Source organism: Mobula birostris, chromosome 4 (genome assembly GCF_030028105.1).
Source record: "Mobula birostris isolate sMobBir1 chromosome 4, sMobBir1.hap1, whole genome shotgun sequence".
NCBI classification, from domain to species: domain Eukaryota; kingdom Metazoa; phylum Chordata; class Chondrichthyes; order Myliobatiformes; family Myliobatidae; genus Mobula; species Mobula birostris.
Window position 1 is genome coordinate 127538871 of NC_092373.1, and position 142999 is coordinate 127681869.

General features: G+C 42.1%; 1 long non-coding RNA gene and 1 pseudogene across 1 annotated transcript; both read right to left on the reverse strand.

Moving 5' to 3' along the window:
- Positions 1-11505: 11505 nt before the first annotated feature.
- Positions 11506-120785, reverse strand: LOC140196019 (uncharacterized). Its single transcript, XR_011885595.1, has 3 exons — positions 120701-120785; positions 80528-80685; positions 11506-12050 (listed from the first exon to the last, which is right to left on the reverse strand). It is a non-coding gene; the product is annotated as an uncharacterized lncRNA (long non-coding RNA).
- LOC140196946 (piggyBac transposable element-derived protein 4-like) lies at positions 41700-74636 on the reverse strand (annotated as a pseudogene).
- Positions 120786-142999: the final 22214 nt, after the last annotated feature.

The window sequence follows — 142999 nt, forward strand, 5'->3', positions numbered from 1 at the left end:
CAGACGTGCATTTTAGATTTAATCTTCAATGCATATTCAGATCTGAAGGTTGGTTACTGGAGTCAATTTTCACTTTATGTCCTAACCCCAAAACTGCACTTACAGTCCCTCCTCTTTGCCCTCCTAGACAAAATAAATTTGTACTAGGAAAGGCAAAACTTGAGGATCTACTCAAATAGAGCAGCAGAAATTCCCTGCTTTGGAATCTCCCAATTACTCTATGTGCATCTACATCTACCCTATCATCTCTAATGGCTTCCTACAAAATGCAGGAGAGATTGTTCCGGAAATTTGAACAGCAGTCTTTAGAAATGCAGCTTCATCCGAATGCTTGTTGGCTCTTCCCCTGCTGGCCCACTGCATTTTAATCGCATTCCTCATCTTCACCCCTTCATTCTCTGGTTGCTAAGCTCTCCCTTTCCAGGGGCACCAGCAAGATAAATGTTCAGGCTTACAGTTCTCCTCATCGATGTACAGGAAGGGTTGGGATGGTCTCTATTTGAATAACTGCAAGGACCTCTCCCCAGTGACACCCCTTTCCAAACTGTCTGGTCGATCACTGGTCCGACTGCTGAAAGGGCCCGGCTCATTTTATTTATTCCCCATTCAGGCTGGGGGGGTGTCCGCCTTCAAATGCCGTGTGCAATCTTTCTCAGTCTGCCATGCCATCGAAGTTGTGGAACTTGCTGCCTCTGCTTTAACGTGAATCCCTCCCATCTATTTTCCCCAGTATCTTTTCTATTCTATGCTATTCAATTAATCAGCAACCTGCCTCCATTACGGAGTACTGTTACCATCACACTTCGGCATGCTAGTCACAGGTTTCTGTTATTTTCTGTGTCTTCTGCCTTTGCATTTCCTGTGGGTGTTTTTTATCAACTGTGGTCAGGTCTAGTGTGGCCGGCTGGTGTTCATCTCTTCGGTTCTCTGTAATTACACGGTTACTGGGTACACTTGATCCCCCACTCTGTCTGTGGTTGCAACAAGAAGGTGAGCTGTATGGTTTAACCAGAGTCCATTGTTTCCACTGGCTGTCTCACTCAGTCTGCACATAGACACCAGTGTCACCATCTGTGGCCCTATCCATCTGGGAGCAAATCCTGCCCTTTCATTCAGCACCCTCACTATGACTTGGTTACCCGGGTATGGGAGGACTATCGCCTTTCCCTCTGGCTCTCTCTGATCAGCAATGTGCTGCTGTTGTTCTGCTCGGTCATTCAACTGTCCAAGTTGTTTACAAAGGTCTTTCACATACTGTGTCAATCTATCCCTGTAAGCCCCAGGTTCCCTGCAGCCTGTAATTACCCCATAAGGGAGTCACATTGCTTGCCCCATCAATAATCCGTAGGGGCTGAGACCCAACATGCAGTTCGGGTTTGCACGCAATCTCATCAGGATTCCCGATAATACATCATCCCGTGTCTTTCCCTTCCCAGCTACAGCTTTGGCTAAGGCATTCTTGATTGTTTGCTTCATCCTTTCTATCATTCCTGAACTCTGATGGCGGTCGGGTATGTTGAACCGTTGTCGAATCCCTGACAGTCGACACATTCCCTTCATCACTTACCCTGTGAAATGTGCTCCCTGATCTGAGTCCACCCGAACTGGGGATCCCACATTGGGAGGATTCCCTGAACTAGAGTCCATGCAGCAGTGTTGATGGTGTAGCCTCTACTCACTGGGTGAAGGGATCCATAATTACTAGACAGTAGCTTACCCCCCTGCTGTTTGGTAGGGACCCCATAAAATCTATCTGAATGGATTCCTAGGGTCCTCTCAGCCGCGGCTGATTTGCCAGCTGTAGCTTTATGCCCCTACCAGGGTTATGCTGGACTCAAATGATGCAATAGCGACAGAATTTCTCAACATCCCCACCCATCCCTGGTCACCAACAGTCCTGCTGGAGGGTAGTGATCTTGCTCTGCCTTCCCTGATGCATCACCCCATGATATAACTTCAGCAGTATCTGCCTAATACATGGTGGGGCTACCACGACTCCTTCTTCCCCGTGTGTGCAACTCCTATCTGGTCTCTCCTTTGCTCCCTTTCTCTTTCATTTCTCCTTCTGGCTCCATCTCTTCATATAATTTTACTAAACTGAAGTCGTTCCTTCTTGCACACCTACAGTTTCAATTGCCTCTTGTTCCTCTGCTGCCTTTTTCACACTGATGTCTGCCCACTCATTTCCTTTCTGCTCCTTGCTCTCCGCTTTCTGGTGAGCTTTTACTTTAATCACTGCTGCCTCTGCTGGCAGACTCACTGCTTCCAGCAGTGGTTGTCTTAGGTGCCTGCCCGCCCCTGGTGAGGTTACAAATCCTCGTTGTGCCCATGACCATAAGACAATCATGCACTACCCTGAGGGCATACTGGTTGTCTGCGTATATAATTGCTCACCTGCCTTTACTGTAGCGCAGTGCTTCTATCAGGGTCACCAGTTCCACCACCCAAGCTGAGCAACCTCATGGAGGTGAAGCTAACTTTTCACCTGTTTCCTTAACCACAGCCCACCCAGTCCATGTACCTCTGAGACCCATCTATAAAAATTTCCTCTGTTTCCACTTCGAGAGGTGTTTCCTTCACACCGATATCTTCTTGCTGCTCTATGTCCATTTGGCACTCGCCTTCCTGCCCCTCAGTTAGGATGGAGCTCGCGGAATTCATTCCAGCGTACCTAACTATTGTTACTGTCTTGCGAACAGCTGTCAGTGTGCCAATTTTTATAGGATACCGCTTATGGGGTTTATGCAGGCCCCCCTCTATTTTAACTGGGTTTATCTTTACTCAACCACAACCTTGTTTGTGTCTAGTCCACACTGCTGACAAAGTAACCCATGCACACCATCCTGGCACCAGTCTCTGATGACTGGAGCGGCTGTGGCTATGCTGGCTATGTAGTGTACTCTGTTGGTCGTACGTATTCGCTGGCCCTGGCTTGTCCATATTATTTCTCCCTTTCCTGAATCTAAATCAGCCGCTGTTTCCCTTAGGATGTCTAGTCCAAGGATAGTGCCCTCATTATTTGGACAGACCCAGAAATACACTGGAAGCTGCACCCCGACAATTTTGAGTATTTGCGATTTGCTTCTTTCTGCTTTCACCATTTTTCTGCCTACACCCATAATACAAATAGCCTGTCTGGTTACTGGCAAGGGTAGGTCCACTAACATATCGCATTGCCGATCCCCTAACAATGCTCTTGTGTACATCTGCGAGTCACTAGCACTGGCAAAGGAGGCCACCGCCACCTCTTTTTCCGACCTAGAAGCTCCCAACTCTGACAGAATGCTTGGTTTCTCCCCGGAGGTGAAGGGCTGATGAATGCTCATAATCAGGGCCAAGGGCTGGCTTGAAGCGTTAGGGGCCTTGACCTGACATTGCCTGACTTCAATTAGTGCCATCCTGACAGATACATCTGGGTAAAACCTCTCCCTGACATATCTCCACACCAATTCCCACACAATATAAAACATAAATAAAAGATACAAGTTAAACAGTACACACTTAAACCCACAGAGTAGCTACTCCACAATCTGCCACTCATGTGCGTCTAAACTCATGACGCCTGCTGTATCTCTTTGCATCCCACTCACAAAACATGTACACTAAAGTGCAACTCCCCGAGTCAGGATATCCCACTCCTGACATCAAATTTTGTTGTGTGAATGAAGTCCCCAGAGAGAAGAACTGGTAGACATGAAGCAGTCTCTTTATTCAATAAAACAAGATACAGCAGGCCTCATATTGAGATCCTTTCAGTGGAATGGTCTGCCTGGTCCAGCCCTACGCTTTATTTTATGTGCTAAAGGTCAAAGAAAAATTCAAAACAATCTAAACAATTCCATATTTACAATGCTTTCTTTGAAATACTCTCCCCTTTCACACCTCCTTCCTTCACATCCATACTACAGACACCCAAGTACACACAAATAACGAATTCAAATCAGCATTGCCCACCCATTGTTCAGAGTTGCATTTCAGATTTAATCTTCAATGCATATTCTGATCTGAAGGATAGTCACTGAAGTCAATGTTTGTTTTATGTCCCAACCCAAAAGTCCCCTAACACCCAATATAATTCTGTGTTGGGTATTTGGAAGCTTTAGTTCAGTATGCTTGAAATGCCATTCAAACTCAATTTGTGGACTGACTGAAACAGGCAAGCCAGTGTCCAATTCCATTTTAGTAATTTTGCTGTTCACTTCTGGTGCAAGCCATATTGCTTGTCTATTGCTACTTTTTATATTATAAATCTCAAGGCTACACACTCCTGTGTCACTCTCATCATTATCAGATTTTTCATCTACAGCATGCAGGTTGGTATTCTTTTTGAAACTGCAACTTGACTTTTTTTTAGCTTTTTGTCTTCCCTGTGAAGACCACTTAGTTTTGTCTGCCCAACATACCCTTTGTTTGTGTCCTACTTTGTTGCACTTGCTGCAAGTTTTGCCTTTCAACCTGCATTGGTCTGGAGGGTGCGAGCTCCTGGCACAACAGAGGCACAATTTGTTTAGCCAGGCTGATTTTTGTTTAGACCTTCCAATTTCTATCACACTCAGTTTCATTCTCAACTGCAACTCAATTGTGTCTCTGTTTGCGGTTTCCATTGAAAGTGATTTCAACTGCTCTTTTAAATGTGAGTTGTGCTTCAGTTACCATTCTTGAATGCTCTCTTGTAAGATTTCACAAACTAGGTGATCTTTCAGTGCATTATTAAGACCATCATTGAATTGATAGTGCTCAGACAACATCTTCAATTCAGCCATATATGCTGAAATGGACTCCCTTCTTTTTGATTCTGCTTATAAAATCTAAATTGTTCAGCAATCAACAACGGCTTTGATTCTAAATGTTCCTTCATTACTTTGACAATATCAGCAAAGCTCACTTGTGCTGGTTTGGTTGGAACATTCAAACTTCAAAGCAGACTGTATGCCTTTAAACGCAAAGCACTGAGCAAAACTGGCTATTTCATTTGCTTCAAAATATTGTTGAATTAGCTCAATATACATGAGCTAGTTACCCATTGTGTAATCAAACTCATCAATTCTGATGTAGCCAGCTACTTCTGTGTTTATTTATGATTATTACCACCCGGTACTCACTCTTTATGAACCTGTGAATTCTTCCGTTTTTGGCTTACGTTTTAAAAACTCAATCGTGTCTTCCCTTCCAAAGAACACATGCTGTGTTGATTTTTGTAAGTCAATCATCTCTCACTGCTTTGTTTTAATTTGAACGTTTTGCTACATTTCAACAAATCAGTAGCGATTTCGGGTTTGAATTGAAAATATCTCATCGCCAATGCTATCGTTTATAACTTCAAAACATTAAACTAATTCAAAGAAAGGCACAGAAGTCTGGGAATGCAGGTCAAACTTCAAGTTTACTTTAAGTGAGGCATGCATATATCACACGGTAGCGTGATGATGTATTGAACTGACATATACATATAACTCATAATGAAGTATTTAAATGAACAAGAATGATTAATCAACCAATATCCATACAAGATTACTCAAATATTACTTAAATATTAAATATACAACACAAAAGGACATAATTTTAAGCTGATTGGAAGAAAGTATTGGGGGGCTGTCAGAGGCAGGTCTTTTAGATAGTGTGGTGAGTGTTGGAATGTGCTACCAGGGTTAGTGGTAGAGGCAGGTAATTTAGGGACATTTAAGAGAGTTTAGAAAAATTGAGGGCGTTGAGGAAGGGAAGTGTTAGATTAAATATTGGAGTAGGTTGCAAAGTCAGCACAACTCCATGAGCGAAAGGGCCTGTACCGTGCTGTACTTTTCAACGTTTATTATGTTTCTCTTTCTCTCTTCTTGATTTTGTTTGTCTTCTTCTACCTCCCCACTGCCCTCCCAAAGGACAACAACCTTATCGTGGTTTGGAGGCTGGTGTGCCTCAATGATCCGGAGAGCTATATTGCCTGGACTCAGGGCCCTGTGCTTTGGCTCTTGGTAGAGTCAACCATACCAAACAGGTCAGAGGGTAGATGCCAAACTAAGAGTGGTCTACCAGTCCTCCAAGTTCTTGGGTTCAGCTCAGGGCTAACAACCCTGATCGGTCAAACAAAAAATGGTTACTGAAACAGCAATAAAAAATTCTTCTAAATCTGTGTGCGATGGTATGCACAGAGATGCAGGGCCTTCATTGCTGCCTTAAACACCAGCAGCGTAATGGGCAGCAAGGTCCTCCCAGTCTGGGTTTCTCTTCCTCTCCTCATTAGTGCTTCCTCCTCTTACTCCAGTTACTTCTCTGAAATCACAACAACTTCCAGCTGATTCTTCTTGATTCTGATGCTGCATTTGAACACCACACCAAAAAGACCATCAGTGCACCGCCAGGATAAGATATCCCCAAGCCCTGATCCCCTGGTGACTCTGCCCAAAATGGGGGGATTGGGAATCCTTGTTGGAGAGAACCACCTGGGATATAATTAACATTGGTGATTTTATCAACCTCAAAAGTAAGTTTAATATTTAAAACCAAACGAAATAAGAGTAATGCTTTTCAAAATTGCTGAGTGCACAGGCAGTAAGTACGGTGGAAGATTCGGCCATAAAGAAAAAAATACCAGAGATAAGAGACTGAAGTGTTGGTATTTACTCCTGTAGATCTGATGATGTTCAAAAATCCAGTGCTAATGCAGCAATCGTAGAATTTATGACCAAGCTTCAAAGGGAAATTTTGATTGAAGCTAGTGCAAGAAAAGCAAGAACATTCACTCGAATGGAGAATAACGACTGAAGGGAAAAGGGTAGAATATAATCCTTTATATTATTTCAAATTTATTTCATTAAATGGCTTCAGTGTTGTAAAATATTTTATCATCTTTGAAAATTTTTATCAATTTTCTTTCTTTTAATGAGGCACAACAGAGGCAATAGAAACATTTAATGTCCTTGGCAAGTTTAATCTGTGGCTAAGTCTAGGTACAGGGTTTAGACAGCTGCTCGACTTCTTTCCAGCTCTTTGGTGGACAGGTTTGTTCTGGATAAGTTCCCCACTCCCTCCACTCTCTGCCAATGATTGCACAAGTCTTTGCTATTGTGCAAGGGTTCATCCTTTTTTCTACTAGGACAGCTTCTGTAAGAAAGGTTGTGATGCCAATTGGCAAACTATAAATCTACTTACAGTATATGTAGTGTCACCAGCTTGGCACAGGCTCTGGGCTATGCCAAATGAAATGGATTGTTAATTTCAGTTGGGAGAGCAAAAGAATGAGGAATAAAGGAAGAATGATTGTCAAAGGGCAGAGAGGAATCCAAAACCAAGGGGCTGATGCTTGTAATGGCAGGCACAAATGAGCAACAAAACCAATATATTATGTCCAATGTTCACGAATTTCAAATTCCAATTTTTAAAGCTGCGTACTGAATTTGTTAGCTGATAAAAATGAGTTAAAGGGCTCTAGCCATGAAGTCCTGAGTTATAAATATTCACCTTAGGAACCACACAAAATTTACTTCAAGGGTTGTTGAGCACAGACACCCTATAACAATATTGTAAGATTGGATTCCTCTCAGGACAAGATTTTGTGGCAAGAGAAGATACCAGCAATACAGTATGCCACAAGGCTGAGAATGCCAGGGGGCAGAAGTGAGTGTTGTTGCCTTTACTAAGGAGAAGGTGCTTGGGAAACTTAAAGATCTGAAACTAGATAAGTCATGAGGGCCAGATGGATTAGACCATTAGGGTTCTGAAAGAGGTAGCTGAAGAGATTGTGGAGGCATTAGCAGTGATCTTTCAAAAATCACTAGATACTGGAATAGTTCTGGAGGACTGGAAGATTGCAAATGTAGCTCCACTCTTTAAGAAGGGAGGGAGGCAAAGGACAGGAAATTGTGGGCCATTTAACCTGACTTCAGTATTTGATAAGATGTCAGCCGCCATTGTTAATGTTGTTAATGATGAGACTTCTAGGGTACTTGGGAGGCACATGATAAAATAGACCGAAGTCAGCATGATTTCCTCAAGGGAAAATGTTGCTTGACAAATCTGTTGGAATTTTTTGAGGAAATAACAGGCAGGTGAGTCACTGGATGCTGTTTACATGGATTCTCAGACGGCCTTTGACAAGGTGCTGCACATGAGGATGCTAAACAAGAGCCCATGGTGTAACGAGGAAAGGTTAGTGTTGGAACCACTTCTTTTTACGTTATGTGCTAATTATTTAAATGATGGAAATGATGGATTTATAGCCAAGTTTGCAGATTATACAAAGATATGTGGAGTCTTCAGAAGGACTTAGATTGATTAGGAGTCTGGACAATAAATTGTCAGATGAAATATAGTATAGGGAATGGTATGGTCATACACTTTGGTAGTAGGAATAAAGGCATGGACTATTTTCTAAATGGGGTGAAAATTCAAAAATCAGAGGTATAAAGGGACTTGGGAGATCTGAAGGTTAACTTGCAGGTTGAGTGTAGTAAGGAAGGCAAATGCAATGTTAGCATTCATTTCAAGAGGACCAAAATATAAAGCCAAAGATGTAATGTTGAGGCTTTATAAGACACTGGCCATTGAAGTATTGTGAGCTGTTTTGGCCCTTTAACTAAGAAAGGATGCATAGGCATTGGAGAGGGTCCAGAGGAGGTTCACGAGAATGATCCCAAGAGTGAAAAAATTAACATACGAGGAGCATTTGATGGCTCTGGGCTTATAGTTGATGGAGGATCTGATTGAAACTGATTGAATTTTGAAAGGCCTATATAGCGTGGACATGGAGAATACATTTCTGATAGTGGAGGTGTCTAGGATCTAAGGGCACAGGTTCAGAATGAAAGGATGTCCCTTTAGAATAGAGATGAAAAGTTCTTGATTATTCAGGACATCAAAGGTTACAGGGAGAAGGCAGGAGAGTGGGATTGAGAGGGATAGTGAATCAGTCATGATGAAATGACGGAGCAGACACAATGGGACAAATGGCATAATACTACTCCTATGTTTTGTGGTCTAATATTACTGCAAGCAATTGTTGTTACAATACTTTGAGGTTTCCATGCATAAGCGATGAACACAGTAACCCTGAAGATGCTGTCTGCAGTTCACCATTGGATTCCATGTTGTGCTTCGGTGCTCTGATCCTCATGAGGTTTGATATGGAGGCAGTCACTCAGGCTAAAATCTCATAGCTTAGTTCTGAACCTGCTGAGACATTCTGTACTAGATAACAAAACATAATTGTTTTCTCCACCTTGATTCTCCCTCTTAAATATAGCCAATGAACTGGCCTCAACTGTTTCCTGTGGCAGAGAATTCCACAGATTCACCACTCTCTGTGTGAAGAAGTTTTTCCTAATCTCGGTCCTAAAAGGCTTCCCCTCTATCCTCAAACTGTGACCCCTCGTTCTGGACTTCCCCAACATCGGGAACAATCTTCCTGCATCTAGCCTGTCCAATCCCTTTAGGATCTTATACGTTTCAATCAGATCCCCCCTCAATCTTCTAAATTCCAACGAGTACAAGCCCAGTTCATCCAATCTTTCTTCATATGAAAGTCCTGCCATCCCAGGAATCAATCTGGTGAACCTTCTCTGTACTCCCTCTATGGCAAGGATGTCTTTCCTCAGATTAGGGGACCAAAACTGCACACAATACTCCAGGTGTGGTCTCACCAAGGCCTTGTACAACTGCAGTAGTACCTCCCTGTTCCTGTACTCAAATCCTCTCGCTATAAATGCCAGCATACCATTCGCCTTTTTCACCGCCTGCTGTACCCGCATGCCCACTTTCAATGACTGGTGTATAATGACACCCAGGTCTTGTTGCACCTCCCCTTTTCCTAATCGGCCACCATTCAGACAATAACCTGTTTTCCTATTTTTGCCACCAAAGTGGATAACTTCACATTTATCCACATTAAATTGCATCTGCCATGAATTTGCCCACTCACCCAACCTATCCAAGTCACCCTGCATCCTCTTAGCATCCTCCTCACAGCTAACACTGAGACTGTAAAATATCAAAATGCCTGTTAGGTAGGTTCTGAATATAAAAATGTTCTTTTTTGGCGTTCTAAACTTAGTTTTAAAGTCTCTAACGTATTGTCAAACGATGAGTGTTTAAGAGTGTCTAATAGTCATTTAACTTTTCTAAAGCTTTTTCCACTGAAAATTAAAAAAACATTGTTTTGAAATGTTTAACATCTCATGATTTCTCCCAATCCAACACACTTGTGTGCTGCAGCCTCCTCCAGAGTACTCCCGACCAGGCAAAGGACCAAGCCCGCCAATCAGCTCGACATTAGAACAGGGAATCTGCCTGAAGAACTAATTACAATCTATGAAGCCGGAACTCCTCATACCGTTCACAAAATACAGCCTGGTAAATATCAATGTCTAAACCAGAAACTATAAACAAAGAATTGCATGCACAGAAAGTGGAAGAAAGTTCAGAAAGAAAACGAAGATTGAGTGAAGCAGGAAAAGCAGGAAAGAAATATAAAGGAAACGGAATTTTTAAAAATTCATTTATTTTAAATTGTTGTTTTTCCTCTCCGTACCTTATGGTATGTCGTGTGGCAACCTTGCTGTTTCTTTAGCACTTGTCTGTTTTTACAAGGCTCAGTTGCTTGCTCAATGCTCAAACCAGCATGGGTGGAAAGCATGCAAGGAACTGGCTGGATTCAAACCCTAGACCACTTGCCTCGAAGTCTGATGCGGATGCCACTCCACCACTGGCTGGCTTACTATAATTTTAAAAATAAACAAAAGAAAATAAAAGCAAAATAATTTTTTTAACAAGCCGTTATCTTGGCAGAATTAAAGCTGCAGTGCCAGAGGAATAAAGTAGCAATAATCATTACTGTTTTCTTACACCTGAAATAATGGTCCTTAAAAATTTCTGATATATTTGGTGGTAACAGGAAGCTGTGCAGGAGCAGAGATAGTTGCATTGTAGTTCCCAGATTTTCAGGGTTAAGTGCAATTTTGTGGATTCTGCAGATCTGAACCTGATTTAATCCATAATAAGACTGGCTCTGTTAACATTCTCATTACTGTCAATGAAAAATATAAGACCACACTTTAATTGTATTCGTGGAACATTCTTCAACTTCAACTCAGCAGATTTATTTCTTACTGGGCAATGAAAACAGAAGCAACATTCATATTTCCAAAGCTTTTGCAATCTCTGCATTTCATTTATGAAAAGGAAAGTAGATTACAGATGGTCAACAGTTTCCTTCTGCATTTCAAATCTATTGCCAAATTCCACTGACTTAATCCAAAGGTAAGTACTTTTGTTAGAGAGTAATTACCAATTTGTTGTCTTTAATCAAATTGCACAATGCAATGAAAACATATCATTTTTGAGAAGATAGTGATCAGAAAGTATACATCAATCTAGTTAATCAATAGTAAAGTTTATATTTAAAAAAATATTCTGGAAGTACTCAGCAGGATTTAGGTAAATGACTTTTCATCAGAACAGTTCTGATGAAAAGTTATTAACATGAAATGTTAATTTTTCAATCACTTTCCTTAGATGCTGCCAGGCCTACTGAGTATTTCTTGTAATTCTTTCTGTATATCAAAATTTCATCATCTGCAGTATTTTGCTTTCAAACAACTTCTAAAGATTACCATGCTGTAAATCATTGACACATTAAAACGAAACATTTGGAACATCTTGTGATCTGCTTACTTGGTACTCACTTTATCACCCACCAAGGCATGTAGGTGCCACATATACAGTAGATGCCACTAAGCACAAGTGATTCCAAATGCTTTAAGAAACAACTAATTTCACTCACGATGCATAAAAAACAAATGGCTTTGTAGCAAGTGATGTTTCACAACTTAAAGGGAAGCAGTTGACTTTATTTTTTTTTAATTGTATTTATTGGATATGAGAGCCATATTTCAACTGTTTCAATTCCCACTTAATCTTGTCTACAGGTTGCTACAGTAAAATATGTCATTCAAAAAATCACAGTTGGGGGAGTGAAGTTATCCACAATAGTTCAGGACCTGATAGATGAAGGTTAATAACTATTCTTGAACATGGTGGTGCAGAACCTAAAGCTCCTGTACCTGTAGAAAAAAAAAGACATTTTAATCTTAATTAACATATTAGTTTTAATTTAGTAAATTCTACAATATCATAAGTTCAGGGTTGACATGGAAACTTCCACAAAACATTTCAGAAAATTTCAATAGCTTTCATTTTTTTTGGATTGTAAAACAAGTAGCATTACATTAAAATATAATCATCAGTTGAGTAAGTCCTGAAGGTCATAGTACAAGGAAGCAATATATAATTCTGGCTTGATTCACATTGGATGCTGTTCAGGTTAGGTGACTTTATGTAATGATTTAATACCATAATTAAAATAACTAACTAAATCATTAGCAGAGCACTTAAAATATATTTCACATACTGCCATTTTTGTTCATTTGTCCTGATGAGGCAGGATTCCTGTCGCTAGACCGATCAATGTTTCTCTTTAGAAATATCAAATATCAGTTTTGTTTAATGATACTTTAAACATACTCTGCACAAAAATGTCAGTGCATTCACTCTGTTTTATTTGATTTAGTAATTATAAGAAAGATAAAAAGTAAACATTTTTTAAACTTTCAAATAATTTTATATACAGTACTTTGAATTATAAGCAATGGTTGGAATATATTGAGTTTTGACTTAACTTGATTTCAAATACTGTACAATTTTTATTAAGTGCATAGAAAGAATAATAGCATCAAATATATTAATATTGTCTTGAGAATTTTCCATAAAGATACATTTGGAGAAGCAAGATAATCAAAAAAATATTGTTTATAGTAGGTGGCATGGTGGAGATACGTCTCTACCAAAGGAGGTGTAACGGACTCTTTCCGTCTGCTAGCCTGTAGGTCACCCTTGGGCAAGGTGCTTAGCCCCTGATCGGGGTGATGTAAAGCCATGAGAGCAGGTGGTGGATGATCATATGAGTAGCTGGTGCATATCACAAGTCCAGGGTATGCAACCAGGAAGACAATCTTTGAAGAGTATTAATAATGGCTGGGGTCACCTATCTTGTAAAGACACTGCCCAGAAGTAGGCAATGGCAAACCTCTTCTGCAGAAAAATTTGCTAGGAATGATCATGGTCAGGAGGCCATGATCACCTATGTCACACAACCTGGCACATAGTAATGCTGATTGTTTATAGATGCCATCAAATGATGAAAAATATGTTCTTACTGTGACGAGAGTACACAAATCGTACTTTTATACTTTGTTGGGGCATGAATAAGATTGAAAAATTAATTTGTGATACGGTGGAATGTTTTCATTCTTTCTAAATCTAAATGGAAAACTGGAAACATCAGTGGCCCTAACACAGGTGACACAAAGAAGAAGTGATAGGAGAGCACTCAGAGGAGCCCCTTGGACTTACGTCTAGTACCCAATAATTGTAACAAATCATTGTAATATTTGAGAAAGAACTCCATAGTATTTGACTCCTTTCACTTGATGATGACAATGTGTAGTTGTTCTTTTGCCTAAATTTAAAAACTCAAGGATTTTACACAGGCTTTTGAAAGTTGTGGGAACAGAGAATACATTCAAAGTACTGATGCACTTGAACAATATCCCTTCATTTATCTGTCCTGCCATAGAAAGCATTTTAACGTCTTGGCTGATAAAATGGTGCAAAGCAAGCTGATCAGACAAACATACTCCATTTTCTCAAACCAGTCTCCTGTTCTACTTTGGACAGGATATCTGCTTTGAAATCAAACTCAGGTTTATTATCACTGCCTTATATGGCATGAAATCTGTTCTTTTGCAGCAGCAGGACAGTACAAAGACACAAAACTACCATAAGTTACAAAATAAATAAATAATGCAAAAATAATGAGGTAGTGTTCATGAATCAGTCAAGAATCTGATGGCAGAGGGGAAGAAGCTGCTCCGGAAATGCTGAGCATGGTCCTATAGACTCCTGTATCTCCTCCTCGATTGTAGTAATGAAAAGAAGGCAAGTCAGGATCCTTAATGATGGATATCATAAACACGTGAATATCTGCAACTGCTGGAAATCCAAAGCAACACATACAAAATGCTGGAGGAACTCAGCAGCATCTATGGAAATGAATTAACAGTTGACATTTTGGGCCGAGACCCTTCTTCAGCACTGAAAAGGAAGGGAGAAAACATTAGAATAAAAAGGTAGGGTGAGCAGAAAGAGGATAGCTCAAAGGTGATAGGTGAAGCCAGGTGGGTGGGAAGATAAAGGGCCGGAGATGAAGGAATCTAATAGGAGATGAGAGCAGACCATAGGAGAAAGGAAAGGGGAGAGGCCCCAATGGAAAGTGATAGGCAGGTGAGAAAAGGTAAAAAAGCCAGAGTGGGGTATAGAAGAAGAAAAGTGGGGGAGGGAAATGTTTTTAATTACTGAAAGGAGAAATCAATATTCATGCCATCAGGTTGGAGGCTACCCAGATGGAATACAAGGCATTGCTCCTCCACCCTGAGGGTGGCCTCATCTTGGCACAGTGGTGGATTCCGCTTCTTTAGCCACTGCCTCTTGGAGCTGTCCTTGATTGAGTCCCTGGTAGAAATGCCTGAGTCTACGACCCAGTGAAGACTCTTACAATCCTGTACATTGGGGTCTCGGTATCAGGCTGTGATGCAAACTACACAGAAGGCTGTCCACTGTACATCTGTACACATCTGTAGAAAAGACGATGCTGGTGGAGTGTTGGGATGAATTCGCTTTTCTCTTAAGCAGGCTGTTTAATTAATAAGGGTCCATGTTGCTTGTATCTTTCTTTCAGCAACTGTAAGGTACAGCAACTGTAATGAAACATTCTGGCAAACTATCTGTTTACTGATGTTTTACAGTCATGTGGGTGAACAAGAAGGCAGCTCTGAAGTCTTGGATGTGTGATGCTTCCAACCATTTCCTGCATTTGAAGAGTGCCACAAAGCTATTTGATTCTACAGATGGCCTTCAAGAGGAACTGAATTTATGCATGAGAATTTGTCAGTATAAAATTCCTGCTGCAGTAATACTTATACCTCCCACTATGCCTAGAAACTGCAGCGTTTCCTAATTTGGTCACCTATTGACATCAACTAAAGTACTGATTAGATTCCATCAGTCACTTGTTTGCAGTTCCACAAGTTTCTAGAGGAAAGTATAGCAATTGTGAATCTGTAAAGAACACTGCTTTGGTTGCATTCACACTTGGATGTTACTAACCAGTGGAAATACAGAAAATAAGCTCTTGAATTGTTCCAGGGTTGGAAGATTGTGCTCCAGGATTAGTGGAGAAGCTGAGGGTTTTCTCTTTGGAACAAAGAACATTGAGACAAAACTTGATGTAAAATTATGATCTGTTTAATTAGAATAACTAAAGGTAGGTGTTCCTATTAGCATAAGTTCAAATACCCAGGCCACAGACTCTGGCAAAACAGTATTACTTTACCCAGAGTAATTTTAGGCTGGAAATTCATTGTAGGGGTTGTTGAAGTATAGTTTATTAGAATCCTCACAAAGATTAATTATTTGTGTAGTTATAGCAATGGAATGGGACTGATGGGGATGCGTTGCTATGGACTAGCATAGACTCAGTGGGTCAAGTAGACTCCTTTTGTATTACAAGTACCTTACAAAGTCATAATACAGAAGCTTTTTGTATGATGAGCAAACTTAGTCCCCTCAACAAATATACCGCTCTAGTAAGCAATCATCTTAGACTTACCTTCTATCAATCTCTTCCTTCAGTATTTCTCATTATGGGTGGGTTCTCTGGCAAAACATGACTTGATAATACTGTCAAAACCGTTGTGACTCTGCAAGAACTCGTTATAGTTCAAAAATGCTTATAGATGGAAGAAAGTACTTTTATCGAATAGCACTTCACTTGCTTTGCTGCACACATCAGAAAACTTTGCTTTACTGAAAGGTGATGTTTGACCTGACAGGGCAAACTAAGCACATACGGCTGGAAAGCTAAAGAAAATATAGACATTTACTTTGAATTAGGCCAAGATTCTAAATGTAAATACCTAAAAGCCTCCTGTCCTATAAACTTTAACATAATTGACTTTGAAGTAGCAGGAGTAGATTGTATTAATATGGAAACATGAAGAAATTGGAAAGACTCTGTACTGTGTAGCTAATTCTCTGATTACTGGTACCAATTCTGTTTCTGTTACTGAGAAATGTGAAATAATTCAGAGCATTAAATGCTGACCTTGACAATGACAACATCTGGGGTACAAGTAAATAAAACCATGAGGTAAGAATTCACATTGATAAGCACTCCAATTACTTCTGTTACTTACATTTTGCACCAGATAATTAAATATGAAATAGCTGAAAACTTGAAACTAAAGTCAATTACATTCTCCAATGAAGAGACTACAAAAATTGATTCTTCATTACAGGCATCAAGTATCAGGTAGTAACAATGTGGAGATGCAAGACTCGAATACTATCACCTCTTATAAACTAAAATCAGGTGGCATAGGTGACATATGGGCTTCACTTCCAGATGAGCTTAATGACTTCTATGCTTGCTTTGACTGTCAAAACATGGAGGGGCCATAGCACCCGATGATCTATGATTTCAGTCTCTGAGGCCGGCGTGCAAGCAGCCCTCAGGAGGGCGGGCCCATGAAAAACATCCAGCCAAGGCAGAGTACCTGTCCAAGTAGTAAAGACCTGTGCTGATCAACTGGAGAGGGTGTTCACTGAGATCTTTAACCTCTTGCTTTGGCATTCTGAGATACCCACCCACTTCAAGCAGGCTTCAATTATACCAGTGCCTAAGAAGAACATGGTAACCTGCCTCAATGACTATTGTCCTGTAGCACTGACATCCACAGTGGTGAAGTGTTTTAGAGTTTGATAATGAAACATATCACTTCCTGCCTGAGGAGTGACTTGGATCCACTCCAATTTGCCTACTGGAGCTGTAGGTCCACAGCAGATGCCACCTCACTGGCTCTTCACTCAATCCTGAAACAGGAAAGATGCAGACATCAGGATGCTCTTTATTGACTACAGCTCAGCACTCAATACCATCATCCTCTCAACACAAATCAAAAATTTCCAATGCTTGGCCTCAATACCTCCTAGAGCAATTGGATCCTCGATTTCCTCACCTGAAGACCCCAAGCAGTTTGGATTGGCAACAACATCTCCTCCACAATCTACATCAGCAAAGGGCGCACCACAAGGCTGTGTGCTTAGCCCCCTGCTCTACTCGCTTTACACTTGTGACTGTGTGGCTAAGCACAGCTCCAATGCCATACTCAAGCTAGCTGACAACACCATTGTCATAGGTCGAATCAAAGGTAGTGATGGATCAGCATACCGGAGGGAAATTTAAAATCTGGATGAGTGATGCCATAACAACAACCTCTTATTCGATGTCAGCAAAACCAAGGAGGTGATTATTGACTTCACAAAAAGAAAACCAGAAGACAATGAGCCAGTCCTCACAGGAGGATCAAAGGTGCAAAGGTCAGTAACTTTAAATTCCTCGGTATTATTACTTTGGAGGACCTGAAGTTTAATTATGAAGAAAACATGGCAGTGCTTCTACTTCCTTAGAAGTTTGCGAAGATTTGGTATGACATCTAAAACTTTGACAAACTTCTATAGACATGTAGTAAAAAGTGTATTGACTAATTGCATCACAGCCTGGTATGGAAACACCAAAATCTTGCACAGATAATCCTACTAAAAGTAGCGGATACGGTCCAGTTCATCACGACAAGAGCAGAAGGCGAGTGGGTGTTCAGTGTTGTCTGCCTGCGTGTGACTGGTTTCTCTCGTGTGCTCGCTTGCTGCTCACAAAGGAAGGCACCTGCGTTCGATCAGTCTCTCCAAGATTTATTGATGTGGTTTGTCGACTGGATTCTGTAGTTCACAGTATGATGTGTTTCTGGTTTCTGATTGCCCCTTTTTTATTGCAATTCAAGCAATTTTGATTGGCGCAAACTGGCTCTACAGTCTGCAGTCAATGAATGACACAGGACGAAATTGAAATGAACTGAGCTGAACTGAATATTCCTGGACTGTTTCAATGACCCTAAGGTTTGATGTTATATTGTGTTTTTCGCTGGGTTTTTTTTGCTATTTACGTAATTTGATCATTTTTTTTTATGCAATGGGAATTTGATTTTCTTTGAATGTGTCCCACGGTCTTCTTTGTTCTGTGGCTGCCTGTGGGAAGACGAACCTCAGGGTTGCATACTGTAGACTTACTTTGATAAGGAGTGTACCCTGAATCTTTGAACCATTGAAATGCTTGGTACAGCGCAAACTCTGCCTGAATACTTAAGATCACCCCCGAGGTAAAGGAGGAAACTGGTGTCTACTTGGCACAAAGCAGTTCTGACAGCTAAAGATTGTCTGGGTTCACCACTGATCTGCCTTATCAGATTGCATAGAAAGCAGCCTGTGCTTACTTTGCATGGGCTGTGCACTGGAATCATGCGACGTGTAACTGGTAGGTGCCCAGTTGGCTGGTTTATCATACTATCACAAGTATAAATAGTGCAGAATAAAGACATTGCCAATAATCTTGGGCCACTATCTATTGACAGCTTGGTTTGCTGTAAGCAGCCATGCACCAGCTGAAGTCTGAAGGACTGGATTTGCTTTTGGTTCTGGTGTAGGACAGAGCTGATGTACAAAGCCAGACAAGTCATGTGTGTACTGTCAATAGCATCTGATCATGGGGCATCTTTGTTTGCTCTCCATCTGCTGATCAGGAGAGGGGGAGAAGGTTGCCCTACTCAAAAATAGCAATTCTTCCAGTACTATGGGAAATTTCTGTGGAGTTATCCTAATTGAAGCGCAAGTATCTCATGTATGCAGAAGCTCCAGCAGAAGGAGACACAAGGAACTACAGATACTGGAATCTGGAGCAAAAAATTCATGATGCAGAGTTTCAACCCAAAATATCAACAATCCCGTTCCCCTGTGTAGATATGAGCTTCTTATCAACCCCCTTGCTTGCATTCTCTTCTTCCTTTTTAAGTATTTTGTTCTCCTCCCTTTACCCTTAATTTAATTGCCAGTCATATGTTTACAGGAGGGATGACTACCAATGCGTGGAAGCACTGACTTGTGAAAAACCCTTGAGGTTGACCTGAAGTCACATCAGTTTCCTTCAACTGTGAAATGTCACGAGTGATTATTAGTTGGAATGGTGAGCTCCAAAACAGGAGCTTGGCCACCAAATTGAAACCCCAAGATGATTATCCAGCATCCATCTTCTCTGCGTAGTTCGAACGTAGTTCGTAATTCTGTTCTATAAATATGGCATCCATCACAGAGCAGCTCACAGCCAGTGCGTACACAATGAATTTTCCCCATATTGCACCATTGGCATTCTGCAAACTTCCTGTGCAGAAATTGGCTCTCTTGTCTTCTGCTTTATAAAAGTAGCTACATTTCACCTAAGTGTATTTAATTGATTGAAAAACCTTTAAGGTGTCCTTTTTCACTAATCATTTTTCAGAATGGCAGGCGGTGACTAGTGGGGTACCGCAAGGCTCAGTGCTGGGACCCCAGTTGTTTACAATATATATTAATGACTTGGATGAGGGAATTAAATGCAGCATCTCCAAGTTAGCGGATGACACGAAGCTGGGTGGCAGTGTTAGCTGTGAGGAGGATGCTAAGAGGATGCAGGGTGACTTGGATAGGTTGGGTGAGTGGGCAAATTCATGGCAGATGCAATTTAATGTGGATAAATGTGAAGTTATCCACTTTGGTGGCAAAAATAGGAAAACAGATTATTATCTGAATGGTGGCTGATTAGGAAAAGGGGAGGTGCAACGTGACCTGGGTGCCATTATACACCAGTCATTGAAAGTGGGCATGCAGGTACAGCGGGCGGTGAAAAAGGCGAATGGTATGCTGGCATTTATAGCGAGAGGATTTGGGTACAGGAGCAGGGAGGTACTACTGCAGTTGTACAAGGCCTTGGTGAGACCACACCTGGAGTATTGTGTGCAGTTTTGGTCCCCTAATCTGAGGAAAGACATCCTTGCCATAGAGGGAGTACAGAGAAGGTTCACCAGATTGATTCCTGGGATGGCAGGACTTTCATATGAAGAAAGACTGGATGAACTGGGCTTGTACTCGTTGGAATTTAGAAGATTGAGGGGGGATCTGATTGAAACGTATAAGATCCTAAAGGGATTGGACAGGCTAGATGCAGGAAGATTGTTCCCGATGTTGGGGAAGTCCAGAACGAGGGGTCACAGTTTGAGGATAGAGGGGAAGCCTTTTAGGACCGAGATTAGGAAAAACTTCTTCACACAGGGAGTGGTGAATCTGTGGAATTCTCTGCCACAGGAAACAGTTGAGGCCAGTTCATTGGCTATATTTAAGAGGGAGTTAGATATGTCCCTTGTGGCTACGGGGGTCAGGGGGTATGGAGGGAAGGCTGGGGCGGTGTTCTGAGTTGGATGATCAGCCATGATCATAATAAATGGCGGTGCAGGCTCGAAGGGCCGAATGGCCTACTCCTGCACCTATTTTCTATGTTTTTATGTTTCTATGCTATACAGAAAAGTTCATGCCTTCTCTTTACGTGAAAATTATATCTTTAAATTTGCCCATAACTTTTTTCATTTGAAGTAATCTAGTCTGCACATATGTTTCTAACCAATAAACCATTTTTTAATATCTGGTTATATATTTACTCAACAATTTGCTTCCTTATGGTCCGTGTTTGAAATGTTAAACAGGCTATATAGTACCAGAGAATATGCTAAGACACCCACATTATTAAATCAATATTTTTTTAATGGGAAGTCTTAGCGATATGGCCATTACAACTTATTTTAAGCTAGACCAGTGCTAGCCAATGCATTAGCCAGTAGACATAAGGATAATTGGCGATGCAGATCTGACTAATTACATTTCAAATAAATAAACAAAAAAGTGACTTGAAAGCACCCTTCTGAGACATGTTAATTCAATGTTTATAATCACACAATGTAAGCATGTGCACATTAATCTTTTTTATACATTGGTAAGACGAAAAGCAAAGTAGGCAAGTACTTTTTAACCGCAGAGTCCTATGCCTCCAAGGTTATTAAATGATGGTCGATATTTTTCAAGTAAATATGCCTGCGAAAAATATTTACCCAAACTGCTTGAGTACATAAGATGGTTTCTACTAAAATTAGTCTACATGGCTAAACTGGTGTTTCCATAGCCATACCTGTGGCTAGTCAAAATTTTCAATTGGTCACTAGTGGGCTGGATGCTTAATAAATGTTGCCTCTCCAAAAAAATATTTCATGCACAGGTAAACAGATGGCACCCAGCTTCATCACACTTACACCCATCTTGACACATCCACTGCCTCCATTAGTAGAAGCATCAAAGGTTATGCGGAGAAGTCAGGAGAATGGGGTTGAGAGTGAAAATAAATCAGCCATGATTGAAAGGCAGAACAGACTCATTCTGGTTCGCTATCTTATGGTCTGATGGTCACAATGTTTGTCTGGCAGTTACTGTGAGAGGAGCACAATTTCCTCAAAAAGAAACCGTTGGACATGGAAGCCGTTGTCTTTATTCCCAATGAAAATTAATTCCCTGTCCCTGAATCTTTCTCTCCTTATCCACTATCTGAGGCAGAACAGGACACTTTGTTGACTTTATGAAAGCGAAGCAGTGTTAATGTTTCAAAGTATACACTTAAAATGAGTACCCTTTTTTGTCTTTCCACTGATGCTGCCTGACTTGCTGACTGTTTCCAGCACTTTCTGCTCTTATTGTTCATTTCTAGCATTGGTAGTTGTTTTTCTTTCTTTTTCCATGGTTTGCAGATTGACATCCTCTTTGGCTCTAAGTCGAATTTCAGCCTGATGTTCCTCTGCATAACCTCCTACTTGGGCAAAACTTTGCCATCTCTGTCTGTCATTTCTTCAACAGATTCTGGTGATACCATACAACATTGAGCTTATTCTGCAATCAGAATGCTCTCTCAGATGGCCTCCCCACACTGAACTCATCCAGTTTTGTCCTAACTGGCACCATCCTATTTTCCCATCTTTCTAATCTCAATAATGTGGCTGACAAGAGCTCAATTTTAAAATTCCAAGCTATTGGATTTGGGTTCAAAACAAGATGTGCTGCTCCTTCATGTGCCACCAACAACCCCACCTCCCACCCCTCCCCGCACACACACATCCACACGTGTTCTCCATATTTCCATTAATCTTTTATAACCCTAGAAGTCTACTTTTTTATTTTATTTTGTTGTATTTAGACATACAACGCAAAATAGGCCCTCACAGTCTTACGATCCACACCACCCAGCAATCCATGACAAACCCAATTTAACCCTAGTCTAACAACAGGAATTCTGCAGATGCTGGAAATTCAAGCAACACACATCAAAGTTGCTGGTGAACGCAGCAGGCCAGGCAGCATCTGTAGGAAGAGGTGCAGTCGACGTTTCAGGCCTTCCTTCAGTTAGTCCTGACGAAGGGTCTCGGCTTGAAATGTCGACTGCACCTCTTCCTACAGATGCTGCTTGGCCTGCTGCGTTCACCAGCAACTTTGATGTGTGTTGCTTAACCCTAGTCTAATTACGGGACAATTTACAACGACCAGTTAACCTGCCCGTTATGTCTTTGGACTGTGGGAGGAACCCAGAGCACTCGGGGAAAACCCACGCATTCCACAGAGAGAACATACAGAGGCTACTTACAGATGGCATCAGAAATGAACCTCAGACTCCAACACTCTGAGCTGTAATAGAGTCGTACTAACCGCTATGTAACCATGGTGCCCAATTGGGACAAATTCCTCAGTCCTATGGCTGAACTGCTAGGCAAAGCCATCTGTGGTTGGCAACTAAGCCTTGAGCAGTCAGTGCTCAGACTCTACCCCCTCAACTGGCCTAACAGCTCTTCATGTTTAGAAGCTGTTTTCATCATCATGTGTATAACTGATATCCAGAGACATTTAAAACAGTAGAAATAATTGTTTTAAAATTCAAAAATAAAAGATTCATTTAACAGATGTAACTTAACTTTAAAAGTCACTATTAACTAAGATAAAGAAAATCCCCAAATGACTTACTTACCCGAGGTGGCATTGCACAGAGGTTCGTTCAAAGCAACCCTTTTTTTTTCATATGTGCTATCCAAAAAAATTTGGCTTTCCATTCTGATGGTTGCATCCCGAGATAGCTGGTGCCAAGATTCTCAAGCAACTACAATGCATCAGTTCCAAAGTGCTCGGAAACACTCGCCCACCTTTGCAGACAACCTCGCAAATGCAGACTGCAAATAGAATTCTAAGAGTTATCTGCACGATGAGGCGGCACAGGAGGAAATAAACAAGGGACATGATCCAATACAGTGAACCATCTCACACAGCGCACGTGGCAGTGTGCGCATTCGTCTCTCACATTGTGTGAGTTGAGCCTCTCAAAACAAAGTGATTTCTCATGGCAGGCTATGAACATTTTACAAAGTATGAAGTAATTTGGACTACCTATTATTGTAAGGTAGGTGGAGCCAGCATTGTTTTTGAATCGAGCTATTGTTGCCCAAGTAAACACGAGGGAGCATAGTTTTAAGGTGCCTGGAAGTAAGTACCGAGGGGATGTCGGGGTAAGTTTTTCACACAGAGAGTGGCGGGTATGTGGAATACACAAAGGTGGTAGAAGGCGGATACAATAGGGTCTTTGAAGAGACTCTTAGATAGGTACATGGAGCTTACAAAAATAGAGGATTATGCAGTAGGGAAATTCTAGGCAGCTTCCAGAGTAGGTTACATGGTCAGCAGAACATTGTGGGCTGAAGGGCCTGCAATGTGCTGTAGATTTTCAATGTTCTATGTTCCAAGCATTCCCTAAATCTGAGATTAAGTTGAATAATAAGGAACTGAATGGACTAATGTTTGTCATTTGCTTTCTCCGAGAGGTATCAGCAAATTTGCTGATTTGAGTCTGTAGTGCAAGTGTACATCCCCCTGGCACTAGATATTCAGGATAAATCTGCCTCATGGCACCCACAAGGACTGCAATATTTCCATTTCTATCTGCATGGTGAATAGGGAATAGAAAGGTGCTTTACTTATAATGAATGATAGAACAGTGTCAATGCTTTCAGAAACATTAGGCCAACAGTTCGATCCATTCAGACTGCAGATTAAAACCCAACCTGTACCCAACCCAACCAAACCACAAACAATCCTAATCATGAGCATTCATCGCTTTTTTCATATCTAATCCAAAAGTATAAACAGAGGTGTGGAATAAAGACGTGCTGTGCAGCACATACTTACGATTGTGAAAAAAGAACAAACATAATATTAAGCAAGTCATCCTGACCTAGATAAAATACTGAGCCAAGCGGGCACAGCACAGTCCAAGCAGAACATACACAGTCTGAGCTGGACAAATATATTGGGCCTAGTTGAGTTGGGGTTTCATGAGAGAGAGGAATCTGTTTGCACCAACCATTGGTGCCTTTTAAATTATTGAAATAAAAGTTCTTATTTGACAAATGTCACCCAATTACAACAGCCTATGCTTAGCTGTTTGATTACATTCCATCCTGGACCATGTTTGCTGACACAGCGATCCTTGCTCCTTTGTTCTTTGTTTCTGGCAACCATTCCATCTCACTTTAGAGACAGCAGAACATCAGAATCAGATCTAATATCGCTGCCATATGCCGTAAACTGTGTTGTTTCACAGCTAGATTTCAGTAGGAGTTTGAGAAGAATTGGTATGTCACCAATGATACTCGCAAGTTTCTACAACCGTACCGTGGAGTGCATTCTAACTGGCTGTGTCGCAATCTGGTACGGAGGGGCCACCGTACAGGATCAGAAAAAGCTGCAGGAAGTTGCAAACAGCCAGCTCCATCACGGACACGAGCCCCACCAGCATTCAGAAGACCTCAAAAAGGCGGCATCTATCATTAAGGACCCCCATCACCTGGGCAATGCCCTCTTCTCATTGCTACCATCAAGGAGGTGATACAGGAGCTTGAAGACACACACTCAAAGTTTCAGGGACAGTTTTTTTCCCCTCCACCATCATTAGCAAGTTTATAGATGGCATTTGAGCTGTGCCTAGCCACACAGTCGTGAGGGTGGAGCAGTGGTGTGCCAGCATTGATTATCAGCGAGGAGGAGGTATTATTTCTGATCTGTACAGACTGTGGTCTCCTGGTGAGGAAGTCAAGAATCCAGTTGCAGGGGGAGGTGCAGAGGCCCAGATTTTGGAGCTTGTTGACTAGAACTGTGGTTATGATTGTGTTGAACACTGAGATGTAATCGATAAACAGTAGCTTGATGTAGTTTTTACATTCTAGTGATCCAAGACTGAACAGAGAGCAGTGATATTACATGCATTGCAGACCTATTGTGGTGAAAGGCAAACTGCAGTGACTCCAAGTCCCTGCTGAGGCAGGAGTTGATTCTAGCCATGACCAACCTCTCAAAGCACTTCATCACAGTAGATGTGAGTGCCACAGGGTGATAGTTGCTGAGGCCACTCAGCCTGTTCTTCTTGAGCACTGGTATGATTGTCGCCCTCTTGAAGCAGGTAGGAAACTCCATCTGCGGCAGTGAGAGACTGAAGATGTCCTTGAACACTACCACCGGTTGGTTAGCACAGGTTTTCAGTGCCCTACCAGATACACCACCAGCGCCTGACACTTTGCAAGGGGTCACGCTCTTAAAAGATGTTCTGACGTCAGCCCCCAAGACACAGATCACAGGGTGACCAGATGTCGCAGGGATTCACACAGGTGTAGCATTTTTCTCATTTTTCTCCCTTTCAAGCTCATCTGGGAGTGAAGCATCACAGCCGTTGGTGATGTTAGGTTTCACTTTGTAGGAAGTAATTGCCTGCAAACTCTGCCAGAGCTGATGCTTCCGATTCTGCCTCTAACCTGAATTCAAACTGATTTTTCACTCTCAAAGTAGCCTTCCATAGGTTGTACCTGGACTTCTTTTATAATTTGTGTCCACGATGAGATTTTGTCCCAGAAAGGCCAACTGGTGAGTGCAGTGCCTCATCCTGAAAGACTGCAATCTTGTTAACTGTCTATGAGGCTGAAACAAGAGTGTTATCTAAGAACCAATGGTTGAAGAAGAAACATTGACGTTCTTAGAGAGGACAGTACCTTCATATTCCACAAAGTCAGTGGAACTCTCCTGGGATCAGGCAGACCAACGAGCAGTTCATCTGGTTTGACCTAACTTGTCCAACTGCTATCAAACCTTTTAGACATCCACTAACTCCAGATAATCAAATCTCGTGTTGTAACACTCAGCTCCCTGTGATCTCCTGGATATCAGCTCTTTATTTACACTGAATAGCATTATGCTTCTACAGGAGATTAATCAATTCTCGGGAGCCCTCCCTGTTCTGAAAAGAAATTTCTCCTGGTTAACTGTGATCTGCTCTTGAGTAGCGATCCTTTATTCTTTCATAGAAGCTCTAACTCCAAGGTTTTAGTGAGTAGGGCTTTCTTTGGCCCAACCCAAGACTGCACAGAAGCCTTTGTGCAGTTTTACTCTGACCCGCTATAGAAACAGAAGTCTGTTTCATTAATTGTTGTAAACTAGAAATGCTAATACCCTGATGATAAAATTAGATGTGTCCTGTCAAATTCTTGTACTGACACAAACTGAGCTGGAAGTTGTTATTATTCTCTGGAAAGGAAAGTCAATTTCCAGTTGCATAATGTTGGGATTAAATTCAGACAATTTCTAGGGAATAGATTTTACTCAGCTTCAAACCCTAGCACACAAATAAGATTAATAAAAGAGCATACAACCCTTCCTTAGTTAATAATTTAGATTTTTTTTAATTCGAAGAGTTAAATCAGACCAAAGTTTTATGCAGAATTGGCATATCTGTATATAACACTATAAAATATTATAACATAAAGAAAGCCATTTGGCCCGTCATAGTATACCAATCCTATATAAGAAAGTCATCAAATCAGACTCCCTTTTTTCCCACAGCCTTCTAGATATTTACTTTTCAAAGGCATGCCTAATTTCCATTTGAGGGATACTATTGAATCTGTTTCCACCATCGTTTCAGGCAATACTTTCCAGATCATAACAACTCACTGTGTAAAAAACTCTCCTCATCTGGTTCTTTTGCCAATTGTAGACCATTGGTTATAGTCCAATTTACAATAAACTGCATATGTCTTTTCTGACTTCTACTCAGCAGACCACCCAGACTGATCCTGAACATGGGTTTAATCTTTATTTTGGAACTTCTGACCGTAGGAAAAGGGAACACTGTCCCTTCAACTTCTTCCACGTAATTCACTGCAGGCCTCTCGGGAAAACTTACCTGACTCTCTAAGAACAGATTATCAATAGTTTCTTCAAAAGAACGATTTATTCCAATGAAAGGAAGCAATGGCATTTATAGAGATAAACAAAATAATAAATAACTATTATTCCTAGTTATCAACAGGCCCACTCATTTACAAAATCACTGTTTTTGTCTAAATGATCCCAGCATTTAGTTAAAAGTGACATCTTACACTAACAGAAACTCATCCTAATTTAAAACACACCACTTTAATGTAACTTCCTTAAATGGACAAAATTACAAAAAAAGGGCTATTTATTGGAGAAAGAATGTGAAACAATACTGACCCAAGGGGATCATGGGCAAGTTTACTCTTTCAGTTTTGCAAACAGGGTGGTAATTCCTAAGTATCCTGAAGAGATACCAAGAATTGCTTGTTAAACAGACCCTGAGGCAGGTACCTTGGCAATTAATGAATCATGCCTTTAAAATGAGAGCTGGCAGTTTAATGGAAATGTTTCAGTTGTTCCAGTTAGAAATGGAACGATATCCGCAAAACAAATTCACTCTCAGCTCACCAGTCATACAGTTGAGAAAGTGAGTTTGCATAAGGGCTCAAGCAAAGATTTTTAAACCTGTTTATCAAAAGCCCATTTGGCATGTTGAACCTAGCAGACTCAGGCTGGAAGCCGGCTCCTTTAGAATTACACTTCATTTTCTTCCCTTGGAGAAATGATCAGCTTGTCGGGATCAGGGTGGTGAAAGACGCTGTACTCATTGAATTCCTGGGCTTCCCATAAACAAAATTAGATCTGGTATACGCACTACTGTAACCTTTTTTAAAAGATCAAAGCAAGCAAAAATAATTGAACCACAGGATTACTTGGGCCAGAAACACCAAACCCATTTGAGAGATGAACTGGAAGATCATTGGCACTTCGCCTAACCTGAAGAACGATAACAAGCAACTCCAACATTTATTCTCCTCCTGTGACCTTGTATCTGTGAATTAAGGGCTCGGTCTGTTTCATATCATCTGGTTGGCCAGGAATTCTTCTCCACCTGCACAGCAGAACTCTCAGAATTTTCATCTTGACTTCATAACTTATGGAGAATGTACATATTGTTTGTGCTGGCTTTGACACACCAGATTGTGCTCACATGCAATCCCATACAATCCTTACAGTATCATGGCTCCCTAGAATCCATGTTCCTGAACGCTCCCATCCTGCAGCTCTACAAGTTGAGCATCCCCCAGCAGTGCTGAAATTCGAAATTAGACAACGTCAGCATTTATTGCTCGTACCTAATCATCCTTGAGCAGCTGATAGTGTTCCTCCTGTTTGACAATGATACTATATATTTCTAAGTAAGAGTAGTGTGTGACCTGGAAGGAAACCTTCAAGACATGGGGTTTGTCATACTGCTGTTGCCCTTGTCCTTGCTGGCGGTAAAGTTACGGGATGGAGGTACCATCAAAGTAGCCAAGGTGAGTAACTACAGTATACTTTGTCAGTGATACATCCTGCAGCCATTGTGCTCCAGTGGTGGAGGGAGTGGATATAGCTTATTGCTGTCCAATCCTTTGTTTCACTAGTTTTAAATGTACCTGAAAATCACCGATATGTAAAAAGGTGATTTTTAAATGACCACTCTGGCTCCCCTCTTTCCTCTTCTCCTCACCTGCCTACCACCACCCCCTGGTGTCCATCCTCTTTCTCTTTCTCCCATGGTCCACTCTCCTCCCTTATCAGGCTCCCTCTTATTCAGTCCTTTACTTTTTCCACCTCTCACCTCCCAGCTTCTCACCTCATCCCACCTACATTCCCCCTCACTGGCTTCACCTATCATCTTCAAGCTTGTGCTCCTTCCCCTCTTCCCCCCCCCCCCACGTTGTTATTCTGGCTTCTTCCCCCTTCCTTTCCAGCCTCGGCCCAGAACATGGACTGTTTCTTCCCCTTCATAGATGCAGCCTGACCTGCTGAGTTCCTCCAGCACCTTGTATGTGTTACACTGGATTTCTGCAGAATCTCTTGTGTTTCTGATATTTAAAAAGGGTTTGAATGATTACAACTAATTACAAAAATAAGAATTATTCAAAAATTATTTGAATTAAATATACATTAAATCAGAAAAGTGATAAATAAAACTACAGTATACAAAGTAAACCTGAATTTATCCAGTGAAGATGAAGGATGCCAGATATATTCCTAAGTCATATCTTGAAGAAGAGTCTATTGTTGAACTGAATCGCTTCTTGGGCACCAATCTTAACAGGCGGAAAGCTGAGGGGCCAGATGCAGTGCGATACAGAATCACTGAACATGGTGCTGAGTCAGACAGTGAAGTGGGGGGAGAAAAATGAACTGCAAATTCCACACTGTTATGTACAATTACAGAAGTCAAGAGGGTGGAAGGTCAACAATGCAACCCATTATGGTGCTTGAGCTGGCTGTTACACTGAGATGCTGATGACAGGATATAGGAGACAGAAGGTTAAAACAGAAAATGTCTGCAAGCATATTTGGAAGATAAGTAGGATTAATGTTTTATGTTAATTATAATTTGATTTATTAGAAATGTTATTGTTCCTGAATTGCTGGTTGAATCCACTGCTGAGTAGATCACCCACCGATGTAGCTTGTGCATGAAATTAGATCACGATCCCCGTGTGAAAGTATAATTTCACCAGACAATGTGTCACATATGTACAGCGGTAAATGAACATTAATGTACTTTTAAGTGCTGCAAGTATGGAAAGTCCCAGCAAAGTTGGGAGACAAGGATTATTTAGTTTGGTCTAGTGGTGCATTTCCAGGATTTACCAAATAATCCATCTCACATTTCAACCACAGGTCTACCCAGACAGAACACAGGGGGAAACCCAGCCTTTGGTGTTTCGTTTTAACAGCCATAATGTAGCAAGAACTATAATTTACAAAATCATACTGACAAATTCTTGAAGTGGTACTGCCACTTTAGTATGAATTAAAAACTTTTCATCTTTCACTTCAAACTTAGTGGAGACTGGGAAAGATATGTGGAACTTAAGAGTGACTAAAAGAAAGGTTGGGACAGTGAAGTCTGAGCAACTAATGCATTGTAGGTATTCCAAACATGAGAAAACCTGCAGATGTTGGAAATCCAAAAATAACACACACACAAAATGCTGGAGGAACTCAACAGGTCAGGCAGCAACTATGGAAAAGAATAAACAGTCGATGTTTCAGGCTGAAACACTTCTTCGGGACTGGAAAGAAAGAGAAGGTGGGGAGAGGGAAGGAAGTACAAAGTAGTAGGTGATAGGGGAAACTGAGAGAAGTGGTGGGGATGAAGTAAAGGGCTGGGAAGTGGATGGGTGAAAGGGATAACGGGCTGGAGAAGGGGGAATGTGATAGGAGAGGACAGAAGACCATGGAATAAAGAGAAGAAGGAGAAGCACCAGAAGGAGGTGATGGGCGGGTAAGAAGTAAGATGAGAGAGGGAACAGAAATGGGGAATGGTGAAGGAGACAAGGAGACAAGGAGAATCGCTTGCACGACATTCTGAAGTGGGAGGGTGACCAGCCAGATGTCGTGGTGCACATCGGTACCAATGACATAGCAAGGAAGAGTGAGGAGGTCCTGGAGGGTGAGTATAGAGAGCTTGGTAGGAAGTTGAAAAGCAGGACCTCAAGGATGGTAATCTCAGGATTGCTACCTGTGCTATGTGCCAGTGAGGGTAAGAATAGGATGCTCTGGAGGATGAACAAGTGGCTGAGGAACTGGTGTTGGGGGCAGGGTTTCAGATTTCAGGATCATTGGGACCTCTTCTGGGGCAGGTGGGACCTGTACAAGAGAAACGGGTTACACTTGAACTACAGGGGGACCAATATCCTCTCAGGGAGGTTTGTTAGTGCTATTGGGGAAGCTTTAAACTAGTTTTGCAGGGGGATGGGAACCAGAGTGCCAGAGCTGACAGTGTGGCTGGGGTGAAAATAAATGATGTTAAAAGTTCAAGCAAATCCGCTAATAGAAAGGTTGTGAGTGGTGGTAAAAATCTTCTGAGGTGTATATATTTCAATGCTAGGAGTATTGCGGGGAAGGTGGATGAGTTGAGGGTGTGGATTGACACGTGGAATTATGATGTTATAGCAATTAGTGAAACTTGGCTACAGGAGGGGCAGGACTGGCAGCTTAATATTCCAGGGTTCCGATGTTTCAGATGTGATCGAGGCAGAGGAACGAAAGGTGGGGGAGTAGCATTGCTTGTTGGGAAAAATATTACAGCAGTGCTCAGGCAGGACAGATTAGAGGGCTTGTCTACTGAGTCCTTATGGGTGGAGCTGAGAAACAGGAAAGTTATGGCCACATTAGTGGGATTGTATTACAGACCACCCAATAGTCAACAAGACTTGGAAGAGCAAATCTGCAGAGAGATAGCAGGCAACTGCAGGAAACATAAAGTTGTGGTGGTAGGGGATTTTAATTTTCCATATATTGATTGGGACTCCCATACTGTTACGGGTCTAGATGGTTTAGAGTTTGTAAAATGTGTTCAGGAAAGTTTTCTAAATCAATATATAGAGGGACCAACTAGAGGGGATGCTATATTGGATCTCCTGTTAGGAAACGAGTTAGGACAAGTGACGGAAGTCTGTGTAGGGGAGCACTTTGGTTCCAGTGATCATAACACCATTAGTTTCAACTTGATCATAGACAAGGATAGATCTGGTCCTAGGGTTGAGGTTCTGAACTGGAAGAAGGCCAAATTTGAAGAAATGAGAAAAGATCTAAAAAGCATGGATTGGGACAGGTTGTTCTCTGGCAAAGGTGTCATTGGTAGGTGGGAAGCCCTCAAAGGAGAAATTTTGAGAGTGCAGAGTTTGTATGTTCCTGCCAGGATTAAAGGCAAAGTGAATAGGAATAAGGAACCTTGGTTCTCAAGGGATATTGCAACTCTGATAAAGAAGAAGAGGGAGTTGTATGACATGTATAGGAAACAGGGAGTAAATAAGGTGCTTGAGGAGTATAAGAAGTGCAAGAAAATACTTAAGAAAGAAATCAGGAGGGCTAAAAGAAGACATGAGGTTGCCTTGGCAGTCAAAGTGAAGGATAATCCAAAGAGCTTTTACAGGTATATTAAGAGCAAAAGGATTGTAAGGGATAAAATTGGTCTGCTTGAAGATCAGAGTGGTCAGCTATGTGCGGAGCCAAAGGAAATGGGGGAGATCTTAAATAGATTTTTTGCGTCTGTATTTACTAAGGAAACTGGCATGAAGTCTATGGAATTAAGGGAAACAAGTAGTGAGATCATGGAAACTGTACAGATTGAAAAGGAGGAGGAGCTTGCTGTCTTGAGGAAAATTAAAGTGGATAAATCCCCAGGACCTGACAGGGTGTTCCCTCGGACCTTGAAGGAGACTAGTATTGAAATTGCAGGGGCCCTGGAAGAAATATTTAAAATGTCGCTGTCTACAGGTGAGGTGCCGGAGGATTGGAGAGTGGCTCATGTTGTTCCGTTGTTTAAAAAAGGATCGAAAAGTAATCCGGGAAGTTATAGGCCGGTAAGTTTAATGTCGGTAGTAGGTAAGTTATTGGAGGGAGTACTAAGAGACAGAATCGACAAGCATTTGGATAGACAGGGACTTATCAGGGAGAGTCAACATGGTAGTGGTAGGTCATGTTTGACCAATCTATTGGAGTTTTTTGAGGAGGTTACCAGGAAAGTGGATGAAGGGAAGGCAGTGGATATTGTCTACATGGACTTCAGTAAGGCCTTTGACAAGGTCCCGCGTGAGAGGTTAGTTAGGAAAATTCAGTCGCTAGGTATACATGGAGAGGTGGTAAATTGGATTAGACATTGGCTCAATGAAGCCAAAGAGTGGTAGTAGAGAATTGCTTCTCCGAGTGGAGGCCTGTGACTAGTGGTGTGCCACAGGGATCAGTGCTGGGTCCATTGTTATTTGTCATCTATATCAATGATCTGGATGATAATATGGTAAATTGGATCAGCAAATTTGCTGATGATACAAAGATTGGAGGTGTAGTAGACAGTGAGGAAGGTTTTCAGAGCCTGCAGAGGGACTTGGACCAGCTGGAAAAATGGGCTGAAAAATGGCAGATGGCGTTTAATACAGGCACGTGTGAGGTATTGCACGTTGGAAGGACAAACCAAGGTAGACCATACAGGGTTAATGGTAAGGCACTGAGGAGTGCAATAGAACAGAGGGATCTGGGAATACAGATACAAAATTCCCTAAAAGTGGCGTCACAGGTAGATAGGGTCGTAAAGAGAGCTTTTGGTACATTGGCCTTTATTAATCAAAGTATTGAGTATAAGAGCTGGAATGTTATGATGAGGTTGTATAAAGCATTGGTGAGGCCGAATCTGGAGTATTGTGTTCAGTTTTGGACACCAAATTACAGGAAGGATATAAATAAGGTTGAAAGAGTGCAGAGAAAGTTTACAAGGATGTTGCCGGGACTTGAGAAACTCAGTTACAAAGAAAGGTTGTATAGGTTAGGACCTTATTCACTGGAGCGTAGAAGAATGAGGGGAGATTTGATAGAGGTATATAAAATTATGATGGGTATAGATAGAGTGAATGCAAGCAGGCTTTTTCCACTGAGGCAAGGGGAGAAAAAAACCAGAGGACATGGGTTAAGGGTGAGGGGGGGGGAGTTTAAAGGGAACATTGGGGGGGGGGCTTCTTCACACAGAGTGGTGAGAGTATGGAATGAGCTGCCAGACGAGGTGGTAAATGTGGGTTCTTTTTTAACATTTAAGAATAAATTGGACAGATACATGGATGGCAAGTGTATGGAGGGATATGATCCGTGTGCAGGTCAGTGGGACTAGGCAGAAAATGGTTCAGCACAGCCAAGAAGGGCCAAAAGGCCTGTTTCTGCGCTGTAGTTTTTTCTATGGTTCTATGAGAGGGGAGGGGCAATGCTGCCACGTCAGTCCACGGCCTCCTCTACTGCCGCGATGAGGCCACACTCAGGTTGGTGGATCAACACCTTGTAGCCTCCAACCTGATGGTATAAACAACGATTTCTCAAACTTCCAGTAATTACCAGCCCTCCTTCACCATTCCCCATTCCTGTTTCCCTCCCTCACCTTATGTCCCTACCTGCCCATCACCTCCCTCTGGTGCTCCTCCTCTTTCCCTTTCTTCCATGGTCTTCTATTCTCTCCTATCAGATTCCCCTTCTCCAGCCCTTTATTTCTTTCACCAATCATCTTCTCAGCTCTTTACTACACTGTCGTCTCCTCTCCTGGTTTCCCCTATCACCTACCACCTTGTACTTCTTCCTCCCCTCCCCCCACCTTCCTACTCTGACTTCTCTTTCATTCTAATCCTGATAAAGGGTCCCGACCCAAAACATTGACTGTTTACTTTTTTCCACAGATACTGCCTGGCCTGCTGCCTCCCTTCAGCATTTTGTGTGTGCTGCATTGTAGGTATTTTTAGTTTAGGAACATACTATTAGAGAAACATTCATGGGAGACATAAGGGCAGAAAAGGTAAATTTCATTGCCATTTAGAATGTTCAATAAATTGGGTGCCAATTATTCCAAGCGGGCACAGCAAAGGTAAGATTATAATAATTACATGAATAAATGCATTTATCTCTATTATAGGGAGTATACATTCTTGTACAATTTTTCAGAATCAGGTTTAATATCACTGGTATATGTCATGAAATTTGTTGTCTTAGCTGCAGCAGTACAATGCAATACATAATAATAGAGAGAAAATATGAAGTACAGTAGATATATATATATAATAGCAGTGCAAAAATAGAAATAAAAGGTAGTGAGATAGTGCTCATGGGCTCAAGGTCCATTCAGAAATCAGATGGCAGAAGGGAAGAAGCTGTTCCTGAATCATTGAGTGTGTACTCTTGATGGTAGCAATGAGAACAGGGCATGTCCTGGGTGATTAGGGTCCTCAAAGATGGATGCTGCCTTTTTTGGAGGCATCGCTCCTTGAAGACATCCTGGATACTACAGAGTCTCATGTCCATAATGGAGCTGGCAACTAACATTTTGTCTCTTTTGTTCTCAGGGTCTGGACACCGACCAATATAAGCTACTGGATCTCTTTTATATTCTCAGCACGTAAACTTGTTCAAAAAGCTACGACTAGAAACTCTGTAAATGCCGACACAAAATGGTATGAATGCATTTATGCTATTTCTTCAGATCTCCTCTGGATCTTCTCATACATTTATATTGGAAGATTCCCCCATTCTCTTACTTTGCTGTGGTCCCTGTCTTATATATATTTACTGAGGTAGCCTCCACTGATTCACTGGGGAGAGAATTCCACAGATTCACCACTCTCTGGGAAAAGCAGTTCCTCCTCATCTCAATCCTAAATCTATTCTCCCAAATGTTGAGGCTATGTCCCCTAGTTCTAGACTCACCTATCACTGGAAAAAACTAAAATTTTGAAGCCACATGCAAGATGATGTTGCTTTGATCATTTGTATATTTATGGGGAGTTTATTCCATTTTGGTCCTGTATTCTGAAATTATTAACAACTAATAGTGATGATTCCACATCATGGAATGATTTGGAGATTTACCTTTTGATAATGTACATTCAACCAGTAATGAACAGTATTTGTATGACAAAAAAACAGTCTGGCAATCCATGAAGGGGTTAAACAGTCGATGTTTTAACTCAACCCCTCATCAAGAATGGAAAGCAAAAGGCAGAAGCCATAATTAGGTGGAAAGAGGAGGAGCAGTACAAGCTGGCAGCTGATAGGTGATACCAGGAGAGGGGAATGGTGAGGGGGAGATGCAGAAGCTAGGAAAAGGCTGAAGAAGAAGGAATCTAACAGGAGTGAACAATAAACCATGGACAGAAGTGTAGGAGGAGGGGAACTAAATGGGGGTGATGGACAGGTGAAGAGAACAGAAGGGGTGAGAGTGTAACCATGATGGACAATGGATACAGAGAGAGAAAGGGGAGGGGGAGTAATTACCAGAAGATAGAGAAATCGATGTTCATGCCATCAGGATGAAGGCTACACAGACAGAATATGAGGTGTTGTTCCTCCATCCTGATCTTGGCCTCATTGTGGCAGTGGACTGACATGTTAGATGTGAATGGCATGCCAAATTGAAATAGGTAGCCACTGGGAGTTCCTACCTTTTGCGGCAGACAAAGTGAAGGTGCCTGATGTAGTGGTTCCCTGTCTATTGAAGCAGAGAGAGATAAGGTGCTTGATGAAGCGGTCCCATTCCAATTCGACACGCCATTCACATTCTAATATATCTGTCCATGGCCTCCTCTACTGCCATGATGAGGCCAAATTCAGGTTGGAGAAGCAGCACCTCTTATTCCATTTGAGTAGCTTCCAACATGATGGCATGAACATTGGCTTCTCCAACTTCTGATTTACTCCCCCTTGCCCCTTCTCTCTTTTTTTTTAAATTTTCTATTCTGGTTATCCTCTCGCCCCATCTCTTCTCCTCATATGCTGATCTACTCTCTCTGGTTCCCCTCCTCCACCTCCTTTCTTCTATAGCCCACTGTCCTCTCTCATTAGATTCCATATTTTTCAGCCTTTTTATATTTGCCACCTGTCACCTCCCAGCTTCTTACTTCATCCACCTCCCCTTCACACCTACCTTCCTACTCACCTGGTCTCACCTGTCACCTGCCAGCTTCTACTCCTTCCCCTCCCCTACCTTCTTATTCTGGTTTCTGCCCCTTTCCTTTCTAGCCCTGATGAAGGCTCTCAGCCTGAAACAGTGACTGTTTATTTCCCTTTCATAGATGCAGCCTGACCTGCTGAGTTCCTCCAGCATTTTATGTGTCTTGTTCAAGATTATCAGTATCTGCAAATCTCTTGTGTTTCTGATAACTTATGTAAAACAGTATGCAAAACAGAACGGGGGGAAAGTGTAAACGGCCGATGTCAAATTGGTGACTGAAATGAGATGCAGGGTATTTACAATAGGTTCGGAGAGGAACTTAAAAAGAAGAAATAAAAAAGGTAAAGTGATATCAAGAAAGGGAGCCCAGCACCTAAAATGAAAGAGTCTAAAAATACTCCAAAGGCGTGCAAACAGAAATAAGGCTAGAAAGGAGAGATTCAGCCAGAGATCATGAAGGAAAACTATGTATGGTAGCAGACTGAGGTACTAAATGCATATTTAATGTGTGCCTTCACCAAAGAAGATGATGCTGCTACAGCTTCAGAAAAAAAAAGTGTATTAAATTTCAATATGACTAATAAGAAATAAACAGGATACATATAGCAAAAATGACCTGCTGAAGCGTTTGAAACGTCGACTGTACTTGTTTTCTATAGATGCAGCCTGGCCTGCTGAGTTCCTCCAGCATTTTGTGTGTGTTGCTCAGATTTCTAGCATCTGCAGATTTTCTCTTGTTTGTGATAACAAAAATGCCAGCAAGTTGCACTTCAAGTGGAAAAAGTTACCTCGTCAAGATAGGATGCATCATAGATTGTGAAGGAAAGTATGGAAGGGAATTGTAGAGACCATGGCCATAGTCTTCCAAACATCCAAAGTTAGGTCTGGGGTACTGACTGAGGACTGGACAAATTGAAACTGTTACATTTTGTTCAAAAAAATGGTGTAGGGAAAAATTGAGAAACTACAGATCAGTCAGCTTAACTACGGTGATGGAGAAGAATGAGGTGCAATAACCAAGGAGAAATTTTTGATTCCCTCACACAAGAATAGTTTGATCCCAGAAAATCAGCATGGATTTGTTCAAATCTTGTCTAACTAACTTGAAAGAGCTTTTTGATGATGTAACAGAGAGGCTCAACAAGGAAATTTGGTCGTTGTGGCTGGTTTGCATTAGTTTCCAAAAGGCTTTTGAGAAGATACCACAGGTTTTTTTTTTTGCGTGATCAAGATTTAAGAACACGTAGCAGCAAAAGTGATTGTAGTAGTATCGTTTCACTTCAGCAAAAGTACATTCAGACCTATGGAGTTGAAGTAAGGAGGACAGCATAATCACATTTCAAGACCAGACTATTTAGTTGCAAGTGGAAATTAATGCAAAATAAAAGAAGTGAGGTAACAGAATAAGTGCAGAAAAAATATTTGTTTTTTAATGAGTTGACGAGAATTCTCCTAATCTTCTGCCATATAATTTATAGAAACCTCAAGAAAAACAATATAAACAAATCTAAATCATCTTCTCCAGATGGCTGCAGAGTCTTATTTATTTGTAGTACATGACATTTATTGTCACTCTCTAATTAACCCTTGATTTTAGTGGACATTTTAAAGGGCAGACCCACATTGGTGGTCTGGAGACATATAAAGGCTGGATCGGATAAGGAGGGCAGATTTATCAAAGAAAACCTGAGGTTTTCACATCAGCCCAATGATTCATAACCTTCATTGCATCTGTTTTTTTGTAATTCCAGATTTACTTAAATCCTTAAATTTTTGTTCCTCATTTGTTGTGAATTTGAACACATTCTTGAATCTGTTCTCAGCCGTTCCATTATTTTACCCCAGCTATTGTAGATAATTCAAAGGGCCTCACGAAGTTCAAAGTGTTTACAGTTTTAAATTCTGAATTGAAACTTTGAGTGTTTATTGTAGCTTTATATCATTTATATTCCTCCAATATAAATTTACACCTAAGAGTTGAGTATCTTTTTCACAAAAGTGTGAGTGAATAGTGTGAGTCCAGGCATACGGTTGTCTCACTTCTGGGGCCTGGGGTCATATCCTGTCCAGAATAAGTGAATGAAGGTTTCTTATGCTTGGCTGAAATTGAGAAAGTCTTGCAAAAGACTTTCATAGTTTCAGTCAGTTCCTTATTGGCCCAGGTCCACCATGCACAGCTGCTCTTACTTTGGCACTAAATTGGCAATCTCAAGAGGATTGTGTGGTTGGTCAGGTGAAAATGTCACATTGATGCAGTTGGGTGTGCTCTTCAGAGCTGTGTTGAAACAGAACAGAGGGCATTACACTTTGTGTTAGCAAGTGGTGCTTCCCTGAACAATGTTCCATTCCCAACTAATAATGCCATTCATCTTCAGCAAAGGACACACTTTAAATAAAAATTCGTGCATTGTGTGTGCAATTAAAGGGAAATATTTAAATCACAGCTGAAGCACAGAAATTATTAGGTAACAAAAAGGGAAGATTCTGTTAGGAGTGATTTCTGCAGAGTGATGACAAGAAAACTGTTCTTTCACACTGCTAGGCAACACCCTTAATTTAGTTAAGAATTAAATTTGTGGCCACGACTAAATTTCAGGCTGAAGTGGCTAGGCCTGGGGTCCCCAACCTTTTTTGCACCACGGACCGGTTTAATATTGACAATATTCTTGCGGATCGGCCGACCGGAGGGGTGGGGGTTTGTGTTCAAGTAGGGTTGCTAACTTACTCACTCCCAAATAAGGGACAAAAGTAACAGTCAAATACGGGACACTTGTGTTTACCCCAAGAAAGACTACCATGACCATGAAGCCTTGCGCGGGCACCTGTGTGCGCTTGCGTGACGTGCGCATGCGTGTACGTGCCAATTTTTTTCTACAAATCAGTTTTGGTTTAATCTTCCCGATTCTGTTAAGTGAAACTACACTGTACATACATTATTTCTACTTTATATAGGCTGTATATTTATCATATCATTCCTGCTTTTAGTATGTTAGTGTTATTTTAGGTTTCATGCGTTATTGGGTATGATTTGGTAGGTTATTTCAAGTTCAACAGTGTGTGACAGGGAATGAGGAAAGGTGCAGCTGGCTCATATTGTTTCATATCGCCAAATCATATTGTTTCCTTGCGGCCCGGTGGTTGGGACCACTGGGCTAGGCAACAGATCTTTCCCAAATTGTGTGAAGTAAGGAAAATAAAGCATCATGCTGTCACCCATGACTGTGTGCCTGGGCATAACTCAAACAGCACCTATAATTTCGCCAATGACATCACTATTATTAGCAGAATCTCAGATGGCACCAAGAGGCATGGTGCCATAACAACAACATTGCAATCAATAACAGCAAGACCAAAGAACTGACTGTGGACTTCAGGAAGGGAAGTCAGGAGAACACATACCAGTCCTGATTGAGAGTCATTGGTGGAAAGGGTGAGCAGCTTCAATTCATGTTCAAGTTTATTGTCATTTGACTGTACATATATACAACCAAACGAAACAACATTCCTCCAGACCACGGTGCGCCCACACAACATACATCACACACCACACAGGAACAAAATATTATACCATTAATTAGATAATAAAATATAATTCAAAATACACGTAGTAAAGTGCCGCACAGGTAAACAGTAACCAGCTCGCTGTCCTAGTGATGAGATCTCGGAGGTGGCAGGGTATACATTAGTCTCACAGCCTGAGGGAAGGAGCTGTTGCCCAGTCTGACAGTCCTAGTCCTGATGCTTCCATACCTCCTTCCTGATGGCAGTGGGTCAAAGAGATCGTCGGATGGGTGTTAGGGATTCTCAAAAATACTTTGGGCCCTTTGCCTGCAACTCTTCCAGTAAATGTCATAAATAGTGGGAAGGGAGACCCAATGATCCTCCCAGTGGTTTTTATTGTCCTCTGTAGGGTCCTGCGGTCTGATACCTTGCAGCTTCCATACTACACAATGATGCAGCCAGACAGGACACTCTTGGTGGTGCTCCTGTGGAAAGTTGTTAGCAAGGGGGCAGGGAACCTTGTCCACCTCAATTTCCTCAGAATGCGTAGACACTGCTGTGTCTTCTTGACTAATGAGGAGGTGTTGTAGGCCCAGGTTAGATCGCCCGTTATGTGCACACACAGCAACTTCATGCTCTTCCCTCTCTCCATGGCAGAGCCTTTGATGTGCAATGGAGAGTGGTCGATCTGTGCCTTCCTTAACCCTTACATACTGTTCAGATTCTATACCTTCCCCATATGGTCAGGGTCAATTTTGACCCTGGCCCAAGAATCCCCCTATAACAAGTGTCTGTACCAAATTTTGAGCCACTGATCTATCTACAATGTTAAAATAGCCTATCTGACATTAATAAAAGTTTGATTAATCCTTAATTAATGTATCAGAGATGAGGGACAAGGTCTTTTTTAGGTTTTACACCACTCGTCTTTGTAGAAAAAATGTACACTGTCACACAATATAATGCCCTATTTTACCTAAGACATGAAAACATAACAGTCATAAAGAATGAAATATATTTTATTGAAACTGAAAATCTCAGGAACATTTTAGAACTGTGGAGTTTATTACATAAGCATTATTATACAACCATTTGTAACTATTACAACCAGCAAACACTGTCCTCACTGCTATATCATTAAAAAAATCCTACTAACTACTATCTAATTATTACTATTAACTATTAATTCAACATTAAATAACATTTAACCAACAAACTAAACACAAAAGTAGGTGCTATTTGCAAACTAGTCTTTGCATTCAAAGCAGTAGTGGGAAACCTTGCGTGTGTGGCCCTTGCATATGAGTCTACCACATTTGCTGCAAGTAGTCGATGTTTTGCAGTCCTTTTTTGCAGGGCAGAAGCTGCATCTCCTTCTCTTTTGTCCCCCTGTGTTGGCCGCTTGTGGGACTTGTTGAACAGGGCCAGGTTCAGATTGCTGCACTGCCCTTACCACTGCTGCTGAGAATGCTGCACGGGGAAGGTGTTCTCGCCTTTGAATAGAAGGAGTCACAAGGGCCTTTCCAAGCTCCTCCAAAAGAGAATCCCCTCCAGTTCCTCTTGCTTGCCCTCCAGGCAAGGCTCAGGTCACTCCAGATGACAAAGGCATTGTATGTGGAAATGTCAATGATGTTATGAAATATAGCGAGAGGCCAGTGGGCTGTTCTCCTCTTGCAACTGTATGTGCCTGTAACTTTGTCAAGGTTATCAACCCCCCCTTTTGTTGGCATTGTAGTCCGGGATGATAGCTGGTTTTCTGTCCCCCTGACCGCTTACCTCTGCAGCCTTATGTAAGGTGCTCATGAGCATCACATTCTTGCTCTTCTTTGCCATACACGATACAACTGTGGTGTCATGGGTGAATGCAAACTTAGAAGACGAGACATCTCTCCCCCTTCTTTCAGTCAGAGCAGGTGGCATCTCTGGCTTGTTCCGCCTCACGGTACCCGCCATTGTGATTTTCTTCTTCAGGAGTGCCTGACCAAGCTCATGAGACATGAAGAAGTTGTGATAGGTCACGTTGTGTCCTTTCAGCCCTTCCATCATGTCCAACATGATGCGCATGCCTTGCTTTCTCTCCGGGCCTCCCACAGCTGGCTTCCCAGTATAAACTTGCATATTCCAATCATAACTGGAACACGTATCACAGACTGCCCATATCTTTATCCCATATTTCCCTTGCTTGCAATCGGTACGGGTAAAATTTGACCCGGAACAGCTTCAATGCTGCAAAAATTGTAGCACCTGTACAAAAGTTTAATTTTTTTTAATCTTTTCATTTTTGTGCATTTTGGGTCATTTTAGGAAAAGTCATAAAATTTTAGCTGGAAAAAAATGGTGTTTAGGGAGTTTTCACCACGGTCAAAGGTCAGAAAGGGTCAAAATTGACCCGAACAGTATGTAAGGGTTAAGTCCACAATCACCTCTTTTGTCTTGTCCACATTGAAACTCAGCTTGTTGTTCTCACACCATTTGACAAGCTTCTCTACCTCCTCTCTGTATACTAACTCATCATTGTTACTGATGAGGCCAACCACTGTCATATCATCAGCGAACTTGATGATGTGGTTCGAGCTGAATCTGGCTGTGCAGTCATGAGTCAGCAGCAAGAACAGCAGTGAACTGAGCACACAACCCTGTGGGGCACCAGAGCTCAGCGTGACGGAGCTTGAGGTGTTGCTGACAAACTCGGACTGACTGGGGTCTCCCTGTCAAGAAGTCCAAGATCAAGTTACAGAGAGGGGTGTTCAATCCCAAGGAGGACAGTTCACTCACCAGTCACTGAGGGATGATTGTATTAAACGCTAAAGCTGAAGTCAAGGAACAACATCCTGGTGTACAAGGCATCACTTTCTAAGTGGGACAGGATGGAGTTGGGGGGCTGAAGCTATGACATCATCAGTGGACTGATATGAGCAGTAGGTGAACTGGAAAGGGCCCAATGTAGCTGGAAAGTGGAAGTTTGTACGATCCATTACCAGCTGCTCAAAGCACTTCATGGTTGGTGAAGTCAGTGCCACTGGTGATAATAACCATATAACCATATATACTTAAGAAAGTAATCAGGAGGGCTAAAAGAAGACATGAGGTTGCCTTGGCAGTCAAAGTGAAGGATAATCCAAAGAGCTTTAACAGGTATATTAAGAGCAAAAGGATCGTAAGGGATAAAATTGGTCCGCTTGAAGATCAGAGTGGTCGGCTATGTGCGGAACCAAGGGAAATGGGGGAGATCTTAAATAGATTTTTTGCGTCTGTATTTACTAAGGAAACTGGCATGAAGTCTATGGAATTAAGGGAAACAAATAGTGAAATCATGGAAACTGTACAGATTGAAAAGGAGGAGGTGCTTGCTGTCTTGAGGAAAATTAAAGTGGATAAATCCCCGGGACCTGACAGGGTGTTCCCTTGGACCTTGAAGGAGACTAGTGTTGAAATTGCGGGGGCCCTGGCAGAAATATTTAAAATGTCGCTGTCTACAGGTGAGGTGCCGGAGGATTGGAGAGTGGCTCATGTTGTTCCGTTGTTTAAAAAAGGATCGAAAAGTAATCCGGGAAATTATAGGCCGGTAAGTTTAATGTCGGTAGTAGGTAAGTTATTGGAGGGAGTACTAAGAGACAGAACCTACAAGCATTTGGATAGACAGGGACATATTAGGGAGAGTCAACATGGCTTTGTGCGTGGTAGGTCATGTTTGACCAATCTGTTGGAGTTTTTTGAGGAGGTTACCAGGAAAGTGGATGAAGGGAAGGCAGTGGATATTGTCTACATGGACTTCAGTAAGGCCTTTGACAAGGTCCCACATGGGAGGTTAGTTAGGAAAATTCAGTCACTAGGTATACATGGAGAGGTGGTAAATTGGATTAGACCTTGGCTCAATGGAAGAAGCCAAAGAGTGGTAGTAGAGAATTGCTTCTCTGAGTGGAGGCCTGTGATTAGTGGTGTGCCACAGGGATCAGTGCTGGATCCATTGTTATTTGTCATCTATATCAATGATCTGGATGATAATGTGGTAAATTGGATCAGCAAATTTGCTGATGATACAAAGATTGGAGGTGTAGTAGACAGTGAGGAAGGTTTTCAGAGCCTGCAGAGGGACTTGGACCAGCTGGAAAAATGGGCTGAAAAATGGCAGATAGAGTTTAATACGGACAAGTGTGACGTATTGCACGTTGGAAGGACAAACCAAGGTAGAACATACAGGGTTAATGGTAAGGCACTGAGGAGTGCAGTAGAACAGAGGGATCTGGGAATACAGATACAAAATTCCCTAAAAGTGGCATCACAGGTAGATAGGGTCGTAAAGAGAGCTTTTGGTACATTGGCCTTTATTAATCAAAGTATTGAGTATAAGAGCTGGAATGTTATGATGAGGTTGTAGAAGGCATTGGTGAGGCCACATCTGGAGTATTGTGTTCAGTTTTGGTCACCAAATTACAGGAAGGATATAAATAAGGTTGAAAGAGTGCAGAGAAGGTTTACAAGGATGTTGCCGGGACTTGAGAAACTCAGTTACAGAGAAAAGTTGAATAGGTTAGGACTTTATTCCCTGGAGCGTAGAAGAATGAGGGGAGATTTGATAGAGGTATATAAAATTATGATGGGTATAGATAGAGTGAATGCAAGCAGGCTTTTTCCACTGAGGCAAGGGGAGAAAGAAACCAGAGGACATGGGTTAAGGGTGAGGAGGGAAAAGTTTAAAGGGAACATTAGGGGGGGGCTTCTTCACACAGAGAGTGGTGGGAGTATGGAATGAGCTGCCAGATGAGGTGGTAAATGCGGGTTCTTTTTTAACATTTAAGAATAAATTGGACAGATACATGGATGGGAGGTGTATGGAGGAATATGGTCCGTGTGCAGGTCAGTGGGACTAGGCAGAAAATGGTTCGGCACAGCCAAGAAGGGCCAAAAGGCCTGTTTCTGTGCTGTAGTTTTCTATGGTTCCTATGGTTCTATATAACAATTACAGCACGGAAACAGGCCATCTCGGCCCTTCTAGTCCGTGCCGAACTCTTACCCGATCCTATTCCCACCGACCTGCACTCAGCCCATAACCTTCCATTCCTTTCCTGTCCATATATCTATCCAATTTAACTTTAAACGACAACATAGAACCTGCCTCAACCATTTCTGCTGGAAGCTCATTCCATACAGCTACCACTCTCTGAGTAAAGAAGTTCTCCCTCACGTTACTCCTAAACTTATGTCCTCTAATTCTCAACCCATGCCCTCTTGATTGAGTCTTCCCCACTCTCAATGGAAACTCCCCCTCATAATTTTAAACACCTCTATCAAGTCTCCCCTCAACCTTCTACGCTCCAAAGAATAAAGACCTAACTTGTTCAAACTTTCTCATTAACTTAGGAGATGAAACCCAGGCAACATGTTGGTAAACCTCCTCTGTACTCCCTCAATTTTATTGACATCCTTCCGATAATATGGTGACAAGGACTGTACACAATACTCCAGATTTGGCCTTACCAATGCCTTATACAAATTCAACATTACATCCCAACTCCTATACTCAATGCTCTGATTAATAAAGGCCAGCAAACCAAAAGTTTTCTTCACCACCCTATCCACATGAGATTCCATCTTCAGGGAACTATGCACCATTATTCCTAGATCTCTCTGTTCTAAAGCATTCTTTAATGCCCTACCATTTACCATGTATGTCCTATTTTGATTAGTTCTACCAAAATATAGCACCTCACATTTTTCAGCATTAAACTCCATCTGCCATCTTTCAGCCCACTCTTCTAACTGTCCTAAATCTCTCTGCAAGTTTTGAAAACCTACCTCATCATCCACAATACCACCTATCTTAGTATCATCTGCATACTTACTAATCCAATTTACCACCCCATCATCTAGATCACTAATATATATTACAAACAACATTGGACCCAGTACAGATCCCTGAGGCACACCGCTACACACCCTCCTCCAATCTGACACACAGTTATCCACCACTACTCTCTGGCGTCTCCTATCCAGCCACTGCTGAATCCATTTTACTACTTCAATATTAATGCCTAACGATTGAACCTTCCTACCTAACCTTCCGTGTGGAACCTTGTCAAGGGCCTTACTGAAGTCCATATAGACAACATCCACCGTTTTACCCTCGTCAACTTTCTTAGTAACTTCATCAAAAAATTCAATAACGTTTGTCAAACATGACCTTCCACGTACAAATCCATGTTGACTGTTCCTAATCAGACCATGTCTATCCAGAAAATTATATATACCATCTCTAAGAATATTTTCCATCAATTTACCCACCACTGACGTCAAACTCACAGGCCGATAATTGCCAGGTTTACTCTTAGAACCCTTTTTAAAGAATGGAACCACATGACTAATACGCCAATCCTCCGGCACCATTCCCGTTTCTAATGACATTTGAAATATTTCTGTCAGAGCCCCTGTTATTTCTACGCTAACTTCCCTCAAAGTCCTAGGGAATATCTTGTCCAGACCTGGAGACTTATCCACTTTTATATTCCTTAAAAGTGTCAGTACTTCCTCTTCTCTAATTGTCATACTTTCCATAACTACCCTACTCGTTTCCTTTACCTTACACAATTCAATATCCTTCTCCTTAGTGAATACCGAAGAAAAGAAATTGTTCAAAATCTCCCCCATCTCTTTTGGCTCTGCACATAGCTGTCCACTCTGATTCTCTAAGGGACCAATTTTATCCCTCACTATCCTTTTGCCACTAGCATAACTGTAGAAACCCTTTGGATTTATTTTCACCTTACTTGCCAAAGCAGCTTCGTATCTTCTTTTAGCTTTTCTAATTTCTTTCTTAAGATTCTTTTTACATTCTTTATATTCCTCGAGTACCTCATTAACTCCAAGCTTCCTATATTTATTGAAGATCCCTCTCTTTTTCTGAACCAAGTTTCTAATATCTCTTGAAAACCATGGCTCTCTCAAACTTTTAACCTTTCCTTTCAACCTAACAGAAACATAAAGATTCTGAACCCTCAAAATTTCACCTTTAAATGACCTCCATTTCTCTGTTACATCCTTCCCATAAAACAAATTTTCCCAATCCACTCCTTCTAAATCCTTTCGCATCTCCTCAAAGTTAGCCTTTCTCCAATCAAAAATCTCAATCCTAGGTCCAGTCCTATCCTTCTCCATAATTACACTGAAACTAATTGTATTGTGTTCACTGGACCCGAAGTGCTCCCCAACAAATACCTCCGTCACTTGCCCTGTCTCATTCCCTAACAGGAGATCCAACACTGCTCCTTCTCTAGTTGGTACCTCTATGTATTGCTTAAAAAACTATCCTGCACACATTTTACGAACTCCAAACCAACCAGCCCTTTTACAGAATGGGCTTCCCAGTCTATGTGGAAAATTTAAATCTCCCACAATCACAACCTTGTGCTTACTACAAATATCTGCTATCTCCTCACAAATTTGCTCCTCATTCACCATCATTTACCATCGGTTACCATTGCTCTCCTGAACACCAGATTGATGGTGACTCTCTTGAAGCCTGCAGAGACAGAGGTCTAATTCAGGAAGGTGGAGGTGGCACCTTCTGGCCAGGTCCAGATCTCCCTGTGAACTGGTTTGACTCATTTAACCAGTGGTTTGTATGCAGGGATGAGCAAAATGGATATGTGGTCTGAGTATCTGAGGTGAGGTGTAGGCTCCATGAACATTGGTAAAAAACAGGTCTAATATATTCTGTCCTCTGGTTGTGAAATTAACATGATGGTAGGACCTTGGCAGGACTGTTTTTATGGCATGATTGAAGTCACCAGCATCAATGAAGACACCATCAGGGTGAGCGGCCTTGAGGTTGCAGATCACACCGTGGAGCACCTGCACCGCTTCCCCAGCACTAGCACAAGGGGGAATGTTATCACGAATAATCACAATGCCAGTGAGCTCCCTCAGTAAGCAGTAGGGCCTGAACTTCACCATTAAAAAGGGCGAGCAGTTCAAATCCCTGGGCATTAACATGTCGGAGGATCTAACCTTGGCTCAACATATTGATGCAATCATGAAGAAGGCCACGCCAGCCACCATACTTTGTTAGGAGTTTGAGGCGAATTGGTAAACTCCTACAGCTGTACGGAGGAGAGCATTCTGATTGGTTACATCACCACCTAATACGGAGGCTCCAATGCACAGGATCACCCTCCCCACCATTAAGTGCCTCAGAAAGATGGCACCCATCATTAAGGACCTCCGTTATCCGGGACATGCCCTCTTCTCATTACTACTGTTGGGAAGGAGGTACAGGAGCCTGAGGACCCACACACTCTATCAGATTTCTGCAGTGTTGACGAACTCTTTAACAAATCACCTTACTGTCCCTCTTTTGCACTATAACTTTTTATTGAAACTTATTGTCATTTTTTCTGTCTTACACTGCTCAAGTGACATACTTCACAATATATGTCGGTGATTATAAACCTGATTCTGAGAACCTCTGGATTTCTAAATGGGGCACATGCCTTCTCCCACAGCATAATCAGAGAGGGGCACACTTGTTTTCTTCAGAGCTCATACATAAATATAAATGTTTTCCATTTGAAGCTGCCTGTATCTGATAACAGAGACTGATCCAATAGCAAACAAGCTGCTCTCTCTCTCTCTCTGTTTAACTTGTCAATGTCTCATTTTAGTTTTCTACATTGGCTTCTGTTAGGTTTCAGACAGGCTGTTTTTGATATTAACGAGACTTCTTAATTCTTTTACTTTTTTTCTCCAAAAGTGTCCTTATTGCCTTGACACTTTCCCCCCAAATGTGGTTTTGTTTCATAAATTGCTGTTCCCAAACCTTCATAATTTTTCCCTCTTTTCTGATAGAAACCTCCTAAACATACTGGATTCAAGGCTCTTTGTAAATTACTGGTACTTCCTTGGGTTACTGCAGTTAAGGTATTGAGTTTACTTTGTCCCTGGGTTTTGTTCTGTATGCCTTTCACCTACACATTATTATTGGTCAGGCGTCGATCAGTATTTGAGTCAGGGCAATAGCATATGCAAGCCTTCCCTACAGAAGGAAGACTTTTCTCCTAACGATAACAAGTTGTTGGCAACAGTCTAATTATGGATGCTGCCATGACATTGGACTGATCCAGAAAATTATGAGAGAAATTTGACCACAAAATTTGAAAAATCCTTCTCCATTTGCAAAAGCCAAAATATTCCCGATAACCTGGCCAAGATTTTTTATCTGCAGAAGTTTCTGAAGAGGAATAAGCACACAGTTGAGGGCAGATCTGCAATAACAATGCATATAACTGTTCTACTTCTCCCTGAGGGTGAAATGAGCGTTGGTGCACAATCACTGGATCTGACTTTTCAATAGAGGTAAGCAGAGGCCAAGTCTGAAAGAGTTCTTCAGCACCTACGCATTCATATTTTTCTCTAGAAAATCATCAAAAGATAGCCATCTCATTGGGATGTTTCTGCATTGTGCCAAAGGCCCTGACTACAAATTTTTGTGGCAACCTGGTTCGTTAGTTATACAGGACTGATTCCAGGCACCGTCTCTGCCACAAAGAGGAAGTCCATTGCTCCAGCTCAATCTCCCACAGTAGAATGCTTCATTTGTTAAAACGCAAAACTCAGTTCACGATCAGAAATAAAATTTCCAGCATATGTTATCATTGTGGTACTTAACATTTTTATTCCTTTTAGTCTGTGAATCTTACTGCTTCACTCTGATAAAAGTTTGCTCAAAATCTGATAAAAAAAATCAAGACTATCAATGGGAGAACTGTATGGAGAAAATCTGCAAAGAATCTACTACAAACCATAAGCACTCACACATGTGGTTCCAGATGACATGCATTAAAATGAAGTTGCCACATTACGTGAAATGTTACTTTATAGATGTACTTCCTTTTTCATTATATGTAACAAAGAATTAGGATTAAAAATAGACCATGCAGCCTTTCTAGCTTACTCTACATCAGGGTGAATATTATCACTTTCCAAAGCCCTTGGTTCCCCAACAGTCCAAGAATTTATCTATTGCCAGCCTTGAATGTTGTCACGACTCAAGGTCGACTGCTCTCTGGAGTAGACAATTTTAAGGCAATACATAAACCTCCAAGAGAATAAATTCCTCATTAACTCAGTTTTAATTGGGCTAACCTTTTCTCTAAGTCTAAGCTCCCATGCTTCAAACTCACTCCATAAGACTATAAGACGTAGAAGCAGAATTAGACCATTCAGCACGTCGAGTCTGCTCTGCCATTCAATCATTGCTGATTTATTTTCCTCCTCAACCGCATACTCCTGCTACCACTGGTCCAGGTGACTTATCTACCTTATGACCGTTCAGCTTCACAAGCTCTTTCTCCTTAGTAACATTGACTACACTTACTTCTGCCCATTGACTCTCTCAAATTACTGGCATACTGCTGGTGTCTTCCACACAGAAGACTAACACAAAACACTTATTCAGATTGTTTGACATTTCTTTGTTCTCCATTACTATCTCGCCAGCATCATTTTCCAGCGGTCTGATGTCCCTTCTTGCCTCTTTTTACTCTTTACACTGAATATCTGTTGTATCCTCTTTTATATTAGCATGCTTACTTTCAAATTTCATCTTTTATCTCCTTATTGTTTCTTTAGTTTTCTCCTGTTTATTTTTAAAGCTTCCAAATCCTCTAGCTTCCCACTAATATTTTTCCATAGTGTATGCCCTCTCTTTTGCTTTTTATCCTGCTTTTGATTTGTTTGTCAGCTGCAACTGCTTCATCCTCCCTTTAGAATGCTTCTTCTTCATTGGAAATGAACTGATCCTGCATCTTCAAAATTACTCCCAGAAACTCCAGCTTTTGTTGTTCTAACATTAAACCTGCTAGTGACCCTTTCCAATCAGCTTTGGCCAGCTCCTCCCTCATGTATCTGTAGTTACCTTTATTCAACCATGATACTGATACAACAGGAATTCTGCAGATGCTGGAAATTCAAGCAACATACATCAAAGTTGCTGGTGAACGCAGCAGCCCAGGCAGCATTACTAACTCTTCCTTCAGTTAGTCCTGACCCTCTTACTCACTCTTCCTTCAGTTAGTCCTGACGAAGGATCTCGGCCTGAAACGTCGACTGTACCTCTTCCTAGAGATGCTGCCTGGCCTGCTGCGTTCACCAGCAACTTTGATGTGTGTTGCACGATACTGATACATGTATTTTTAGCTTCTCCCTTTCAAACTACAGGGGAGAATTCCACTGCATAATATTATAATCACTGCATCTTATGGGTTCCTTTACCTTAAGCTTCCGAATCAAATCTGGTTCATTGCACGATGCCAGAATTGCCTTTTCCATCAGTTGATCATTACTTGGAGAGTGAACAGTGCTGGATCGTGTAATTATGGATTCACTAAAATGAAAACCAGCCTTCAGGAAATAAAACCTGTACACAATTTAACTTCCAACTAATGCTTTGTGGCAAGTGAACCCAATCCATTGGGTGTGAGACATTCTCTTTCCCATTGAAAATAAACAGAGAGAAACACAAAGATGAATGTTCCTGCTGTTAACACATTTTTAAAAGCGTATCTCTGATAATTAATGCACAGTTCAGAACAGGTCTATTTTGTCATTCAGTCTTCTGGTTAGTTGTATATTCATGGCACATCCTTCAACACTGCAACAAAAGGGGCATATTGTACTCTGAGTGCAGTTTGTACTCTGTGGCTGGTTCAGAAACGACACTGCAGTGGACAGGAAGGCTCTATATTAGGTGTCAAAACAGGCCGACACATCACCGGCACCAGCCTACCTGCATTCAAGGACATAGATACAGAAAGGTGCCGGCAAAAGGCCATTAACATCATGAAGGATCCCACCCACCCTCCTCTAGGACTGTTCGTCCCACTCCCATCAGGGAGGATGCTACGTAGCATCCACATTTCAACCACCAGACTCAAAAACAGTTACGTTCCCCAAGCAATAAGGCTGATCAACACCTCCACCCACTAACCCACCCCTCCACACTTCATCATTTCATGTCAGTCACCTTGCATACTGATGCTCCTGAGCTCGGTGTCAGTAGGGTTTCGATTCCTATGGACATAAAATCCACCTATGCACATAAGCTATCTTACGTATAGGGTTATGTATATATATTTATTGTATTGTGTATTGTGTTATTGTGTTTTTTTGATTATTGCATTGTGTCCTTATTGTGTTTTTTTTGTGCTGCATTGGATCTAGAGTAACAATATTTTTGTTCTCCTTTACACTTGTGTACTGGTAATGAGATTAAACAACCGTGAATCTTTTGGAACCAATGCCAGTATTGAATATTTAAAATATTCTGCTAGTTGTGATGTGGTACCATTGTAAATATGTAATTCTGTAAATTTACCTGACTATATTGAAAAAGTTAGAGCTAAGTACGTGATCATAGCAATTGAAGCCGTAGTTAATAATTTGTTGTGATCTTGGTGTTGAAGAGTATAAAACATCATGTCAGCAGAGTGAGAATTCTCCTGAATTCTCCTGGACTCTCTCTGCTGAAGGTTTGTTGTGCAAATAAGGACATTCATATTACCCAGTTATAGCTTCTGCATGGCTCAGTTTTAGTCAGTCACGGCAAGCTGCTCCAAAAAGCCATCTCACAGGCATTCCACAAATTCCTTCTCTGGGATCCAGTAGCAACCTCATTTTCCCAACCTACTTATATATTGAAATCCCCTATGACTATTATATCATACTACATTTAACATCCTTTTCTATTTCCCGTTGTAACCTGTTCTGTACCCCAGCTCCTGCCTACGATTTTGAGGATGGTATGAAACTCTCATTGGCGTTATCTTACCTTTGCAGTTTCTTAACTCTACCCACGATGGTCTTCTGTCACCTGCCTGTCACTTTGATTGGACGTGTATCCTTGGGTGTTTATCTCACAGCTGTCATCTTTTTTCAACCACAACTTTGTGATCCTCATATCTGCCAATTTCTACCTACACTATAAGGTCATCTATTTTGTTTTGTACACTGGGTGCACACAGATAGTGCACATTCAGTCCTGTATTCACCAACATTCTTCTTAAGTTTGTCTTCATATTGCTTGAAGTTAAATTCTTATTCCTTTCTAAAGCTTATGTCTTATTTTTATTCTGGAGTCTTTGGTAACCTCTTCTGCACACTCATTTTCTTTTCCTTTATCCATGCTTTTCCAAGCTGTTGACTCTCCTTGCCCGCCCCATACTATTTAGTTTAAAGCCCTATCCCCTGCCTTAGTTATTTTCACCGGGACGCCAGTCTCATCATAGTTCAGGTGCAGCCCATCCCATTGGATTAACTCCCTCCTTCCCCAGTACTGGTGCCAACATCCCACAAATTCAAACCACTTCTCCCATGCCAATCTTTCAAATACACATTTACTTCTCTGATCTTATTAACCCTGTGCCAATTAGCATGTGACTCAGGTAACAATCCATAGATTTGCTCTGCATTTTAATATAGTCCCTCACTGTTCAAATTCCCTCAGCAGAACCTCTTTAATTGTTCTTCCTATGCCACTGGTATCCACATGGACCAAGGCAACTGGATCTTTCCGCTCCTACTCCAAATTCCTCTGCAGGGCAAATAAAATATGTCAAATCTTGACACCAGGCAAGCACAAAGCTTCGGGACTCTTGATGCTTGTCTCTATTACCCTGACTATGGTATCACCAATTACAATGTCTCTTCCCCCCTCCCCCCCCCCCCACCAACTCCTCTTGAACAGCTTCCTGAACCACAGTGCCATGGTTTGGTTATGATTATGATTATGAAGACACGTAGTCCTCTTTTATTGTCAGTTAGTAATGCATGCATTAAGAAATGATACATTATTTCCTCCAGTGTGACATCACAAAACACAAGACAGACCAAGACTGAAAAAACTGACAAAACCACATAATTATAACATATAGTTACAAACAGTGCAACAATACCATAACTTGATGAAGAAGTCCATGAGCACAGTAAAGTTCAAAGTTTCTCAAATGTCCCACATCTCACGCAGACAGGAGAAGGAAGAAAAACTCTCCCTGCCATGCCGGCCACAATCCAGCTCTGATCAGCTCTCCGACACCAAGTACTGAGCGCCATCTCTGTCCGAACGATTCGACCTCCTTCTCGGTCGCCAAAAGCAAGCAAGGCCGGGGATTTTGAGGCTACCCTCCGAAAGATTCCCGACCACACAGTAACGACAGCAGCGAACGGGTGTTTCAGAAAATTCTCCAGATGTTCCTCTGTGCTTTCACATCCATTCTCCATCAAATCAGAATTGTCCATCAGGTTGTTCATCCTCCCTACAGTCCCCACTTCCATCCAGGCAGACAGCAAGAACTTCAGACCTGTTGACAAGCTCAAGGGCTGAGGCTCCTCTAGCTCTACCTTTTAGATCTCCCTACATGCTTCACTCACATTCACATGCACTTGACCCTGACCACAGACTAAATCTGAGGTAGTTAACTTAATGGGTGTGACTTCTCCTGAAACATAGTGTCTAGGTAACTCTCTAATGCATCACAGTACTTGAAGCTCAAACTCCAGATCATCAACTTTGAGCCTGAGTTCCTCGAGCATCGAACACTTGCTGCAGATGTGGCCACCAGGGAGCACAATGGAGACCACCATCTCCCATATCATGGCAACTACAACATATCACCTGATCGTGCATCCCTACTTTATTTAATCAGTTATAATTTAGTCTTCTTATTTAACTGCTATATAAAAAAAACTCTTACCTGTTCTTACCTGCTACTCATCTGTGCCTGCTTGCTGAAACCTCTCGAAGCAAAGCCTCAGATTCCCACTCCTACACAGGCTTATTCACACAATGGCCAATCACTGCACTTTACCCTGCATTCCTTCTATTGGCTGAGTTGCCACACACTTAGCCTATCACGGACTCTAAAACAAAGCTGCTAGCTACTGCCCTCTGCTCCTCTGGCTGCTGCAACTGGAGAAAAACTTCTACCTTCCTCACTCCCACCCGAGTTAACATGGTATGCATTACCCTCAGAATCACATACGGCTCCACGATATTTACTCTTCTACGTAAACTTTCATATTCTAAACTCCAGAGAACATACAGTGATAGAGTTGTACATAACTGAAACAAGCCATTCAATCCACCTCATCCACACTGATCTGTGGTGCCAATCTATACCACTCCTACGTACCCGCTTTAAGGCAATATCCTCCTATGCCTTGGCTATTTGTCTATCTGAGATTTGTCCTTCTCATCCTTTCTTCACAAGATAATTCCCACGTCACTGTGCTCCCATTAATTTCTTAAATAACGAAAGTTCTCTTTTCTTTTCTCTGCACATTTCCGGGAAGACGTTTCTAATTCATACTCTTTATCTCTTGCAATGGGCATACAGAGCGTGGACAGCCAGCATTATGTTTTTCCTCAAGGTGGCAAAGGCGAATACCAGAAGACATCTACTGAAGGTGAGTGCGGGAAAGGTCAGCGGTGATGTTAGTGGTAGTTTTTTTTTCCATATAGAGAGTGTTGGGTGTCTGGAATGTACTGCCAAGGAAGGCAGGGGAGGTGGCAGAGCCGGATACAACAGAATCACTTAAAAGGCCCTAAGATAGGCACATGGTGTAAGAAAAATTGAGGGTTATGGGATATGGATGGGTTGATCATGGAGTAGGTTTATGCAGTTCGGCCCAACATCATGGGTCTAAAGGCTACACAGTGCTCCACTGATCTATGTTCTAAAAGCTACCATTTTATTTGCCTTTCTAAATACTTGCTGTACCCACACATTAACTTCCCATGATATTCTACAACGATTTCCAGATCCCTCCGAATACAAAGTGTCAGACTCACACTATTTAAATGGTTAAAAGTGGAACACGTCGGAAGTACTCAGCAGGTCAAGCAGCATCAGTGGAAAGGCAAAAAGATTTGAAGTTTTGAGTCATGGAAAAAAGTAACATTCTGCTTTCCACATCTTCCTTCAAAGGACATAACCTCACATTTCTCCTCGTTATTCTCCACTTTCCATATTTTTGTTCGCTCATTTGACCCATCTGTTTTACTTTCCACAGGTTTAAGGCTGTTTGCTTCATAATTTCCCCACCTTTCTTGTGCTGTCCACAAACCAGGATATATTACACGGACACAAGATGCTGTAATCAGATGCCATAACTTGGAGCAGGTCAGACAGCAACTGTGCAGGGAAAAGGACAGTTCACATTTTGTGCCAAGATCCTTCATCAGTGCATTCTTCTAAGTCAATAATATAAATTGTAAATAGCTAAAATACTCCTCTAATCATAAATTGCCAACTTAGAACTGACATGTTTATCAGCATTCTCTAGGTAGGGATAAACTCCCCATTCAGAATCACCATCCATCAACACTGACTGTAGCTGGACCAAATGCAAAGGTCCAAGAAAACTGACCACACACCCCCCACCCCCATCGTTACTTCACTGCCCACCAGGAGGCTTTGAATAAGTGTACGAAAAGCACAGCAACAATTTAATGCAGCTGGGCTGGATGCCGACTGCTAAAACTGACAGGTGTTATTGCAACGTTCAGATAACAAAAAAAGATTGCGATTTCTGCAAATAATTTTTAAAGAATTTTTGAAAAATTAATTTATAAGACATTAAAACTCTAAGAAATTAGTAAAAAATATCATTCTGGACTATTGATGGGTCTAGATAAATCGAATACTTAAATGGGAGCAGTTGAACACAGGCAGCCAGCCAGAGACATCAAGGTTCAACCTTACTGTTCACTACCTCAGAAATATTACCCGATTTCTGCCAATATGCTATTCTCAGTCTTATTGCCTCACCTGATCCAATAAGCCTTTATGTGACATCTTATCAAGTTAATTTTGGAAATCAAAATATTCTACACCTGCAGATTTCCCCCTAGCTACCCCTCCAATTCCTACCTAATTGATGCGTTAAACATGATTTAACCTTCATAAAGCCATATGACCCTGCTTGTAGTAATATATTATCAATGCTACTTGCTGCTGCCCTGGCACTGTACTGTGTCGTGGCATTCATTTCCATGGAGCTGTTGGTCATTTGAGCTCCTTATGGGAGTATGAAAGTCTACCTATTCTAAGAATCCTTTGGCGTGGATACTATTTTGACACTTTCTGCATGGAGCAGCTCCTTGTTAAGGACCAGATACACAGCTTGGCTATTAGGTAGGCAAGACTGAATAGATATCCGTTTGAGATTGTGTTTGAATACACATTGTCTTTGGATGAGCTGAAGGCATATTACAGCGGCAGTGAGAAGTATCTATTTTGCCCGATTGCATTATATCTTCCTAAACACTCTATTATCCCTTCCTTGATAATGGATCCCACCACCGTCCCTGCCATAGATAGTAACTGATTTAACTCGAAGGTCCTTGTTTTCTTTCTTCTTTCCCTAATTAGCAATCTTAAATTCATTGGTCTTCATCCACATGGAACCTCTTCAGAATCATAGAAATTTTGGAGTTTGTTAAAGGGTCAGCACAACATCATGGGCTGAAGGGTCTGTACTGTTCTATGTTCTGTGAAAATCAGTGCTTCAACTACCTCTCCATGTGACTTGCCATCCTTCAGCCCCATTAATTTGTATATTACTTTTACTGAAGTGATAGGAATTGTTTGGCATTCCTCCATTATTTAACCTTTTGGATACCTAACATTTTTTGGAATATCTTCATGCCATTAACTGTGAAGATAGATTCAAATAATACGTGCATGTAACGAGAGCTGTATAACTCATCTCCTTCTACCTTAGGCCACGAACATCAATCACCCCTGCTGTGGACCAGCTGGAGGTCCAAGACGCTCTCGTTACATGCACGTGTAGTTCAACTCTTTGACTGATCATGCAGAAAGTTTGAAGTTAATAACTTATCTCCTTCTACCTTAGGCCACGAATTTATCAATCACTCCTGCTGGGGACCACTTCTACAAAGAAGGGATCCGTATGCTACACAACCGCTGGACTAAGTGTGTACATGTAGAAAGGGACTATGTTGAAAAATAAATGTGCTAGGTTTTCTAAAATTGACTCCTTCTACCGTAGTCCACGAACTTATCGATCACTGCTCGTATATCAGCAAATACATTGTAGGTGCAGACCAAATTCCTAGCCTCCATTTTAAACTTATTATTACCTTTTGTATAATAATATATAAAAATTTGATAAGTATTTACATGATAACATTGTAGATGCTGGTTTCTATTCTTTTGCCCCAGGACATTTGTTAAATTGGACCTATCGTACTCTGGTGGTAACTTTTACTATGACAAACTACTCGGTGATTAAGATGCAAACTAGTTGCAGATGTCATCAGATATTAGGTACTTCCAAGATCCATTTCTTTTAATGTAGTTACTGTTGTGACTGTGATCAAAGTCACCGGAGAGATACTGAAGCTGGTGGATTTAGGAGTCTTTATTCAGCACAATCAGGCATCATACTGGAGATGCTTTTGGAAGAAGGGGCTCCTAGACACAAAGTACATTACATTTTTATACCCTTAAGATCAATGGTAACTCAACTGAGTTTCAATCGTTACAATGACACCATTTTCTTCAATACTTTGGGTTGACAATACTTCTTTTGAGACACATATAATTTTCAAGCTCCTAGATCTTCACACCAACCCTCCAGACACCCTAGATTGGAAGTTAATCACCACCCTCTCTTAGTTGCATTCATGCTTATGCAGATATTTCAGGTCAATGGAGTTCTTCTTGATTTGCAATCGACCCCTGTCTGCAGCTCCAAGAAGACTATTGTTCTGAGCTACAGTTTAAATTCAATCTGCAATCCACATTCAAATCTGAAGAATGGTTGCTGTTGAAATTAATATTTGCTATATTCCGTAACTTCAGAATACGCTCTAACACTTACCCAAATATGACTGTTAAATAAGGAGCCATGTGTTATTTTGATTAATACATGATGTATCTTCCATACTTATAGCAACTTTTCTGGAGTGTTTGAAACACATCACAATATTTTGATGCAGTACTAAAGGCATAGTACATTACTAAAGAGTACATTAATAAAGTTGTGAATCTGTAATTGTCTCTGCCTGTTTGACTGGATAAAATAATTTAATGAAACATGGATAGTTTTTCCAGTATCATGTCTAAGCACCCTTCCTCACTAAGAACACAGTAAAGTGATAAAGTGATTCAAAGGCAAAATATTGTAGACGTTGAAATGTGAGATATATAGAACATGATGGAAAACTCAGCAGTTTAGGTGGGTAGAAAGATATAATAAGTTAATGTTTCAGGCTATTAACAGTTCATCAAATTAATTGATTATTCAACTGATTTGCTGCATGCAAGTGAACAACTGGCAATGCACAATAAAATTAGTCAAGACTAAACACACGATACAATAATGGCAGCCATGTTGTAGCATGCTACAATTTTGTAAGAAATCTGAATTTTCAGAGTATTGCCTCTTCTTTTGTATTTAGACGTCTACTAACTGTATGAATTTCTAGGTATATGACAATATCTTTTAGTAATTAATTAGTTCTAAATGTCTCTGAGGGTGGCAGGGTGGAGATACATCTCTACCAAAGGGGGTATAAGGTGCTCCTTCCCACTGCTAGCCTGCAGATCACCCTTGGGCAAGGTGTAGCATCTGCTTAGCGCCCCCCCCCCCCCACACTCCAATCAGGGTCAAATGAAGCCAGGGAGCAGATGCATATCAAAAGTCCTGGTTATGTGACCACTGACTCCAGGCAGACAATCTCTGAAGAGCATTGATAATGGCTGGGGTCATCTGTCTTGTAAAGGCATTGCCCAAGAGAGGGTAAAAATAAACCACTTCGAAGAACAATTATGGTCATGGAAAGACCGTGATCGCCTTTATCATGCAACATGGCACAAAACAAACAAACAAAAAGTCTTTGAGCTTGTCATCATACACTATATATTGTAAATGCAATTTCATTCTTTCTTTGTGTATTCTGCCTCATCGATTTTCACCAGGTTAGCGACCATCCCATTGCCTTTGCTGCTTACAACTTTCCTTTATATAGGATCATATTTCCTCTTACCACAGAAAGGCTGTTTTCTTTATGAACTTACATCATAAAAAGTGCAAAGAGATTCCTATATTGTTTTCAGACATTTCTTTTGTTATACAGAAACAGAGGTCAGGAAGAGAGAGTTTTGACCAAAATAGTATATTCTGTTATCAGGATTGTAATTATCTTGTATATATTATGTGCTGGATAATTGCACAGAGGAAATTGCTTTGTTTTGGATGGCCTACAGTGATCATCAGTATAATTTTATTTGGAATGTGATAGCTTTTAATCAAATAATTATCATAATAGATGAGAGAACTGTAACAAAGCTCAGCATTCCAATAAATATTTGCATAGCTGAGGTTGGGAAAAGATCCAAAGTGTTATGCTGCTGATAACTTTAAGACAATGTCCGGCATGTCTGGAATACTATAGTGGTCATGGGAATACTTATTATGACATATTGAGAAAAACAAATACTTTGATATAGATAAGATATGCAAAGTATAATAAACAAAAGGCCCAATTACATTCTGTAAATTATTTAAACTAACAAAAGCAGTCCTCTCTTCCTCGAACCCATCTCAAAATGGACATCACTCCAAAACTGTTTCAGATAAGATAAACTTCTGCTTCATCGTCACTGTAAAAGGAAAGCCAACCAAATGCTACACACTAATTTGTGATGCTACTGTATTTATCCCATGAAGCTCATCAAGCTGTGTATTATCTGGAACAGCATAGAAGCATCCTGTTACACAAAATGATTACTATCTTCTGGACTTCCTGTTTAAATCAAAACAGTGCTTTTTTCTCTGTTATTACAAAATAACAGATAATTTGTGTCTAAACAACTAGTTAACTTCATTATGTCACTGATCTTAAAGTTCATGCTATTGTGCATGAGAGTGTGCCAACAACTGACTATTATTTACACAAAGGTACTGAACATCCATGCTGTGATGAAGACTAATGTTTCTTGGAAACTTTCCTTCCTGAGAAAAAAAATTACAGGATAATAATGTCACTAATTATGCAAAAGCACAAAATTTCAGTCTGAGAGCACTGATTTTGAAAAACAGTGAAATGATGAGAGCATAGTCAGAAAACTGCAGAAGCCTGGTCCCTGCTTCTGTAAACGATAAAGAGGAACTGGAGGAGATACATATTGTGTTCACGAAAGTGATGCAGGAACCAAGAGGATACAACCATTAGGAAAGAATAAAGAGGCAGGGGCTTAAACAATCTTCTTTCAGTCTACACCATCAACACCCATTTTTAATTCTAGAGACACTTATTAAGTGAACAATGAAGTTTGAAAGTTGCCTTAATAAATGCCTTTAAAATGAGATGAATTCACATAAGGAAGATATTTTTATCATAAATAAGCTCCAAACAAAGAGTTGTTAATATTAATTCCTAAAAATAAACATTATGCCTTTTTTTTACTTTTCCAGCAAAAGGGAAATCCGTATTCCATTTGCCTTCACATGGTTAACCTAAATGCATATCTTTTCGTTGCCACCTTAAATTTCCTTAAAACATACTTTCCTATCTTTGTGGTATCAGAAAATTTAGCAGCTTTACCTTTGCTTCTTCAACTAAGTAACTTGCATAAACTGAAAAATGTTAAGACCACAGCACCAATCCCCGTGGTACACCACAAAACAGTGCTAGAAAATGTTTAATTTATGCCAGCTCTACTTGTTCCAGTTAGATGGCCAATTTTCGATCTATAAGAGCTTTGACCAGCAGCCAACCTGGACATTGGAAGTTTGGAAAGGAGGGGACTTCAATCGGCTCCACTGCCCAAGGATAAAAAGCCAGCGGCAGGTCATGCAGTGATAAAGAACTTTTAACCAGTAACCGATCTGTATTTGGGATTGACTAGTAAAAGCAAATTAAAGGAAGGCAGGGGCAAGAGCAGTGGACGTAGTCAGAGTGATGATCTAAAGGCTTCAGCTCCTTGAGGCTTCATCGAAGAGAGGCTTCATTTAGAGAAAGCAAAGGAAAGAATATCTCAAGCAACACACATCAAAGTTGCTGGTGAACGCAGCAGGCCAGGCAGCATCTCTAGGAAGAGGTACAGTCGACGTTTCAGGCCGAGACCCTTCGTCATGATACTGCCTGGCCTGCTGCATTCACCAGCAGCTTTGATGTGTGTTGCTTGAATTTCCAGCATCTGCAGAATTCCTCGTGTTTACAAAAGAATATCTCAGTTTTTTTTTCCTTCCCTTCTTTACATCTGCTCAGCTAGGACAGTAGAGATGCCAGGCAGGACAGTGAAATACTCCTCTTGCAGGATGTGCGAAGGCAGAGAGACCTCCAGTGTCCCTGACCACTACAACTGCAAGAAGTGCATCCAGCTGCAGCTTCTAACAATCTGCGTGACGGAGTTGGAGCTGGAACTGGATGAACTGTGGATCATTCAGGAGGCTGAGGGGGTCATAGATAGGACATATAGAGAAGTTGTTACACCCAAGGTGCAGGACACTGTGGTGATAAGGGGATTCATTAGTTAGCGGAATGGACAGGAGGTTCTGTGGGCGAAAACGAAATCCCCAGATGATATGTTGCCATCCAGATGTCGGAATCCAAGATACCTCGAATTGAGTCCTCAGCATTCTTAAGTGAGAGGGTGAACAGCCAGAAGTCATGGTCCAGCAATGACATGGGTGGGATGAGTGATGAGGTTCTGCATCGGGAATTCAGGGGGTTAGGTGCTAAGTTAAAGGGCAGGACCTCCAGGGTTGTGACCTCAGGATTGCAACCCATGCCACGTGATAGTGAGGCCAGAACTAGGAAGACTATACAGTTTAACACTGGGCAAAGGAGTTGGTGTAGGAGGGAGGGCATAAGATTTTTGGATCATTGGGCTCTCTTTCAGGGTATGTGGGACCTGTACAGAAGAGGCAGTTTGCACTTGAACTGGAGGGGGACTAATATCCTAGCAGGAGGGTTTGTTAATGCTATATGGTGGCGTTTAAACTAGAGTCACAGAGAAATGGGAACCACAGTGCCAGATCAGTTAGTGGAGAGGTTGCAGAAGCAGATGTTGATAAGACCTCAGACAAAGTCAGGAGTCAAAAGGTTGAGCATGGTGTGACCAGTGTCCTGAGCTGCGTACATTTCAATGCAAGAAAAGTGGATAATTATGCTGAAGATGAGGCAACTGGTTTACAAAGAGGCAATGCATAGTGAGGAGAAGCTGTAGATAGGGCAAAATTGCAGTTGACAGGATGAGTTGCAATGTAAAAGCCAGACAAAATCAAAAAGGGTAAATACAGGACTGAAGGTGTTGTATTTGAAAGTGCACAGTATATAGAATAAGGTAGATGAGCTTGCAATACTGTTGCAGATTGGCAGGTATGATGTTGTAGGCATCACTGAATCGTGGCTGGAAGATTATAGCTGGGAGCTTAATGTCCAAGGATACAATTTGTATCAAAAGGACCGGCAGAAAGACGGAGGGGCAATGTTGTTCCGTTGGTAAAAAAATAAATCAAGTCATTTGAACGAGGTGACATAGTGTCAGAAGGTGTTGAATTGTTGTGGATAGAGCTAAGGAACTGCAAGGATACAAAGACCCATATGGGTGGTGTATACTGACCCCCAAACAGTAGTAAGGATATGGCCTACAAATTATACTGGGAGATAGAAAATACATGCCAAAAGAGCAATGTTACAATAGTCATGGGGGGACTTCAATATGCAGGTAGGTTGGGAAAATCAGGTTGGTGCTGGATTACAGGTGGAGGAATTTCTAGAGTGCCTACATGATGGCTTTTTTAGAGTAGCTCGTGATTGAGCCCACTAGAGGATCAGCTATTCTGGACTGGGTGTTGTGCAATGAACCAGAATTGGTTAGAGAGCTTAAGGTAAAAGAAATCTTAGGGGACAGTGATCATAATATAATCAAATTCACCCTGAAATTTGAGAAGGACGCTAAAGTCAGATGTATCACAATTACAGTGGAGTGAAGGGAATTACAGAGGCATGAGAGAGGAGTTGGCCAGAATTGATTGGAAATGAACACTGGCAGAGATGACGGTAAAGCAGCAATGGATAGAATTTCTGGAAACAATTCTGAAGGCACAGCATAAATCCCAAAGAGGAAGAGGTATTCTAAAGGAAAGATATCATAACCATGGCTGACGCGAAATCAAAGTCAACAGAAAAGCCATAGAGATGGTATAGAATAGAACAAAAATAGTGGGAAGTTAGAGAATTGGAAAGCTTTTAAAAACTAACAGAATGCAACTAAAACATCATTAAGGTGGTAACGATGGAATATGAAAGTAAGCTAGCCAATATTATTAAAGAAGATACCAAAAGTTTCTTCAGATACTTGAAGTGCAAAAGAGAGGCAAGAGTGGATATCAAACCACTGGGAAACAATACTGGAGAGGTAGTAATGGGGGACAACAAAATGGTGGATGAACTGAACAAGTATTTTGCATCAGTCTTCACTGTGGAAGATACCAGCACTATGGTGGAAGTTCCAGGTGTCAGAGGTCATGAAGTCTGTGAAGTTACCATAACTAGAGAGAAGATTTTTGGGAAACTGAAAGGTCTAAATCACCTGGAGCAGATGATATCACCCCAGGGTTCTGAAAGAGGTGACTGAAGAGATCGTGGAGGTATTAGTAATGATCTTTCAAGAATCACTAGATTCTGGAATGGTTCCAGAAGACTGTAAAATTATAAATGTCACTCCATTCTTCAAGAAGGGAGAGAAGCAGAAGAAAAGAAACTATAGGCTAGTTAGTCTAGCCTCAGTGGTTGGAAGGATGTTGGAGTCGATTATTAAGGACCAGGTCTCAGGGTACTTGGAGGCACATGATAAAATAGGCCGTAGTCAGCATGGTTTCCTCAAGGGAAAATTTTGTCTGACAAATCTGTTGGAATTCTTTGAAGAAATAACAAGCAGGATAGATAAAGGAGAATCCGTTGATGTCGTGTACTTAGATTTCCAGAAGGCCTTTGACAAGGTCCCACACATGAGACTGCTAAGAAGCTATGAGCCCATGGTATTACAGGAAAGATTCTAGCATGGATAAAGCAGTGGCTGATTGGCAGGAGGCAAAGAGCAGGAATAAAGGGAGCCTTTTCTGGATGGATGCCAGTGACTCGTGGTGTTTAACAGGGTCTGTGTTGGGACTAATTCTTTTGACATTATATGTCAATAATTTGAATGTGGTACTTGATAGCTTGCTGCAAAGTTTGCAGACGATATGAAGATAGGTGGATGGGCAGGTAGTTTTGAGAAAGTAGAGAGGCTACAGAAGGACTTTGAAAGATTAGGAGAACGGGCAAATAAATAGCAGATAGAATACGGTGTCGGGAAGTGTACTGTCATGCACTTCAGCAGAAGAAATCAAAAGCTTGACTACTTTCTAATAGGAGAGAAAATACAAAAAACCTGAGGTGCAAAGGTTAATTTACAGGTTGAGACTGTGCTGAGTAAGACAAATGCAATGTGACTACAAAATAAAAGCAAGGATGTAATGTTAAAACTTTAGAAAGCACTGCTGAGGCCTCACTTGGAGTATTGTGAGCAGGTTTGAGCCCCTTAAAGGATGTGCTGAAACTGGAGAGAGTTCAAGGGAGGTCATGAAAATGATCCCAGGATTGAATGACTTGTCATATGAAGAGTGATGGCTCTGGGACTGTATTCATTAGAGTTCAGAAGAATGAAGGGTGACCTCATTGAAACCTATTGAATGGTGAAAGGCCTTGATAGAGTCGATGTGGAGGGATTTCCTATGATGGGGGAGTCTAACACCAGAGGACACAGTCTCAGAATAGAGGGACATCATTTTAGAACAGAGATGAGGAAGAATTTCTTTAGCCAGAGAGTGATGAATCTATGGAATTCTTTGCCACAGGCAGCTGTGGAGGCGCAGTCTTTATGTATATTTAAGGCAGAGGTTGATAGATTCTGGATTGGTCAGGGCATGTAGAGATATGGGGAGAAGGCAGGAGATTGGGGCTGAGAGGGAAATTGGATCAGCCGTGACGAAATGGCAGAGCAGACTCAATGGGCCAAATGGCCTAATTCTGCTCCTTTATCTCATTGTCTCATGGTCTTATATCAATGTGTTACCTTCTTTTTCCACAATGTCCTTTGATATGTCACTTTCTCATCTGCTTGCTGGAAATACAAGTACAATATATTCACTATTGCCCCTTTTACCATAGCACATAGAGCCTCTTCAAAGAACTCCAGTAAATTGTTTGATCTGCATTTCCCTTTCACAAAACAATGTTCACTTTGCTTCATGGCCTTGATTGTTTCTCAGTGCCTTGAAACAGTGTCTTTCATAAAAGCTTCTTACATTTTCCTTAAGATAAATATTAAGTTATCTGACCTATAGTTTCCGCTTCTTGACCCCCTTTTTGAATAAAAGAGTTCCTTAATCCAGAGAATGAAACCAACACACCAACTATCCTATTAGCCACACCTTTTAAAATCCTCAATGAAGTTTGTCAGGACCCAGAAACTTGTCAGTGCACAACTCAATAAAAATCACATAATACTATTTCACTGGCGATCGTAATTTTCCTCAGTTTCACCCCACCTTCCAATTTCCAATTTACAGCAACTTCTACGATGTTTCTATTATGTTGTGAAGATTAAATGCCAAGGGGCTGCATAATTTATCTGTCATCTTCCTGTTTTTTGTAATTAATTTTGCAGTATTAATTTCAACTGCTATAATTGGCCACAATTGAGCTATTCAAAGCAGTGATCTCTTTGATGACAAACAAGAGAAAATCTGCAGCTGCTGTAAATCCAAGCGACACTCACAAAATAATGGAAGAACCCAGCAGGCCAGGCAGCATTCAGGTCAAAACGTCGACTGTATTGTTTTCCATAGATGCTGCCTGGCCTGCTGAGTTCCTGCACTGTTTTGTGTGTGTTGATCTCTTTGATGCTTGGCTTCATAAAAAATTTGGTGCAGCAGGAAATAATACAGTGTACTTTTTATAGCATTATTGAATTAGCAGCCTGTTACATCACTCAAATGAAGAAAATATGAAGTAAACTAACTACCCAGTGACTGTCTACAATACTTTGTAAAATTTGACAAATAGTCACAAAAACAGAAGGGAATTATGGCCAAATGATAAAGAACAATTCTTGAAGCTCAGAAATTCTTTGAAGTTCAAAGTTCAAAGTACATTTATTATCAAAGTATGTATGTAGAATACAACTCTGAGATTTGTCTTCCCACAGACAGCCATGAAACAAAGATAATCATGGAACTCATTCAAAGAAAAACATCAACACACACACACACACACACACAAGAAAAACCAAATCACGCAAATGCCATAAAAAAGTGAAAAACACAGAATATAAAACAGCAACCTACAAAGTCCGGGCATGCTCAGTTCGGCTCAGCTCAATTCAATCCAGTGCCGTGTCTTTCGTTATCTGCAGGACACCCTGATCAGAAACGCACAAAATAGCAACAAGAAAGGTATCACCAGATCCAGAAACACATCATAACGTGAACTAGAGAGTCCAATCCACGTACCTGGTTGATTAAGGCTTGCCCAAGACCAAGAACTCTGGCACCATCCTCCAACAGCATCGAGAGAGAGAACATTCAAAATTTAAATTACATTGAAAATCGAAGTACTTCAGAAACACAAAAGTTAGCCTGTCTCTCTTTGCCATCTGTTAATTGTTTTGGAGGGGTTAGCATACCTGAATAACCATAATAATAAAGGTAGTTTTGTATTTAACAAATAAAGTGCTGAGATTTCCACTGAATTTTACCATCTTTTCTGTGCAATATCTTTCATATTGTTTTGTTTTACAGCATTGTTTTATGCCTGGAACAGGGTCAGTTGATTCTAAGCCTGAATTGGTGAAAAAAAAACAGTCATGGTGACCTGTGAGGAAGTGTATCATGGAGGAGATTAATTCACGCTACTTGCTGAAGAAGTGATCCATCAGTTACAGCAGCTGGATTCATTTCAACATCAAGTAGACAGGAAGCATTTCTATATGGACTATATATCTGCTTCCTTAAATGGTATCCCGCATGAACATAGTTCAAAGCTTGAGAATTTGGTGAAGAGGGAAAGAAGGTGATGCTGGTGCCTTCACTAAATGTGGTGATTTGTTTTCACTTCAGACAGGGAGTATTTACATTTTGTCTGGTCTTTAGCGTAAGCTATCATGTTTTCTTTAAAGCTTATATCAGACAAAAAGACGGGCAAAACCAATATAGATTAATTAACTTTTAACAGATTAACTAATTAGTTAAAAATAAAAGTTAAATACAAACCAAAGTAATTTTTAAAAAGCAAACTATTTGGGAGTGGATTTAAAAACACAAACACGAGGAAATCTGCAGATGCTGGAATTTCAAGCACCACACATAAAAAGTTGCTGGTGAACGCAGCAGGCCAGGCAGCATCTCTAGGAAGAGGTACAGTCGACATTTCGGGCCGAGATCCTTCGTCAGGACCGTTAATTTTCCTGACGAAGAGTCCCGGCCCGAAACGTCGACTGTACCTCTTCCTAGAGATGCTGCTTGGCCTGCTGCGTTCACCAGCAAATTTTTATGTGTGTTATTTGGGAGTGGTATGTGTTGCCGCTGCAATATGTGGGAGCCAATGGAAATCAATGAAGTCCCCAGCCAGTGCATAAGAATTAGGGTCTCCAGCTTGAGCAACATTCAGTTATTGCTGCTGACCTGCAGTTGGAATTCCAGAAGTTAAGATGCCTCTGAAGGCAAGAAAGTTATCCGGACAAGTTGATTCAGGGGTCCTCCCACCATGAGCTTAAATAGATGCCTGATCTGGGGTAGTGGTCTGAGTAGGACTACAAGCCAGGCAGATTTGGGGAATCTGAGGCATAGTGATAACAGAGCACAAAACATTTTCCAACAAGCGCGATGTACAGATAGAGGATTTCAAACAACCCCCAGGTCCAGGGATCCTGCCTGGTCGACTGGATGCCTCCAGCACTCTGTTTTACACCCCTGGTTCTGGCTGGGAGGAAGGGCAGCCTGATCACTGCAAATGCAAAAGGTGATCTGGAGTCATTGATTCATAGAGTATTGCAGCACAGAAATGGGTGCTTCAGTGCATCTAGTGTGCGCCCAGCTATTATTCTGCCTGGTTCTATCAACCTGTATCTGGACCATAGCACCCTAAACCCCTCCCATCCAACTATCTACCCAAATTCCTCTTAAATGCTGAAATGGAATCTGCATCCACCACTTCACTGGCAGATCATTCCACTATCTCTCTGCCCTCTGAGTGAAGAAGATGGATTGATTCATCTATCTATCTATCTATTTATTGATTGAGATACAGCATGGAGGTCCTTCCAGCCCTTCCAGCCTCACAACCCAGCAACCCCCAACTTAACTCGAGCCTAATCACGGGACAATTTTGAGTGACCAATTATCCTTCCAATCGGTACATCTTTAGACCATAGGAGGAAAGAAGAGCACCCAGAGGAAACCCACACAATTGTGGGGAGAAGGTACAAACTCCTTACAGGCGGTGGCAGGAGTTGGATCTGTGTGGCTGATCTTGTACAGTGTTGTGCTAGCCACTACCCTACCTCATGATTCCCCTCATGTTCCCCTTAAAACATTTTACCTTTCACTCTTAAGGTATGACCTCTAGTTCTAGTCTCACCCAACCTCAGTGGAAAAAAGTTTGTATTTACCCTATCTATACCCCTCATAATTTTGTATACCTCTACCAAATCTCCCCTTATTTTCCAATGCCCCAGGGAATAAAAACCTAACCTATTCAACCTTTCACTATAACTCAGGTCCTCAAGTCCCAAAAGTATCCTTGTAAATTTTCTCTGCCATCTTTCAATCTTATTGATATCTTTCCTGTAGCTAAGTGACCAGAACTCCACATGATACTCCAAGTACCAGGACTCATGAAGGATTTATACAACTTCAACGTAACATCCCAACTCCTGTACTCGATAGTTTGACTTAGGAAAGTCAATGTGTCAAAAGCTCTCTTTACGAACCTGTGATGCCACTTTCAAGGAATTATGGATCTGTATTCCCAAATCCCCCTGTTCTACCACAGCAAGAGAATAGATAGATCAGTCATAATTGGCAGTATAGTCAAGAGAGAAAGATGTTCCCTTCAGCCACAAGTAAAGCTCCTGAATTCTGAGATAAGGCAATCTGTTTTGAATAGGGAAGAATTTGCAATGAAAGGGGGAGACATTTCAGAAAATGAGCGTAAGAGAGGAGAGGTCAACTTTGATAATAAAGAATAACATTAGAACAATAATGAGAAGGCGCCATTTTGACCTTCCTGTCAAGATGGTGCCTGTGTACAATGTTCCTTTAGTATGACCTCTTCATGGTGAGAAGGCTGTGGGACAGGCGCCAGCCGCTGTTTGACTCTATTTCACCGATTGAAGCTTCTATTGTTCGCGGAATAAAGCAACGAGGGAGATTGAAGCATTGAGGTGAATGCAGAGGGTGAGCACCGGCTGCCTGTCATTTAATCGCTCTCTGTAGAGAGGGGAAGGTCTGCTGCTGGGCCCGGAGAGCTTTGCCCAGGTTTTCTGCTTTTTGGATGTGGATATGGACTATAAACATTTTTTCAAATATATGGTTTTTATATTCTGTGTTTTGCCCCCTGTTCTGTGCAGGGAAGGGGATATGGGGGTCAATGTCCCTGTTCCATTTTGTACATTTTTGTGTGGGAGGAGGGAATTGGAAGTCGATGCGCCTTTCCATTTCTGTTCGTCTTTTTGTACGGGAGGACGGATTTGGGTAACATAGAAACCCTACAGCACAATACAGGCCTTTCGGTCCACAAAGCTGTGCCGAACATGACCCTACCTTCGAAATTACCTAAGGTTACCCATAGCCCTCTATTTTTCTGAGCTCCATGTACCTGTCCACGAGAGTCTTAAAAGATCCTATTGTATCCGCCTCCATCACCGTCGCCGGCGGCCCGTTCCATGCGGCTCACCACTCTCTGCATAAAAAACTTACCCCTGACATCTCCTCTGTACCTACTCCCAAGCACCTTAAAACTGTGCGCTCATGTGCTAGCCATTCCATCCCTGGGAAAAAGCCACTGACACTATCCACACGATCAATGCCTCTCATCACCTTATACACCTCTATCAGGTCACCTCTCATCCTCCATCGCTCCAAGGAGAAAAGGTCAAGTTCACTCAACCTATTCTCAAAAGGCATGCTCCCCAATCCAGGCAACGTCCTTGTAAATCTCCTCTCCACCCTTTCGATGGTTTCGACATCCTTCCTGTAGTGAGGCGACCAGAACTGAGCACTACTCCAAGTGAGGTCTGACCAGGGTCCTATATAGCTGTAACATTACCTCTCGGCTCCTAAACTCAATCCCATGATTGATGAAAGCCAATGCACTGTATGCTTTCTTAACCACAGAGTCAACCTGCGCAGCAATTTTGAGTGCCCTATGGACTCAGACCCCAAGATCCCTCTGATCCTCCACACTGCGAAGAGTCTTATCATTAATACTATATTCTGCCATCATATTTGACCTACCAAAGTGAACCACCTCACGTTTATCTGGGTTGAACTCCATTTGACACTTCTCCGCCTAGTTTTGCATCCTATCAATAACCCGCTGTAACCTTTGACAGCCCTCCACACTATCCACAACACCGCCAGCCATTGTGTCATCAGCAAGTTTACTAACCCATCCCTCCACTTCTTCATCCAGGTCATTTATAAAAATCACAAAGAGTAAGGGTCACAGAACAGATCTCTGAGGCACACCACTAGTGACTGACCTCCATGCAGAATATGACCCGTCTACAACCACTCTTTGCCTTCTGTGGGCAAGCCAGTTTTGGATCCACAAAGCAATGTCCCCTTGGATCCCATGCCTCCTTAGTTTCTCAATAAGCCTTGTATGGTCTACCTTGTTAAATGTCTTGCTGAAATCCATATACACTACATCTATTACTCTACCTTCAACGTGTTTAGTCACATCCTCAAAAAATTCAATCAGGCTCATAAGGCACGACCTGCCTCTGACAAAGCCATGCTGACTATTCCTAATCATATTATGCCTCTCCAAATGTTCATAAATCCTGCCTCTCAGGATCTTCTCCATCAACTTACCAACCACTGAAGTAAGACTCACTGGTCTATAATTTCCTGAGCTACCTCTACGCCCTTTCTTGAATAAGGGAACAACATCCTCAACCCTCCAGAGGCTCAGCAATCTCCTCCCTTGTCTCCCACAGTCCCCTGGGGTACATCTCGTCTGGTCCCGGTGACTTACCTAACTTGATGATCACAGACCCATTAGTTAATGGTAGGGGACCATGGCATTAAAAAAGGGTGGGAACCCCTGGTTTAGAAGATCAAGATTTACTTTGGGTGCAGATAACAGAAGCATCAAATCAAATCAAATTAAGTTTAATTATCATTCAAACCATACAAGGGTACAATCGAATGAGACAGATTCTAGGGCCAAGGTGCAAAGTATAGATTCAAAATAACGAGATTAAAAAAAAATACACATTGCTATGCAAGAAAATACATGTATAGTACAACACCCTTAGCAACATACAAATTGATAATACATCTCCTGGCAATCCAGCCAGTCATCCCACTGGTTGAGCAATGGAAGGCAGCACTGATGGGACAGGCCAGCCCCAAACCAAACATGGACACCACGCTACACTGCCACCGGTATCTCCTCACCTGGACTGCTGCAGCAGGCAAGCCCGCAGCTTGAGGCCTAGTCTTCACTACAACCAAGGCCACACTGCTGCCTCATCACCTATCTCCCCACTAAACAAGGGAAACAGGCATGCAGCATCTTACGTTATTAATGTCCAACAAGGTCTTGTCATCTTCAGAAGTTTTCAGATGACTCTGCCATAGTTGGATGCATCAGCAAGGGAGATGAGGTTGAGCACAGGGCTACGGTAGGAAACTTTGTCACATGGTGTGAGCAGAATTATCTGCAGCTTAATGTGAAAAAGACTAAGGAGCTGGTGGTAGACCTGAGGAGAGCTAAGGTACCGGTGACCCCTGTTTCCATCCAGGGGGTCAGTGTGGACATGGTGGAGGATTACAAGTACCTGGGGATATGAATTGACAATAAACTGGACTGGTCAAAGAACACTGAGGCTGTCTACAAGAAGGGTGAGAGCTGTCTCTACTTCCTGAGGAGACTGAGGTCCTTTAACATCTGCCGGACGATGCTGAGGATGTTCTATGAATCTGTGGTGTCCAGTGCTATCATGTTTGCTGTTGTTTGCTGGGGCAGCAGTCTGAGGGTAGCAGACACCAACAGAATCAACAAACTCATTCGTAAGGCCAGTGATATTGTGGGGATGGAACTGGACTCTCACGGTGGTGTCTGAAAAAAGGATGCTGTCTAAGTTGCATGCCATCTTGGTCAATGTCTCCCATCCACCACATAATGTACTGGTTGGGCACAGGAGTACATTCAGCCAGAGACTCATTCCTCCAAGATGCAGCACAGAGCGTCATTGGAAGTCATTCCTGCCTGTGGCCATCAAACTTTACAACTCCTCCCTTGGAGGGTCAGACACCCTGAGCCAATATGCTGGTCCTGGACTTATTTCATAATTTACTGGCATAATTTACATACTACTATTTAATTATTTATGGTTCTATGACTATTTATTATTTATGGTGCAACTGTAATGAAAACCAATTTTCCCCGGGATCAATAAAGTATGACTATGACTATGATCGCAAGTGAAGCGTCCAAGACAGTCACTCACGGTGACACTGCAGGTCATCTTCACGCGCCAACTCCAATGTCTTCGAGTAGCAGGCAGCAGCATGGTCTGCACCCCAGTCAGTTCTTCCAAACCCTTTCTGACCCGAGCACCGGCTTCTCCTTCTCTGGCCTGTCTATCGGCTTCTCCTTCTCCCAGCTGAGCACCAGCTTCTCCTTCTCCAACCAGTCTGTGGGTCCTTCAACACCCCGGCTGGCTGCTCTGAACAATGAGCTGATCACCAATGCGGTAGACCTACTGTAGCTGTAGTTCTTGGAGTCCAGTGTTGTTTTATGATCATAAAAAACGCATTTTAAAAAGAAAAGTGCACCTTTTATTGGCCTCCAAGAGGCTGTGGTGTTCAAACCCGCCGCCATCTTTCCGGAACATTAATAAAAAACAGAGAAAAAGTACGCAGCACTCTTGTAAAATTCAATTAGCTAACAGACATGAAACAACAGAGCTTGTAACAACAGAAAATGTCGGAAAAAATCAGCAGGTCGTGCAGCATTTATGAAAAGAAAAAGAACTAACACAGCTAGTCACAGATCCTTCATCTGAAATGAAAAAGGCAGAATACAGATTGGTTTTAAAGTTGCAGAGAAAGTCGTGGAGGAATGGATTGTACAAAGGAAATATCTCCCTGCTAGGGTCAAGCCCGGGTGGTGTGGTTTACAAAACCTTCTGTGTGATAGATTAATGAGAGCAGTGAGAGAGAGAAAAAACAAATAAAGTGAGATATGAAAGCTGTGAGGTGCAGCTCAGAGCTGCTGCAGAGAAATGAAACTAAAAGGTGAATGTTGGAAATACTCATCAGATCATAAAGCGGCTGTGGAGAGGGAAATCCACAGCCATCTTCACTTGTGCGAAGTGTGACTCCAATTATTGTGGTCTTTTCCCTTTGTGGCTCCAGACCTCACCTTTGCCAGGCACGTTGATGCCTGCCTCCGTTAGCCTGTTTTCAGTGGTAAGCAAGATGTTGGAGCTCACGGTACCATAGGGGTTAGCGCAATGCTATTACAGCTCGGGACTTTCTGGAGTTCTGAGTTCAATTCCAGCGCCGCCTGTAAGGGGTCTCTGTACGTCCTCCCCATGGAATGCGTGGGCTTTCCGTGGGTGCTCCGGACTTCTTCCACAGTCCAAAGATGTACCAGGTTGGTTAATTGGTCACTGTAAATTTGTTCTGTGATTAGGTTAGGGTTAATCAGTGTTGTTAGGTAGCTGGGGCAGAGTGACTCGAAGGAATAGAAGGGTCTACTCCACGTTGTATTGCTAAGTAAATACATTATTAAGGATGATATTTCGGGGTACTTGGAGGTGCATGATAAAGCAAGTGAAAGTCAGCATGGTTTCCTAATGGGAAATCCTGCCTGAAAAATCTGTTGGAATTCTTTGAAGAAATAACAGACTGGATAGACAAAGGAGAGTCAGTGGATGTTGCTTACTTGGATTTTCAGCAGGCCTTTGACAAGGTGCTGCACATGAGTCTGCTTAACAAGGTGAGAGTCCATGGTATTACAGGAAAGATACTAACATGGATAGAAGATTGGCTGACTGGCAGAGGGCAACGAGTAGGAATAAAGGGGGCCAATTCTGGTTGGCTGCCGGTGGCTAGCGGTGTTCCACAGGGATCGGTGTTCAGATCACTCCTTTTCCAGTTATGTTTCAATGATTTGGATAACGGAATTGATGGTTTTGTGGCAAAATGTGCAAATGATACAAAGATAGTATCTTTGGAATGGTGGGTAGTGTTGAGGAAGCAGGGTGTCTGCAGAAGGATTTGGACAGATTGGGGGAATGGGCAAAGAAGTGGGAAATGTCATACAGTGTAGTGAAGTGTGTGGTCATGCACTTCGGTAGAAAAAAATAAAGGTGTAGACTATTTTCTAAATGGGGAGAGACTTCAAAAATCAGATGTGCAAAGGGACTTGGGCGTCCTTATGCAAGATTCCCTGAAGATTAACATGCAGGTTGACTCATTGGTAAGGAAGGCAAATGCAATGTTACCATTCATTTCAAAAGGACTAGAATATAAGAGCAAGAATGTAATTCTGATGTTTTATAAAGCATTGCTCAGACTGCACTTGAAGCCTTGTGAGCAGTTTTGAGCCACTTCTTGAAGAAAAGGTGTGCTGCCCTCAGCAACCTCTCTCAGGACTCTGGGATGTAGTCCCTCTGGTCCAGGTGACTTATTCACCTTAAGACCTTTCAGTTTGCCTAGCACTTTTTCCTTTGTAACAGCAATGGCACTCACTGCTGTTCCCTGACACTCATGGACCTCTGGCATACAACTAGTGTCTTCCCTAGTAACGATTGATGCAAAGTACTTATTAAGTCCATCTGCCATTTCTTTGCTCCCCCATTACTACTTCACCAGCATCACTTTCCAGTGGTCCAATATCAACTCTCCCCTTCCTTTTATTCTTTATATTACTGAAAAAAAAAACTTTTAGTAACCTGCTGTATATTATTGGCTAGTTTGCCTCATATTTCATCTTTTCCTTCACAGCTTTTTTAGTTGCCTTTTGTTGGATTTTAAAAGCCTCCTAATCATCCAACTTCCCACTCACTTTTGCTACCCATGTACCCTTCCCTTGGCTTTCATGCAGTCCTTAACTTCCCTTGTCAGCCACTGTTGCCTAGCCCTGCCATTTGAGAACTTCTTCTGTAAGACATATCTATCCTGCGCCTTGTTAACTATTCCCAAAAACTTTAGTCACCTCTGTTTTGCTGTCGCCCCCGCCAGTATCCTCCTCCAATCCTCCTGGGCAAGCTCCTCTCTTATGCCTCTGTAATTCCCGTTATTCCATTGCGATACTGATACCTTTGACTTATACTCCTTCCTCTCAAATTGCAGTATGAATTCAATCATATTATGATCACTGCCTCCCAAGGGTTCCTTTACATTAAGGTGACTTATAAAATCTGGGCTATTACACAACACCCAATCTAAGATAGCCTTTTCCCCTCGTAGGCTCAAGGACAAGCTGCTCTAAAAAGCTATCTCATAGGCATTCAACAAATTTGCTCTCTTGCGATCTGACACCAAATTGATCTTCCCAATCCCCTTGCATATTGAAATCCCCATTACAATTGTGACATTATCCTTATTGCATGCCTTTTCCAGCTCCCTTTGCAATTTCAACCCCACATCTTGGCTACTATTTGGAGGCCGATATATGATTCCCACTATGGTTTTTTTACCCTTGCAGTTTCTTGACTCTACCCACAAAGATTTGACATTCTCTGACCCTATGTCGCCTCTTTCTAAAGTTGTAATTCCATCTTTTACCAACAGAGCCACACCACCCCCTGTGCCTTCCTGCCTGTCCTTTCGATACAAAGTATATGCTTTGATGTTAAACTCCCAACTATGACCTTCTTTCACAACGTCACACCAACCAATCTCTAATTTTGCCATGAGTTTGTCCACCTTATTCTGAATGCTACGTGCATTTAAATACAGCACCTTCAGTCCTGCATTCTTCACCCTTATGAATTTTGCCTCTGTGGTACAACTTAACTCTTTGCTCTGTCTGCAGTTGTACCAATCATTGGCTTCTCCTACCTTACATTCATATTGCATATTACATCATCTGCTCGTGAATCTGCTGGCTCATCCTCCTCTCTATCGTACTGGTTCCCATCCCACTGCCATATTAGTTTAAACCACTCCCAACAGCTCTCGTAAATCTGCCTGCAAGAACATTGGTCCCCCTTGGATTCAAGTACAACCCATCCCTTTTGTACAGGTCCCACCTGCCCCAGAAGAGGTCCCAATTATCCATAAATCTCAATCTCTGCTCCCTGCTCCAAATCTTCAGCCACACATTTATCTGACACCTCATTCTATTCCTATCTTCAATGTCGTGTGGCACAGGCAGCAATCCTGAGATCACTACCCTTGAGGTCCTGCTTCTCAGCTTCCTTCCTAACTCTCTGTATTCTTTTTTCAGGACCTCCTCCCTTTTTCCACCCACGTCACTGGTACCAATATGTACCACAACTTCCGGCTGCTCACCCTCCCTTTTTCAGGATATTCTGGACTGGTACATCACGGTCTGGTTCAGCAATTCAAATGCATAAAAATGTAAGAAGGTGCAGAGTCGTGAACTCAGCCTGGTACATCACGGGTACATCCGTCACCAACGTCGAAAGCATCTACGTGAAGTGCTGCCTCATAAAGGCAGCATCTCTTATTAAAGAGCACTACCATCTAATCTGAGCCATACCAACTTCTTGCAGTTTCTATCGGACAAGCGATACAGATGCATGAAGACACAAACCACCTGGCTGAAGAACATCTGCTTCCATTCAGCCATCAGTTCTTGAGTCAACCTGCTTATCCTCAATCAGTGTAGTAACACAATGAACACTTTGACCACTTTGTACTACAATGAGCGCAGTTTATTCTTTGGTTTACATTGCTGTTCTTTTCTGTATAATTCTTGTGCATTTTATGGATAATTTATGTTTATTTTATACTTTCTTCTTATTATAAATCTTTCTTGCACCCTTTTCAGATTCACATGTATAATAACATTTTAAATATTAGGACAAAGCATTTGCCAAAGTATACAGACAATGGGACTGGGTTAGTTGGACCATATTGAAAATCCAGCCAGGACTAGAGTAAGAAGAATGGAAGGCATCTATCAATGTTGAGGAACAATGGGTGAAGGTTTAGTCACAGAACCAGGTATCTAGTATTCAGAAATGCAATGATACTTTACACTACAGTGACATAGACAAAGGGATCCTGTGTCTTCAACTCCAGGGTGATATTAGGGGTAGTTAGAGTTCTGGGGTATTTGTGTCTCCAGACAGCCACCTCACGCAATAAGGCTGGAAAAAAAAGATACTTTGGCTTCTGGGATTTATCTTCTGAACCTTTGAGAACATTAATGTGAACAAAATTGTTTCAACAAAGATCTTTGGATAATTAAAGCTGGTTTGTCACTTACAATAGGCTCTTATTTGTAAATGTATAATCTGATGGAACCATGTGTTTACAGCCAAAATATTGAAGTAAGTTATTGATTCTTTGACCCAAAAGGTATAACATTTGATGTATTTTGATTTTCAGGAAATTCTTCCACTGGATTTCCTTTGGCTGTTTGCTCACACTGAGTAAAGGTCTTTTTCTTCTACACTCCAGACTAGGTAAACCTTTCAACCACAACAGTTGGAGATTATTGTGGGATGGCAGTGGCACAAGAAGCTGCCCTTTATAACATAAGAAACCTGAAGCCATACAGTCTTAATGAGCTAATCTTTCCCCTGGGACAGCAGACATTGTATGAAGTTATATGAAATAAGTGAATAAGGGAAAGAACGGATAAAATAAAGGATCTTCCAGTTGTCAGTTCACAGCATTTGACCATCAGACCTAAAAGACAGCAATCTAGGCCATTCAGGTTGAAAATCTAAATGCTCGGAATTTTATCTTCAAATTATTCACTCTTCCCATAATTCAGGAAGTTGAACACATTTCTTCCTGGTGTTTAATTATTTATTTACTTTGACTATTTTAATATTCAGAGAGTGTGGAGGATCAGCTCATTGAACCCTGCACCTGTAGACAAAGAGTGGGTAGGTGGGGCCTGTGAGTGAAACGGCAGGCCACTTCACAGCTCCATAACCTTCATGGTCACAGCACAGCTCTCACTGAAGGGCAATTGTGCCCGGGATCCTGAAAGAAATTGTGAGCCAAGTCCAAATGGGATACGTCTTTTCATGCACTAACTAGTCTGTAACCTGACATTTCAAAGCAGTAGGATAAATGAACTCTAACAGCCGCAAAGGGGCACAGAGCTGTATGGTTCACTATCTATGGTTGTAAACAAGATGGGTGTTGAATGTGTGAGATTGCTTCTGTTCAGAAGTATACCAGTTTGGTAAGGAGGAGGCGAACTGAACACTGGAGAAGCCTGCAATATGTGTAGAGGCTACTGCTTTCTTCACAGAAGATCATGACTCCTGTATCCCTCTTTCCAAAGGGAGACAGGACTCCTTCTGCCAAGGAGAGTTACAGTGATTTCCCTGATACTGCTGTGGACCTCAAAGTGAGAGCCACCACTGATGCCACAAGCTTTCCATTATGCAACTTATCTCGTGTAACCTCAACAGCTACAAGCCATACTAACCAAGCCCTGGTTTATGGCTCCATTGTGGCTGCAGCAGTTGTCAAAGCTCGGAGAGAGCCTCGCTGATGAACCAGCAACATCAGACAGATTGCTCCTTACTGAATCTCATTTAGGAGAAGTACCTGTTGAAGTCTTGCTCTGGTAGACCTCCTGTGTGGTGCAAAAGGTCCTCTTGTTCCATCTCTTGTCAGATTTTTCTACTCTTCCCTCATCCTTTCTGTAATTTGTGGTGTTCCAACATCAAAAGCAGCCTCACCAGACCACCCAGGGCGCAATAAAACTGTTGAGCAAGCAGCCAAAAACAGAGAAGCACACACAAGAAAACTTACTCTCGGATGTTAGAATCAAGTTTCGCATCATAAATCTCACAATTTGTTAATGAGCAGGCTCAAATGACAAGTCAGCAACTGAAGTGAATTTTGTAAATGAGGACTACAAAAAGTATTGTTGAGCAGGCCGAATGGCCTACCCTTCTAGTTGTACGTAGCAGTGCTGAAGAGTCACTCCTTGTGTTAGTGTCACTCCATTTAGAATTAGAGATACAATAAGGAAGTAGGTCCTTTGACCCACTGAGTTCACATCAACCATTAACCATCCACATGCAGTAATCCCATACTAATCCCAATTTCTGATTCTCTCTACACTCTTATGAACCCTTCCCAGTAGAGGCAATTTATACTCATTCATTAACCTACCAACCAGCATGTCTTGGGAATGAGGGAGAAATCTGGTGTACCTGGAGGAAACATACACAATCACTGGGGCAACAAGCAAGCTCCACACCGACAGCTCCCGAGGTCAGGATTGAACTCGGATGCCTGGTGCTGGTGGAAGCGACTGTACTAGCTGAGCCGCTGAAGTGTATAATATTTAACTGGTAATTCAAATAGTTGTGGCACACTCTCTGGATGCCTATGGAGTAACCCAAACCTAAACGATCAGCAAGTAATTCCGGACTGTAATGAGTGTGTATGCCTTTTTGAAAATATTGCCACAAACTTTGTACCCAAAAATGAGTAAAGCCCTCACTGTATTCCAGTACAAATATTTATCCTATTTGTTTTACATACATTATTCCAATATGGGACCGGCAACATATTTTCTATTTATTTGAATACTTCTTTTAATTGAAGCGGAATTGACTGGCTTTGACAAGGGCCTTTTGAATTACATTTTCTGAGAAAATTGTTTTCATTTGCTTGCATAATGTTACTATAACAGAGCTGTGCACAAATTTCATGACGAAAATTGAGAGCCCCCAAAGTCCATGGAATGTAGGAAATTATGTTGCGAAGAGGACCTAAAGAGACTACAAATGATGTACGTAAATATGTTAAGTGTGTGGGCAAAGATCTGGCAAATGGAGCATAATGTGGGGAAATATGAAGTTGCCCATTGTGGCAAGGAAAAGGGAAAAAGAAAAAGAAGCATGTTATCTCAATGGTAAGAGATGGTGAGCTCTGAGATTTGGACTGGTCTGGGCATCCAGGTACATGATTCACAAAAGGTCTAGCATTCAGTTACAGTGTGTAATTGGGAACGTTATTGCTTATAGCTAGGCAGATTCAATGCAGAAGTAGGGAAGTGATACTTTAGTTATACCATCTGGACCACTAGATGTAGAATTGGTCTCATTATCTTTAAAAAATGAATGTTAATGTATTTGAAACAGTTCAGAGAAGGTTCACAAGTTAACACTTGGAATAAGTGGGTTGCCTTAAGAGGATAAATTGGGCTGGCGTGGTTTATATTCATGGAATTTAGAAGATAGGACTTGATTAAAACATCGAAGGTTCTGAGGGATCCTAACTGGCTAGGCTTGGAGATTCTCTTCCTTTTGAAAGAGAATATAAAACTAGGGAGTCGTAGTTTAAAACTAAGGGGTCAGACATTTAAGATAGAGATGAATGACTTTCTTCAGCTTAGAGGAATAAGTTCTCATAACTCTTCTTCAAATGGTAGTGGAAGTAGAACCGTTGAATATTTTTAAGATACATATAGGTAGATACTAGATAAGCAAAGGGATAAATGGTTGGCTGCCTTAGACAGAGGAGATGGGATGCAGATATTACTATCAGGTCAGTCATGATGTTATTCAATGGCGAAGCAGACTTGATGAGGAAAATACGTATCCTGTTGCTCTTATTTCATATGTTTGCATGCAAATAGAACTGATCTTTAGATGCAGAGTTCAACATGCAGCCACCAAATACTCCGCAGTTAACTCAAGCAGTCAAGGACGAATTTCTAAATGTTTGTGTGACACTGACAAATGCTAATTTTCATAGCATTGTCAAGTAGGGGAGAACTAACTAATGTTATTTTCCACTAACAGTTACAATGATTTTTATAAATTCTGATGTATGATTATCAGATTATCAAGAATTTCATTATAAATCATAAACAGTGCAGACACTGATATAATTCTCAGCGTAATTTTAGTTAATGCAAATCCAGAAGTCTCTGCAAATAGCTTTGTCATGATGGATGTAGACAGCTGTAAATTCTTCAATGGCCAAATGTTTTCACTAAATAATTGAGAGATCCCTAATTCATTTTATGTAGATATATCTAATCATCATAATCATAATGTGGCCATCATAAACTAATAAATGATTCAGGACACACTGACTCAGGAAGAGTCAACAATATCTCTGAAGAAACCTGATAAGCAGTGGTCTTATACAATGCCCTTTATGACATTGTATCCAAAGAGATACCAATCACTATAAGCACAAGGGAATACCCATTTGAACAGTAACCATAACTGGGAACACAAGAACAGAATGTTCATTAGATTTTGCTTGTACGAGTTGATAAATTGTTGAAATTTTTCTCTCAATGTGGATGTTATTAACTAATCATGTAGCATGACTTGACAAAATTTGACCGAGTCCAAACAAATTATTGTAACCTTACACAGATCACTGGTGAGACTACAGCTAAAACCTGTATGTAATTTTGGGATCCTAACCTTTAAGGGAACATTAAAAACAACAGGAAAATTTTGGCAGTAACTTGCCACCACTCTTCATCCCAAAATGCTGCAAATCCCCAGATTCAATGCCACAAGCAGCTTTCCAGTCACGCTTCGATTCATTTGATGTTTGTTCAGCACAGATCCATTTGCCACCAACATCGCAATTACTCTGGCTTAATTCATCATTGTGCCCTCTCTCATTGACATCATTAAGCATCTTTGCATGCCTCTAGTAAACTTTCCAACTCCCACTCACAATAATGTGCCATAAAAAACACTTCATAATGCATGAAAAATAAACTTCATTGCCCTTGCCCAAAAAAAACATTTGTGGCATAGGTAGAATGCTCAATCATAAACTGCTAAATATAGAACTGAAAAGTAGATCTGCAAATCCAAAAATTCCAAGAAGTATACAATTAACATTCTTTAGTAATGCAAATGTTAAATGCTTAAATTAGTCAGTCCCCCAAAATATACACTTATGAATAACTTCTGTGTTCAACATTCTGCTGTGAAGGTCATGCTATTAGCAGGGATTACAAACTGTTGAAAAAGTGATGGTAATGAACAGCACCATGCTCAGGCACAACAGGCAGAATTTGTTTCCTTCTTTGTTCTATCTCCAGAATTGACCAAGTCTGCAAAAACTGAACGGTGAGAGAGTACCTTGCTGCTGATCTAAAATTTTATTTAGTTGTATCATTGATGTTTCAATCAGAATGTTTACACTATTTTAAACTTCCATAAATACACGGGCTTACTAATTCATTCAAAATGTAACCATGGATGCTGGAAATATGCTCAAAACCTAGTCAAGTGAGACTGACCTTATCAGATGGAAATCTGACATTTCTGCCCCTGTGGGAACATTATCCTGTTTAGCACAGTGGAGCATTTCCTGTGGAGGATGGCAGTGTATCACATCTGGCAGTACGTTACGTCTATCAATAGGGGACAGTCAGGGGAGAATGCCATTTCCAGCACTGTCAGCATTAAGAAGTGCAGAAGAAGAATGTATGTTTTACAGAGTCTTCCAATAGCAGAGCGAGCCAGATGAAAGATAAAGAATCTATTTCCATGTCATACAATGCTTCCTGATAATCAGTACCAGATTTAGAATCAGAAGTAGGGTGAACAGCATTGACATATGTTGTGAAATTTGCTGTTTTGGGGCAGCAGTACTGAGAAAGACATAAAAATTACTATAAATTTACAGCTCATCTGCGTTGAACAACTGAATCTTTGCCATACTCATATCTTCTAAGGTCACATATCAAACCCTTGTATCAGGGGTATGGTCACTCGCTGAGTTATTTGCTCTTAAGATTCCAAATGCCAGTATTAATTATGATTTTTCTAACATGATTTGGAACCCTGAGGTGCAAACCACAACTGTCTCAATGGAACTAGCAGCACATTGAATTTGTTAGTTTTCATTATTTTAAGATAAACTTTGCTTTTGTAATAGGTTACCAAAACAAAAGTTTCATTATTGTATATTTAAAGCGGAGGCTTCCTCATCAGAAAGGGCATCAATGGTTACAGGGAGAGGATAAAATAAATCAGCCATGACAGATATCCCACCTCTCCCGGAAGTTCCGGGAGTCTTCCGCATATTAATAGTGGCTCCTTGATGTCCGCAAATTATATACAATGTTCCGGAAATCAATTTTTTTGAGAGCGAGCGAGTGAGAGAGCGTGAGAGCAAGAGAGAGAGAGCATGAGAGAGGGAGCATGAGAGAGAGCGAGAGATCGACCACGAGAGAGGGAGAGCGAGTGTGAGAGTGAGAAAGCGACCACGAGAGAGAGAGAGAGAGAGAGAGAGAGAGCGACCACGAGAGAGAGAAAGCGCACGTGCCATGGCAGAGTGTTCCAAAAAAAGAAAATATAAAATGTACGTCACCCCAGACTACACTAAAGTGTACCCTTGCCTAATAGGGGTCAAAATAATGACAGTGTTGCTCGCTGCACTGCTTGCAGCAATGACTTTTCTATTGCCCATGGTGAGTTAAAATGTAAAAGACATGTTGAGGTGAGTTTAACAGGTGTCATTCATTCATTAGCATGGCTAACATTATTTAAACTAGCTGGCTAGCTGCTAAGGAGCTACTCTATTGCAGACATCCCACCTCTCCTGGAAGTTCCAGGAGTCTCCCGCAAATTGATGGTGCTACCTCCCTGAAATGAGTTTTTGCAGGGTGGGATGACTGCCATGATCAAATGGTAGTGTAGACTCAATTGGCTGTATGGCCTAATTCTGCTTCTATGTCTAATGGTCTTTTGGACTTAGAAGTGGTTCAAATTCCTTTCAAAGGCTGTGCATACACAACAGAAATTCATCATACACAAATTGATAGATTCCTGCAGTATGCCGTCAGTGATGTGGAGGAGTTAGAGGTCAGGACTCTGCTCCATGCTCCCTATTCAAAATCCAGTGAAATGGATGGGACATCCTCAGTCCACAGGCTCAAAGTGACAAAGGACATCTTGATCCAGGTCTCCGCTCTGCGCTCTAAGGCCAGTGACACGGATGGGTGACAAAGGACATCGCGGTTGTTGTGCTGTCCCAGGTCGGTGGGTCGCAGGATAGGATGCCAGTGCAGACAGGAGGAATGAGGAAGCACAAGGGCCAGTGAGTCAGCGTGCCCAAATTTCGAAGTCCCATCATCAGCTAGGCTGGGGATTGATACCGAAGAACAATGCCTGAAGGTCCATTGGAAGTCCAGAAGGCAAAGCCCGATGGCCAGAGATTGGCGGCTTGTCCTGAAGCTGGAAGACTGCATCTGTCCAGAAGTTGCAGCCTGATGGCTGGAGACTGGAGAATGGAGATAGGAGGCTTGTCCTAGAGTTAGAGCACTGTCCGTATGTGCAGGTGGGTGGGAGGGAGAGAAGAAAAGGGGCTTAATTTGCTGATATTTTTTGTTGCTTCTTGTGTTCTGTTTTTCTTCATGTTCTGTGTTGATGTGACAACACACAACACACTTGACTGTGGTATGTAAACATGTGCATGTGATAAATAAATCTAAATTTGAACTATCTCTGGAAGTGTCACCGTGACCATGACAAGCCACTCAGGGTTGGCTTAGGACTCTGCAGCAGCAGCAAAGATGGGCCCATCTGTAAACAGACAGTGCAAACAGAGTCGTTGATTCAGAGGCGTCAAGTTTATTTCAGCCATTGGACAATAATTTGCAGTATCTGTGATGTTGCTTGAAGTGAGTGGTCCAGGCCATTTTGTGCAAGGACCACTCACTCTAAGTGAGGAGTAATGAAAACTCATAATATTCTTACCACTAAATTTTTTACAAGCAACCATAGTCAGACTCTACTATGTCTCCTATTCTGAGACTGTGTCCTCTGGTCGTGGACTCTCCCACCATAAAAAGCATCCTCTTCACATCCACTCTATCAAGGCCTTTCACCATTTGATAGGTTTCAATGAGGTCGCCACTCATTCTTCTAAATCCTAGAGAGGACAGGCCCAGAGCCAACAAATGTTCTTCATAAGGCAAGCCATTTAATCCTAGGTTCACATTCATGATCCTCCTTCAAACTCTTTCCAGTTTCAGCAAACAACAGGAATTCTGCAGATGCTGGAAGTTCAATCAACACACATCAAAGTTGCTGGTGAACGCAGCAGGCCAGGCAGCATCTCTAGGAAGAGGTACAGTCGACGTTTCAGGCCGAGACCCTTCGTCAGGACTAACTGAAGGAAGAGTGAGTAAGGGATTTGAAAGTTGGAGGGGGAGGGGGAGATCCAAAATGATAGAAGACAGGAGGGGGAGGGATGGAGCCAAGAGCTGGACGGGTGATAGGCAAAAGGGATATGAAGGGATCATGGGACAGGAGGTCCGGGAAGAAAGACAAGGGGGGGGGGGACCCAGAGGATGGGCAAGGGGTATATTCAGAGGGACAGAGGGAGAAAAAGGAGAGAGAGAGAAAGAATGTGTGTATAAAAATAAGTAACAGATGGGGTACGAGGGGGAGGTGGAGCGTTAGTGGAAGTTAGAGAAGTCGATGTTCATGCCATCAGGTTGGAGGCTACCCAGACAGAATATAAGGTGTTGTTCCTCCAACCTGAGTGTGGCTTCATCTTTACAGTAGAGGAGGCCGTGGATAGACCTGACAGGATGGGAATGGGATGTGGAATTAAAATGTGTGGCCATTGGGAGATCCTGCTTTCTCTGGCGGACAGAGCGTAGGTGTTCAGGAAAGTGGTCTCCCAGTCTGCGTCGGGTCTCGCCAATATATAAAAGGCCACATTGGGAGCACCGGACGCAGTATATCTCCCCAGCCGACTCACAGGTGAAGTGTTGCCTCACCTGGAAGGGCTGTTTGGGGCCCTGAATGGTGGTAAGGGAGGAAGTGTAAGGGCATGTGTAGCACTTGTTCCGCTTACACGGATAAGTGCCAGGAGGGAGATCAGTGGGGAGGGATGGGGGGGATGAATGGACAAGGAAGTCGCATAGGGAGTGATCCCTGCGGAATGCAGAGAGAAGGGGGGAGGGAAAGATGTGCCTAGTGGTGGGATCCCGTTGGAGGTGGCGGAAGTTATGGAGAATAATATGTTGGACCCGGAGGCTGGTGGGGTGGTAGGTGAGGACCAGGGGAACCCTATTCCTAGTGGGGTGGCGGGAGGATGGAGTGAGAGCAGATGTACGTGAAATGGGGGAGATGCGTTTAAGAGCAGAGTTGATAGTGGAGGAAGGGAAGTCCCTTTCTTTAAAAAAGGAAGACATCTCCCTCGTCCTAGAATGAAAAGCCTCATCCTGAGAGCAGATCCGGTGGAGACGGAGGAATTGCGAGAAGGGGATGGCGTTTTTGCAAGAGACAGGGTGAGAAGAGGAATAGTCCAGATAGCTGTGAGAGTCAGTAGGCTTATAGTAGACATCAGTGGATAAGCTGTCTCCAGAGACAGAGACAGGAAGATCTAGAAAGGGGAGGGAGGTGTCGGAAATGGACCAGGTAAACTTGAGGGCAGGGTGAAAGTTGGAGGCAAAGTTAATAAGGTCAACGAGCTCTGCATGCGTGCAGGAAGCAGCACCAATGCAGTCATTGACGTAGCGAAGGAAAAGTGGGGGACAGATACCAGAATAGGCACGGAACATGGATTGTTCCACAAAGCCAACAAAAAGGCAGGCATAGCTAGGACCCATACGGGTGCCCATAGCTACACCTTTAGTTTGGAGGAAGTGGGAGGAGCCAAAGGAGAAATTATTAAGAGTAAGGACTAATTCCGCTAGACGGAGCAGAGTGGTGGTAGAGGGGAACTGATTAGGTCTGGAATCCAAAAAGAAGCGTAGAGCTTTGAGACCTTCCTGATGGGGGATGGAAGTATATAGGGACTGGACATCCATGGTGAAAATAAAGTGGTGGGGGCCAGGGAACTTAAAATCATCGAAAAGTTTAAGAGCGTGAGAAGTGTCATGAACATAGGTAGGAAGGGATTGAACAAGGGGGGATAAAACCGTGTCGAGGTATGCAGAAATGAGTTCGGTGGGGCAGGAGCAAGCTGAGACACTAGGTCGGCCAGGACAGGCAGGTTTGTGGATCTTGGGTAGGAGGTAGAGACAGATAGTGTGAGGTGTGTGAACTATAAGGTTGGTAGCAGTGGATCGGAGATCCCCGAGCGGATAGTCGGTGATGGCGTGGGAGACAATGGCCTGGTGCTCCTTAGTGGGGTCACAATCGAGGGGTAAATAAGAGGAGGTATCCGCGAGTTGTCGCTGTGCCTCGGCAAGGTAGAGGTCAGTACGCCAGACTACAACAGCACCCCTCTTATCGGCGGGTTTAATAATAAGGTTAGAATCAGTACGGAGGGAGTGGAGAGCAGAGCGTTCCAAAGGAGTGAGGTTGGAATGGGGACAAGGTGCGGTGAAGTCGAGACAATTGATGTCCCGTCGGCAGTTAGCGATAAAGAGATCCAGTGCAGGCAGAAGACCAGAGCAGGGTGTCCATGAAGAAGAGGAGGGTTGAAGACAGGAGAGGGGGTCATCGGTGGGGGTGGAAGAGTCCTTGCCAAAGAAGTAGGCTCGGAGACGGAGACGGCGGAAGAAAAGTTCCGCATCATGGCGAATGCGGAACTCGCTGAGGTGTGGGCAAAGGGGGACAAAGGTGAGGCCCTTACTGAGGACAGAGCGTTCTGCCTCCAACAGTTGAAGGTCGGAGGGGATGGTAAAGACCCCGGCATGGATGAGAGCTGGGATCGGGGGGGCGGGGGAGGCTGGGGGTGTCAATGGAGAGGGGAGGGTTGGGGTGAGAGGAGGATGGAGCCTCTGAGGGCCCAGGAGCTGACAGTGGGATCTGAGAGAGACGGGTTTGCGGAGTGGTGGTGGGGGAAGGGGAGACGGGAGTCACAACAGCAGCACATAAAGACCCGGCCTGGAGTTCAAGGCTGGAGTCGCAGTTGGTGGTTGCGCAATCGCTGTGAATCACCTTATATTCCGTCTAGGTAGCCTCCAACCTGATGGCATGAACATCGACTTCTCTAACTTCCGCTAATGCCCAACCTCCCCCTTGTACCCCATCTGTTACTTATTTTTATACACACATTCTTTCTCTCTCTCTCCTTTTTCTCCCTCTGTCCCTCTCACTATACCCCTTGCCCATCCTCTGGGTCCCCCCTCCCTCCTCCTTGTCTTTCTTCTCAGACTCCTGTCCCATGATCCTCTCGTATCCCCTTTTGCCTATCACCTGTCCAGCTCTTGGCTCCATCCCTCCCCCTCCTGTCTTCTCCTATCATTTTGGATCTCCCCCTCCCCCTCCAACTTTCAAATCCCTTACTCACTCTTGCTTCAGTTAGTCCTGACGAAGGGTCTCGGCTTGAAACGTCAACTGCACCTCTTCCTAGAGATGCTGCCAGGCCTGCTGCGTTCACCAGCAACTTTTATGTGTGTTGTTCCAGTTTCAGCACATTCTTTTCAAGATAAGGGGCCCAATACTGCTCACAATACTCCATGTGAGGCCTCACCAGTGCTTTATAAAGTCTCAACATTACATCCTTGCTTTTAAATTCTAGTCCTCTTGAAATGAACCTACACCTCAGGGATTGCAGCGGTTCAAGAAGGCAGCTCATCACCACCTTCTCAAGGGCAACTAGAGATGGGCAATAAATGCTGGCTTACCTGGCAAAGCCCACATCCCGTAAACGAATTTTTAAAATAATCGTCACATTTGCCTTCCTCACCACAGACTCAACCTGCAAATTAATTTTTAGGGAATCCTGCACAAGGACTCACAAGTCCATTTGCGCATAAGTTTTTTGTATTTTCTCTCCATGTAGAAAATAGTCAACCCTTTCATTTCTTCTACTAAACTGCAGGATCAAATACTTCCCCATTTCTGTATTCTGCCATTCCTTTGCCCATTCTCCTAATCTATCTAAGTCCTTCTGCAGCCTCCTTACTTCCTAAAAACTACCTGTCCCACCACCTATTTTCATATCATCTGCAAACTCTGCAACAAAGCCATCAATTCCATCATCCAAATCATTGGCATATAACGTAAGAAGAACCTGTCCCAACACAGACCCCCGTGGAACACCAGCCAGTCTGAAAAGGCTCCCTTTATTTCCACTGTTTGCCTCCTGCTAATCAGCCACCACTTTATCCATGCTAGAATTTTTCCTGTAATACCATGGGTTCGTAGCTTGTTAAGCAGCCTCACATGCAACACCTCATCAAAGGCCTTCTGAAAATCCAAGTACACAACATCAGCTAATATCTATCCTGCTTGTTATTTCTTCAAAGAATTCAAACAGATTTGTCAGACCAGATTATCCCTTGAGGAAACCATGCTGACCGTAGCCTATTTTATCATGCGCTTCGAAAAACCCTGATACCTCATCCTTAATAATCGGCTCCGACATCTTCCCAACCTCTGAGCAGATTAACTGTCTATAGTTTCCTTTCTTCTGCCTCTCTCTTCCTTCTTGAAGAGTGGAGTGACATTTGCAACTTTCCAGTCTTCCGGAACCATGCCAGAATCCAGTGATTCTTGAAACATCATTATTAATGCTACCACAATCTCTTCAGCTACCTCTTTCAGAACCCTGGGTGTACACCATCTGGTCCAGGTGACTTATTTACCTTTAGATCTTTCAGTTTCCCAAGGATCTTCTCTCTGCTTATGGAAATTTCACACACTTCATGACCCCTGACACCTGGAACTGCTAGTGTCTTCCACAGTGAAGCAAAATACCTATTCAGTTCATCCCCCATTACTACCTCTCCAGCACCATTTCCCAGCAGTCCAAAATCCAGTCTCGTCTCTCCTTTACACTTTATGTATCTGAAGAAACTTTTGGTATCTTCTTTAATATTACTGGCTAGCTTACTTTCGTAGTCCATTTTTACCTTCTTAATGACATTTTTAGTTGCCTCCTGTTGAGGAAATGGACATGAGCTGGACATTTTTAGACTGGAGGGAAACAGTTACTTCCTGTTTTCTCACTTCAGTGTGCTCTATCCAACTACACAAGCCAAGCACAAATTTAAGAGCAAATAAATAACAAACAGTCATGGGAACTAGAACTACTGTGGCGACTTCATTGTCATGTGTGGCACAGCCTTACTAAGAGAAGCCAGCACATGATGCAGCAAGGAAACCTAGACCCTGAAGGCCATGAGATGGAGTTTGAAGGTGAGGAGAGATAAGAGGACATGGGGAAGAAGGCTGCTTGGGCAATTTCCCTGCTCAGTATCTGCAGCCTCGCCTCCTGGATGAATGGAGGAGGCTGGCAATATCCATGTGGGATATAATGACCTTCTTCATAAAGAGGTACTGTTTGTAAAGAGCTAGAAACTATAGCCCCCATGTGGCCTGCTGCATCTGTGACCAACAATGTTGCACAGTGATAATCGGGTGTGAGATTCCAGATGATACAAAACAATCCCTCAGATGACATCGTGCAGGGCCGGAGGGAAATAAGGAAAGAGGGAATAGGACTGATACGATTGTGCAGGCCAACATGTTCAGCACAGCATTGTGGGCCGAAGGGCCTGTATTGTGCTGTAGGTTTTCTATGTTTCTAACATGGGCCTGCTGTACTGAGTTATTCACTGTGTTGTACTAAGTGAGTAATACCACATGTGATTGTGTAGCAACACAGGCGTCAAGTTGTCAGGGTGGAATATTACTTAATTATGTTCTTTCCACAGAAGTTGGGATAAATATAACGCAGCTAGTTACCAGACAACCCGTCTACTCTCAATCATCATCCATGTAACCGCAGGTGTCAACAACAGTGCCACCAAGTGGCACTAATTTATCAATGCCCAATCTAGATTTCAAAAGCCACATTCAGTTCCAGATTTCATCACTAAATTATAACAGGAATGGATCAACAAACTGAGTTCCAGAGGTCAGGTGAGAGAAACTGACCTTCATAACAAGGCAGGATTCAACCAAGTGTGGCATCAAGGCTGTCTAGTAAATTGGATGTTAATGGGTGTCAAGGGGTAAACATTCTGTTAAGTGGAGTCATAGCTCTCAGAAATGAAGATGGCTGTGCTTGTTGTTGGTCCATTATCACAGACTCAGGATATCATGATGGTGTCCTAAGTCAAATTATTTTCAGTTGGTTCATTGATAGCCTTTCTTCTGTCATAATCTCTGAAATGGGGATGTTAACTGATGATTGCACATTGTTCAATTACAGTATTAACTCCTCAGCAAACTAAATAGTCTAAGTTCACAAGCAACAAGACCTAAACAATACTTAGGCTTGCACTAATAATTGCCAGTAATATTTGTATGGCAGAAGTGGCATACAGTGACTATCTGTTATAGTGGAGAGTTTCGAATCTAACCTGCTACCTTTGACATTGAACAGCATATCTTTTAGCAAGACCCTGATCATCATTGATTAGAAACTCTCTATGTAAATGCCATGGCTATCAGAACAGATTATCTGGATATTTATTAGTGATGTTTCTTCCCTTGCCAAAGCCTTTGCGTCATCTACCAGGCACAAGTCAGGACCGTGATAAGATACTTTCTTTTTGCCTAGATGAGTGAAGCTCCAGCAATTCTCAAGGAGCTCAAAACCATCCAGACTGAGAGAAGGGCCCCAATTTCAGGGAAATTTCATTGATGTACAGTGACATAGTGGATGCATTAGGCCTGCCTGGCCATAGGTTCGCTTCCTTTCCAGTCCTAATAAAGGATCTTGACCAGCAATGTTGACTGTTCTTTCCCTTCCATAGATGCTGCCTGATTTGTTAAGTCCTTCCTGAATTTTATATTCTGCCCATTACAACTATAGTAGGTGAAAAGCTAGGTTTTTTGCAAGGCACAAGTCCAGACCATGAAAACTATACACAATTTGCCCAATTAAACACAGGTCCAACAACACTTGATACTTTCCAGGACAAAGCAGCCCACTTGAATGGCTTCAGTTACAAAATGCATTGCCCCTCACCTCCCTTGCCTACCCTGGCAGCAGCTTCCAAACCTGTATAGTGACCATCAGCCTCACGGGAAACCTTCATTTGCAAGTACAAGCTGCACATAATCCTGACTTGAAAAGGCAATATCATCACTGGATGTAAATCTCTCCCTAACTAACTGCACCTGTACCTTCACCAGGAGAACTTCAGCCATTCAAGAAGATAGGTCACCACTACCTTCTCAAGAGGCAATTAAGAACTGACAACAAGTAGCAGATCAGGTAGTTGACAGTGATGTTACTAATGTACATCTCAGCAGCTGATTATAGTGAAACACACTCTCTGATAGCTTTGCCACCTTTTGTGGTGCTTTGGAAGGTGTGTGCAGTCAGTTGTGAAGATGTCTAGTCAGGTTTCCCAATATCTGCAGAGTGTCCCTTTAATAGCACGGAACTCAGTACCATTTATTTATTTTTCAGTACTATTTATCTGTGTATAGATCTATATTTACCATTAAAGTTGAGCGCCCCTTATATGAAATTCCAAAATTCGAAAACCTGCGAAATCTGAAATTTTTTTGAGCACTGACATAATGTCGCAAATGGAAAACTCCACAAGGCATTGAGAAGGTTCCCAGGTGATGCACAGGTATCTGCTCACCACAGACAATTCAAGAAGTGACCTCACTTATGTCAGGAACAAAAATTAATGAAAAATAGAAAAACACTGCATAAAATGAAAGATGAAGATTCATTCAGTGTGAACATATGCCATGTAACAGTATACTGATCATGAAACAAGCAAAGATCTATCACGACAAACTGAAAATTGAATGGAATTGTGAACACTCAGCAGGCTGGTTGCAGAGATATTTAGAAAAGGCAAGGCATTACATTTTTACAGATTTTAAGAATTTTAAAGCATCTGTTGATCACAAAGCACCAGAGAAATTCATTGGTGACTTTGCAAAGATCTTCACTGATGAAAATCTAACACCAGAACAAGTCTACAATGCTGATTGCCCTTATACCTTACATAAAGCCTAAAAAACTAAAATACAAATACAGTGTACAGTAACCTTTTAATCAAAACACAGCATCGTAGGTGAAGACTGAAAGTCTGCTGTTGTTTGTTGTTCAGGTATTCTCTCAATGCTGCCATGCTGCTTTTGTTACCCTGCACACAGTATATTAATGGCATGTAATAATTTTTACTGTTCAGTACATACAGTATGTGTGATGAACAAGTATAAGACAAAGACTGCTTACTGGTAGCCCATAAATTCAGAGTTGGAAATGAAATCAATCGCAAGCTATCTCTTTATATATTCCAAAGTTAAATATCCAAAACACTTCCAGCCCCAAGCATTTCAGATAAGGGGTAGTCAACCTGTATTATTATTATTATTATTATTATTATTATTAGTGATTTTTTTGTATTTACTCAGTTCACCTTCTTTTGCACATTGGTTGTTTATCAGTCTTTGCATGCCATTTATCACTGATTCTATGGCATTTCTTTGTCCTACTGTGAATGCCTGCAAGACAATGAATCCCAGGGTAGTATATGGTAACATACACATACCCTGATAATAAATTAACTTTGAACTTTGAACACAACAAATTACTGTGATGCACTCCCATTTTGAATGAAATTATTACAAAATGTCAATATTGTAGTGTGGGGCATTAGGATCTAATTTATCTCATTGTAAACTAAAATGGGACACTACACAAATACGTTTGCCATTACGTGTGATCAAGAAAGTCAAGTATACCGACATAGATCTCATTCATCAGAACCTATTACAATCTCACTATTGGTGCTCTCTCACCCAGAAAATCTCCACAATTTTCTCAGAGTAAAATTGAATTTCACATGTTTACTCCTTAAAATACAGGCATTAGACAATCCAATTTCTAATCTCCAGTACTCAAGCAATGCTCATTCATTCTTTAATAGACTGAGGGCTCCTTCCGTGCACCAGATGCAATGAAATCTTAAGTGCATTCTTTAAACATGTGTTTATGATTTTGCTAAGAGGAAATTTCCCCTCCTCCCCCAATGCACATTGATCTTGAAAGCTGACCTTGTTGGTTACCCAGAGTTACTGCACTATCCAACACTTTCAGCAGGGAGTGTCACACATAGGGATCACATTGCAGATACATTGGATGGAAAATCATGATCTGCACAAATCTGGCTTACTCAGCACTGGGTGGCATTCCCTCCTGGGTGCAACAAATTGTGGAATTGTCCCTCATGTAGCATACAATGGGAAGTTCAAGCTATTAGAGCTGGGACCTGGACCACATATAATTTACTAATAAACGATGATTACTTGATTATCTTGGAATTCATAACTTTTGCTGCCAAACACAGAATTATTAATGCAGCATATTCATGTCTTTGTCTTACCCATACTTGTATTCACACATAAATGTTAAGCTTTGTGTTCACTAACATCTCAGTGCATCTGAGAGCATTTGAGAAACAATTCTGAAATTGTCTTAAATACAGGACAAGAGCTCATGGTCAAACTGATTTTGAGTTGAAGGCTTTACAGCTCCAATTAAGAAATTTGGTGAGACCTGGTGGTGAGGGAGTGGTGAGGCAGAGGTTGGTGAAAGATGCAATAATACTTTCGGAAAACACTGTAAACATCAATGAAGTCAGAGAGTAGCTGTGTATAGAGAAAAATCTAACACTGCAATTCACAGGATGCTTTATAATCCCAGTCTGGATTTCAGATAATCAGCTTCTAGTGTTCTTCATTTCAATTTCAGTTATTGATGATCCCATCAGTCCTATTTTCTGTTATCTCTGCTTTACGATGCAGCAATTTTCCTGAAATGAAAGAGATGACTGCACTTTTTTATCTTCCCTCCCAGGATCTCCCCTCTTTTTTCCATTTATTTGTAGAAGGCAGAGAAGGATCAACAGATGCCAAGCCAGGCTCGAATGGCAATACCACAGAAAACCCAAATGTTCCTGGAGATAGACAACAAACAGAGTGTACTGCCAAGACCATTCCACAGTGCATCTATGGAATGATGTGTCCACTGACCACTGTATTCCCTGGAGGTGTGTGCGTAGGTGTCACCACACTCTGCATTGTGGAGAATCCCTCCATAAGTCTTCAGGGAACCTACGTGTTAGGTGTGATGATCTGCAAACAGTTTCCTTTTCAGGGCTGGACCCCGAGTTGGGAAACAGACCATTTTAACTCCTTTTGCCCTCTTTGGAATAATGCTTCCTCTAGTTTAACACAACTCTCAAAAGACACTTCAGACTGTTGTCAATCACCTGTCTAAAATTTGATTCTTCTGTCAACTGAGCCACCTGAGGAGACTTGAAGCTGTGGGTAATTGTTCACAGAAGGCATGAGATCTTGCTACCCTTGCTTCTCCAGCTTTGGGCATGGAGCATTTAGCATTTAAAACTAATTTAGAAACAAAAATCTATGCCTTGGTATCACCATGAGTTAATTTGCAGTATGTGGGCTGGAGATTCAAATTGTGAGTTTTATGATAGAATGAGCTAAATCCTACAGACCATGCCAAGTGTTCATAACACAAGCAGATTATCCTCCCTCCTCTGTTCAGCATTTTTCATGATTTCAGCTTCCATGGAGATAAGAAGAATGGGAAATATGAATTTCCTGCTGTTTAATTCTGCTTTCTTTTTAGGCTCACATTTAAAAGCTCCTTAGACTGTGTATCTTGAAAGAAGACTATTTTGATCTTTTCCCAGGTTCAGTCAATGTAAACCATTTGTCTGTGGGTATAAGCCTTCTTACGTTTTCATTCTTTGCGGTATAAACGAAGGGACTTCATGTAATTACCTCTTCTTGCTGCTAGTCCTCTACTATATGTAATCTTCCCAGTAATTGTGTACAATATTTCTTTGGCATAGCCAAATAATACTGTTCCTGTCCAGTTACAGACTATTGTCAACTAGTCTCTTTCCTTATGAAATTCCCTTGCAGAACAGCACCCCCATTTCAGTTTTCCATACACGGATGTCACTGTAGAACATGTAGTTTAGAAGACAATGCTATTAAGATCTGCAAATGTATTTCTGTGGTAAATAAATGTCTGCTGCTTGAAACATTCCTGGGCCAGAAAATCTCCCTTGAACACTGTTAAACAATTAGCAATTATTCCTGATTATTCAGGTGAAATATTGCCCAAGTTTTGCTCCAGAAGCTAATGCAAACATGTGACAGTACATAACACAGTGCTTTGCCTCTTACTTTGTGGTAAGCTATTGGTACTATGACAAATAGCGTACACCTGGGAGCTTCATCCTTGAATAAGTGATGTCATAGCTCCAGTGTTTAAAGGGCATCAACTCATACAACTGGAAATTATTGCAGATCATTATGATGTAATGTCTGCAAGGAAGTTTCATCTGGGCTGGAAATGTGCTCTGGTACAGAACTGGGCAAAGAGGAGGAGCACAACGAATTCCTATACATCAGACGTACCACAGCTGAAATGAAGTGAAACTGTCAGGAGGTCACCCAGGATATCAATCTCAGGAATGAATTGCTAAGGAGCTACAAGCTCTACTGTAATGTTGTGTGAAATTTCTTGGGAGTGCTCTGTAGTTATTGCTAATGTTGTTTCCAATAGATAACTGCATCTCGACAGCAGCACTGTTACGCACCATCACCAACACACCCTTCCCCAATCACACACACACACACACTCACACACACACACAGTGATACCGATACAGACACATACACACACACACTGACACAGATACAAACACATACACACACACAGTGATACAGATACAGACATGTACATGTACATACATACACACAAATAGACATACATACATAGACACACACACACACTGACACTGACAGAAATACATACATATACACAGACACACACATACACACACACAGACATGCATACATACACACATATACACACACATACATACACACACAAGCAGGCACACAGAAACAAAAGCTCTCATAACAGACTGAACAGAGACATTTTCCGTCACAAAAACTGAAAAAAATCAGAGATTTATAAAGCCGTAGAGCCATGTAACACAGAAAAGCCATTCAGCCCATCATATCAATGCTGAACAAGTTGCCGAAATGAATTAGTCCCATTTGGCTACCATCTCCCTAAATCTATCCCCCATACCTGTTCAAATGTCTTTTGAATGTTATAATAGTACCCACCTTTACCACTTCCTCTCGCAACTCCTTCCATATACACAGTGAAAAGGTTGTCCCTCAGGTCCTTCCCTATCTTTTCCCTCTCCCTTTAAACCTATGCCTTCTATAGTTTTGGACTTCATTACTCTGGGGAAAAGAATGTGACTATTCACCTTATCTATACTCGTCATAATTTTGTAAAATTATGTAAGTTCACTGCTCAGCCTTCTACACTCAGAGCCAGGGTCCAGTGCTAGCTGGTCACGTCTGGCAGCTCTTTAAGAAAAAAGCCAAAATAAACATCCAGCGAGTGGCTGTTCTGTGAGTGAAAACATCGTGTTAAATCCACTCGCTGGATTTTTTTTGTTTTTGGCACCATTCTTTGTAAATTCCAGAGTCTGTTGTGTGTAAAAATCCAGGAGATCAGCAGTTTCTGAGATACTTAAATCACCCTGGGTGGCACCTAATAATTAGCTTGCTTATTTCGGCTTTTTCCTTAAAGGGGTGGTGGACGCGCTCCAGCTAGCACTGCACTCCTGCTCAGAGTAGCACGGTAGAGTAGAGGCTAACACAATGCTTTACAGTACCAATGACCCAAGTTCAATTCCCTCCGCTGCTTGTAAGGAGCTTGTACGTTCTCCCCTTGACCATGCGGGTTTCTTCTGGGTGCTCCGGTTTCCTGCCACAGTCCAAAGATGTACCTATTGGTAGGTTAATTGATCATTGTAAATTGTCCCGTGATTGGGCTAGGATTAAACTGGAGGACTGCTAGGCAGCATGGCTCGAAGGGCCAGAAGTGCCAATTCCACACTACATCTCAATAAATAAATGATAAATCGATAAATAAGTCCTAGACTATCACCTCTCCTCATAACCCAAGCCCCCAGTCCTGGTAAAATATTTTTTTGCACTGTTCCCTGTTTAATGATATCCTAGGAGACTAGAACTGCACACATACTCCAAATGTGACCTTACCAATGTCCTACACAACTGTAACATGAGTCCCAACTCCTGTACTCAATATCCTGACTTAGTAAGGCAAACATGTCAAACACTTCTTCACTACCTTATCTATCTGTGTTGTCCCCTGTTTACCAGTGTTACCACTTTCAAAGAACTAAGTACTTGCAGCCCTAGGTCCCTCTGTTCTACAATACTCCCAGGGTTCTAGTAATTATTTTTTAAGTCCTGCCCTAGTATGTCTTACCAAAACATAACACCTTCTACTTATCTAAATTATATTCCATGTGCCTGAACGACTGGCGTCCTGTCGCACTCGTCTCAATAATAAGCAAATGTTTTGAGAGGCTGGTCAAGGATTACATCTGCAGCATGCTACCACCCACACTGGACCCCCTACAATTCGCCTACTGACACAACCGATTGACAGACGACGCAATAGCCACTGCTCTACATACCATCCTTACACATCTGGAGAAGAAGGATGCTTATGTGAGAATGCTGTTTTTGGACTACATTTCAGCACTCAACACCATAGTTCCATCCACGCTCGACAAGAAGCTTAGAGAACTCAGCCCTAACCCTGCCTTGTGCAGCTTGATCCTGAACTTCCTGTCAGATTGCCAGCAGGTTGTAAGAGTGGGCTCCCTCACCTCTAACCCACGGACTCTCAATATAGGAGCCCCTCAGGGCTGCGTACTGAGTCCCCTCCTTTACTCCCTGTACCTGTATACCCATGACTGTATCGCCACCCACAACTCCAATTTACTAATTAAACTTGCCAATGACACTACATTGATTGGCCTTATCTCAAACAATAATGGGGTGGCCTACAGGGAGAAGTCATCTCTCTGACACAGTGGTATCAAGAAAACAATCCCTCCCTCAATGTTGCAAAAACAAAGGAGTTGGTTGTGGATTACAGGAGGAATGGAGACGGGCTAACCCCTATTGACATCAATGGATCTGGGGTTGAGAGGGTAAACAGCTTCAAGTTCCTCGGCATCCACATCGCCGAGGACCTCACGTGGTCTGTACATACAGGCTGTGTGGTGAAAAAGGCACAACAGCACCTCTTTCTCCTCAGACGGTTGAGGAAGTTTGGTATGGGCCCCCAAATCCTAAGAACCTTCTCCAGGAGCACAATTGAGGGCATCCTGACTGGCTGCATCACTGCCTTGTATGAGAACCGTCTGTCCCTTAATTATAGGATTCTGCAGAGTGGTGCGGACAGCCCAGCACATTTGTCGTTGTGAACTTCCCATGATCCAGGATATTTACAAGGACAAGTGTGTATAAAGGGCCCATAGGATCACTGGGGACCCAAGCTATCCCAACCACAATCTATTCCAGCTGCTACCATCCGGGAAGTGGTACCGCAGCATAAAAACCAGGACCAACAGGCTCTGGAACAGCTTCTTCCACCAGGCCATCAGACTGATGAACTCACACTGATTTGAGTGTACTCTATATTACATTGAATGTTCTATTTATTATAAATTATTGTAGATGACTATGATTGCACATTGCACATTTAGATGGAGACGTAACATAAAGGTTTTTACTGTTCATGTATGTGAAGGGTGTAAGAAATAAAGTCAATTCAATTCATTCATTCTTTCACCCACTGCTCCATTGATCAAGATCTTGTTGTAATCTTAGCTAACCTACCACTGTCCACTGTACCACCAGTGTTACCATCATCTGATGTTATTAATTAATATTACTGTCCAATGTTAACCAATGTCACAAGGTAAGATCAGGGAACACAGCCCAGTCCTCATAGAGGGATCAGAAGTGGAGAGAGTGAGCAGTTTCAAGTTCCTGGGTGCCAGTCTAACCTGGTCCCAACATAGCGATGCAGATATAAAGAAGGCAAGACAGCGGCTATATTTCATTAGGAGATTGAGGAGATTTAGTTTGTCACCTAAAAGACTTGAAAACTTCTACAGATGTACAAGGGAGAGCATTCTGACTGGCTACGTCATCGTTTTGGTATGTGGGGAGGGGCTACTGCACAAGATCATAGTAAACTGCAGAGAGCTGTAAAAGTAGTCAGCTCCATCATGGGTACTATCCGTAGTATCCAAGACATCTTCAAGGAGCGGTGTATCAGAAAAGTAGCGTCCATCATCAAGGACCCCCACCACCCAGGACATGCCCTCTTCTCATTGTTACCGTCAGGAAGGAGGTACAGAAGCCTGAAGCCACATACTCAGTGATTCAGGAACAGTGTTGTCCCCTCTGCCATCTGATTTCTAAATGGATGTTGAACCCATGAACACTACCTCACTACTTTTTTTTAATTTCTGTTTTTTTACACTACTTATACTAATTCAACTATTTAATATACATATATATTTTAATATAATTCAATTTTTTGTTTATTTATCATATATTTCATTGCACTGTTGCCACAAAAATAACAAATTTCACAACATATGCCGGTGATATTAAGCTTGATTCTGATCTGCAAGTTTACTAACCATGCCAAATACATCCTCATCCAAATCTGTAATATAAGTGTCAATGAAGAGTGGACCCAGCACCATTGTCTGGTCACAGACCTCCAACCTTAAAAACAACCCTCTATCAACATACTCTGTCTCCTACTGTCAGACCAAATGACTAGCTTGCCCTGGATTTCCTGTGATCTAACCTTCTGAATCTGTCTACCATGCAGGACCTTGTCAACAACCTTGCTAAAATCCTTGTAGACAGCATTTACTGCTTTGACCTCAGTCACTTGCCCAGTGTAATTTCACAAGGGGGGAGGGTATCTATATACAGATTGAGAAATTCTTCCTGAATACACTTAAACTGCCTACAGCCAAGCCCCTAACATTATGGCATCCCCAGTCAATTTTGGGAAAGTTTAAATCTTCTACCATCACAACCCTATTATTCTTAAAGCTATCTGTAGTCACTCCTCTACTTCCCACTGACTACTAGGGGGTGTATGGTGAAACCCCATCAAAGTGATTACTCTCTATTTACTTCTCAATTCCACCCATATAACTTGACCGGACAATCCATAGGCATATCCTCTCTAAGTGCTGGTGTGATGTTCTCCCTATTCAAAAATGCAACACACCCTCTCATGCGATCCTTCCTGCAGTAGCTGGACCCTCTAACATTGAACTTCTAGTCCTTTCCGTCTTTCAGCCATGGGTCTATAATTTAAAATATCCCAGTCCTACGTACCTATCCATACCCTGAGTCCTGCTGCCTTAACTCTCAGGCTTCTGGTATTGAATTAGATGTAGTTTAAATAGTCAATTTTCCTTCACTCTCTGCTGTGCTCCTGCCTCTTTACTGCTCTCTTTAACTTCTGTATTTGCCTCAGCCTTCTCACCTGCCTCACCACTGTTTCGTGTCTCACCACTACCAGAATAGATTAAACCCACCCAAGTAACTCTGGAAAATCTCCCTGGATGTTGATAGCTTCTCCATTTCCTTTCACTGTAAAAGAACAAATTCAAATGTGTTTTCACTGATCAGTGTGGGTTACATTCCACCTGTGGTCTGCTTTTGGCTTGAATGACACAAAGGTAACATCCCACCACAGCTGAAGGGAGGATGTTTGTTGTGGCAGAAGTCAGAATCCAGAAGAAACATGGATACTGACTGTTGTGTTGAAGTGAGGTTACCCTGAAAGGATTTAGGAAGCTAAATTGTGAATCACCTCAATGGACAAGAGCATTTTTGTTCACACGCTGAATAAATTGTGCATAGCTTACTGCACCATGTGAGAACAACAATATGTGTTAATTGTTCTATATGTATATTTCTGGAATATTGATAGTTAATAATGATTCATTTCTTCTTTCGAAGCACATGACCCCTTCTTGTGCCTCCCCAGAGAAAGAGAGGTTGGCCTCTGTGGTGATATCACGTGCAATGATGAGCCAGTACATGATTGGACCACAGTGCTTCTCCTCAACGGGTCTATACAGCAAGTCAGCCAAGCTCCGGCTGCCCCACTCCTCCGTTGTAGAGGAATTTAAAGCAGGGAAAGCACGCCTCATCATGACCCTCAAAGACTCCAAGGACGACAAGGTCAGGGAAGCAGGAGTCAAGATACAGACAGGGAGCAAATGGAAGGCGGCAGAGGCGGTAGAGGAAGCAGAGTCCCGACTTCGCCACAGAGACATTATAGTGGGTAAGGGCAGACAAGGCCTAGGATGTGGGTCAACAACCAGGTGGAGGGATGCCAACCCTAAGGACAGACGGCACTTGGTCCAGCGGGAGATAGGGAAGAAAAAGGAGGAGGCTAGATATATGCGAGCAGTGGAGATGGGGAGTCAAGGGACCTGGACAAAGTGGGAAACAGAACAGAGAGTGTTGACATGGGATAACATATGGAAATATACATCTTTCCAACTCCAGTTCTTACTGAGGGCTGTGTACGATGTATTACCAACTCCAACAAACCTGTGGAACTAGGGAATAACAGGAGACCCAACGTGCCATCTGTGCCAGAAACCAGCCAACCTAGAGCATATTCTTTCCTCGTGCCAGGTTGCCTTGTCCCAGGGACGGTACAGATGGAGACACGACCAGGTTTTGAGAGCACTCGCCCACACTTTGGAGACAGAGAGGAAAAAGGACCACAAAAAGGCCAGCCAACCAAACTTCATCAACTTCATCAGGACCGGGGAAGCGTAGAGACGGTATCCTGAGCATGGCAAAGGACTGGGAGATGAAGGTCGATCTTGAAAAGAAGCTGGTGTTCCCACCAATAATAGAGACCACACTTTGACCAGACGTTCTACTACTGTCACAGAGTGCGAAGAAGCTCGTGGTGATAGAGCTAACAGTACCATGGGAGACCCGATGCCAAGAGGCTCACGAGAGGAAGCTTGCAAGGTACGAAGACCTGGTGGCGTACTGCAGATGGCAAGGCTGGCAGACGTGGAACCTCCCTGTCAAAATGGGGGCAAGAGGATTTCCCACCATGTCATGCTGCTTTAGGGATACAAGGGAGAACCAGGAAGAGAGTCATTAACACCATGGCCCAACCAGCAGAGGGAGCGTCCAGTTGGCTTTGGCTGCGAAGGGACGACAGGAGCTGGAAGTCTGACTGTTGGGGGTAGAAGTCTGATCACCCTCTGCTGTCCCACCGTCCCGAGGATGTTCCGGGTTAGGGGATGAAACGTCTGAAGACGGATGTACCCGGCTGATGACTCGACGGTCCAGCAGCAGAAACATTACAGCTGTTTGAGGTAATTAGTCCCCATCCAGCTCAGGTGCAACCCATCCCTCTTGTACAGGTCACTTCGGCTCCAGAGTTGGTTCCAATGAGCCACAAATCTGAACCACTGCCCCATACACCAGGTTCCTGGCCATACATTTATCTACCCTATTCTCCTTTTCCTACTCTCACGAGCATGTGCACCAGAAGTAGTCCAGAGATTACTACCTTTGAGGCCCTGCATTTTACTCTCCTGCCTAACTCCCTACATTCATTGTCTCTTGTTCTACAATGTCATTGGTATCAATATGTAGAATGACCTCTGGATGTTCCTCCTCCCTCTGGAGAATGCTCTGCATCTGCTCAGAGATGTCCGTGATGCTGGCATTCAGACAGAAACGTAGCACCCTGATATTTCTATTTCTATCAAGATTGTACCCCGTTATGATCTCGCACCTTATCGTTTACCTGCTCTGTACCTTTTCCATAGATGTTAATTTTATTCTGCATTGTTTTGCCTTGTTCTGCCTTTGTAAGGAGCTGATCTGTATGAACAATATTCAAGACAAGCTTTTCACTGTACATATGACAGCGATAAATCAATTCCAATTCCAATCTTGTCTACAGCCACTGAAACTAGTGTCTTTCCTCCTAACTACTGAGTCTCCTACCTCTAGCTTTCTCTTTCTCCAACCTCCCCTGTTGCACATCAGAGCCAGAAACAGTGCCACAGACTTGGCTGCTACAACTACTCTCCTCTGAAAGGCCATACTCCTCCCCATCAACAGTATCCAAAATGGTATAGGTAATATCACCATCAAGGGCACGCCCTCTTCTCATTACCACCATCAGGGAAGAGGTACAAGAGCCTGAAGAGACACACCCAATGTTTTAGGAACAGCTTCATCCCCTCTGCCTTCGGATTTCTGAATGGTCTATAAACCTATGAACACTACCTCACTATACTTGTCTTTTTGCATTGCTTATAAATATTATTTTTATATTCCTTATTTTAAGCTGTAGTAATGTTTATGTGTTGCACTGCACTGCTGCCACAGATTTCACAGCATATGTCAGTGATAATAAACTTGATTCTGACGCTGCTGGAGAATCCTGCACTCTCTGCCTACCCCTTCTACCTCTCTTGATGGTCACCCTGCCACCTGCACCATAGGTGTGACCACCTCACTAAAGCTGTTCTCTGGTGCTCCTGAATGAGCTCAAGTGCAGCTCTGCCCTCTATATGCAGCCAGTCAGGAGCTGGGGCTGGACACACTTCCCATGGCTACAGGCACAACAGAGATATTGGAGGTCTTCCTGATATTCCCCGTCCTGCAAAAGGATTATAATGACTGCCCATACTGCAAAAAGGCTGACAAAGAAAGTTGACAGGACTGTATCTTACCTGACCATATCATCACTCAGCCTCCAAGCCAAAGCCTCTCAAGACGAACCCTCAGGACTTTCTCCTCAAGCACAGCAAATGGAACTCAAACACAGCCACTCACAAAACAGGTTCCAAAATGGTCACTCAGTTATCCCTGCATTCCTTTTATTCATATTAAGGAGTTATAGATAATGGAAGTAAGACAGTGCAGTGTATTTCCTGTAGGAAATAAAGATATACAAGTAACAACCTACCCATTCAGATGTCTCCCCTCTTCAAACCACCGACTGCTCTTCTATGTCTATGGACTTGTTTGCAAAACATTTTCAGTAGAGCTTTCTGCTCTCATCAGGACAACGCTCTTTTGCCTTTTCCACTGCAGTTTCGCAAAAATCATCACCTGTGCACCAGCCCAGGCCTTGAAAGGAGTGGGCGGAGATGAAGTAGAACCAAAAGACATTGTGTTGTTAGCCTGACACGAAAAGGGATATAGATCCTGGCACTTTGAGCATTATTATGGCTGGATTAGATTTTGCAGAGTGACACACCTGGTATAAATTGTCTGCAGTTAGAACAAATTTGGTGGCTCCAGCTTTGGAGATGTTGAGGTCATAGACTATTTCTGTTTTGGAGTGGGCTATGGAGCAAGGAAAATTGTGGGGGGCAGTAGAAAAGGTGGATTGACTTTGTCAAAGAGTAGGCTTCTCTGTCGTCTGGCACCTGAAGGAGAAAGTTTAAGGATATGCTCAAATCTCCTGGGATATAATCACAACTGACTCCTATGAATGTATGGACCATGATATCTCAAAAGAACATTGGGATGGATAGAGGACTGTTGCTTGCCAACTATTACCAGAATCTGTGAAATTGATCACCTCCTTCCAGACTTTTTCCCTCTGTTTCTTCCAGGCTGCAACAAGAAACATGTCCAGGATCTCCCAGACAAATATGTGAAATATTCTCACAGTTGTGAATTTTGTCTCTGATAATATCAGTCAGAACCAGTCTGATTAGCTTCTCAAGGATGTTAACTTGCACAAGTTACATTAATAAAGGGGCCCACCTTGTCCACCTGTGGCCTGTGTGATCTCAGGTAAAGGTTTATGCAGATGTTTTGTCATTTCTTTTCCAGGAGCACCATGATAGAGTCATAGAATCAGCTCCCCTCAGATGCAATTTACAATGGCCAATTAATCCTGCACGTACTTAGGAAATGGAAGAAACTGGAGCACTAGGAAAATGTAAGATTATCTACTTTGTCAGGAAGTAATAAAAAGAAGTATATTATTAACAAATGAAAATCTGCAGATGCTGGAAATCCAATCAACACAAACAAAATGCTGGAGGAACTCATCTGGCCAGGCAGCACCAATGGAAAAAGGTACGGTTGATGTTTCGGGCCGAAACTCTTCAGCAGGAAGTCCTGCCGAAGGGTTTCAGTCTGAAACGTCGACTGTACTTTCATCCATAGATGCTGCCTGGCCTGCTGAGTTCCTCTAGCATTTTGTGTGTGTTGCAAGCACATTATTAAAAAGGTCAGTTATTGCCGAGCTCTGGGATCAGAGGGATCTGAGTGCCATAAAGTTAGATCTGCATATTTTGGAATGTGGGAGGAAACTGGAACATGGGGGAGTAAACCCATTCAGTCACGGGGGGAAAGGACAATTCCTTACAGGCAGCAGCGGAATTGAACCTGCTTTGCTGGCACTGTAATAGCATTATGCTAACTGCTAGACGATCATGTTTATTGGTTATTTCTATTGGAAGTGGAATACAAAAGTAAGATGTTGTACTTTAGTTATATCAAGCAATGGTGAGACCATGCCTGGAGCATGGTGTACAGCATTGACCTCCTCACTTAATGAGAAATGTTAAAATGTTAGGAGCAGTTCAGATGTTTACTGGATCAATAACTAGAAAGGGAGTTCTATCTTCTGAGGAAAGGCTACATCAGGGGTTCCCAACCGGGGGTCCATGGATCCCTTACTTAATGGTATTGGACCATGGCATAAAAAAAGTTGGGAACCCCTGGGCTAGATGACCAAAAGGGTCAATTGAGACAACTAAGATTCTGAAGGGTCTTGACATGATCAATTTGCAGAGGATGCTTTCAACTGTAGGACAGTGTAGAATTAGGGGATCACCATTTAAAAATAAGGAGTTTCTGTTCTTATCTCAGGGAGTCATAAGTCTTTGAAACCCTTTCTCTCCAAGATTGCTTAAATATTTGTGTTTGGGAAAATGGCAGTGCAGAAAATGTTGACTAGATTGGTACCTAGAATGGTGGGATCATCCCAATAAGATTATTCCATCCTATTAAATAACCTTGACCAATATTCATTGATCTTAGGTCATTGAATCATGAAACATTCTTATAAGTCCTGACAGAGTAAATGCAAGGATGAAGGTCCCCCTGACTGGGATATCTAGCACCAGGAATCACAGACTCAGAGGTAAGAGATAAGCCATTTCGGACAGAGATGATAAGAAATTTCTGCACCCAGGGGATAGTGAATCTTCAATAGTTCTCTACTGAAGAGGACTGTGGTGATTAAGTTGCTGATTTTAAATATAGAATTCAATAGATTTTTAAACATAAAGGAAATTGAGCAATTGTGCAGGATCATCCGTGATCTTAGTATATGGTGGAGCAGGTGTGAGGAACCAAATGCCACCATAACCTCATTGCTACTTGATCGTTGAAGTCCTTTCTGCATTGAATACAGGATTGTGGCCCTTACCAGAAAGAAACAGAGAGGAGACAGTGAGAGAGCAACATGAACTGACCGTGCCTTTAAAAATGACTAAAACTATGAGTACCTGGTTGTGCACGGTTCAAACAAAACATGCTACTGGTGTTGGGCCTTGGGAAGTGGTTTGCTTTGTAAATCCAGCTCTCACTGCAGGGAGAATGCTAACTGACTTCAGGAGCATACAGACAGTTTGATAAAATAGGAAAAAAAAAGGTGGATTTTAATGCCAAGAATTTTGGAATATTATGTTCTTTTATTACAATATACAACGTGGAGATCAGCGGCAAGGGCAATACCTAATGCTCATTTCTGAATATTCTTGAGAACCTGATGGTGAGCTGCTGATTTAAAAGCAACTGTTCTAAGAATAAATGGATTTTTACCTGCCAATGATGAGGGAAAGGTAATATATTTCGAATTCAGGATGGTCTGTGATGTGGAAAGGGAAAATGAAAATGATGGTATTCCCTGCTATTGTTATACTTCTGGGTATTGAATTGAATTGACTTTGTTACTTACATCCTTCATATAAATGAGGACTAAAAATCTTTACGTTACGTCTCCATCTAAATGTGCAATGTGCAATTTATAGTAATTTGTAATAAATAGTATGTACAACAGGACAGTTAATATAACATAGAAATACAGTTGTGTCAGCATGAATTAATCAGTCTGATGGCCTGGTGGGAGAAGCTGTCCCAGAGCCTGTTGGTCCTGGTTTTTATGCTGCAGTACCGTTTCCCGGATGGTAGCAGATGGAACAGTTTGTGGTTGGGGTGACTTGGGTCCCCAATGATCCTTCGGGCCCTTTTTACACACCTATCTTTGTAAATGTCCTGAATCATGGGAAGTTCACATCTACTGATGCGCTGGGCTGTCCACACCACTCTCTGCAGAGACCTGCGATTGAGGGAGGTACAGTTCCCATACCAGGCAGTGATGCAACCCATCAGGATGCTCTCAGTTGTGCCTCTGTTCTTAGGATTTGGGGGCCCACACCAAACTTCTTCAACTGTCTGAAGTAAAAGAGGCACTGTTATGCTTTTTTCATCGCACAGCCGGCATGTAGAGGGGAGTGGAGGGCATAGTTTGAAGGAGATTTCAAAAGAACCCTGACTGTTGTTGTGGGGCATCTTGTACAAAAGCTTGGCCCTAAGCTTCTAATCACCTGCTACTTCCAGTAAGATGGCGGGTGCTTGGGTGCAGCCATCTCTTCAGGGCCAAACAACTTCTTTGCAATCATAAGACATTGCTGGACAGAACTTCAAGTCCTGCAGGTCTACCCATCAGTGAGATGCTCAGTAGCAAAAGAGCTGGATGAGCTGGACTTGATGTGCACCATGTTGCTGCCTGCTACAGACAGATATCAGAGTCAGTGTGCAAAGATGGCATGCAGTATAACAGCAAGTGATTGTCTTGGATCGCAAGATCCTGTTGGGCATCGGTAATGTAGAGTACTGCAAGTCCGGTCCACTGATTTATTGGTGAAACCAGCAGCGGGGGAGCTGCATGGCCTCGGTTGTGACACAAACTAGGCCTCATGCACCATGAATTTACAGGACATGTCACTCAGGGATTGGGCTATACTATTTTTTTACTTGTGTGACTGTAGGTTTACTGCTATCTTATAGGTGCTATATGTTGCCTGTGCTGTGTGTGACTGTTGGCACTGTAGTTTCCACCTTAGCCCCAGAGGGATGCTGTTTCATTTGGCAGTATGGTATGGTATGGTTCAATGGAAAACAAACTTGAACTTGAACCTCCAGGGGTGTGTAAAGGATGTCCTTAATGTATGGGCTAAATAAGTGGGAATCCATAACACTTCTCTATTTAGATAAGAATTGGGTTGAGGGGAAATTGTTGCCAATTAACCCTAAGTACCTGTTTCAAATACATTGGCTTTGACTTGCACCAATGTTAAAAAAATTTTTATTATTTTACACAGACAAAATCCTTAAAACAAGCCTTAGACAGCAGCAACAAGTGTATACGTCCATTACATTACATGGTATCTTGACTAGAACCACAAACTCTGCAAGTACTCCTTCACCGTCATTTCTGCCTTGGGCACTTTTCTGGATAATTGACTTTGCTCACTTAGTCTGCAGTTACCTGTCGGTTCCAAGTGCACACTACACAACTCTACAAGTCATCCTCTCCTGGAGAGCCACAAACAAGTGAAAATCTGCAGATGCTAGAAATCAAAGTAACACACACACAATGCTGGAAGACCTCAGCAGGCCAGGCAGCGTCTGTGGAAATGAGTGAACAGTCAAGATTAGGGGGCCAAGACCCTTCTTCAGCCCAGCATTTGTGTGTGCTGTGTTGGATTTCCAGCATCTACAGACGTCCTCCTGTTTGAGTTAGTAGCATTGATATGTGTGGAATACCTTATCCAACAGGACAGCAAAAGTGAATGGACTTTCTCAAACAGAAACTTGGTATTAATGTTTCTAAGAATTAAACACAGACATGGCTTTACTTCGTTCTTTGTGGAAAAAAAGCTTCAAAAGGAAAGTTGCTGTTTTGAAGATTATAATACAAGTGCTGTTTAAAAGATTAAAGCATAGTTCCATATCATTTAATTTGAGGCAAAGTGTGTGACCAGTATTCATTACCATGCAATGCTTACCCACCCATTCACATATTTATACTCTGCTCTACTCCCACTTGCGCCTGTCTGAAATGAGCATCCTGTATTCTTCTAATGAACGTCAATGAAAGCAAACGTAAGGGTGTCGTATCTTCAGTCCTGACACGACAGTCTTCCAAACAGCCAGAATTCAGCAAATTCTGATAAAAAACAGTTTATACTTTTCTTAGTTCAGATTCTCAGCATCCAGCTTATCATGTTTCATTCCATTCCCAGTCAAGATGGTACCAAGCTGCAATGTCTTTCGATAATGTGGCTCACACTTAGTTGCTTTTTTTTAGTTTCGTAAGGATGGCTTTGGGGACGCACACAGATTTAGGTGGCAGGTTAGGGTTTAGGGACAGGAATGAGGGGGAATTGGGGGCAGTAAGTGAAGGGTCTGGCCAGGTGCCAGTGTTCAGAGTCCAGGTCAGAGCGCTTGGCGGTCGAAGATCGGCAATACCAGAGCTTGGGTTGGCAGGCACTGAGGAATCCAGCGATCCCGAGATTGGTGAGCCCCGGGTCAGCGGTCCATTCGGGTGGGAGTTATGAGAGCCGGTGACCTCCCAGAGCTCTACAGGAGTCCAGATGTCAAGGCCCAGAGGTCAAACCTGTGATCAGCGAGTCCTGGGATTGAAGCCCAGAGGTCAGTGAAGTCCGGAGTTGAAGGCCCAATATCTGCGAGTCCCAGAGCCCACGGCCTAGGACTGCAGACCTGGAAGAGGCCTGTCCATGGGATGGAAGCTTGTCTGTGTGTCTGTGTGTCTGTGAGTATGTGGGTGAGAGAGTGGGAAAAGTGGCTTGTTTAGATTTTGTTGTTTTGTTGTTGTTGTAGCTCCCGCTGCTTGTGCATTCTGCTAAACCTTAGGGGCATGCTGCGTTTCTGTGCCAGAGTGTGTGGCAACATTTGCAGGCTGCTCCCAGCACAACCTTGTGTGTGTTGGCTGTGAACGCAATCAATACAGTCCACTGTATTCCTTGATGTTTATGTGATAAATAAACCTGCATCTGAATCAAGGTTTTTCAACTGGTTAATAATGAAATAAACAGGTCAGCGCAATCTAATTTCTTGCCAGATGATAACACCGCAAACATCCAACCAAGGGTATTTAATTAATATTCTTCCACTTCAGAGAACAGGATGTAAGAAATCAAATTACACGGAATTTTTAAGCTAGTCTTTATTTGTGGAATTATGGATGAGTCACACCAATGGTGCTTACAGTGGTTACTCAGTGTATTTTCTACATATGTACGATAGCTTTTCTTAAGGGGTGTTCTGTAAGATTTTGTCTTATATCAAACGATTAGATGAAAATCAAATCAAATATTAATATCTCAATGATTCAAAAATACATATTTTATTAAATGCCTCTTGGTGAAACTGAAGAATAACAATTCGAGGCAGCAAAACAGCCTAGGCTCTGCTAGTTACAATGCCTGCATCATTCAAAGTTCAGGAAAGTTTCCTTAATCTGTATGTAGAATTCTCAATGAGAGATTGTGTGATACTTGATCTACTATTAGGGAATGAGGCAGGGCAGGTGACAAATGTTTGTGTAGGGGAACATTTTGCACCTAGTGATCACAATGTCATTAGTTTCAAAGTAAATATGCAAAAGGAGATACCTGGTCTGCAGATTGAGGTTCTAAATTGGAGAAAGGCCAATTTTGATGAGATCATAAAGGATCTGGCAAGTGTGGATTGGGACAGACTGTTTTCTAGCAAATTTATACTTGGTATGTGAGAGGCATTCAAAAGTGAAATTCTGAGAGTGAAAAGCATGTATGTGCCTATCAGAATAAAAGGTAAAGATAACAGGAATGGGGAACCGTGGTTTCCAAGAAATATTGAGGCCCTGGTTAAGAAAAAAAAGGAGGTGCATAGGAGGTATAGGCGGGTAGGAACAAATTAGGTGCTTATGGAGTATAAGAAATGCAAGAGAACGCGTAGACCTTAAGACCATAAGTTATTGGAGCAGAATTAGGCCATTTGGCCCATCACATCTGCTCCATAATTTGATCATGGCAGATCCAATTTTCCTCACAGCCTCAATCTCCTGCCTTCTGCCTATATCCCTTTGTGCCCTGACTAGTCAAGAGTCTATCAACCTCTGCCTTAAATATACATAAAGACATGACCTCCACAGCTGCCTGTGGCAAAGAATTCCACAGATTCACCAATCTTTGGCTAAAGAAATACCTCCTCATCTCCATTCTAAAGGGATGCCCCTCTATTCTGAGGCTGTGTCCTCTGGTCTACTCTCTCATCATAGGAAACATCTTCTTGACATCCACTCTATCACGACCTTTCACCATTCCATATTCTTCAATTGTGTCACCACTCATTCTTCTGAATTCTAGTGAATACAGGCCCAGAGCCATCAAATGCTCTTCATATGAAAAGCCATTCAATCCTGGAATCATTTTCGTGAACTTCCTTTGAACCGTCTCCAGTTTCAGCACATCCTTTCTAAGATAAGGGGCCCAAAACTGCTCACAATACTCCAAGTGAGGGCTTACCAGTGCTTTATAAAGTCTCAATATTACATCCTTGCTTTTATATTGTAGTTCTCTTGAAATGAATGCTAACATTTGCCTTCCTTACCACAGACTCAACCAGCAAATGAACTATTAGGGAATCCTGCACAAGGGCTTCCAAGTCTCTTTGCATTCAGATTTTTGTATCTTCTCTCCACTTAGCCAAACTGCATGATCATACACTTCCTGACACTGCATTCCAACTGCCATTTCTTTGCCTATTCTCCTAATCTGTCTAAATCATTCTGTACCCTCTCTACTTTCTCAAAACTACCTGCCCCTGCACCAATCTTCATAGCGCCTGCAAACTTTTCAACAAAGCCATCGATTCCATCATCCAGAACATTGACATAAGACCATAAGGCCATAAGATATATCAGCAGAAGTAAGCCATTTGGCCCATCGAATCTGCTCCGCCATTCAATCATGGGCTGATCCAATTCTTCTGGTCATCCTCACTCCCCTGCCTTCTCTCCATACCCTTTGATGCCCTGGCTAATCAAGATCTTATCGATCTCTGCCTTAAATGCACCAAATTACTTGGCCTCCACAGCCACTCATGGCAACAAATTCCACAGATTTACCACCCTCTGACTAAACTAATTTTTCTGCATCTCTGTTCTAAATGGATGTCCTTCAATCCTGAAGTCATGCCATCTTGTCCTAGACTTCCCTACCATGGGAAATAACTTTGCCATATCTAACCTGTTCAGGTCTCTTAACATTTGGAATGTTTCTATGAGATCCCCCCTCATTCTCCTGAACTCCAGGAAATACAGCCCAAGAGCTGCCAGACGTTCCTCATATGGTAACCCTTTCATTCCTGGAATCATTCTAGTGAATCTTCTCCGAACCCTCTTCAATGTCAGTATATCCTTTCTAAAATAAGGAGCACAAAACTACACACAATACTCCAAGTGTGGTCTCACGAGCGGCTTATAGAGCCTCAACACTACCCGCTCCTCCACCTATCTTTTTATCATCGACAAATTTAGCCACAAATCCATTAATCCCATAGTCCAAATCATTGACATACATCGTAAAAAGGAGTGCTCCCAACACAGACCCCTGTGGAATTCCACTGGTAACTGGCATCCAGTCAGGATAGGATCCCTTTATTCCCACTCTCAGTTTTCTGCCGACCAGCCAGTGCTCCAGCCATGCTAATAACTTCCCTGTAACTCCATGGGCTCTTACCTTGCTAAGCAGCCTCATATGCGGCACCTTGTCAAAGGCCTTCTGAAAATCCAAGTACACCACATCTACTGCATCTCCTTTGTCTACCCTGCTTGTAATTTCCTCAAAAAATTGCAGTAGGTTAGTCAGGCAGGATTTTCCTTTCAGGAAACCTTGCTAGCTTTGGCCTATCTTGTCGTGTGCCTCCAGGTACTTCGTAATCTCATCCCTAACAATCGATTCCAACAACTTCCCAACCACTGATGTCAGGTCTATAGTTTCCTTTCTGCTGCCTCCCACCCTTCTTAAATAGCGGAGTAACATTTGCAATTTTCCAGTCATCCAATACAATGCCAGAATCTGTCGTTTCTTGAAAGATCATTGTTAATGCCTCTGCAATCTCTCCAGCTACTTCCCTCAGAAACTGAGGGTGCATTCCATCAGGTCCAGGAGATTTATCAACCCTCAGACCATTAAGCTTCCTAAGCACCTTCTCAGTCTTAATTTTCACTGCACATACTTCACTTCCCCGACACTCTTGAATGTCCGGCATACTGCAGACGTCTTCCACTGTGAAGACTGATGGAAAATACGTATTCAGTTCTACTGCCATCTCTGCATCTCTCATTACAATATCTCCAGTGTCATTTTCTATTGGTCCTGTATCTACCCTCAACTCTCTTTTACCCTTTATATACTTAAAAATACTTTTAATATCTTTTTTGATATTAGTCACCAGCTTCCTTTCATAATTCATTTTTCCTTTCCAATGTCCTTAGTTTCCTTCTGCAAATTTTTAAAATCTTCCCAAACCTCTGTCTTCCCACTAGCTTTGGATTCATGGTATACCCTCTCTTTTGCTTTTACTTTGGCTCTGACTTCTCTTGTCAGCCACAGTAGTGTCTTTCTCCCATTCGAAAATTTCTTCTTATTTGGAATATATGTGTCTTGCACTTCCCTCATTTTTCGCAGAAACTCCAGCGATTGCTGCTCTTCTGTCCTTCCTGCTAGTGTCCCTTTCCAGTCAACTTCAGCCAGTTCCCCTCTTATGCCATTGTAATTTCCTTTATTCCACTGAAACACTGACACACTGACACATTGGAATTTTGTTTCTCCTTCTCAAATTTCAAAGTGAACTCAATCATTTTGTGATCACTGTTTCCTAAGGGTTTCTTAACCTTAAGCTCTCTTATCACCTCCCGATCATTGCACAACACCCAATCCAGCTCAGCTGATCCCCTAGTGGGCTCAACAACAAGCTGTTCTAAAAAGCCATCCCGCAGACATTCTACAAATTCTCTCTCTTGAGATCCAGTACTGGCCTGGTTTTCCCAATCCATTTTCATGTTAAAATCCCCAAAGATTATCATGACATTGCCTTTCTGACACGCCTTTTCTATCTCCTGCTGTAATTTGTAATTTATATTCCAGCTGCCGTTTGGATGCCTGTATACAACTGGCATTAGGGTCCTTTTACCGCTGCCATTTCTTAATTCAACCGATAGAGACTCTACACCTTCCAATCCTGTCATCTCTTTGCAATGATTTAAAATTATTTCTTATACACGGGGCCACACCACCCCTTCTGCCTACTAACCTATCTGTCCGATACACCGTATATCCTTGGACATTCAGCTCCCAATGGCAGCCATCTTTTAACCAAGTTTCAGAGACAGCCACAACGTCATACTTGCCAATCTGTAGCTGAATTTCAAGATCATCTATTTTATTTCTTATGCTGCGTGCATTCAAATATAACACTTTCAGCCCAGTATTTGTTGCTTTCTGTTTTAACTGCACCATGCCTCTATTGCCCTGTAAATCATCCCACTGGATGTGATTATGCCTCATCTCCTGCCTGTCCTTTCTATCACCTTTGTTGCATGCTATCTTTAATTTATTTCTGTTTTCCCCTTCCTCAGCCCTATCACTCTGGTTCCCATCCCCCTGCCAAATTAGTTTAAACTCTCCCTAACAGCTCTATTAAACCTACTCGCTAGGATATTGGACCCTTTTGGGTTCAGGCGTAACCTGTCCTTTTTGACCAGGTTGTACCTCCCCCAGAAGAGGCCCCAATGATCCAGGAACCCGAAGCCCTGCCCCCTACACCAGTCTCTCTGTCATGCATTAATATGTCTGATCGTGCTATTCTTGCGTTCAGTACGGATGACTTTAGCTTCTCCTTCTCAAATTTCAGGTGAATTCGATCATATTATGATCAGTTACCCCTACAGATTCTTTTACTTTTTGCTCTCACTTAAGAAAGAAATCAGTAGAGCTAAAGGAAGGCATGAGGTTGCCCTAGCAGACAAAGTGAAAGAGAATCCTTAGGGATTCTACATTTATATTAAGAGAAAAGGATTGCAAGGAACAAAATTGGTCCTCTGGAAGATCAGAATGGTAATCCATGTGTGGAGCTGAAAGAGACGGTAAGGTCTTTAATGAACTTTTTGCATCTATATTTACTCAGGAGACTGTGGAAGTGATGCAAAGCAGCATCAACTTCATGGACCCTACACAGGTTACAGAAGAGGAGATGTTTGCTGACCTGATGCATATTAGGGTGGATAAATCCCCAGGGCCTGACAATGTGTTCCCCTGGACTTTACTGGAGGCAACTGCAGAAATTGCTGGGGCCCTAGCAGAGATATTTAAATCATCCTTTGCGACATGTGAGGTACCAGAGGATTGAAGGCTTGCCAACGTTGTTCCACTAATTAAGAAATGCTCTACAAAAATAAACCAGGAAATGATAGGCCAGTAAGCCTGATATCAGAGGTGGGAAAGTTATTGGAAGGTATTCCAAGGGACAAGATATATAAGTGTTTGGACAGATTAAGAATAGTCAGCATGGCGTTGTGCGTGGTAGGTCACTTCTAACCAATCCTATAGAGATTCTTGGGGAAGTTACTAGGAAAATAGTCATAGTCATAGTCATACTTCATTGATCCCAAGGGAAATTGGTTTTCGTTACAGTTGCACCAACCAAGAATAGAGTATAAATATAGCAATATAAAGCCATAAATAATTAAATAGTAATATGTAAATTATGCCAGGAAATAAGTCCAGGACCAGCCTATTGGCTCAGGGTGTCTGATCCTCCAAGGGAGGAGCTGTAAAGTTTGATGGCCACAGGCAGGAATGACTTCCTATGACGCTCTGTGTTGCATCTCGGTGGAATGAGTCTCTGGCTGAATGTACTCCTGTGCCCAAACAGTACATTATGTAGTGGATGGGAGACATTGTCCAAGATGGCATGCAACTTGGACAGCATGAACAAAGACAAGGCAGTGGATGTATTTGACAAGAACCCGCATGGGAGGTTGTTCAAGAAGATTCAGTCATTCAGCATTCAAGTTGAAGTAGTAAATTGGATTAGTTATTGGCTTTGTGAGAGAAGCCAGAGAGTGGTAGTAGATGGTTGCGTCTGTGACTAGTGGAATGCCACAAGGATTGGTGCTGGGTCCTTTGTTGTTTGTCATCTATATCAATGATCTGGATGATAATGTGGTTAACTGGATCAGCAAATTTGTGGATAACACCAAAATCTGGGGTGTAGTAGAGAGCGAGGAAAGCTGTTATGGCTTGCAATAGATATGGACCAACTGGAAAAATGGGCTGAAAAATGACAGGTGGGATTTAATGCAGGCAAATGCAAGGTGTTGCACTTTAGTAGAACCAACCAGGGTAGATCTTACACCTACTCTGGTAGGGCACTCAGGAGTGCAGTAGAACAAAGGGATCTGGGAGTACAGATACATAATTCATTGAAAGTAATGACACAGGCAGATAGGGCCATTAAGAAAACTTTTGGCACATTGGCCTTCAAAAATCAAAGTATTGAGTACAGGAGATGGGATGTTATGTTGAAGTTGTATAAGACGTTGGTGAGGCCTAATTTGGTGTTTTGTGTGTGGTTTTGATCATCTACATACAAGAAAGATGTAAATAAGGTTGAAAGAGTACAAAGAAAATTTACAAGATGGACCTGAGTTATAAGGAAGGACTGAATAGGTTAGGACTTTATTCCTTGGAATGTACAGGTAAAAGATTTAGAGGAGATTTGATAAAAGTATAAAAAATTATGAGGGCTATAGATAATTGCAAGATAATTATTGATAATAAACGCAAGCAGGCTTTTTCCACAGGTTACATGGGACTACAATCAGAGGTCATGTTAAGAGTGAAAGGTGAAAAGATTAAGGAGAACATGAGGGGTATCTTCTGCACTCAGAGGTTCATCAGGCTGTGAGCTGCCAGAGTCAGTAGTGTATGTGAGCTCGATTTCGATGTTAAAGAGAAGTTTCAATAGATACATAGATGGGAGAGGTATGGAGGGCTATGGTCCAGTTGTGGGCTGATGGCACTAGGCAGCTTAATGATTTGGCACAAACTACAAACATTTGTAGATGATGCCTAAGGGTTTGTTTCTGTGTTGTATTCATCTATGACTCAATGATTTCAAGAAGGTTTATGAGGGATGATTGATAAGTTAGTGGCCTACTGTAGAAGGAGTCAATTTTAGAAAACCTAGCACATTTATTTTTTGATATAGTCCCCTCCTACATGTACACACTTAGTCCAGCGGTTCTGAAGCATACGGATCCCTTCTTTGTAGAAGTGGTCCACAGCAGGGGTGATTGATAAAGTTCGTGGCCTAAGGTAGAAGGAGATGAGTTATACAGCTCTCATTACATGCACGTGCAGTTCAACTCTTTGAGTGAAAGTGCAGAAAGTTTGAAGTTTATCCCCATCTCCTTCTTCTACTTTAGGCCATGAACTTATCAATCACCCCTACTGTGGACCACTCCTGGAGGTCCAAGAGGCCGACTTCTACAAAGAAGGGATCTGTATGCTCCGTGACTGCTGGACTAAATGTGTAAGTGTAGGAAAAATAAACGTGCTACATTTTCTAAAATTAACCCCTTCTACCTTAGGCCACAAACTTATCAATCACCCCTGTATAAGAAATGCTCAATTTTGCAGTTGAGATTCTACCTGCAAATTAACATTTGAAAGTGCTCATATTCAGGCCATAATTTCACCATGTAGGAGGAAACAAAAATATAACTAAAGATTTGTCTGTAACTACTGACCTTTGCAAAGAGTTTTTCATATGTAAGATGACTGATATCCTTGAGGCTGCTTCTATTCCAAGAGAGTATTCTGAACTGCGCAGTGCCCTGCATTGTCAGTAAGTTCCCTGTAAAGCACAAGTAGAAATAAAGTGTTTCTTTCAATGGGTTAACAGTTTGCCTGGGGTTAAATTCTTTTGCTCTACAAAATGGAAACTGCAAGCTAAAACCAGAGGACTTTAGAGATACACTTTGCACTTTCTTTGGAATTACATCATCAATGTAGACCCCTCATCAGGAATAGTGCATACAGAACACGTATAATTTCCATGTCAATTCACATTTTTTATAGAATTTAACATGAAGGCAAAACTGAATGTGTACCTTCATAAATCCATAAAATAGTAATAACCTCTTAAGATATACCAACCAACTGTATAGTCCACCTTTGTCATTTTTATTCAGAAATACTCATCTGATGATTTTAGGAAGGCTTTCGAGTAACTGTAAAAACCAAAACAGAACAAGACTGCTATTTTATGCAAGCAGACAATATGAATTAACTTAATTCATCATTTTTCATTGAAAACAGAATATGCAGCAAAGTACAAACTCCCATAAATTGTTTTTTTTTAAGGTTTGTGGTTGTTAAGGAAACTTTATATTAGAATTACAAGATGAATGTTACATGTTGATCCAATTCTTCAAAGAAATATGCCACATTTAGAAATATTATTCATCATATGTGAACAGAAGCTTGCACAGGTATAACTGAGTAATATCATGTACTTTATTAATGAAGGCTTGCATCACAAGCTCAGCTATCCACAACCACAATAGCTTTAAAGCCGTCTTCATTGCAACAAGGTAGATTGATGTGATTGATTAAAAAGACGTGTTTTTAACATCAGTATGCTTAACTCTAGAACTATCTTTTAAATGAACCTCAGAAAATTTAATCACAGATCACTAGCAATTTAATCCAGATTTTGATCTCCAGAGTAATTTTTTAGCACAGTTACTTGCTATAATTTGGAAAGGAATAAAGCAAAACTCAATCATGCTTATTTTATGGTGCACACATTATTACACTTCTCAGTGCAAGTGCTGGCAATGCTAGCACCTGAAGATTCATCGCCTTTCCTGAAGTTTTATTATTTTTAATCCACATTTGCTCTTATTAGTTTATACCAAACTAAGCCTTCCTTCTATTTCGACAACATTTATAAATGTGTTAAGTATTGCAAATACGATCCTACATTTATAATTTCTGTGTCTACACCGTTTCCACAAATGTGTGTGGTGTGAGTTACTAGATGCTTTAGACCACTTGATTTTTCCTGTCTGTATACAGAACCAAGGGTATATTATGCATACAAGAGTCGACTTATTCCTTTAGCGTCTGGATTGCCATTGCATGAACTATTAAACACTTAGATAGACAAGCTGAGGTAGGTAATGGAACAAATGACAGAACGTCGGATCGATATGGGGAATTCCACTTAGTCTGAACATTCTGTGCCTCAATATACCTCAACTGACCTAAATTCTTCTAATGTTTCCATCTCAATTAGTTAAACAACTTCACTCTAACCCACAATTTTTGTTTGAGGCTCCATTGATTTTGCACGATTTACTAATCATATTAAATGCAAACAACGGGAATTCTGCAGATGCTGGAAATTCAAGCAACACACATAAAAGTTGCTGGTGAACGCAGCAGGCCAGGCAGCATCTCTAGGAAGAGGTACAGTCGACGTTTCAGGCCAAGACTCTTCTTTAGGACTAACTGAAGGAAGAGTGAGTAAGGGATTTGAAAGTTGGAGGGGGAGATCCAAAATGATAGGAGAAGACAGGAGGGGGAGGGATAGAGCCAAGAGCTGGACAGGTGATTGGCAAAGGGGATACGAGAGGATCATGGGACAGGAGGTCCGGGAAGAAAGACAAGGGGGGGGGGACCCAGAGGATGGGCAAGGGGTATATTCAGAGGGACAGAGGGAGAAAAAGGAGAGTGAGAGAAAGAATGTGTGTATAAAAATAAGTAACAGATGGGGTACGAGGGGGAGGTGGGGCATTAGCGGAAGTTAGAGAAGTCGATGTTCATGCCATCAGGTTGGAGGCTACCCAGACGGAATGTAAGGTGTTGTTCCTCCAACCTGTGTGTGGCTTCATCCTTACAGTAGAGGAGGCCGTGGATAGACATGTCAGAATGGGAATGGGATGTGGAATTAAAATATGTGGCCACTGGGAGATCCTGCTTTCTCTGGCGGACAGAGCATAGATGTTCAGCAAAGCGGTCTCCCAGTCTGCGTCGGGTCTCACCAATATATAAAAGGCCACATCGGGAGCACCGGACGCAGTATATCACCCCAGCCGACTCACAGGTGAAGTGTCGCCTCACCTGGAAGGACTGTTTGGGGCCCCGAATGGCGGTAAGGGAGGAAGTGTAAGGGCATGTGTAGCACTTGTTCCGCTTACATGGATAAGTGCCAGGAGGGAGATCAGTGGGGACGGATGGGGGGATGAATGGACAAGGGAGCTGCGTAGGGAGCGATCCCTGCGGAATGCAGAGAGAGGGGGGAAGGGAAAGATGTGCTTAGTGGTGGGATCCCGTTGGAGGTGGCGGAAGTTACGGAGAATAATATGTTGGACCCGAAGGCTGGTGGGGTGGTAGGTGAGGACCAGGGGAACCCTATTCCTAGTGGGGTGGCAGGAGGATGGAGTGAGAGCAGATTACGTGGACTGGGGAGATGCGTTTAAGAGCCCCTTTCTTTAAAAAACGAAGACATCTCCCTCGTCCTAGAATGAAAAGCCTCATCCTGAGAGCAGATGCAGCGGAGACGGAGGAATTGCGAGAAGGGGATGACGTTTTTGCAAGGGACAAGGTGAGAAGAGGAATAGTCCAGATAGCTGTGAGAGTCAGTAGGCTTATAGTAGACATCAGTGGATAAGCTGTCTCCAGAGACAGAGACAGAAAGATCTAGAAAGGGGAGGGAGGTGTCAGAAATGGACCAGGTAAACTTGAGGGCAGGGTGAAAGTTGGAGGCAAAGTTAATAAAGTCATCCATATGGGTCCTAGCTATGCCTGCCTTTTTGCTGGCTTTGTGGAACAATCTATGTTCCGCACCTATTCTGGTATCTGTCCCCCACTTTTCCTTCGCTACATCAACGACTGCATTGGCGCTGCTTCCTGCACGCATGCTGAGCTCGTTGACTTTATTAACTTTGCCTCCAACTTTCACCCTGCCCTCAAGTTTACCTGGTCCATTTCCGACACCTCCCTCCCCTTTCTGGATCTTTCTGTCTCTGTCTCTGGAGACAGCTTATCCACTGATGTCTACTATAAGCCTACTGACTCTCACAGCTATCTGGACTATTCCTCTTCTCACCTTGTCCCTTGCAAAAATGCCATCCCCTTCTCGCAATTCCTCCGTCTCCGCCGCATCTGCTCTCAGGATGAGGCTTTTCATTCTAGGACAGGGGAGATGTCTTCCTTTTATAAAGAAAGGGGCTTCCCTTCCTCCACTATCAACTCTGCTCTTAAATGCATCTCCCCCAGTTCACGTACATCTGCTGTCACTCCATCCTCCCGCCACCCCACTAGGAATAGGGTTCCCCTGGTCCTCACCTACCACCCCACCAGCCTCCGGGTCCAACATATTATTCTCCGTAACTTCCACCACCTCCAACGGGATCCCACCACTAAGCACATCTTTCCCTCCCCCCCTCTCTCTGCATTCCGCAGGGATTGCTCCCTATGCAACTCCCTTGTCCATTTGTCCCCCCCATCCTTCCCCACTGATCTCCCTCCTGGCACTTATCCGTGTAAGCGGAACAAGTGCTACACATGCCCTTACACTTCCTCCCTTACCACCATTCAGGGCCCCAAACAGTCCTTCCAGGTGAGGCGACACTTCACCTGTGAGTCGGCTGGGGTGATATACCGTGTCCGGTGCTCCCGATGTGGCCTTTTATATATTGGCGAGACCCGACACAGACTGGGAGACCGCTTTGCTGAACATCTACGCTCTGTCCGCCAGAGAAAGCAGGATCTCCCAGTGGCCACACATTTTAATTCCACATCCCATTCCCATTCTGACATGTCTATCCACGGCCTCCTCTACTGTAAAGATGAAGCCACACTCAGGTTGGAGGAACAACACCTTATATTCCGTCTGCATAGCCTCCAACCTGATGGCATGAACATCGACTTCTCTAACTTCCGCTAATGCCCCACCTCCCCCTCGTACCCCATCTGTTACTTATTTTTATGCACACATTCTTTCTCTCACTCTCCTTTTTCTCCCTCTGTCCCTCTGAATATACCACTTGCCCATCCTCTGGGTCCCCCCCCCCCCGTCTTTCTTCCCGGACCTCCTGTCCCATGATCCTCTCGTATCCCCTTTGCCAATCACCTGTCCAGCTCTTGGCTCTATCCCTCCCCCTCCTGTCTTCTCCTATCATTTTGGATCTCCCCCTCTCCCTCCCACTTTCAAATCCCTTACTCACTCTTCCTTCAGTTAGTCCTGACGAAGGGTCTCGGCCTGAAACGTCGACTGTACCTCTTCCTAGAGATGCTGCCTGGCCTGCTGCGTTCACCAGCAACGTTTATGTGTGTTACTAATCATATTGTCACTTTTGACTCTGATTATGAAAAAGCAGATATTAAAGCAAACCAATTTGACACTTTGGAAACACAAGAGATTCTGCAGATGCTGAAAATCCAGAGCAACACACACAAAATGCAGGAGGACCCAGCATTTCTGGAGAGGACTAAACTGCTGATATTTCTGGCCAAGGCTCTTTACCAGGACTCCTATTTCAGTCCTGGTAAACATATCGACCCAAAAAGTTGATTGTTTATTCCTTACCATAGATGCTGCCTGACCTGCTGAGTTTCTTTAGCAGTGTGTGTGTGTGTGTGTTGACACTTTAGATTCAGATTTATCTTGTGAATTGATTTTTTTGTTCGGTTACAGGATGATGCCGTCACTCACAGGGGCACCACATCCTAAGTGCTTGCTTTCTTGGTGATAAAGAGGCGCAGCATGAAAACAGGACCTGGAGCCCTGCAGAATCCACAACAACCATCAAGCCTGAACTTACTTTACCTCCACTCCAGAAACAAGTTCGGCCCAACCTCAGAGGTCAAGCTGCGACATTCAGGTGACACATACATTTGTGCCGGTTTGGAAGCTGAGTGCCAAGCCAAGAGGATGACTCTTCCCCTTAGTGTGCTCAATATGCTCCCAAATCGCCCTCACAGAGACCATACGACCATAAGATATAGGAGCAGAAGTAGGCCATTCGGCCCATCGAGTCTGCTCTACCTGTAATACCCCCATCTGATCATAGCGGTTCATGGTAACATCTTGGAAAAAATGGAACACCCCCACATCTCAGAAATCCGGCTGTCAGTGAAAACATCAAATTCACTATCACATTCAGTCTTTTGTTGTCTGAGAAAAATGGTGTTTGAAGGTCAAGATTTCAAAGGTGGCACAAGATTCAAGATTCGAAGTACATTTATTATTAAAGAATGTATAAATTATACACCTTGAGATTTGTTTGCTTACAGGTAGCCACAAAGCAAGAAACCCAAAAGAACCCAATTTTTAAAAAATAAAAATAAAAGACCAACACCCGATACGCAAGAGAAAGGGAAAAATAAAACAAAAATCATGCAAACAACTGAAGCGAGCAACAACATTCCGAATCCTTAGATATGAACCCTGGAACAACCTGGAAGAGGCACAAAACCTCGCTCATCAATTCATCATATTAGCGGGCATGGAGCGCAGCAGCCGAGCCAGTCTTCATAGCCTCAGCGCCACGGAGAGAGGAGTGGCCATCATGGAGAGCAAGCGAAGTTGGCCCTCACCTCGGATCCCAACACCCTGTCTTTTCAGTCTATCTGGGCTGGCATTTAAATTGACCAAACAACAGATCGTACCTCACATTGTACCTGGGAGCCACTGCAGCGAAAAGCTCCAGTGCCCTGGAGATAGGAGTGAACATCGCGGAGAACGAATGAAGTTGATTCTCGTCTTCGATCTAACTGGGATTTAAATAGTCTAAGCAGTGGATTGGACCTCGCACCAGGAACCAGCCGCTATGAAGGGCTCAGGGCCTAGACTATACACCCAGCGACTCGCTCCGGGCCTAGGTTTTGCTGCTCTCGTGCTTTTCTAATCAGCTTAGCGCCCTGAGCGATCCAATCTCACACCAGGGTCAGTTGTACAGGCATCAGAACTCCTCTCTCCTCTCTCCTAATTTCTCCTCTCTGAATAACTCACTCCATCTGCATCAATTCTGCAACACAACAGCCCGGCTCGGCCTCCAAATTTGCCTTGCCATCGCTGACCCACTCACTGTTTGCGGTGATAGTTTAATACAAGTTACCACAGAAAAGATGTTTTTACTAATTTTTTGCCATTCAAACTACGAGTGAGCTGTTGCACATGTTTGGTAGCGCCACCACAAGACTCATGACCTAATAAGCAGCAATGATCATGCTGTCCTATATACTCTTGAGAATTGGACTACGTCCAGCAAACGAGTCAAGACACTGGAGAGATACAGCAGCACCATCTCTGCAAAATTCATCAAATTCACTTGACACGTAAGTGAATTAGCATCAGTTTCCTCTCTCAGGCAAACATCACCAACACTGAGGACAATGTACATTCAGCTATGTTGGGCAACTCATTTCACCGGTAAGCCAGATGCCAGACTCCAGAAATGCTCTGTTCCAAACTCTAACACAGAAAGAGATGACCAAGTGGGCAGAAGACCGAAAGATGTGTTCAAAGTCTCTATGAATATGTTCAACATCTCCACTGACTATGGGGAATCTCTGGCTCATGGCCACTTAAAGCAGTATACAGAATGGCACTAAGAACCTCGAGTCTATGCACTGGAAACACACACAAACCCAACTAAAACAGTAAAAGATAGAGCATCACTTTGCAAACCATACACCCATTCATCCATGTATCAGGTTAATTCCAACCCCAAATGATAGATATCTAGAAAATTTTCAGGCTAGCAGGAAGGAGATTAAGAATAAAATTACAAGAGCCAGAAGGGGCCATGAGAAGGCCTTGGTGAGCAGGAGTAAGGAAAACCCCAAGGCATTCTACAAGTATGTGAAGAGCAAGAGGATAAGACGTGAGAGAATAGGACCAATTAAGTGTGACAGTGCAAAAGTGTGTATGGAACTGGAGTAGGTAGCAGAGGTACTTAATGAATATTTTCCTTCAGTATTCACTACAGAATAGGACCTTGGTGATTGTAGGGATAACTTACAGCAGACTGAAAAGCTTGAGCAGATAGATATTAAGAAAGAGGATGTGCTGGAGCTTTTGGAAAGCATCAAGTTGGATAAGTCACCAGGACCAAATGAGATATACCCCAGGCTACTATGGGAGGCGAGGGAAGAAATTGCTGAGCCTCTGGCAATGATCTTTGCATCATCAATGGGGATGGGAGAGGTTCTGGAGGATTGGAGGGTTGCAGATGTTGTTCCCTTATTCAAGAAAGGGACTAAACCCATTGATGAAGGCAGAGCAGTAGATGTAGTGTATATGGATCTCAATAACGCATTTGATAAGGTACCCCAAGCAAGGCTTATTGAGAAATTGAGGAGGCATGGAATCCAAGGGGACATTGTTTTGTGGATCCAGAACTGGCTTACACGCAGAAGGCAAAGAGTGGTTGTAGATGGGTCATATTCTGCATGGAGGTTGGTGACCAGTGGTGTGCCTCAGGGATCTGTTCTGGGACCCTTTCTCTTCATGATTTTTATAAATTACCTGGATGAAGAAGTGGAGAGATGGGTTAGTAAATTTGCTGATGACACAAAAGTTGGAGGTGTTGTGGATAGTCTGGAGGGCTGTCAGTGGTTACAACAGGACATTGATAGGATGCAAAACTGGGCTGAGAAGTGGCAGATGAAGTTCAACCCAGAGAAGTGTGAGGGGGTTCATTTTGGTAGGTCAAATATCATGGCAGAATATAGTATTAATGGCAAGACTCTTGGCAGTGTGGAGGATCAGAGGGATCTTGGCGTCCAATTCCAGAGGACACTCAAAACTGCTGCGCAGGTTGACTCTGTGGTTAAGAAGGCATACAGTGTATTGGCCTTCATCAACCATGGGATTGAGTTCAAGAGCAGAGAGGTAATGTTACAGCTATATAGCACCCTGGTCAGACCCCACCTGGAGTACTGTGCTCAGTTCTGGTCACCTCACTACAGGAAGGATGTGGAAACTATAGAAGGGGTGCAGAGGAGATTTACAAGGATGTTGCCTGGATTGGCAAGCATGCCTTATGAGAATAGGTTGAGTGAACTTGGCCTTTTCTCCTTGGAGTGACGGAAGATGAGATGTGTATAAGATGATGAGAGGCATTGATCGTGTGGATAGTCAGAGGCTTTTTCCCAGGGCTGAAATGGCTAGCACAAGAGGGCACAGTTTTAAGGTGCTTGGAAGTAGGTACAGAGGACATGCCAGGGGTAAGTTTTTTATGCAGAGAGTGGTGAGTGCATGGAATGGGCTGCTGATTACGGTGGTGGAGGCAGATACGATAGGGTCTTTTAAGAGGCTCCTGAATAGATGCATGGAGCTTGGAAAAATAGAGGGCTATGGGTAACTCGAGGTAATTTCTAAAGTAAGTACATGTTCGACACAGCATTGTGGGCTGAAGGGCCTGTATTGGGCTGTAGGTTTTCTACGTTTCTATGTTTCTATCTGGGATAAAGTCTGCAGATGCATCATTGACATTTCCTCCCATCAAGCTTTGTCAGAAACTTGCAAGATTCAGTTAGATATTCATTCATTCTTCTAAACTCTGGTGTATACAAATCTACTCCACTTATTCTCTCCTCATATGGTACATAGTGGTGCATTTGCTCTATGGTGGGTATATTCTTTCCGAGAAAAGATTCAAAGATTCAAAGTACATTCATTATCAAAGTTTGAATGCAGTATACAAACCTGAAATTCTTTTCTCCACAGACAGCTATGAAATAAAGAAGAGCCATGGAACTAACTCGTTCAAAGAAAAACCTCAAACATCAAACCCCCCTTCCCCCCCAACATGCAAAAAAAATTGTGCTAGCAGCAACAAAAAAAAGAGCAAAAACACAGAATATAAAACACAAAATCAAACGGCCTATTTCAGTTCACGTAGAGAAGAGAAACAAAACGGCACACAGTGACCAGTGTACAAGAACGTCCAAGTCCTTTTGATCATCTTCAGCTCTTCCCAATCAAACAGAAATCACACGTCACCTTCTTCTTCTCAAACCTCTTATGCACATTGTGCTGCGTTTGCCAACTCGTTCACTCTAACACACCTTCAACGCTCTTTGCATCGCCTCATATTTCACAAGCACGTTGAATGCAGGCCATCAGCAAGCTAAGAAATATCACATTTTGCATCCATAATCAAGTCATTGATATACAGTATATTAGGTAAGGTTAGAGCCCAAGCACTTGTCCCTGTGGCATTCCACCAGCTACCGTCTGCCACTCTAAAAATGACTTGTTTATTTCTTCTCTCTCTGTTTCCTGTCTGCTGAACAATTTTTCATCCCTGGGATTTGCATGCTTACTTTTTATGAGTAACTTTACTAAAATCGTCTCAACATGTTGCACAAACAGAAGCTACATGGAGATGCATTCAGTACTGGAGGTCGGCAGCTGTCACTGACATTGTAGAAAGATCCAACAACTAGGATTCAATGAGTGATAATGATCACTAAAAGGAATCATCTAACTCCTGAAAGTAGGTCCAGCACTTCTGGGAACAGTGGCACAAGATCTTAAACTCCCTTGTGACTATTAGGATTTCCTCTGGTTTGGGAGTTAGCTGCTGTTACACCCATCCCTCCTGGCCTGACTTTCCATAGCACTGCCATAGAAGGACTAGGTTGCATCTTAAACTGCTATGGCATCTCCTCTGCTCTTGACCAAAAGAACCTGCAGAGATGGGTAAGCACAGCTCAGTCCATCACAAGTTCATCACTTACCTTCATCCAGTCCATTTTCACAAAAAGAATCTTCAGGAAAGCTTGCTGCAATGTCAAGGATGCCTGCCACCCTTGCCATTCCCATCACCCACTGATGCAGTTACAAAGAAGGCACGACAGCGGCTATATTTCATTAGGAGTGTGAGGAGATTTGGTATGACCCCAAAGATACTGGCAAATTTCTGCAGATGTACCGTGGAAAGCATTCTAACGGGCAGCATCACTGTCTGGTATGGGGGTGGGATGCCCTGCACAGGATCAAAATAAGCTGCAGAAAGTTGTAAACTCATTCAGCTCCATCATGGGCACTAGCCTCCCCAGCATCTTCAAGGCGTGATGCCTCAAAAAGGCGGCATCCATCATTAAGGACCCCCATTACCCAGCAAGTGCCCTCTTCTCATTGCTACCATCAGGGAGGAGATACAGGAACCTGAAGGCTCACCCTCAATGATTCAGGAACAGCTTCTTCCCTTCTGCCATCCAATTTCTGAATGGACATTGAACCTATGAACATTACCTCATTACTTTTTATTTCTATTTTTGTACTACTTATTTAATTTAGCTATTTAAAATATAAATATACTTACTGTAATTCACTTTTTTTCTATTATTATTATGTATTTCATTCTACTGCTGCTGCAAAGACAGCAAATTTCAGGATGTATGCTGATGATATCCAACCTGATTCTGATTTTCTCCTCTATATTCTGCGAGAAGATACAGGAGCTTGAAAGTTCAGGCCCCCAGATGTAAGAACAGCATCTTCCTCACTGCTATCAGACTTCTGAATAAGCCACTCTTCCACACCTCCATCCCAGCGGTGCTGCCACATTCCTGTACCCTAGCTCTCTCAGTTACTCCATTATTGTCACTTATGCTTCTTTTTGCACTGCTTCAGCTTGCACCGTTCTGCTGTTGTGAACTCGTCATTGTATTCTTGTATCTATTACTGTACTGCCGTTTACTCTGTCAGCTTCATGCCAACAAGGAATTACATTGCACCCTGGGCTAATTTAATCTAATTACTTTTTGAACCAGTGGTGAAATACTGTCCTTCAGAATTCCTGTCGGCCTGCCCTCCTGTGGCCTGCAGGGCTGAGGTACCCAGTCATGAAGTTAACGACGTAGGCCGCAGGAATATTCAAGTTTTGAATATCATGACATTAGCTCCCTTGTAACATTTCAATAGTTGCATATTTGCTTCAGCATTTACAAACTTAGTGAACAATTGACTAGCAGGTTCCCTGTTCACAGGTGCAGGCCATTTAACAGAAATACACAAAGCATCATTGTTGGTGGGTACACCCATCACCATGGAAACGGACTGATCCCGTGAGCGGAACACCGAGGTATGAAGCTCACTCAGTTGTAGTTTAGCAGGTAGTCTGATTTTCAGCACCAATAATGCTGCTTTCTCTCAGCACTGCATTATAAAGTTCACAAAAGCATTGGATCGTATTCAGAGTGAAGACAATGCATTGACTCAGAGGCAAGAGTGACCTGCAGGCTAACAGAGAGAAGAAACACCTTACACTTTCTTTGGTAGAGACATATCTCCATCCCACCACAAGGATACAGGTATAACCTTCATTCCTCTCTACCATTTATGTCTGATCTGTCACTTCCTGAACAACTCGCTTTGATTTAATTTCCTTTATGTCCAAAAAGCCATTAATTCCTACCCGATATATTCTCAGTGAATGAGTCTCCATCGAGTGAAGAATTCCACGAATTCACTCCTCTCTAAGTGAACAAACTTCTTGCCTCATTTCTGAATGGTTGATATTCTGGGACTGTTACTCCTGGTTCTAGATATTCCAGCAGGGGAAACTTTATTCTTTCCACTACCCTGACAAATCCTGTAAGAATTTAATATGTTTCAGAGATCACTCCTCATTCTTCTAAATTCAGGAGAATACTGGACCACTGTCCTTACACCAAGAATCAATGTTCATTGCATCCCCCTATTGCAATTGTACCCTTTGCCAGAAAGTACCTGCGCATAAGTGCTAGGTGCTCTACATAATTGCAATATGACATCTTCACTTGCATACTCAAATCGTTCTGCAATTAAGCCCAACTGCTTGCTGTGCATATTTTGCATATTCTGAGAAGGGAAAATGATATACGGTATTGTTGTTGAGTGAGTTCCTCTCCACACCTTGCCATTTCTTTAGCATTTGCCTGTTTTTTTTTAACAATGCTGAGTTGCTAGCTTAATGCTCAAGCCAGCACGGATGGAAAGTGTGCAAGGAGCTGACCAGATTCAAATCTGGGAGCAGCTCACCTGGAAGGCCAGTATGGATGCCACTACACCACCGGCTGGCTTATACGGTATTGAGCATATATCAATTTCAGCAGATACAGTTTTCAGAACATTGTCATCTATGCAACCATAGATAAATATACATACATATAATGAATTGAGTTGGCATGTCAGACTGCAACAAACTAAGCTTAGCGCATTACACAAGTAAAAATGTCTCCCAAGTCCTTAAACTAAAGCAAAATTTGTTTATTTTTCCTGACTGGGATAACACTCACATAAATTTCATGGCCTATCTGTGTTTTCATTACTTGTCAGATTGTAGTGTCCAATACTTCTTAATTTGGTTGATATTTTGAATAATTGGCATTCATTGTTTTTTATCAAATTAACATCTCTACCAATATTAACAGACTATACGTCACTTCTAGTATATACAGAGCATAACTCATGGGGTTTTTACTGCTTCAGTCAGAAGTGTAACTATACATTTAACTGAGACATGTATACAAAGCCAAGGTTAAATTTTACAATGTGTCATCTAAAAATAATTATAAGCATTTTACAGAGTCTATGTGAATGGAAGTTTATATTTCTAACATTCCAGTTTTTCACTGCTATCCAGACAGTATTACTTAAAACAAAATATGTACCCTACAAGGATATGTTTTACTACTAATTTCCTGGCAGAAAGACTTTCAAATTTCAATTCAGAATTGCCCCTTTACACTAACGTTGATGAAAGGTCATATGACCCCATCCTCCCCACTCAAGAATTTGCCCTGCACTCAGTTATTTTGTGTCACTGATGCTTGTTATCTCTCTAAACATGAGCTTCTAATAAGAGACCAACCAGTCAAAATCAGACGGCCACCTTAAAAATAATAATCATTTAGAAGTAAGTTTGTTTCTCAAAATCTGCTCTGGAGTCTTCACTTATTGCCTGCTCCTGTTTCTACAAAATAAGTTCTAAGAAACAGATTTAAAACTACTTTGCAAGCTCTATACTGTTGTAGAGTGTAAAGCATGTGGCACTCAATTTTTACGGTTGGGTTTCCATAAATTAGTGCATTTAATTTGGAATCGCTGCTGTCAAGTTTTAAATCAGTGCTATAACAGTTTGCTTTTTTTTCACATTACTGCCAGTGATAGTTATAGAGTCCAATTCATGCAATTGTACAGCCATCAAGCACTCATCCTACATTGTATCTCACCTACAAGCTCGCAGCAATTTACAATGGCCAGTTAACCTACGAACCCATGCATCCTAATGATGAGGACAAAACTAAAGCACCTGAAGAAAACCCGAATGGTCACAGGGAGACACACAAACAGCACCGAAGGTCAGAATTGAACCGAGGTCACCGGAGTTGTGAGACAGCAGATCTATTAGCTGCCCTACTATAATAACTGAGCCATCTGAAAGGTGTAATGTTCATTGACAAATCCTTGGGAACAGATCTGGGTAGGTAATGGGAGAAAAATAATGGTGGAAATGTTGCATAAGTGAAATGTGAAAGGAGATAAATACAGAAAAGAGTAAGAACAAAGGACAGAAGTTCTGGAAATCTCTTGTCAGCCTTAAAGGCATCTAATCAATCATAGGTGGAGGCCCAGCCTGCTTGACAATCTTAGTCATGGTTGGACTATGACTAAGAAACAGAAATTATGTGAACCAAAGAGGGAAGCAATACAACACTCATGCTTTTAAGTTTTTTTGGAGCCCTCTATATCACATTATGACATAATTCATGGGTCATTTCATTTTCTAAAGAGGTCTAATAGGTAAATACATCCAAGTCAAGTCAAGTCACTTTTTATTGTCATTTCGACCGTAAACTGCTGGTACAGTACACAGTAAAAACCAAACAAACTTCCTCCAGGACCATGGTGCTACATGAAACAACACAAAACTACACTAGACTAAGTGAGACAACACAAGGCTACACTAGACTACATAAGACAACACGAAAACTACACTAGACTACAGACCTACACAGGACTACATAAGGTGCACAAAACAGCACCGTATAATAAATAATAAACAAGACAATAGGCACAGTAGAGGATAAATTACAATATAATAATAAATGATGTAGATGTCAGTCTAGACTCTGGGTATTAAGGAGTCTGATGGCTTGGGGGAAGAAACTGTTCCAACAAGATGCATCAGCCTAAAACAACACACACAGAATGCTGGAGGAACTCAGCAGGTCAGGCAGTACTGTATCTATGGAGGTGAATAAATGTTTTGGGTCAACACCCTTCATCAGGACTGGAAATGACGAGGGCAGAAGCCAGAATAACAAGTTGGTGAGGGGTGGGGGGGCAGTGGTGGGAAAGGAGTACAAGTTAGTAGGTGATAGGTGAGACCAGGTGAGGGGAGAAGGTGGGTGGGTGTAATTACAGCAAATGGCATGGCATAGCGTGAAGTCCAAACCAAAAATGATAAGATGCTCAACATCTGTGGAGAGGTAACCAGGATTAACAAATATGGCCACTGAACCTTCATCAAAAATAGGAAATGTTAAAAATAAAATCAGTTTTAAGTTGCTGAGAAAGGGTAAGGATGTGTACTGTATGTGTGTATGTGAGTGAGAGAGAGAGATAGAGCGAGGAGGTGGCAAAGGGAACAAAAAGTGTTTCTGATAGATAGAAGCAGAGAAAAATAAAGTGACACAAGTAGTGAGAATGCCAGCTGACATGTCATTCTTTTAGCCTTGATTCTGGTTTATTGGTAACATTAAGAAGCCTAAAATAGAAAAGTCAGAAAGGGACTGGGATGGAAAATTAAAGTGATGGGCAACAGGAAGCTCAGAATAGTCACCTAGTCAGAATTTGATTTCCTCATATATAAGACCATATCATAATCTAGTAAACAACTTTGGAAATATTTTGAGTAAATTCTTGCTTAACCAATAAAAGCTAATTGGATCCATTGGACCCAGCAGCTGTTGCAGCTCTGTGGTTGTATTGCAAAAGAGATTAAACCAGAATGGTGCGCGTCGGTGGAGAGCAAACTGGAGCAAAACATGTTCTTTGGAATGCTCAAAGGGGAGAGCAGGAGAGGATGTGCCCACTGAAAGCATCATACTGGAAGTTTTAGAAATTACAATGGATGATTTATTGGATGTTGGAGATAGGACAAACAGAACTCAACCTTCATTTTTGGTGGAAAGAGAAGAGGTGAGAGGAAAAGTGTTGGAAATGGCACAGAGTGCCATGATGACCACGCTGGAAGGAAAAACACGGTTCAAGTAAAACGAAGAGATCTCAGAAGCACCACCATGGACGGTGGAATCATCAGAACAGAAGCGAGGTTAGTGGAGAAACTAGGAAAATAGAATCGAGTCTTTACAGGAAGGTGAATAAGGGAATAGAATGGTGAAGGTCATTGTTAGCTTGAAGTGGACAAAGATTACTTATCTGTTCCCTGAAGTCCAGATATAGAAGAAAGGTGGCTTCAGAGTCGCTCTGTGAAAGTGAGAGTGGGATGAAAACCGGCAGCAAACTTTCTTTGAAGTTCACAAAAGCAAAAAGGAGTGCCAATACTGTTATTCATCAATGTAGTGGGGATAAGAAAGATGACCGGGGGGCGGGGGGGGGCTGCTGAATAGAGCTGAAATGACAAATGCTCCATTTATCCCACAAAGACCATGGCTCAGGTCTATGCAGTTTCCTCTAAGAGAAGGATGATTTTAGTTGGAGGAAGTTGGAGGAGTTAAATGCAAAATTGTTCAACGCGAGGACAAGTTCATTCAAGGAAGAAGCAAAAGGCTCTCAGAATGCCTTGTCAGACAGACGCTCAGAGAAAGAGGACATCTCTGGTGAAGAGGAGTCAGTGAAGGGTAGGAAACTGGAAGCACTTTAAGTGCCATTGAGCATCACAGGTATCACTGATGTAGGTGGGAAGAGATTGCAAACAAGTGAGAAAGAAGAGACAAGACAGGAAGAATCCCTTTCCGTAGGACAAGAACAGTCTGAAATGATGGGTCTACTGAGAAAGTCATGTTTGTGGATGTTAGGAAGGAGGTGGAAGTGAGCTGTATACAATTAAGTGTCTACAATGTTGGAAACTGGGGAGGAAGTAAGGTCAGTAACTGTGACATATTGACTTTACAGCAGCAGTAAAAATTTCAGTGTACCAAAGTAGAAGATTTAGTGCATCCATTAAAGGTGCACCAGAATGGCCCAGATACAACAGGGCAACGACCACAGGTTTAATGAATCTAACTTCAGTCATGACTGAGAAATTATCACTTTCATGGCATGTATCCACCACCTGGTTCTACCAGGTAGGGGTATGGAGGGCTATTGTCCTAGTGCCGGCCGACAGGAGTAAGCAGTTTAAATGCTTTGGTATAGAATAGATGGGCTGAAGAGTCTGTTTTTGCACTGTACGTTACTATTACTCTATGACTTACAAGGCCAAGCATAAAATGGGGGACAGGCCCAGAAGACTAGTGCTGGAGCCTTTCAATTGCAGTGGTAAGAGACTAACTAGTGCAGTAGATTACAAGGAGCTATAAAGCAATGCTGTTGTTTATGGTGGTTGGAATGGTGAAAATGAGGTTGGGAGCAGTGGGAATGCAGGGATTCTTCCTAATTCTCAGTAATAGTTTAGAGAGGAAATGCACATTTGCTACAAAGACAATTAACAGCTTGAATCAATCAAGAGGCTGTTGAGATCTCAAGTGGAGCAGCTGTGGGCTGTTCTACCTCAGGTAGCATCTTATTCAATGTCAGCAAAAACAAAGAGCTGATTATTGACTACAGGAGAAGAAAACTGAAAAGTCCATAAGCCAGTCTTCATTGGGGGATCAGAGTGGAGATGGTTAGAATCTTTAAGTTCCTCAGCAGTATAATTTCAAGGGTCTGTCCTGGGCCCAGCACGTTAAGTGCCATTACAAAGAAGACATGGTAGCACCTCTACTTTGTTAGAAGTTTGTGCAGATTCAGCATGTCATCCAAAACTTTGACAAATTTTATAGAGTAAAACAAAATAAAATAACTGAGCCAAGAACATATGCACTCTTACAACGCAAACATAGTTTTATTTTACTTGTGCACAAGGTGAATAGAATGGTTCCCTGTCACCCACACTACTCTGACAGAAAACAGGACAAAAAAGGGACACAAAAATATACAATTCTTCATGGTGGGGAGGACCTTACCTGTGATGGAATTGTAGAATCTGCGAGAAGTTCAGGTGAGGATGACTGTGGCATTGGGTAGTCAAACCTAGACAAGGGATTCTTTTGAAGTGAGACTGCGGGAGCCAACCTTGACCATTGCAGACAGATGGGCAGGGGTGTATGGCAGTGTGTACTCACGCCACACGAGTGAGGCCTCTGTAGGGAGAATTTTCCAGAAAGATTTTCCTAAAACATAGCATCCACATACACAGTAGGGGGTGCTGGGGACAAACAAGATAGGAATAATGGAAGGACGTGAAACATACCAAGCAAATAAGGAACACTTGTCTTTACTAACTTCAAAATATCATTGGCTGCCTGCTTGAAGTTTTGATTCACTTGAACACCTCATTGACTTGAACACCTCAATTCTGTATATTTTTATGCAGAATTGGTTCATCAGTTATGGATATTGACCATTTGGTAAATTGCACAGTAGATGTTTGAATCCCTTGCTTGCAGGATCAATTGCCATTCACGATACCATTCACAATCAAAACTTCAAGCAGACAGCCAATGATATTTTGAAGTTAGTAAAGACAAGTGTTCCTTATTTGCTTGGTATATTGCACATCCTTCCATTATTCCTATCTTGTATGTCCCCAGCACCCCCTACTGTGTATGTGGATGCTATGTTTTAGGAAAATGTTTCTGGAAAATTCTCCCTACAGAGGCCTCACTTGTGTGGCTCGAGTACACACTGCCATAGTCACCCCTGCCCATCTGTCTGCAATGGTCAAGGTTGGCTCCCGCAGTCTCACTTCAAAGGAATCCCTTGTCTAGGTTTGACTACCAATTGCCATAGTCATCCTCACCTGAAACTTCTCACAAATTCTACAATTCCATCACAGGTAAGGTCCTCCCCACCACTAAGCACATTTACAAGGAATGCTGTCGTAGGAAAGCAACATCCATCATCGAGGGCACCCACCATCCAGGCCATGCCCCCTTCTTATCGCTGCCATCAGGAAGGAGGTGCATGAGCCTCAAGCCTCACACCACCAGGATCAGCAATCTCAAACAGAGGAGATAACCTCACTCACCCCAACACTGAACTGATTCCACAGCCTATGGACTCACTTTTAAGGATCCTACAACTTATGTTCTCGATATTCATTATTATTACTATTATTACTTTTTTCCCTTGTTTTTGTATTTGCAAAGTTTGTTGTCTTTTGCATATTGGTCGTTTATCCATATTTGCTGTGTGCATTTTCATTGATTGTATTATGTTTCTGCAAGAAATTGAATCTCAGGGTAGTATATGGTGACATACACTGTATGTACTTTGATAATAAATTTATTTTGAACTTCAAACTTTGAAAAATGGCAATAAGTGATTAATCCAACACACACACACAACCTGAATGAGCTAAGTTATTTATTTATTTTTATTTTTACTTACTTTTGCTACATTGACATTCATAGATCAAAGTAGTGTGTACAGGAGTTGGGATGCTATGTTGAAGTTGCTTAAGCTGTTGCTGAGGCCTTATTTGGAGTATTCTGTACAGTTCTGGTCACCCACCTACAGGAAAAATATCAACATTGATAAGATTGGAAGAGTGCAAAGAAAGCTTACAAGAATGTTGCCTGGACTTGAGGACCTGAATTACAGGGAAAGCTTGAGTAGGTTGGGATTTATTCTCTAGAGTGCAGGAGAATGAGGGAAGATTTGATAGAGGCATACAAAACTATGAGGGGTAAAAGTAGGCCAGCTTTTTCCACTGATGTTGAGTGGATCTAGAACTGGAGGTCATGTGTTAAGGGTGAAAGGTGAAATACTTAAGGGCAACATGAGGGGGAACTTCTTCATTTATAGGGTGGTGAGAGTGTGGAACGAGGCTGTCAGAAAAAGTTGTGAATACAGTTCAATTTCAATCTTTGGGTAAGTACATGGTCGGAAGAGTTATGGGGGGTTGGGGGGGGGGCGCTATTGTCCAGGTGCAGGTTGATGGTACTAGTTCAGCATAGACTAAGTGGAAAGGATGGACCTTCTTCTGTGTTGTAATTCTCTATCACTCTATGACTCTTTACTCTGAGATACAGCATGTTAACAGGCCCTTCTGGCCCAGAATCCATACCACCCAATTACACCTATGTGACTGCTTAACCTACTAACACATCTGTCTTTGAAAAGTGGGTGGAAACTGCAGCACCCAGAGGAAACCTATGCGGTCACAGGGAGAATGTACAAACTCCTTAGAGATGGCAACAGATTTGAACCCCGTTCAGTGGTGCTAGAACAGTGTTATACTAACCGCTACATTGTCATACCTTCTGCTTTTCCATGCATAGCTGGTGAATCAGGAATATCTAATACTTCAGGCCCTTTTTTTATCATTTCAAGCCAACAGTGATTTCTTCGCATGATAATTTCTAAAAGGTTGCTTCAGCCTTCTCAAACCTCGCAAAAAGTCTCTGCCTAGGCCTTGATATAGAACTCTTGTCTGTTTTTCTGTTCAGGAACCTGAGTTGGTAGGCAGTGGATTCTCCAAGGTTAAGCTTTGATAACCCAAGTAAACATTTGGAAAGCGAAGACTCCATTCAGAAAAGATAAAATAATTTTTGTGTGTTTAGTCTCATGCTAGATACTTAAAGTAATTTTACAATGGGCCACCGTTACTATTAAGAAGACAGAGGGGATTATCAAATTGTGTCTCGGAACATTCCTGTAAAGAATAATGCAGGCTTTTATTACTTCATGGCTTCGTGTGATGGTAGATATAACATCAAAGGCTCACCTTCCAATTGCTACAGTACCTGCAGTGTTTGTTTTAGTTTGTAAAGCTTTCTTTAACTGAAGTTTCTTTTGGACCAATTCAAACTAGCTACCAAATTACCTACATCATAACTGTGATTATTTTAAAAGCACTTCACTAGTTGTAACACACTCTCGGACATCATGAAAGAGTGCAAATGTTTCTGCAGAAATGCAGGTCTTTCTATACTTTGAATGTGCTTTATAAAATTCAACCTTCTATACTTACCTTGCAACTACAAGAAACAAATAAAAAGAATTTTCAGTAATGCTTGTAAACCATGAGACAAAGAAAAGTAATTAATATAAATCTTTCCTTGCAATACACTTTATGGTAAACACCCTGAAAGAGAAAGAAAGCTCGTGTGTGAACAGTGAGCTGCTGTTAGTTTTAAGACAACATGCGTAGCTTGAAGCAACGAAGAATGTATTAGAAGTGCGAATATTAATCTAAACAAAATCCAGTAATGATGGAAACGGCAGGTGGAAAGGGGAAAGTATGAAACGGTCTTGCAGAAAAGTGTCTGATCTGGCTGGAGAAGGAGCCTGTACAGCAGAGGGTGGAAGAATTGCTAATGCTGGGCTTGCTGCTTTCTACAAAAATTTTACTGCCATTTTTATGAAGTACAGGTGAAGGGAGAAATATATATCCTGACCTATCATAATGCTAAATATACATTATATAAGCATGATTAATAGTGGCAGCTTACAATTCATAACCATTAAATAAAATTACATGGGATGATTATCAATGTTAATAGGTGAGTAAACATAACACCATCCACTGCAATATATCAAATATGCATCCACAATTTCCTTTTTCTATTTGAAATTTAGTTGCTATGCAGTGGACAATGCAGGCTTCTTCTGATACATAATTCTCACTCTCAGAAAGTTTGGTTTCATTGGTCATTTCTTCCTACCTAACTGTGGTAAACCATATATACATGTTGTAACTGGGTTACCTGTCTGGACACGCCCCTCTGCTGACTGCTCCTGTGGCTCCTCCCACAGACCCCTGAATAAAGGTGATTGAGTCACTGCTCCTCCCCTCAGTCCGGGGCAGATACTCAGCAAGGACTTTGGACCATTTACTGTTAATAAAAGCCTTTCAGTTTTTACTCTACCTCCAGTCTTTCGGAGTCATAGATAGTGCATTGCTAACATAATTTTGTACATATTAATTAACAACAGTAAAGGACGGTGCACTTCACCTTCCTGAAACTTCCAATCTCTACAGTCTGATTTTGGCAGAGCTCTACCAAACACTTTTTTTCACAAATTCACTTCAAAATTGGAGAAATGATGAGCACAAAGCATGAAATTTATGACCCTATGTGCAGTTATTTTCAGTTTGAGAATACCATTAAGATGGGAAATTGGTTGATAATTGTCACCATACTGAGGTAGAGTGGAAGGTTTATCTTGCATGTTATTTAAACAGATCAATTCATTACAACAGTGCATTCTGGTAGTACAGGATGAAATAATAACAGAACACAAGATCACACAAAGTAGATTGTGAGATCAAGAGTCCATCATCTCATACTAGGGGACCATTCAACGGTCTTATTACAACAAGACAGAAGCTATCCTTGAACCTGGTGATATGTACTTTCAGGCTTTTGTATCTTCTGCCCAATGGGATGACAGAAAAGAGAGAATGTTCAGGGTCGATGGCTGCAGAGGTGCACCCGTAACTCCCTGCAGTTTCTTGCAGTCGCAGGCAGACTAATTGCCATAATCCATCTGGATCAGATGCTTTCTATAATGCATCAATAAAAGTTGTTGAGGACCAAAAGAGACTGCCAGATTCCTTTAGTCTCCTGAAGAAGCAGAGGCATTGGTGAGATCTCTGTGCTGTGGCATCTCCATGATTGGACCAAGACAAACTATTCGTGATGTTCACTGCTAGGAACTTGAAGCTCCCAGTCCTCTTGACCTCAGCACTGTTATGCTGCTGACCGGTCAAGGGAACTAAATCTGTCTCATTAACCTGTTCAAAGCTGCCGACAAATTGAACATACACATTTTTAAATCTATGACAGCTAGATGTTGGCAGGTT